This window comes from Dreissena polymorpha, chromosome 1 (genome assembly GCF_020536995.1).
Source record: "Dreissena polymorpha isolate Duluth1 chromosome 1, UMN_Dpol_1.0, whole genome shotgun sequence".
Taxonomy (NCBI): domain Eukaryota; kingdom Metazoa; phylum Mollusca; class Bivalvia; order Myida; family Dreissenidae; genus Dreissena; species Dreissena polymorpha.
This window is the reverse complement of record NC_068355.1, coordinates 210438601-210582779: the sequence shown is the minus strand read 5'-3', so window position 1 is coordinate 210582779 and position 144179 is coordinate 210438601. Positions and strand designations below refer to the sequence as shown.

Sequence of the window (144179 nt, the reverse complement as noted above, 5' to 3'; positions counted from 1 at the left end):
ACTCATTGAAATCGCATTTGAAGCAATGGATACAATTGCCTACATTGCTACAGACTTTAAGATATAAAAACAACGTAGTATTAATGTTCAAAGGCAAACGTATGTGTCGTCCTTAAAATGAAATAATATTAACATAAAAATAAGACGATTCATACAGTCGATTCCAGCGTAGTTATACAAACAAATAAAATATTACTTAAAATATCAAATAAATTCAAATAAATGCACATCGCGTTTAAGCTGTGACAAAATCCCGGAAATACGTAATAATTTACTGCGGTGGTTATTACTCTACACATTCGAGTCGGACTTAATTTGTTGACAATATACACTCATCAGTATATGCCCTGTAGCCGTCAAACCAGTTAATACATAAGAAATATGTAGGTAAAACCACACTAAATGAACTGGTTATTTGTTGATGTTTAAGTCGCACCGTGACGAATATTTGTGGTGGGATAACATTTTCTGAAACAAAAATACTTCCTGTGCTTAACAGAGATATTACTTTTGTGCATATCTGAAATTCGGAAAGACCACTGATTAAATGTTTAAAGTTAAACCTACGACGAATAACTGTTATACTTGTACACAAAATGCTTGTTTCCGTCACAAACCGTGAAATTGCATCTTTGAATTGGAATACCATCAAACGGATGTCAGTGGTTTATTTGTCCTCATTTAAATTGCTATCCATACAAGCTACATTGACATCATATCAATTATAAAGTAAACATTTATTAAATTTGTTGTCTTCATATGGGCAAATGGCAAAAAGGAATATTAAAATAAAACATATTTGTAAATACGCTTTAAATTAATTGCATTTGTTTAGTGATAGTTAATTTTAATCTTGTAAGTGTTGTGTGCTATAAAAATCAAATTCAACATCGGTCTTACAAAATATTGACAAACAAAATCCAAACTCAAAAACATACCACATGCGTCGTGAACATGTCGATATCATAGAGGAAATGGTTATCAAGGACTAACTTTATTTTCTTGTTTGTGTTGAGTATCCGGAAATGTTTATGTTAATCTATTCAGATCTTTGATCTTTAAAACATATTTTGTGTTCATCAGTGTGGCGGTAAAATACATATTATCCAACCTTACAGTTGTTGTCGATTAGGATTGTAAAGGTGACATTTTTCGGCAAAAGAAAGTAAGTGGACCGACCGGCTCTATTTGTGTCGACATGGTGTTTTGTGAATCGTGAAATAAGTTCTAAAATGCAGTCCAACACATTGTTTCTGAAACTGGCGTTTTCGAACAAAACATGAGACACAACAAGTTTAAGCAATAACACGATACACTACTCGCGTGACCTACATGTCAACGATCTGACCCGATTGAAGTATTATATCTTTACAACGTCAAGACACACCTACGCGTTGGACCCATAAGGACCCGGTACACAAAAAATCAAATATGATATATAATATATAGACTGTGGTTGGACCAATGAAATCGCTCGTGTGTTTAACATGTCGGCCAGTTGATATGTATGTAAACAAAGGTTTCAAAAGGCACTGGACAGTTAGCTTTGGTGCGCAATGGAAAGCCAATAGCGGTAAGAATGTTTTTTCATGCGTTTTTTATTTATGGTATCGAGGTGCGTGAACTTTGCATTGGAAACGCCTTATACTCTGCGAAGCTTTCAGCCTTATATCGGTTCTGATCGATGAGGAGTAGGCCACGCGATTTGTTATGTCTTCGCTTCCGGTTGATGTGAACATGTAATTACCAATGTAGAAATTTATATTTTAAACAGCACATAAGGTCAGGATTAAAGGATTGAGGGTGTGGATAGTGATTATAAATGGACTAATGGACTTGCTGCCAAAATGTTTGTAGACATGTATTTGCTGACAGAAATGTGTTAGAAGAAATTATTGAAAACGGCAAAACCCTATGGGTGGGGTATAAATTTAATAGGTACTACACCTTTTTACTGTTATTGAAGATCGATATGCACAGGAAAGTTATCGCAATTTTAATCCGTCACGCATGAGCAATTTTAGAGCTGAAGTGTACATAAACTAATTATCTTAGCCAGTGAGAAATAAAACGTTAAGGAAAAATACCGCTAGTCTGCGGTAAAGTATAGTGATGCATAAGCGGATACATTCCTCCATTGCGAGCAAGGCTACAAATACAGACTCAGAACACAGTTTTTGAAAATAGTAACAGCAAAACAAACGCTAAGAGTAAGAAAAAAACCTCAAAGCCCGATAATAAAAAACAAAAAACTATCGAAACGTATACCGAAAGTGTACCAAGAGAAAACGGTAGTCATTCTGAAAATCATCAAAGAAACTGTTGCGCAGTTAAAAGACAAACTACTTGGGTCAGTTTTCAAAAGGCCTGAAATACTCGAAGGGACTGTCTTTGAGAAAAAGAATGACATTGAATTTTTAAAAACAGAAATACGATCAAAGGACACACAAATCGAAAAGCTAACAAGTGAAATCCATGCAACAGTGAACGAAAAAAAATAAAGAATCGAACATATACGAAGAAATTGCAAACACCGCTATAGCAGGAGAAATAATTTGAAAATGACAGGTGTCCCCGGTGACCAAGACCGACAATCTTCGATAGCTGTGACAACCCAGGTTGTCTCCCTTGTAAACAGGTACCTGAACATTCCGATCAATGAAAGCGACATAGATATTGCACACAGGCTGGGTAAATTCAAACAGGGGGGAAACAGACCTGTAATTATTAACGATGACTTGACCAAATTAAATGCGGAAGTGCTTTCCTCGGCGCGACTTAAGGATCCTCAGAACGTAGTAAGGGCGTGGTCCTTCGAGGGAAGCATATATGTTCTGTTCAAGGGAAACCAGCAAGCAGTGCAAATAAAACATGCTGATTACAAAAGTTGGCTTGAAAAATCATGGCCAAAAAAGCTATTCCCAAAGCGTCGAACAAGTGCACAGTGGGAACCAAAAACATTCGCCGCAAAAGCGTAACTAAGTTGTAAGCATACAATGTGTGCGAACGAAACAGTACCTAATCAATAGGCGATTACGCCGGTTTAAATTGTACTCTTTGACCTTTTTTTTACAAATTGTTCGTGCTTCTATAATTTCAATAAACGTGTTCATTATTTATAAAATAAATTGAGATCAATAGAGGCAAGGTAACTCTGCTAACTACAAGTCAACTCTTTCTATCTCCATTGGCAAACCGTTTTGGTGTGACTTTTTTCCGTTGTATATAAAAGCTTCACCCCTATTTATAAATTTACCATAATTATAATCAAAATAACGAAAACTATGTTTAATGATGTTTTTCTTCATTAAAGGACTCAAATAATACTCCAAATCATGTCATTGTATTTTGTGAATTACGGTATAAATGGAATATAATCGCCGTTTTTTTTGTCATGTGGTATGTAAAAGGCTCTGACTAATCTATTTTCAAAGATGCATTAATACTATATTCATAAAGATGGTACTACATATGTTTTTGATCATAGTCATTGTTAATAAAAGTTTCATAATCAATAACTATACAGTTCTTGATTTCGCTAAAGAACACAAGTTTTTTTTACCCTATTACCGTTTTGCTTGTTGTTGTTTTTCAAATGATGTTTTTTCCCAATAAATTTTATAAAATTATAGATAATGCACAAGTATCAGGTTTTTTTTCTCAAATAGACATTATAAATTAGAGATCATACATAAATACCAATGAAACAATATATCCTAAAAACATTTTTACAACAAAAGCAAAAAAACGTAACAGGTTCATATAAACATGTACATTATACTATAATGCGCATACTGTACTACTGTCGCCAATCACATACTAGATCTGTACTGTTCAGTAATTTTTAAGTAACTGAAACCACGATTCAATTTTATTTACATAGTGACATGTACTTTTTGTAATAAAAAACCTAAATACAATATAATATATTTGTTCTTATGTACATGGAAAAACTAAAACGTTGAATTAACAACTTAATTTTAGCTGTTAATTTGTTGAGTGACTCGCTGTTACATATTGTCTCAAATAAAATCAGTGCCACATAACACAATTAATCAAATTTTAATATAACAATTTGAATGTAAATAATGCCTCATTTTCGCCTTCGACTGAAGCTAAATGTGTTCATGTGCAAGATAGGCATTTCATTAATTAATATTCAAATTGTCAACCTTCTGAAATCCCAATAATCGCACCAGAAATTGTACCATATATATTATTAGTGTTTATTTTTTGTTATTTTTAAAAATACTATTACACGTAAAATAAAGTACCAACCGTTGTTGTATAAGTGTGCACTGCTATTATGCCTTTTCTTTTCTCCTTAGTTGAATTTTCATGCCAATATTAGTTTGTTACTAATAAGTTTTTGTGTATCTGAACTAAAAACTGTTATGATCTAGTTATGATCTAGTGATGTGTATTTTCAATATGTTCAAAACTGCCATTTGTTAAATGTAAATTAATATAATGGAAATTATGCTTAGTAGCAACACTTAGTGAACAAATATCTGTCATAGAAACACTTATTGAAAATAGTTAAATTAATATCGGCATATCTAGGTAGTTTTGGAATGATAAACTGTGTGTACTTGCACTAAAAGCACACAGGATCTAGTGGTATTCAATTATGTTGAAATTATCTTTTGTGAAAATGTTAACTCTTAAAATTTGTTTTTGGTAACAACATTTAGTGAGCAAATATCTTTCCATGCGGTCTTATAAACACTTATTGTAAATTGTTTATATATATACTGCATATTGTATACTGTTAAACAAACACTGTTTGTATCTTACTTGTTTATGTTAATGCAGACGTTCATTCTAACATTTATATATATATATATATATATACAGTTTATACTGTTAAACAAATTGTATTAAGCAGGAAAAAAAACTATTTCTATGCTAACATAAAAAATCATTTATTTAAAAAATCCTGATGTTTACATAACTACACATCTTAAATATTTTTTGTACAAAACAGCTTAAACTACGTTTTTTGTCCGGTAGAAACTTATACTGGTAACACTAGTAATATAGCAGTACATTGTATTCAACAAAATGTGATGTTTAGATAAAATAATCTACATATTTTAAAGACTTGTTTAACTGCCTTAAAAATATATTTTCAGTTTGATCTACTTGAGCTTGTTTTATTACTTACGTCACACTTATAACTTTCTGGAAATTTTTGTAAATCAGTAAGTTGATACCCGTTCTACCATACTATTGCTAAAGTTAAAACATTGGCCTGTGTGCTGCTTACTTGTTTGTTGTTGTTGTTGTTGTTGTTGTTGTTGTTGTTTTTTGTTAGCATTTCTCTTAAGACATTTTACATCATAATAGCGTTATTTTTTGTATCGTGTTGTTCATATACAATATGATTGTAGATATATGTATTATGTCTAGATACCTATCTTTTGGTCTTTGTTTCTTTTGCAATATTGTTGTAACCTTTGTAACTAGAATATCTGTAGGATGCTGTACAAATCACCGTTAAGACTGTAGATCATTAACTTTAAATATTTGCCTTTGTTTACAAACGGTGCTAACAGCCAACTATAGTGGCGCACAAAAAATAACCATTTACTTAACTATCATTTTGTATGAGTATTAACATATGTACTCTAAATGTAAACGGGCTTAATAACAAAGACAAACGCACAAAAATTTTCAAATGGTTAGACGAAAAACAATATAATATATGTCTTTTACAGGAAAGTCACATAACACTTACCTTAGCACAAACCTTGAAAAAACGAATGGGACGGAGATATTTATCTTAGTGGACAACAAACAAATACACAAATACTCGCTTTTTTGGTCAAAACTAATACAGGGATAACAGTGGATAACTTTAACGAAATAATAATTGGCAGACAAGCAAGTATAGATATAAAAATACACGAAACACAACATTAATAAACGTTTACGGCCCTAACATAGATGAATCAAATTTTACAAAACACTGCAATCCTACATAATAAGAAACCAAGATAAAAACATTATAATCGGAGGTGCTTTCAATATTGTTCTTAACCCATTATTAGATAAAAACAATGGAAACCTTTATACTCACTCAAACAATAGAAACATTTTGAATAACATAATTGAAAACTACAATTTAATAGACATCTGGCGAACAGTAAACCCGAATTAGTGAAAATTCATCTGGCACTCAAACACAAAACCAACAATATTTTGCAGATTAGACTATTTTTTTAATATCTGAGTCACTTTGCAATATAATTGACACATGCAACATAAAACCAGGTTTTATGACTGAACACTCGCTAGTTGAACTTAAACTACATAAAATACCACCTGAAAGAGGCCCAGGATACTTTAAACTTAAAAATAGCATCCTATTAGATACACACTATCAAACACAAATAAAACAGGAAATAACCAATACAGTTCAAAATAACATAGATGCAAATCCAAACACCTTATGGGAAATAATTAAAGGTAATATACGTTACACAACTATAAGATATACATCATTAAAAAAAAAGAAAACACACAAACTTGAAATTGAAACCATAAAATACATTGAAAAACTTGAAAAACAGTTGCATGAAACAAACACAAATGATACCACCGCCATTGAAAATGAAATTGCTTCAAAAAACAAATATTAGAAGGAATCTATCATACACACCTCAATGGCGTAATACTTCGAGCGCGAGCACAACATGTTGAACACAATGACAAAAATACAAAATACTTTACAAACATTGAAAAACGTAGAAGCGAACAAAAAACTATACACAAACTAGTAGTCAATGGCAAAGACATAACAAACAGAAATAAAATACTAGAAGAACAACGCCTATTTTTCGAAAACTTATACAAACGAAAGAATGTCGAAAATAACACCCTTTTTAAAAATACACATCATGCTTTAAATGAAGAGAAAACGCAATTATGTAACGGATTACTGACTGAATATGAATGTGGATTAGCTCTTAAAGAAATGCAAAATAACAAAAGCCCGGGATCTGATGGCATCACAATCGAGTTTTATAAAATATTTTGGAACGATATTAAAACACATTTAACTAAATCACTAAATTATTCATTTAACAACGGAAGTTTAACTGCGCTTCAAAAACAAAGTATAATATCACTAATTCCAAAACCCGGAAAAAACTTAGAAACCTTGTCAAACTGGCGCTCGATAAGCTTACTGAACAATGATTATAAAATAGCAACTAAAAGTATAGCAAACAGAATAAAAAAAAATATTACCATCAATCATTTCAAAATCTCAATCTGCTTTCATAAAAAGACGTTACATTGGTAAAAACGTTCGTCTTATCCAAGAATGCATAAACTATTTCAACAATTCACATAATCCTGGTCTAATATCCTTTGCAGCCTTTGAAAAGGCATTCGATTCACTTGATCATTCATTTATGTTCTCTCGCTTAGAAAATATGAACTTTGGTGAAAGCCTCATTCAATGGGTCAAACTATTCTATACCAATATTAACATAATAATCATTAACAATGGCTTCTTTTCAAACAGTTTTAACATCGAACGAGGGGTTCGACAAGGATGTCCACTCTCATCATCTCTATTTATCATATGCATCGAGTTTTTTTCACATCACATCCAATCAAATAAACATATAAATGGCATATCGTTAGAACCTGACGACGAAATTAAACAGTCCCTATTTGCTGACGATGCAACTTATATCTTAAATGACAATAGTGACTCATTCCATAACCTTATAGAGTCGCTAACCCTTTTCGGAAAGACATCGGGTCTTAAACTTAACACAAATAAATGTACTGTGCTACGAGTAGGTAAATTAAAACAAAGTAATGTCAATCATAAAAAAGAAATGAAATTCATTTGGTCATCAGATGAAGCCACCACGTTAGGAATTACATTTACAAATAATGAAAATGAAACAGTTCTAAAAAACATACTGCCTAAATTACAGAAATTTAAAAACTGCTTAAAATCATGGCAACACCGTAAACTTACATTAATCGTAAAAAACACGGTGTTGAAAACGTTTACACTCCCTAAATTAGTTTATGTACTAACAGTTCTCCCAAATCCACCGAATGATATTATTAACGATATAAAGTCAGCAATATTTAATTTCATATGGGACGGTAAGCCTGATAAAATAAAACGAACTAAGTTAATTCAATCTGTATAAAATGGAGGTATCCAATTAACAGATATCGACTCATTCTTGAATGCAATCAAATGCAGCTGGGTTACAAGATACCTAGATAATACCAATACGAGTAAATGGAAATTATTCTACCAAAAAATCCTAAAAAAATATGGTGACTCCTTACTTTTTCTATGTAACATCAGCCATACCATTTTGCATGAAATTGCAAACGAAAACATATTTCTATCTAATGTTTTATCGGCATGGACTAATGTTACTCATAATCTAGAAACCCAAATCAACAGTAAAACTATTTTATGGAACAATAAAGACATAACTTCAAACAATAAGACTTTTTTCTATGAACACTGGTTTGAACAAAACATTAAATATGTCGACCAATTGTACGATTACAGAATAAAGGACTATATATACGGAATACCTTCAAGCAAATTCCTAATGTATCACACATTAATTAAAAGCATACCCATACATATTAAATCTACAATTAATACAAATATCACACCATGTACTCAAACATCATTCACGGAAAACATACTTGCAAAACAAAGCAAAACAAACAAAATATTTTACAAACTACAAATTAAACACCCAGCAGAAAACTCCAAGATTCAAAATAAATGGCAAAGCCTTCTTCGAGAACAAGAATTTAATTGGAAACAAATATTAATCATGCCATATAAAACAACTATAGATAGCTCACTGAGAAATTTTCAATATAAATATGTCCATAGAATCATAGCTACAAATAAATATCTTTTTAAGTGCAACCTATCCAACACAAATTTATGTGATATATGCAGCGAACACATTGAAACAAGAGAACACCTTTTCTGGGAGTGCAAACACATTAAAATTCTATGGAACCAGGTAACAACATTTCTAGAGAAACAACAATTAAAATTAAAACTGTCTCTCTTAAATATCAGTTTCGGTGTAAATACTTTTAAAATACCAGAAATCAATCACACTGTGAACCACATTATCATATTAATGAAATATTTTACATTCAGCATCAAATACAAAAAACAAATACCTTCTTTCAACTGTTTTATAAACTTTTTAAAACTAAAGATCCAAATTGAAAAAGAAATAGCCCTCAACATCGATAAACTTTATATTTTTGAACAAATATGGAAACACATAAACTTTCATAACCCAGTCCAGTTGTCTTCTACCCAACTCTTAGCAACTCATCTATAGTATTGATTATTACATTTAAAATAACAATATACACCACAGGCAACCAAAGCAAAAAAAAACAGTATATACTAGCATATCATGTATAATATGTGTTTGACATTATTACTGCTGTATTATACCACTTTTGTTCTTGCTTATGCACATATTTACATTGTATGTTTTATATTGAATTTAAAAAAATCGTGTAATTTCCTAAAATTTGACCCACCATTCGTAAAACTATTACAAGATATGTACATTTCCAGAAGGGAAATTGATTTCTGCGTTGACTAAGACCAAGTTCGTGAAAATCGCTACAAATTTGATGAAGTAATGGCTGTTCAAAGCGATTCATCCTGTTTTCGGGTCATTTCGGGTTGAAAACCTTGTTATATATATATATATATATATATATATATATATATATATATATATATATATATATATATATATATATATATATATATACTTGATAGTAAATTTCTTTTCAGAAAGTTGATTTTTCGATATTATTTGATTATGTTTCATTCAAAATGATGTTTTCACTATTTAATATCATAGCCACACGCTAACCACCTGTGCGGTCGAGCTGTTGAAATGATTGATGCTTCTACTTTTATTAGTTCAGGTCGATTAACATCGTCATTGATATTAATATTTAATGAAAGTTGGGCACTAAATTAATCAATATTCATGTTGACAATAAATACAATTTTACTTCCTAACGTCAGAAATATTTTGCCTGTAGTTAACAAAATGCCGCTAAAGTTACACATTAATTGGCTCAGGTGTGAGCGCTGATCCCATAATATTACCTTTAAATATACGTACGCATTTGCGGAATAAAATTTTGTAATTAATTTTGCGAATTTTTCTTTCATATGAACACTTATTATTAGTTCCGTTTGATTAATTCGCTTGATAAGGTGAATATTTTCAGAGTAATAAGAGTAATAAACTGTTTTTGTTAAGTGCACAAGAATTATGTTCAACATTCTAAAACAATTTGCAAATTATACATGTAGTGGGTGTGGGAGTGGGTGCACATAGTTAATCAAATCAATGGAGTTGTATATCCATTTTATTAGAGACCTAGACCAATATAGTCCATGACAGGAAAAGACCTAAACAAAACAATGACAATAGATTACAAACAGAACAATACTACGAAATATGAATGAAATTAATATCAAAATAATTAAACTTATTCGCACACGTTTCATAATACAATCATACAAAAAGTTCAATAATTGATAACAGTTAACAACTCACCGGGTTGGAATAAAACCATGAGGATAAACTTACGTCCACTTGACGGTCTTGGCGTGGTCAGTAATTTCATGATAAAATCAACAATAACATTGAAATGACCATTGCAAATCTTGCATCGAATCAATTCCTTATCATGATTTGTCATAACTAATTCATCAGCCTACGGTGAACAGGTGAACGAACACGAGAGAGAGGACAGCCTTTCCACAAAAAACTAAATGTATGTTATATGAAAAGGGAGATAATAAATAGATTTATCACATGCTATACCCTGTTTCCAATGTAATACAACCATTACATATTTTTTATATTACACATGTGTAATACAACATTTTTAAGCGTTTTCATTGGCTTAGTTTTCGTTTATTGACCAATCGCATTTTGTTATTTTGCTTTGTAAAGCCGAGGCATTCCAAATGACAATAAAAAATATTCGAGATTAATCATTATGTTTGCGTAAATATTTATTTAATTTGCTCATTTAAGGGCATGTGATAAAAAAAAGATCTGACACTCGGTGTCATATCATACCATATTTTATTAAACTCGTCCAGGAAATTCGTTAGTAACAAAATTCCTGAACTCGTTTAATTAAATATGGTATGATATGATAACTCGTGCCAGATCCTATATCTATACTACATACAGATGATCCACTGTGACTTTTGGGGTCATGTTCAGCGTTTGCTTTCTTGCATTGCAATAAAATAAATTAGTCACTATAGATTCACTATAGATTCACCTGCCGTCAATAAACGGTAGGTTTTTAATCGAATTGTGATGACGATGTGTCATTATTACTTTTATACAAGTCTGTACTATTATTCGCTTTATGCAATATCTTAGAGTCAGGCTGTGTAAGTTATCTCCCATAGATATCTTAACAACAAAATGTGATATTTATGTATGGCTTGTATTTATTGCGATTGAAAGTCTGTTAACGGGATGTTCGCATGGGTATTAACGTTTTTTTAAGTAACTAATTTAAATGAAATATCGAAATTGTTATGACGAGAGTGTCATTATTCATCTTATAAAAGTTCTTATTATGATTCGCTTCATGCAATATCGACAGCCTTTTACACAAAGCGAAATAATTCCACCATGCAAACTTCAACTTCAGAGTCGGATGTACAAGTCATCTCCCATAGATAACGAAAGTGTATATGTAACACACTAATTTCCGTCAAAAAGACACAACGTTGTCTAGTGAATATTGTTTATATTTACATTCAACTGGTGGGTGAATTTATTAATTCTACAAAAAAGGATATTATTAATGAAATACTATGCGGCAACAAACATCAATTATTAAAATGATTCGTTGCATTCAATAATAATCTTAGCTCAAATATTCCCTTATGAGGTGAGCATGGTTGGACCATCGTGTTCATCTTGTTTCATAAATTATGATAATGAGTATCGTTACGCTCGCACAAATAGTGCGAGTATTAATGTGTGGATTATTTTATAATGTATGCGACGAAAAAGAATGTCTACTCAATGTATTCATCTTGTGTTTTGCTTATGTCTGTCATATTTGAACACAATCTCAATACCATGTATCAGTATGTTAATAATAACACGTAACATAAAATAGTGCGCACGAAACATTAACTGCGTAGTAGGTTCGCATTCAAACAAGAAGTGTGTACAATAATAAAGGACTAACCAAAGGAATAGGTAAGGCTATTGAACTGTTTATTAATCTAATAAACCGATCAAGTCTTTGTTTTCTTTCTTATGGCAATTTAGTTAAACTCAACAAAACTTATTCTGTGCACGATTATTAGCTTTATTTTAGCTTTATGAAACAACATGCGATGCTTCAAATTCTGAATGCAATTTGTTTGTAACAATTTCAACATAACATGTTTTATAGATTGCGTAGCTTACCACGATTTCCACTTCCTTAACAGTTTAAAGTCAAAATTACTATACGTAATGTATACAGGTTTCAAACGTGAGATCCGAGTTTAATCTAAGCGCATTATTACTGGCTCGATAGAAAAAACATGCGAGTTTTGAAATTTGGACTGCAATTCGTTTGTGTCCATTTCAAATTCAAGAACTCACATTCAACACTAAACTACTTTTTGCAATTATACTTTTGTTTAATACTATTTTGATCATTCAGTACGTTAATTTATTAAATGAAACTGTCTTAAAAAGGTCGAACGCATAGGCGAAATGCTGACGTTAATATTACTTTAAAACGCATTCAAAACAGCTCAAAACAGTTAACAGTTACCACAATGGCATTAGCCTTTCACATATGCATACACAGGTATTGCTATTTTGATAGAAGAAAACTCGGCTTGTAGATTTTGAGACATGATTTATAAGTGGTTACCCTTTCAATTAGCAAGAGATCTTTAACCGTTCGACTAACGGCAAAACACACGATGCTCGAACATTATTGTGAATCATCAAACTTAAACGTCGTTGAGAAAAACCCGGCTTAATCCTATTTGAAGTCATAACTTACATCGCACTTTATAATCATTACTAACACTAATAACTAACACATTTGTACATGCAAAGAAGCTTTGCAATTTAAATTGAACTGTATGCGCATTTAGTTTTAAAGTAATTCCAGGTAGCATCTTAAATTTAAAAACAATGTACCACAATTTATAACGCACATTTCACAGCCTTTGTTTAACTGCGTTACTTATCAAAAGTTGAGGTATTTAAGATTGGTATGGGTACTCGCAAGCATTAAATATCATGTGCGAACGGCAGTTCGCGGCTACTTAATGATAGAGGATTGCAGTTTTTACAAGTTCTGTTGTTGTTTTCAGGCATAATACTCAGCATGACTGAACACTACATGACATGGAAAAGTGAATTTGATCACTGGATTGCTTTGTGGACAAGTGCCGCAGATCACTTAAGGGAACTTGAGGACGAGACAGAAACTCATCACGTTTTAAATGTTCTGGTTGACATGGCTGTGAGAGCCCGTACCACACAAAACTGGGTAGAATGCAGGGAATATTTTAAAAACAAAATCCATTGCTTCTGCATGAGATACGATCAGGCCAATGCCGGGTATTTGGAGAAAATCATTAACTGCATTAACGGATATACCCCAATGCCCCAACATCTGTCGGAGTTACTCAAACATAGAGTTGAATCATGGCGCCCGATTTTCCTAAGTACAGCAGAGTCGGATCTAGAAAGTATGTATCGCATAATTAATGATTCTTACACGTTTTTGTATCACGGCATGCACGTATTTACGCGTTCAGTGTTGAGTATCGTTCGCCTTGATTATTCAAGTATGCCTACATAACGCTGTGTGCTGTAAGCTTAATACACTTATACTCGAATGTTTACGTGTTGCAATTTACATTACACGTTGCAGTTAAAGTGTTAAAGCACACGTGGACATCGCTACAAGTGTGTTTATGACATGTTGTCTTTTAAGGGGTCATCCAGACAGGGATTGGACAGATGTTTTCCATGCGTCGATATTTTCGTGGTGAGTTGGAACATATTTGCATATACATTTGGGATATAAACAAATCTTGCTGCGAAACGGAATATGGGCAATAGAAGTGCTCTTGACTGTTAATGCAATTAAAACGATAAAGCGATATACATGTATATTCTATAACGGATATATTTTGCTTGATTGTCGGATCCCTCCATTATTATCTAACTCCCCTATACCCTAAAAAGGATATATATAGATATGTGCTTAAATTTCGTCAGAAGCCAATACGGCATTTAGCAGAAGACACGGTCCGTATCAGCCATAGCAACATTTATGTTTGAGTCCCAAATTCTGTCAAGCCACTTCGCGATAGAGGAATTTACTTAAATAAATCTTGATATTAGCGGATGATATATTTGAGTTTTGGACTAAATACTTTCATTTTACATTGAAAGTACATATTGTGTTGGTATCATATCACATCTCTATCGCATATAGGGTTTACTATCCAGGTTGCGGAAGCCATGCACGTAAACAAAACATGCACGGTTTGTATAGGAAAGGCATACAATAATGCTCTTGATGAATGCGATTATGGGTTGATTTCATTCGATCATATACTTATTATTGTTGTAGTATCATATTTGCTATATAATTGTGTTTACTTCACATACAATGAACATTTATATTGAGGCACGACAATCGGATCCTCAACTAATTATTCTTCAGCATAACTCCACGCGATGTGTAAAAAATCATCTGTTCTCCTTTTCAGGTCAACTTGGCCGTCGCAGTGAAGAAAGATGTTCACCATGCTCTCCCCGGAATAATTACCACACTTATTAGATAACCACTGTTGCACGGAATAATAATGTTCAATGCATACGCATATTCATTCAAGAACTTTCATTGTGCTACACAAGGATTTATGACATGCATATTATATTTTCGTTATGCACGTATATGGATGATTGTTTACACAGTCTTGAGGCTAAAAAAGTTATATACTGCTTAATGTATTGGAACATCCACAGTTTACATTGTTTTCATTTCGGTAATGATTAACGTTGTATTGATGTTATTATCCGTGCAACAGTAGTTTCCTTATACGTGTTGAAATTAAAGTTGTTCAGAACACACTGGAACATAAACAGAGTACACAGACCATGCGATGTGTGTAACACTTTTGATTGTATAGTGTGCTTGTGAAACAATATCTACTTACATGTTTGAAAATGAGTTGTGTCATTGCATATATAAATTAGGAAATACTATTTATAATTATTTGAATATGAATATCGTTATCATAATACATGTACGTAATTAAAATTGTTAATGAACTGTTACCGGTAGATTTATTTATATGTAATGTGTAGATGCATTCAACTCAATATTAATGGCATTTTATATCCAAACAATTAAATATTCAATTGTTTCTTTGTTTAAGCTTATTTTCTTAATCGCTAATTCATTTTAAAATGTAGTATACCATTAAAACTTGCAGCATATCTTTCTGACCATGTATGTGGCGTTTGGAGAAGTTGCAAAACTGATTAAACGGCAAAGCATCTTCATCCTTCATACGAGTATGACTGACCAAAGGCATTCAAACGCTACATGACACGTTTATTTATTGCGTGTTTGAATAAATATGGGTCTAATATAATAACTTCAATCACCTGGATTTATTATCTAGGTAGTTCAGTGTTTTGTGTCTTCAAATCATGTGTTATTTTGCATAATAATTATCTTGATGATTTAAAGTTAAGATTCTGCCTTAATATTTGTTTTAGTGTGGCAATTTATTTGTCAACTATGGTATTTTTTAACTCTAATAGCAGATAACACGTTTTTGCTTTGTTTGTTTGGACACATATGCGTCAGTTGACTAAGTGACAGCTACACATAATATATTTTGGTAAGCGTCTTCAAGCATGTTTTAGGGTTCAGCATATATCATGTATTCAAAGTTTAATGTTTCACAATCTTTACTTTAAAACTTATTTCGAGCGTTTTAATCCTTGAACAATTTTTTTATGTCAACACTTATTACAAACGTTATTGAATCATGAATATAATACAATCCATCGTTTTTCTCCTTCATAAACACAACACTGTCTTCATTTTACTTTAAAAATAAGAAACACCTATTTTAAAATAAGTCATTATTAATGGTTGTTTGAAATGCTGAATATGTGGTATAAAGTGTATGCCCTATTTTCTTTAGTTATTTAGAAACGTATACGATTACAGTTGTAACTAGTTATACAGAAACTTCCCTCGCTGTTCATGAAACAAAAAACCATTGTGAGCAAGTTAAGTTTCATATCCGGTGTGAAGTACATATCTTATTTAAAGGGGCCGTCCAACAGATTGGTAAATTGACAAAATTAAAAAAAAGTTGTTTCAGATTCGCAAATTTTCGTTTTTGTTATGATACTTTTGAGGAAATAGTAATACTGACCATTTACCGTGCTCTAAAATATCCATTATATGCATCTTTTGGAGATTTGAAAACCTGAAAATTATAAGGCGTCGTGCGACGCGAAACGATTGAATAATTGTGAAAGTTCTGTTGTTGTAGTTATATTTTGGGAAACTACGAGGATGCTTATATAGGTAAAAAATACATCTGCTGTAAGCATGAGCACGGATGGTCGAGTGGTCTAGGCAGGAGACTTTTTACTCCAGGACTCCAGCGGTTAGTGGTTCGAGCCCGGTTGAGGGTTACTTTTTTCCTGTTTTTAAATTTATTCTTGTTGTTGTTTTTTACTGGAGATTTTTAAGTCAACGGTTTAAATTTATCGATATAAAGCATTTAATGACATGCTTCAATACATGCCAAAATCTGTTTAGATGGCCCCTTTAACAGGAAAAACGTTCTATATACAAAAGGACTTTGAAACTTGATAACGCAAAGTGTTCACGTGTTTCCGCCGAGCTGATGTTTATTTCCATTTTAATAAAAACAGTTATCGATCATATCCTTTGTGAAACTTAAATTTTAAAGTCGTAGTATATTTGATATTTCCATAACAAATAGTGTTATTCAAAGGATTTAAAGGTAGGTTCTTGATACTTGTTCACTTATAGCCACTTTAGTTAGACCAGACCAAACAATATCAGTGGTTATTAAAGTTTAAAAGTGTACTTTTTAGTTCGTTTCTGACCTATCCATGTAAACACTAAACGGCGGTAATAAACGAAGGCGCACTTTTGTACTCGTTAACCATACACATAATCTTTATTGTGTAATGTAAATAAAGTAAAGTTATATTGGTACTTGAATTTTTTTTGTGTGTGTTACCTCTTAGCTCGGGCACATTTAAACATTATATTTTAATCTATAAATAATAGGCTGCAACTTAAAGCCACACACCTTGTAATGAAATAAATGTTAATCATTACATATAGTTGCAATTTGAAAGTGTGCAAATTTGTCATTAAATCTAAAGCCTAGTTAGCAAGTATTTTTTATTATTTTAAAACCGAAAGTAGTATTTCTAAACGTATACGTCCATTTAAAAAACCGCGATTATTTTAAGTTTTAAAGCGCAAAAAGACGGATTTACACCTTGTAACCACCAGATATATTCTAATTGGCATAGACAAAATTCAAACTATAGCCTAGTAAGCAAGTAAATTATTATTTATTTTTAAATTTTAAAACCGAAAGTCTGATTTCTATACGTAAACGTCCATTTCGACCAACGCGAATATTTTTAAGTTTGAAAGCGCAAAAAGACGTATTTCTACCTTGTTACCACCAGATATATTCTAATTGACATAAATACAATTAAATCTATAGCCTAGTTAGCAAGTAATTTATTGTCAGAAGGTACCGCTTTTAAAACCGAAAGTAGGATTTCCAGACGTATACGTCCATTTCAACAAACGCGATTATTTTTAAGTTTTAATGCGCAAAAAGACGGATTTATACCTTGTTACCACCAGATATATTCTAATTGGCATAGAAAAAATATGTTTCTTATTTATACTTAAATAAACTTTCATTTTAAGGTGTGTGGCTTTAGAACTTTAGACCAAATTTTTATTTTCGGTTCTCTCTTCGCATATTTTTATTGTCATTAAATAATGCATCCTAAATCAAAGTGTAGGGAAAATATACCGATTCATAAAGGATTCTCAGACACTTTAAGTTGTCAACCCTCGATCTTGTTTGCCTTACTTTTTATAACCGTTTACTTACCAAATTTATACAAACTAAGTATTGAAAACACAAGAGGTTTAGGATATAAATTAAGAAATACATTCATTGTGCATGCTTTTATGAGAGCAAATAAGGTGTAGAAAAAATACAGATAATATACTCTGAAAGTCTTGAAATCTTCTCTAATCAGGAGACCAGAAAAGCATACAAATCTGTAATCGTAAATAATTACAAATAATAACGGTATAAGAAAAATACAAAATATAATCTATTATATTTGATGTATAATTGATCGCAAAAAAATACAAATATTTTTGTTTCACCGCACACGTTCCAGCTTCTCCATCAATGGTACCAGCGTTTGCAATAGTTAATTTGCCGTACCCAGGCTGAAATTTAGAAATGTATATTTTACATAAATATATTAAACATTTCGTATGTAAACAAAATTATTATTAACTGCTTACACGTATGAATAACATGCAGAACATCATTTGAAAACGAAAGCAATCGGGTCCGAAATTAGTAATATTTATCGGTACATATTGCTCACCTACGTTTTGATATTCAGAGTACCATAGTTCCATTTAGAATAGTTCAATTGTGCACACGTATGTTTGAATATCAACTAATTAAAAGTTCATACTCCACTAAAATTGTAAGAAACGATTTGTTTAGATAGTACATACATGTACACATATAAGGATCTAATTGCTCCCCAAACACTTGGAATTTAAAACACCTGTTTTATAATGTAAATGAAAGGATGAATTTTGACTTGGCAAATGAATTGACTTGTTCATACGTTTAATGTTATTTAGTGCAATTATTAACAACACTACACTATATGAGAGAAAGTAAATAAATGCGCATAATTCTGAACATTAGTTCAAGTTATTTTATAATCGCCAATTGAAATATTTCGGGCACACCGGCTTATTTGATTTTCTTAAATTAATAGCAGCGTTAAATGACATTTGATAGCTAGTGCCAATTTAACGACAAGAAGTCACATGACAAAAGCACACGACTAATACAATGAAACATATATTAATCATGGCCATCGCTTGTTAAAAACAATACCGACCGTACCATTGCAGGTTTAAACCGGTTTCATTCGCGCGATACCAAATTCAGATATTCACTCCTAGCGTCACATCCCTTGAACGGTATATACTGAACATAGCATTGAAAGATAACAAAAGGTATTAGGATAAGAGTACATGCATTAAGGGGGTAAAACATTTGAGCCTACTGGGACAAGTAATCGCACAATCATATGCAATAAACCTTAAACAAGTAGTGTTCATGATAAAGATATCATATCAGGACGCGAACACGTGTTCATGATTAAGATATCATATCAGGACGCGAACACGTATCAGCTATAAACATGACACAAAGTCGTAAATACACTGATACTTGATTATTAACACGTATTTTGTTAAGGCCATGTTGACCTGCTTTCGCAATCGAGTTAAAGACGTTGCGACTTGTTAAAAAATAATGAGAAACTCAATTGTAATGTTCGTTGTAGGGTTATAAGAACAAATGGGACGACATATGGTTAATGTAAAATTGAGGTATGTTAATGAGTAAATGTATCAAAGTGTTTACCGTTTTCAAACAATTGTTTAATTTGCAATAACAATATTAATATTATTGAATATTAATTGACAACTATTCTTAAGCATGTTTATTTATGCTCAAACTTAATAACTGTTGTCACGTAACTGCGCCAACTTAACTGCATGCAATTGGACAGTCAGAACAATGTACACAAAACGGTCAGATATCCTTAATAGGAAAAATAGCAAATTCCGTTTCTAGTAACATGACTTCTTTGTAATTAAAAAATCATTTTTGTATAATACTACTGGTATATAACAATTTCAACATCGTGTCGATCTCAATGCACACTTGTAGGTCAAAAGCTATTCATAGCTTATGTTATAATGTTTGTATATCATACCGACAATAAATGAATATTGATTTGAATTTGATTTGATTTGACACTTACTGCCAATTCTGCTAATATTAATAATAAATGGTATAATACATGACAAATTTCAATAGCTCTGTTAAATTGCTTTGTGGGTCATTAATGTAGTGTGTTACATACATTTCCATATAATAATCTTCGTATACATTGTGATATTTTGTTTGCGTTTTAGTTTTTTAATTGTTACAAACGCATTACTTTACATGTTTTATATGAAAATTGAAACGTTTTATGACTGTAATCAATATGGTTCATGCCATTGCAATTTTCGTCTTTTAAGAAGTCTAAACAACGCATTGTGTTGTGTGTTTGTATTAAAATGTCCTTATTTTTCGAACAAAGTTCGAGAATATATTTCTACAAAGTCAATAAATTGGGTATTTATTTACATTTCAGAACCAGATTAGAGTATGTAATGTTGTACTGCCCAGTTGCTGGCTGCTGTCGCATTTGATGATAATACGCCATATTCCAATAATATGTACTAAAAGAAGTATCTGAAACATTTACCAGTTTTATGTTAAAAAATAAATGCTTGGGAAAATCAATTCAGAAACATGCATGCATAACATATTGTCGAGTGACTTGTACAACATTACCATGTGTCATATACACCATAAAAGAATTGTCATATAATATACATACTATGTACATAATTACCATTTGTTATCAACTACTGATTACCATCATTTACCTAACAAAACTTTAATTTGCACCATTTTTATGCACCATTTTTATACATCATGGTCATAGGTTATTATTTTATAACATAATGTCATTTGTTATGTACTCCAGTACACCATTAGCATTTATTATCTAATAACCTCAGGCTTATAGAAACAAGCTACATATTTGTCAATGTGGATGGTAACTCAATAGATTTGATAAATAATTTGTTTTTAATTTATGCACATTTTGAATGTAATTATTGTAGTATCAGTACCTATTTTCAGTTTTGAGTTGTTTTTTATTCATTGTGTGCAGTGAAATAATTAGATGACTCACTTATGTCATAATCTTGTAATGTTACAAGAGAATGGAAGTGGGTCAATGCTTTTTTGAGATGGAAGAACAGTAATATCAAACAATCTTAGAAATGGAAAGCGAAAATGTCCAAGATTATTTGAATTGTTTATTAGGTAGTGATTTATTTATTTTTTGTAAAGATGCTAGCTTATAATCATGTTTATTGGATTGAGTTCAAAGTTTGTGATTGCATTGTTTATAAGATGTGCATATCCACAGATTGATTTTAGAAATCTATGGATCAGATATATCTTGTGTCAACAATGAAGTAAAAAAAAAAACAAGCTACCTGCCATGTGTATTGGTTCTTGGTTTTGATTTAGTTTGATTTATTGTGTGTGTCAATGAAAACAATTATGTGGATGATATTGTGCATGAACCAAGCAGTGGTGCAATTTATTATCCAAACAGAGTGAGAAAAAGTTTAAATACAGTATGCATGATGCTAATAGCAGGTCTTTTAAAGGTTTAGTGCAGAGCAGTATTGTTTGATGGTTGACAATAGATATATCCTTATACAATAATTTCTTAACATGAGAACATATTAAGATTTCTTTTAGAAGTTACATTGATAATTTTGAAATAATATAGTATTTTTTAGAGTACCGATAACATATGGGTTATGTAGATAACCCCTTAGGGAAAGGAAATTTATAAATATAAGAATTTATAAATATAAGCAGTTTTTTACCAGTTTAATTTAGAAAATTGGGTGTAAAACTACATTAACATTATTTAAGCAAGAAGTAAACCTGGTTGTGGTATAATACATTTACATGTAAGTTTTATTATTGATATTATTTTTTTAATTCAAACTGTAAATAGAACCTTGTGGAGTACACATTTACATTTTATAGGTATATACATGCAATGTGGCAATGTTAAAATGTATTTTCATTATAAAGTTATGTTGGTATTGAAGAAAAAAAAAGAAGGTATTTTAACAATTTTCATTACTTTAACATGGTTTCACATATTGGCATTTCAATGGAAAAACACACAGTAAGTATGGATTTGTTTTTAACATATACATAATTTGCATGTCATATATTGCATTTACACAGTATATTCATATTATATTTGAAAGAAAAGAAAACATGAGACAACATTCTATTAAATGGTCACACAAATTAATGAAAAAAACAGCACCTTGTAAACTATTTACAGTCAGTAAAAAAGTTTGTACTATGGCTTTAGTATAATGTCTTTTTAATTACCTGTTTTGACACATTCATGTTATTTTATTTGTAATTTTTCATTGTTAAACATAAATTTATTTTAATTATATAAGAAGCCCTTTATGTAAGATATGACAAGAAATATGGGTACAGTTTAAGTTACATACAATAAGAATAACACACAATTTTGACAATTTACATAACTTTTACATTATTTGGATGGCATTTATAACAAACATTAGTAGGAGTAATCGCATTATGTTAGTAAATAGGCAAATATTTGCATTGTTGTAGATAGAAAGTCAGTGAGTATATGGTAGAATGAGTTTACTTAACATGGTTTCACATATTGGCATTTTAATGGTAAAACACACAGTTATTATGGATTTGTTCATAACATATACACAATTTGCATGTCATATATTGCATTTACACAGTATATTCACAGTATATTTTAGTAAAAAGGAAAAAAGAGACACAATTTTAGAAATTGCTTACACAAATTATTGGAATAAAGCACATTCTAAATTATTTATTTTTGTAAATTATTGTGTAATATGGTTATGGTATAATGTATTTTAAATTACTTATTTCTATGCATTAATGTTATTCTATGGATAATTTCAATTGATCAACATAAATTTGTTTTAATTATATGAGAAGCTCTTAGTGTAACATGTGACAACAAGTTTGAATACCGTTTAAGTTATATAGATCTACAGTAAAATAAACAGACACACAATTTTGACATACATTTGCATAGCACGCTTATAATTATTTTTAACCTATGTATGTACACATACACATAAACATGTACATATCTTGTATAAGAGCACACACATTTGCATAGTACACATAAACATGTGGTATTGTTTTACTTATTTATATAGTTATGTATTTATATATGTATGACTAGTTATAAAGAATATGATACCATGATTCATATATGTGTTTAGTTATGTATTTAAATATTTATAAAAAATACAAATTGTACACACTATTATATGCATGAACATATCTTGTACAAAAACACACACATTTACATAGCACAGATATGAATATTGTTTTACTTATTTATTTACACAAACACATAAACATATCTTGTACAAAAGCACACACATTTGCACAGTACACATATGCATGTGTTTTTTTTTACTTATGTATATAGTTATGTCTTCATATGTATGACTAGTTATAAAGAATATGATACCATGATTCATATATGTTTTAAGTTATGTATTTGAATATTTATAACAAATTATTCACACTATTATACACATGAACATATCTTTCACAAAAACACACACAGTTGCATGGCACACATATAAATATGTTATTTTTGTTTACTTATTTATGTACACATACACATACACATATATTGCACAAAAGCACACACATTTGCATAGAACACATATACTTATGTCTTTTTTTTAAACTTATTTATGTAGTTTTGTATTTATATGTATGACTAGTTATAATCAATATGTTACTATGATTCATATATGTGTTATGTATTTAAATATTTATAACAAATTATACACACTATTATACACTTAGACACAACTTGTACAAAAGCACACACAGTTGCATAGTACACATAAAAAATGTTAATTGTTTTACTTATTTATTTGTTCAATTATTTGTTAGAGTATGAATTTTTGATTCTCATATGGGTGGAAAAGACTATTAGGTAAGATCTTCATAAACAAAGTGTTTTATGGTATATAGAACTTGACTTAGGCTATATTTACAGGACAATTCAACACTAGAGATTATCTCATGCATGTAAGGTTATATTTGCTTGTAGCCAAATTTAGACAGCTCCTGGATGGAAGTGATCTTGATTTTCTTGTCCTGATTCTTCAGCTTGATAAAGATGTTACCATCAAATGTCCATGTATCCGAAATGGGAGAGCTGGGGGCGTTTTTCAGTTGCCTGCAATGGAAAGCAATTTCCCTTCTTATGGGTGTAAATTGTTCATTGATGAACACTTTACTTTTGTTGAGTCTTAGCTGTTTTCTTGATTTTATGAACTCTGACTTTGCTTTATAGTTTGTAAATTTAACTATGATATCCCTGTGCTTTCCATCATTCCTTTTTGGTGGTCCATTTCTGTGGGACCTGTCTATGTCTGAGAGAATAATGTTGGATCCACTCTCTTTTGCGATGTTTAGGATGATATCATCGGTGGATTCATCTGAATTTTCTGGCACATTGCTAACAATAACACAGTGACGCCTGCTATATTGATTGGCATTGTCCAGGTCTTGTTCCAGATCAGCTATTTTATTGGTTAAGGTGGTTACAGACTGTTTAAGTACACTGAGTTCATTTACCAGAGGGGTAACATGCTCGGCTACACATGCCTGGACGAGCCCACGGATTTCATCTCGGAGGGAGATTCTTAGGGTGTGCACGATTCTTTGCAGATCAAAGTCGGTTATGTATGACTGAGGCATCATCTGTATGGGGGTTGACTGCATAATGGGTGAAGTGGTCATGTATGGTGGGATCTGCCTCTCAGGGGATATAACATAGTGATGGTCATGTGCACCTGTTAGATGTACTGATGGCTGAGGAGCAGTCTGGATCTGCAGAGACAGTTGGGTGTTCGCACAGTTTTTATCAACAAGCGTTGAGTCAAGGTTATCACCATGAGCACTGCTGTTCGACATTTTGTGAGATTGGACGACTATATGGGATTCAAATGTGTAATTAGGTGAAAACCAGTCCACACTTGATCCTTCAGTACTCTCCGATTCGTACTCAGACTCAGTGTCCGTAGTTAATCTGGACTTTTTATCAAGTTTTAAGTTATCAGGGGAGACAACTTTACGTTTGTTAGCACGAATCCGTTTTGGTTGTGTTTTATTAAGATTGTTTGAATCTTTGGTAAGAGAGACAATGGACGTTAGATCACCTTTACCCATTAGATAGTTCTGCTTTATGATTCGGACGAGGTTAACTTAGTTGTTGACAAAAATTACATTTTTTTCATGAGAGCGATTCAAAATTTGATGTGTTTACACCGGAACCGGAAGAGCATTTTTTTATCAGATTATCAGATTAATAAAATCATGTATTCTTCTTTGGATTATTACATATACAAATAGTTTTTATATGCGATTAAGTCATAACAATGCAAACCCTTAGAACATGCTAAACATTTTTAATTGTAATGGCATGGTTTCAATAAATAAGTGTCCCGCAGCCTGTCCTGTATCTTGTGCCTGTATTTGTATTATTATACCTCATATCGTAATTTTAATGTGCTGAGCGTAATAATAATCTGGTAAACTGGTTAAAGATTACAATGTCGCAATACTCGGTGAGAGGTCATATTGTGAAAAAGCGCTACGTCTAATTATAAAATTGTATTAACAATTTGTTAGCATGGTCACGTGCATGGCCTTTGCGGACATTTCAAGTGTGTAACTTCTATTACGTCTTAAACGAACAAATATGGTTTTATATCATAAAGTCGTTCATATTTAAAACTCATACTTAGTGAATGAAACTAGCACAATAAAGAAAGGTTACATATCCAAAGAATCTTCTGTTTTGATCGACGACACAGACATGTCACATGTATATGTAATTCTGAGGGCCATCGTCATCATCTAATAAATTAAACACTCTTAAGTATATTTGATCGCTTTTGTTCAGTATTTTTTAAATTTAATCTAAATATTCATGTATAGTTTTGACATGATAATTATTGTTCAATTGTAACTTGTTCATGTCAGACAGAATTTTGATTATCAACCTCATGAATTACATCTTAACAAATATTATCTTGAATACGAATAGAGGCAATTATGGTTCATTGATTGTTTCGTGACATATTTTTTCACTTTTTTAAAATTAACTTCCAGTTTTACGATGCTGCTATGGATTTGTAAACAAAGACATATTACCTTAAAATGTCGGAATTTCACTTCCGGGTTATTTATTATGCTAACTTTTAAACAAATAAAGACAAAACAAAAACGTGAAATAGTCTGTAAAATCCACAATCACCTTTTTTATGGTGTATCCTTCCATTTATCAACCGTGTATTGAACGTATTATTAACGTTAAGTCATTTATTTAGCTTAAGGACTTCTCAGTTGTGTACCGCGCCATTTTGAAAAACCGACAAAATGTTTTGAGGGCCTTTGTCGATTTGTGGATATCGCTGTCAAAGTTCATAAATGAAATCAAATTTCTGTTGAAAACTATTGCGTGCACACGTGTTGTCTTATAATTACTTACTTAAAGAAGTAAAAAATTTATTTTCAGTGGAATCGCAGCTTAATAAAGTGTGTTATCGGCCCTAATCTAATTGACATTTTAAAATCACGTTTTTCTCAACAACGTCATTAGCGCAACAATACCCAAAGTCGATGCGAACGTCACATTTATGGAATTTATATTGTGGTATTAATTTTATTTTCTTTTGACATTTATCTGCACAAAAATGTTCGGTATAATATAAGAAATAGAAAACCTCACTTCAGGCCCAATGGCAGAATAGTGACCAGCCAGGCAGCCCCCAATAGTATATGGACCTCAGCCTTCGGCTTCGGTCCATATACTATTTGAGGCTGCCTGACTGGTCACTATTCTGCCAAAGGGCCCTCAGTGAGGTTTTCTATTTCTTAATTATTAAAGAATTTCGATTGAACTTTCCAATCTAAACGAGACACATAGACCGCTGTTTCGGTGCAACCTTACACTTATGCTGACTGTTAAAATCGTATTTTATCTTAAATATTCATTCATATTTCTGTATCAATATGAACAGAATAATATATCCGGAACATGTCTATACATCCAGTGTCCGATAGTATTTACCAAAAGTTATGGTCAGATAAAAAAAATAGAATCAGAAATTAAAATAAAATAAAAAAATTCACAAAAGCTAGCAAAATGCATAGTCATTTTTTACAAATACAAATATGTGATCAGGGCATAATGACTCTGCTAAAACACGAATTAAAACATAACAAATCAGTAAGCATTAGTCTAAAAAATTCAATCCTCAATCCCCGCTCATATATCTTGGAATAGTATTTAAGAACTGTCCTTGGCTGCCACGCCAGAGCGTGTTCTAGAATCGTTTTAGGTAAAGCTCTTAAAGTAATTCTTTATACCTTACACTTTAAATATTTATGTATCTTTTGTATCATTTGATTAAGTACAACATTCTTTAGTAAGAATTGATATAAGTTTGTTTGGGATTGTATTGCATTGGTAATATTATACTAAGTAACTATAATAAAAATAGAATAATATATATATATATATAGTATAATTCAATTTAACAGAATTAATTAGTATGTAAATAATTATGTAGTTTTAACCAAATAACATATTATTTTAAACTGTGCATGCACATTTATATATGTTTGCTTTTAAACTATTATTTAGAGCGCCCTCTGGTGTTGTTTCATAAATAAAATGGACTGCTTTATGCAGTCTTAGGTATTCGAACCTCTAATAGGACAAATACGACATTTATTTTGTAAAAAGCGCCTACCGCATGAAGTGATCCGAAGAACAATCGTTTATCAAATGATCATGGTTAAATATTGTTATAGACGGAAGTAAAGACGGACGCCTCACATAACTACAACATGGTATTAAATAATAATGAAATAAACAACGCTGACTGTAAACTGATAAACATGGCGATTAGTACCCTATGTACTTTGTAGAAATGATAATCGTTAATAAATAGCAAAGGAAATGTCTTAACGAACCATGTATACGTAATGTCTGATATTTAACACACACTATGTATTTTATAGAACCATTCCTAAAACTACCAACGTTTTTTTCCAAAGACGTTTGATTCATTGTATAGTTATTAAGTGTTTTATTGGTTAATATATGTCAAGAAAATATGTGCTTTATATTGGGGTACGTATTGACGAAACTTATAATCATCACTTTATATGTTCATGTAATGTACAAGAAAAAGTTTTTTAATTTCATAGCAACCGTTTATCAATCAGATTTATTAGTCATGATAAAGGAATTATTGGGTTCCTTTATTGCATGTTTTGCTGGTACGATGCCAAGATTTGAATGCTTTTGAAAAATACACGTTTTATTCCAAATTGCATTTACACAAATTCTGCAATAGACACGTTTTAGCATTAGAAAACATCAATTTTTGTAACTATTGCCGGTTGTGCTAAAAACACGTTAAGAATGTTAACGTTTTTTTACATGATATCGGAGTACGCATACAGATCAAACGTACAGTTCACTAAGTGGATTTAATGCAGAAATACACGGCGGGTTTATGATCATGTGTGACAGTTTTTACAATGTTAAGGTTACGATGTTAAGGTGGTTAAGAGTGATGTTAGATAGCATGCTTTTGTTACCAATAACATGCGTGAAGGTTATCTAACCAAAATAAAAAGAACTGAAGAATACAATTAGCATTATATTATAACCAGGATATTTTTTAATGCGGTCAAATCGGTTTTCTCTGTTTCAAGCGCACTACAAACAAATAGAATAATACGTAGTTTTCATCGTTCTAAAATTAAACATCGGGTATGTTGACAGTGAGTTTTTCCTACAAAATTAGTATTACCATTACAATATGTGTAATATTCTAAAACTCGCCCGTTTAAATATAAATTTGCGGTGTTTAAAATGTTTTACTGACTGCAACCTCAAATATGCCAAACAATGCAGTGTAATGCCTTTGGGTTGTCGAATGTGAGTAGGATTCCTTCGATGGAAATTACACACCGGCACGTACAACTACTCTAAATATATAGGGCTTAAACAGGCATGCAGGAAGGATAATCTAAACGTCCAAAAACAGAATATTTTCATGAGAGTAAAACACTATCTACTATATTATATACACGCTTATGAAATGCAGGTGTGGAAATACTTGTTTTTTCTATATACATGTGTCTTTTTTTTTAGGTCATGCAGTATATCGATGTTCCCAATTAAAAATGCCGAACTTAGAAAAACACAAGTTTTCAGGAGACGTATTTTTGTTAAACATTAATTGCACTAAATCAAATAAATATTATTTTTAAAATTGTTTAAAGTGTCTCCTGATGGAGCATGTTCGTATTGAAATAATTTGACGTTAAGTTAATAAATCTGCTGTAAAATGTATCATCGTCATTTAGACTTGCATTTATGTGATGTTTCGGCAAATTGGACAGCTAATTCTAATAGATTTTGTTTCAATAGAATAAATTATTCCACTGTTTTCCATTTGATTTAGCAAAGCAATGCGTGTTTTGCTGTTTTTCACGGTGGCACAGAGGTGACAACCGCATTTCTTTATTTATATTGTGGCCTCAACTTAGTAACTTGTGGGAAAAACTTATAAAGTTGAGGGAACAACTTCATAAGTTTTGGCTTCAACTTAATAACTTGTGGAAACAACTTATAAAATAATTTGTGGACACAACTTATTAAGTTGAGACCTCAGCCTAGTAATTTGTTCATTTTACTTATACAGTTATTCCTGCAACTTTATAACTCGTGGGAACCACTTATTATGTTGAGGCCTCAGCTTAGAAACATGTGGCGACAACTTCATAACTTGTTCCCACAGCTTATTAGTTGTTGCCTCAACTAAATAACTCGTGGGACCAACTAACTAAGTCGAGACTACTACTTTAAGTTTAACCAATCAGATCGGCCGTTTAATCTTTACCGTTTTATCACAATTAGTACCCTTTATACTACTAGGTGCTCGGGTTCGAGCGCCAGTCTGAGCACTTTCCCTGTCAGTTATAGAAATCCGGTTCGAGCCCTGTCTGAGCACTTTCCATGCAAGCCATGGATTCCAGATTTGAGCCCCTATCTGAGCAATCGCCAATTAAGCGACTGGGTTCAGGGTTCAAACCCTGGTGTGAAAACTAGCCACATAAGCGACGAATTCCGATTTCGAATCCAAGCCTGATAGCTCCCTTTTTAAACGATGGATCTTTGGGTTTTAGCCCCAGTTTAAGGATTCTCCCTGTAAGCGACTGGGATCCCAGTCTAAGCATTCGCACCCTACATAACGGGTCCCGGTTTGGAGGCCCTGCCTGAGCACTCACCCTGTATGCAATGGGCCCCGGGCTCATATCCCGGCTTAAGTACTTACCATTTAAGCGAATTGACCCTGATCCAAGTCCTAGTCTTAGCGCCGGACCCGAAAAATGCGGGATTTATAGCTTACAAGGCTAGTGCTCAGAGGGGCGCTCGAACCCGAACACCTATTGCTTGCAAGGCGAGTTCACATTCCGGGACTCGAAACCAGGAAATGTTGCGTACGGAGCTTGTGCTCATTTCGGCAACCGGTCGCTTAGAAGACGAGTGCTCAGTATTGTATGTTAGCGACGGCTGTTTGGTTTGAGTCCCTGTGTGAACCCGTAGCTTTCGGTGCGAACGCTCAGACTGATGTTCGCAACCGGTATCCTCCCCTTAGTGGGAAAGTGGTAAGATACAGGCTTGAACCCGGGATCCATAGCTTTCAGGGCTAGTACTCAGACTGGGGTTCGAACCCTGGACCTGTCACTAATGGTGCAAATTCTCACATCGGAATTCAAGCCGTCGCTTATAGGGCAAGTCGTCAACCGAGGCTCGATCTAGAGACCCAAAGCTTTCAGGGCTAGTGCTCGTATGGTGATTCGAACCCCGGGACCGTCGAAAACTCCTAATTAGCTTTTATGACTAGTGCTCATACCGTAATTCAAACGTAGGGACCGTCGAAAACTTAGGCATCTAGCACTCGCCTCGTAAGCGATGGTTCCTGGGATCGAGCCCCGGTCAGAGCAAACCCCTTCACAAGAAGGGCCCGGGGTTTGAATCCAAAAACTATGGACCGACCTCTTAGTAAGCTAGTGCTTCGGGACTCGAAACCGGGATCCGACACTTGAGTTGCTAGTGCTCAAACCGGGGATGGAACCTTGAACCCAGTCGCTAACAAGGCAAATGCCCCGAACACACAATAGTACGAGTATAAGGGTACTAACTGTGATAAAACGGTAAAGATGAAACGGCCTATCTGATTGGTTGATCTATGTTGTGGTCCAAATTGAGTAAGTTGTTTCCACAACTTATTAAGCTGTGGTCTCAACTTAGTAACTTGCGGCAAGAAGTTATTAAGTTGAAGGAACAACTTACTATGTTGAGACCTCAACTTAATAAGTTGAAGGAACAAGCTATTAGTTATGGCCACAAGTTACAAAGGCCTTAACATTTTATATTATTTTGATCTCTTTTTGCGTTCATCAATGCTATAAAATGTACATCATTTAATTATTCTATAAGCACAAGTTTACGTTTCGTCAATTTACCTTATAAACACATGGCTATATTTATACTTTAATATATTAATAAGCGCGCAAAACGCCGAGGTTACATTTATATTTTAACTTCGTCTTTTGACTTCAATCAATTGCGGTTCTTCATTACATCACCTGAGTTATTTTTAGCTGTTGCGATTGGTTAACTATTTTGTTATTTTGGGAGTACATGTATATGCGCATCGACTTGCCGCTTTGCACAGTATCAAAATCGCGAAATGCCAGAAAATATAGGTTTGGCATTTTGAATTGGGACTATCGATATAATATGTGCATATGTACTTCATACAGAAGTTAAACTGGAAGTGAGTTTCGGGACCACATTTAATCATAAGGTTTTGTTTTTTGGTTTTTTTATTATGTTCACTTGTGTACAGCTATAGTGTCAGTCAAAAAACGGTGGATTATCGATTCAATTTTTAAATCAATAAAGTAAACATCCGTCAGGAAAAAAACTAATTAGATTTTACTGATCTGAGCATAATTTGTCCGATAAAACAATTACTTGGACCACCTGAATATGAAAAAGGGAAATTGTATCAAATCGCAAAAGATCTGTAAGGTAGCATTCAAATACAATGAATGGAAATAGGATCATTCGGCCTAAAACGACAACGAGTGATTTGCATGGTATTATATTTCAACAATATATCTCTTCATATATTCGGGGCAAGTTAAGTGGTTTGGATACATTAATCTGTATATTGTATTTTATCATAAATACAACGTTAAACTAGGTCATAAAGCGACTCGAGTACATTTTGTAATACTTACCTCATTGTCTCGTCTTACCAGTTCGTGTTGAAAGAAACTTTTCAGTCGACAAGACTGGTCATTAGTTAACATGTTACATACAGATGACATAAACATACCGAAACAATACCAATTTACCAAATCAACACGACTAAAAGTTATCCACGCCAGAAAATTAAAAGCGTTTAAGTACTATTAAAGTAGCGTGTCAAACGATTGTTTTTCATTACAAAACATTGAAATGTATATTTGGTGCGTGAAGTTGGCTCGCCGTTCGACGTTCGACATTAGTTCAACATTCAAATTACCAAATGTCGAGCTGGCTCGGCATTCCAGCTCGACATTCAGTTCGGCATTCGCATATAATGTTGTATGCTTATTTTTGAATGTCGAGCTGGCTCGGCATTCCAGCTCGACATTCAGTTCGGCATTCGCATATAGTGTTGTATGCTTATTTTCGAATGTCGAGCTGGCTCGGCAGTCCAGCTCGACATTCAGTTCGGCATTCGCATACAGTGTTGTATGCTTATTTTCGAATGTCGAGCTGGCTCGGCATTCCAGCTCGACATTCAGTTCGACATTCGGATATACTGTTGTACATTTTTTTGAATGTCGAGCTGGCTCGGCATTCCAGCTCGACATTCAGTTCGGCATTCGCAAATAGTGTTGTATGCTTATTTTCGAATGTCGAGCTGGCTCGGCATTTTAGCTCGACATTCAGTTCGGCATTCGCATATAGTGTTGTATGCTTATTTTTGAATGTCGAGCTGGCTCGGCATTCCAGCTCGACATTCAGTTCGACATTCGGTTATAGTGTTGTACAATAATTTTTGAATGACGAGCTGGCTCGGCATTCCAGCTCGATATTCAGTTCGGCATTCGCATATAGTGTTGTATGCTTATTTTCGAATGTCGAGCTGGCTCGGCATTCCAGCTCGACATTCAGTTCGGCATTCGCATATAGTGTTGTATGCTTATTTTCGAATGTCGAGCTGGCTCGGCATTCCAGCTCGACATTCAGTTCGGCATTCGCATATAGTGTTGGAAGCTTATTTTCGAATGTCGAGCTGGCTCGGCATTCCAGCTCGACATTCAGTTCGACATTCGGTTTATAGTGTTGTACAATAATTTTTAAATGACGAGCTAGCTCGGCATTCCAGCTCGACATTCAGTTCGACATTCGGATATAGTGTTATACAATAATTTTTGAATGACGAGCTGGCTCGGCAATCCAGCTCGACATTCAGTTCGACATTCGGTTATAGTGTTGTACAATAATTTTTGAATGACGAGCTGGCTCGGCATTCCAGCTCGACATTCAGTTCGGCATTCGCAAATAGTGTTGTATGCTTATTTTTGAATGACGAGCTGGCTCGGCATTCCAGCTCGACATTCAGTTCGACATTCGGAGAAAGTGTTGTACAATAATTTTTTAATGACGAGCTGGCTCGGCATTCCAGCTCGACATTCAGCTCGACATTCGGATATAAAGTTGTACAATAATTTTTGAATGACGAGCTGGCTCGGCATTCCAGCTCGACATTCGTTGGACATTCGGAGAAAGTGTTGTATAATTTTTTGTGTATGTCGAGCTGGCTCGGCATTCCAGCTCGACATTCAGTTCGGCATTCGCAAATAGTGTTGTATGCTTATTTTTGAATGTCGAGATGGCTCGGCATTCCAGCTCGACATTCAGTTCGGCATTCGTATACAGTGTTGTATGCTTATTTTCGAATGTCGAGCTGGCTCGGCATTCCAGCTCGACATTCAGTTCGACATTCGGATATACTTTTGAACATTTTTTTTGAATGTCGAGCTGGCTCGGCATTCCAGCTCGACAGTCAGTTCGACATTCGGATATAGTGTTGTACAATAATTTTTTAATGTCGAGCTGACCGGTCGACCAACCGAAGACCGATGGACGACCGACGGACGGGGGAGGGAAAACCGATGGACGTCCGACAGAAAGATAAGGGACTACCGATGGACGACCGATTGGCGACCGATGGACGAACGATGGACGGGAGAGGGATAACCGATGGACGACCGACAAAAAGATAAGGGACGACCGATGAATGATCAACGGATGGACATGGGCAGACAATGGACGACCGATGGACGAGCAGTTGGACAATGGACGACCGATGGACGACCGACAGTTGGACGACCGATGGACGACCGATGGACGACCGACAGAAAGATAAGGGATGACCGATGGCCGACCGATTGGCGACCGATGGACGGGAGAGGGATAACCGATGGACGACCGACAGAAAGATAAGGGACGACCGATGGACGACCAACGGACGGACAAGGGCAGACAATGGACGACCGATGGACGGCATACAGTTGGACGAGGGACGACCGATGGACAACCGATGGACGACCGATGGACAACTGATGGACGACCGATGGACGACCGATGGACGACCGATGGACGACTGATGGACGACCGATGGACGACAGATGGACGACCGATGGGTGACCGATGGACGACTGCTTGATGTACGATTGATGGACGGGAGAGGAATAACCGATGGACAACCGACAGAAAGATAAGGGACGAAAGTTGGACGACCGACGGATGGACAAGGGCAGACAATGGACGACCGATGGACGGCAAACAGTTGGACCAGGGACGACCATCGGACGACCATCGGTCGTCCATCGGTCATCAATCGGTCGTCCATCGGTCGTCCATCGGTCGCCCATCGGTCGTCCATCGGTGTCCCTCGTCCAACTGTTGGCCGTCCATCGGTCGTAGTCTGCCCTTGTCCGTCCGTTGGTCGTCCATCGGTCGTCCCTTATCTTTCTGTCGGTCGTCCATCGGTTATCCCTCTCCCGTCCATCGGTCGTCCATCGGTCGCCAATCGGTTGTCCATCTGTCGTCCCTTATCTTTCTGTCAGTCGTCCATCGGTTATCTTTCTCCCGTCCGTCGGTCGTCCATCGGTCTTCGGTTGGTCGTCCATCGGTCAGCTCACCATTTAAAAATTATTGTACAACACTATATCCGAATGTCGAACTGACTGTCGAGCTGGAATGCCGAGCCAGCTCGACATTCAAAAAAAATGTTCAACAGTATATCCGAATGTCGAACTGAATGTCGAACTGAATGTCGAGCTGCAATGCCGAGCCAACTCGACATTCAAATAAAATGTACAACAGTATATCCGAATGTCGAACTGAATGACGAGCTGGAATGCCGAGCCAGCTCGACATTCGAAAATAAGCATACAGCACTGTATGCGAATGCCGAACTGAATGTCGAGCTGGAATGCCGAGCCAGCTCGACATTCGAAAATAAGCATACAACACTATATGCGAATGCCGAACTGAATGTCGAGCTGGAATGCCGAGCCAGCTCGTCATTAAAAAAATATTGTACAACACTTTATCCGAATGTCGAACTGAATGTCGAGCTGGAATGCCGATCCAGCTCGTCATTCAAAAATTATTGTACAACACGATATCCGAATGTCGAACTGAATGTCGAGCTGGAATGCCGAGCCAGCTCGACATTCAAAAAAAATTGTACAACACTATATACGAATGTCGAACTGAATGTCGAGCTGGAATGCCGAGCCAGCTCGACATTCGAAAATAAGCATACAACACTATATGCGAATGCCGAACTGAATGTCGAGCTGGACTGCCGAGCCAGCTCGACATTCGAAAATAAGCATACAACACTATTTGCGATTGCCGAACTGAATGTCGAGCTGGAATGCCGAGCCAGCTCCACATTCAAAAATTATTGTACAACACTATATCCGAATGTCGAACTGAATGTCGAGCTGGAATGCCGAGCCAGCTCGTCATTCAAAAATTATTGTACAACTTTATATCCGAATGTCGAGCTGAATGTCGAGCTGGAATGCCGAGCCAGCTCGTCATTAAAAAAATATTGTACAACACATTCTCCGAATGTCGAACTGAATGTCGAGCTGGAATGCCGAGCCAGCTCGTCATTCAAAAATAAGCATACAACACTATTTGCGAATGCCGAACTGAATGTCGAGCTGGAATGCCGAGCCAGCTCGACATATAAAAAACATTGTACAACACTATCTCCGAATGTCGAACTGAATGTAGAGCTGGAATGCCAAGCCAGCTCGTCATTCAAAAATTATTGTACAACACTATATCCGAATGTCGAACTGAATGTCGAGCTGGAATGCCGAGCCAGCTCGTCATTCAAAAATTATTGTACAACACAATATCCGAATGTCGAACAGAATGTCGAGCTGGAATGCCGAGCCAGCTCGTCATTCAAAAAAAAATTGAACAACATTATCTCCGAATGTCGAACTGAATTTCGAGCTGGAATGCCGAGCCAGCTTGACATTCGAAAATAAGCATACAACACTCTTTGCGAATGCCGAATTGAATGTCGAGCTGGAATGCCGAGCCAGCTCGACATTCAAAAAAAATTGCACAACACTATATCCGAATATCGAACTGAATGTCGAGCTGGAATGCCGAGCCAGCTCGACATTCTAAAATAAGCATACAACACTGTATGCGAATGCCGAACTGAATGTCGAGCTGGAATGCCGAGCCAGCTCGACATTCAAAAATAAGCATACAACATTATATGCGAATGCCGAACTGAATGTCGAGCTGGAATGCCGAGCCTGCTCGACATTCGGTAATTTGAATGTTGAACTCATGTCGAACGTCGAACGGCGAGCCAACTTCACGCACCTATATTTAAACCGTTTTAGACGTCATTCTTCTCTATTCGCGAGAAAATTGAATACACGTTCTAATGCAATGTTAGGATTCGCAATTAAACCGTCTGCTGATTTTCGACTCAAGTTTATGTCTTACTAAATGGGTTTCATATACTTCAATGTTTTTAAACATATGGATGTACATTTGTCAGGGAGTGAGACCGGACAATTATACATATTGTAATATCTCGTTCGTCTCGTTATCGTCAATAACTTTCGAAAGGAAGCCGATGCACCACGGCTGACGTTGGTGGTATTCTGTACCGGTCTTTGAAGAAACAATATTATTGCAAAACGTTCGTATTTACCTTCTGAAACGCAACACTTATTATAACATGTAATATTGGTCACAAACTGAAGACTTATTAAAGTCTGTAATTCAACAGTTATACTTATGTTCATATACAATACTGGTTATATAGTGAAGACTTACTGTAGTATACAATTCAATAATTATTCTTATATATGATACTGGAATAAATTTGAAGACTCACTGAAGTCTGGAAAGGAACATTTATACTATATATATAATATTGGTTAATAATTCAATACTTACTTAAATTCAATACAAATACGTATAACTGATACTGGTAAGATAGGGAATACTTACTGAAATATTAAATTCAGTCTGATATACTTGAGGCTGTGATTAAAAAAATTGGATATATGTTTGCTTATAATAATTGTTTGAATTGACGATGCATTTTAAGCAGACCTGTAATACCAGTTTGATTGACCAAGATTATGTTTGTTGTTGAACAACTGCCACTTGATATCGATATTTGAAGTATGATTTTTCAGCAGAAAGCACGATTAATTTGTATTAATAGTATAACTCTTCATCCGGTACTTAAAATAAATTGAAAGTATCTTAAACATACGTGACTTCATCAGATAAAAACTTCTTTATAAATGTATAAATGACTCCGTATGCATATAAAATCTCTTGCATTAGACGGCATTTATCTTTCCAGTAAAATATAGTGTCGTACTTTATATATTTGTTAAACCGTTTTAAGCGAAAATGTCATCATATGTGAACCATTAACACAAATGTAACAATTTATGGAATCTAATTTCAGGCACCTTTAGACAATGGCTTTGTCGAAGTTATCATCAAACGGGCGAATTAATTGTGTAGCATTGATCTGGGCAGCAAAACGTCTGATTCGAAACATAAATGCATCGTGTTGCTGGGCACGATGTTCGGTTGAAAGGTTTTGCGACACCTGTTATGACGTGTACATACAAATCAACGAGACACCGATACGAAATGATTTGTACACTCATTGCAGAGACATCTATCAACGATTCTTCAACAACCTGTATTCGGTCGAGTTTCAACAGGCGGTACAGTTTATCGAAGACTCACAACACCATCTTGCCAATATCGATAGGTGTGGACTGAATCAGTTCTTCAAATTGTGGTTTGGGCACTTTGATAGTCGAAACCTCTCACGACAGATGTTCAAAGGTGATTAAGTTTTGTTTTAGATGCAAGGTTTTAATAATTCCATTCCTCGAATGTACTGCGTTTTAGCTTAGACATAGCGGTGTGAATCATCTACGGTTTATCATTAATACTTCATTTAAGATCAATACGTGCAAAGAAATGGCTTTGTTTGTAGATCTATCTTGTTTGTATCGTGCACTGCAATCATAGGGATTAAAGTATATGTATGTATTGTTTAGCAGGGCGGTTTGTTGAATTTTATACAAAACAATACTTATTCTGTTATTCAAAAAGACACAATTTGGTTACTGTACTTAGACCTTTTTAAAACTGAAAAAACAGCCATATGTTCATTTATTGAATAAACAAATGATGTGTACGCTCACGGGTAACATGAAGGTTCGTAAACTATGCCAATCTCTTGCACGACGGTCACATTACATTCACCTCTGTGTTGGGCTCAGAACGGACTATTGTTATGAAAGCGTCTCATTCATGTCATGATCATTCCAAGCGTTCATCATTGAGGTTACAGTATACTAAACAATCTCTTGCACGACGGTTACATTGCATTAACTGCATTAAAGAAAACCATCTCATACCATGATATCTTATATCAGTCTTAATTCATTATTATATAAAATTGATATGTTTTTTATGTTAAGAAACCAACAAACATACACACGTCGAAGCAATTCCTAACGTCACTCAATAAAAAAGTATATTCAATTGTTTACATTTGTGAAGTGCATGGAATGATTCCATCTGCGTAAATGGGCGATAAAATAGTTCCAAAGAGTTGCATTAAAACTCGCAAGTTTTTGCACGAATTATCGTACATTAAAAAGTCATATTTCTTAATTTAATGCATGCGATCTTAAATATCCACTCAAATATACATTAAATTTGTTTGTTCGGTTTTACCTATTTGGTAGACAAAATGGCATGCTGAGCTTTACGCAGAGTTGTATGTGATAGCAAGGAACGACAACTCTGCGTGGAGATTGAAACTATGCTTGCAAGAATCAATATAAACGTTAATGTCATATAATAAATTCATGATTCGTTCAAACTGTGTAACATCCCTTAAAATGTATTTGCATTTGTGATGGCGTTATTTGTTTTTATGATTATTAAATTTCAGAAACGTTCAGGTCCAACTTTTTCGACCCAGGCATAATTTCACTTCGAGAGAGACGCGGTATGTTCGTTTATGTTATCCTTAAATTAATCATATGATAAGCAATAAATAACAACGCTCAGCTAAGATGTAATCCGTAATATATATATATATATATATATATATATATATATATATATATATATATATATATATATATATATATATATATATATATATATATATATATATATATATACATGACAAGTTGGATGTGAACTCAAAATTACAAACTAGTATAACAAATAGATCTGTGGCTTCCTTTATTAATTTGAAATTGCTTTTTCGGAATATTATGATTTATTATAGATTTGTATTTTTCTCAGGTGACTTGGTTTTGGTCACTTTTTGCTTTAATCATGAACTTGAATTTAAATTGGTTGCAGATGTACGAAGATATTTGCAAAGACCACGAGGATGCACACCAGTCCCGCCAAGACCTGCGCTTCCTACTTTTGTACTCGATAGGGGCTTTAACCACGGACAGGGACTATCATACCTAGTGTATAAAGATATCAGTAACTCTAAATATGTGTATCACCCAATACATCATGATTGGACTGAAGTATTTCAAATAACAACATATAAAATAAACAAAAAATTAACAAATAGCAGCAAATGCAGTGCACTCCAAGAATGGAAATATATTTGCACTGCTAGATATGTGCATGCTGGTGACCGTATGTATGTTTTCCTTAAAATTCGCGATGAAACTGTTATTTAGGCAAGCCTTTTTGTATTGAATGCAAACGTATTTTTTATATTTTATGGACCGATTGTTTCATTGCCGATTTATTTTGTTAGTAACGCAAATTAAATGTAAATAGTCTCCTATTTACATGATCTGAGGGAACTTAAGGTTTTTCCTAATTTCTGTCATCTTTTAATGACCATCCTTACGTCCCTGTGGTCCTCCCCCAGTTGTTCTTCCCGCATATTGGATCTTGCTCTTTCTTAAAAACATTTGAAGATTCTTTGGCGTAAGTTTGTGTGCTAATTCATATTTGTATAACGTAAAAGGTAGAAAAAAAAATATTATTATGAAACTCTGTGTACCAGTCGTCTGTCAGTACCTTCCCCTGTTTGTCCGTACTTCTGCCGATTAATATATATTTGAACCATATGTAAATTCTAATTGCACCAGCCATCTCAACCTAATATAATATTTTTGATGGGTTGCCCTATAAGACTACATATGTTGTTATAAGTATCCATGCATGATACAAAGTCATATAATACGACCCATAAAGATCATCGTTAGATCATCCGATACTTGCGGCAAACAGATGCTGCTGTTTTGTAAAATTGATTTGTTATACAAATACATCACATAATCACACCAATAAAGCACTTTTAGAATCGGGCTGAATAACAACTATCGTCTGTGGTTACAGCGAGGAACATATAACAACACACACATTCCTTCACGATATAATCGGGAGATAAGAGTTTTATTAAATCAGTTACTTTTTCGAAACTAAAAAATAGTCCACTTGAAGAGTGCCTTATGTTTCGGGTTTTCTTCTTACTAGGGCTTGATTTCCTAATATTTGATCGCCAACAGAAAATTATAATTGAAATGCATTAACAGTTTGAAGCAGCGTGTTTATTTAAAAACAATATTTTAAAAATACATATTCATTGAATAAAACACTCAGAGATGACTAGCACTTTGACCGACAACTAAAACATGTAATTATATGTTCAGTAGCTCTTTAAAATTACTATATATGGGAACTTTGATTTGATTGTTAACTTTTCTGGAAGCGACAAAATACAACTTAATCCCAAATATATTTTTCTTTTACCATGCGTTGTTTGTAAATGTGTGTCAGATTTGAATACCCAAAGGTGAAGTTAATAGAAAACCGTAACAGCTATCATAATTAAATTTATATTTCACAATCACGGTTACGCAAATTAGCAGTCTTAAATCTGGTCTTCTACGTCCACTGACCATGTTGTGTTACTACTCTAAACTGCATTACTACCCCATCATGGTATACAGACGGTCATGAATATCAAGTATCTTCATGACGGTCATGAATATCAAGTATCTTCATGGCGGTCATGAATATCAAGTATCTTCATGGCGGTCATGAATATCAAGTATCTTCATGGCGGTCATGAATATCAAGTATCTTCATGGCGGTCATGAATATCAAGTATCTTCATGGCGGTCATGAATATCAAGTATCTTCATGGCGGTCATGAATATCAAGTATCTTCATGGCGGTCATGAATATCAAGTATCTTCATGGCGGTCATGAATATCAAGTATCTTCATGGCGGTCATGAATATCAAGTATCTTCATGGCGGTCATGAATATCAAGTATCTTCATGGCGGTCATGAATATCAAGTATCTTCATGGCGGTCATGAATATCAAGTATCTTCATGGCGGTCATGAATATCAAGTATCTTTGCAAACTAATGCTGGTTGATTCTCACACGACATTTCGTTCATAGAGATCTGACTGCCTTCATCCAACCTTTAAGCGGATTTGAATGCACACTACTCAATCTACGTCAATAAGGTAGAATCCAAATTAACAATTTTTTAAACAATATTTTTATGCAATGTCATGTTTTAACATAATAACGTTACGATTGCATTAATTAACACATTCGAAACAGTCTGCTTACACATGTATGTTTAATGAGATGCATGAACCTAGTTAGTTATGCTCTTTTTTACTTTCAGTCCCGAAAAGATATACTTGCATGTGTGTTTGAGATGAAAATGCGTGTTTTTTTTTTGGTATCTTTACAATCTATATATTGACAAAAATGTTTCACTTGCGCGAAAAAATATAAATAAACGATCATTGAATCTTCAGATCATTCGTTTTGTTGACTTTATGGCTCCTACATGCTACTATATGAGTTATTTTATGTGAAAGGATGCTACTGTTAATATTTTGTCTCAGTGTTTTAATATGGTGTCAGGCTGACCGTCTAACGGACGCAATAACATATAGACCGATATTCGCCGAGCAAAATGCGTCAGCCATCACGAATGTGGCTATGACTATAATTAAGAATAATTAGGATGCATACTTTTTCTACCATATGCATTTAATAACACATAACATAGCATTACTCACAATAGATTTATAAATGAACGTTTAAGACGTTGCGATGTAATGTAGATGGCATTAGCTCCAAATTATATAATTATGCCAAGATGGTTTTATACATTCACCCATTTTACAAAATTATATTTAAAAAGAATAACAACGCAAGTGGGTTTGTGCGGTAAACGTTAATAAAACATTCAACTCAATGGAGAACAAACTTCACTTTTAAATAAATTGTGACTATGTATTGTGTCCTGCACAACTTAAAAGGAAGTTGTTGTTCGTCTTTTTATTATTTTAGGCTTGTGTATGATACAGTTTCGTTTAAGTACTCGCGTCAATATATTTAAACACGGGAGAATCACGCCCTGAACATAATTATTTTTCAATTGACTCATACAGCTGTTTGCTTTGTATGCAGAGGGTTAAAACTTAAAAACTCATGTGCATAATGTTGAATGTTTGTAAACTACCGGGATTAAATTATAAAATTAAAATAATATTAAATAATAATTATATTAGTATACTTATATAAATATATTAAAACATTACTTTGAAATCTTCCGATATTGTTTACAAGTATGTATGCGCCGAATTTTAAAGTTAAAGTTTAACTCCTTGTCTTTTCCCTAATAAGATGTGAGATGGTGTTGTATTTTTATGTAGATTTGTTCTTGCTGTAGGTGACGCAGACAGCACCGGTGCATGTAAAATTACAATACTCTCTAATATGGATGATGAAAATTCTCTTCAAATATAAATTATTGTATTACTTTTAATACCCCCGGATCAAATGATCGGGGGTATATTGTTTTTGGCCTGTCTGTCTGTCCTTGTATGTGTCTGTCTGTCATTGTATGTTTGTGTGTCTGTCCCAACATTTATCATTGGTCATAATATTTGCAATATTGATGATAGCAACTTGATATTTGGCATGCATGTGTTTCTCATGGAGCTGCACATTTTAAGTGGTGAAAGGTCAAAGTCAATGTCATCCTTCAAGGTCAAAGGTCAAATATATGGCTTCAAAGCGGCGCAGTAGTGGGCATGGTGTTTATACATATATAATGCACGCCGCTCCTTTTAATTCTTACAGTAATTTACATAATTTACATTTGTTTCATATATGTTGATTTGGTACGTATAAGTGGTTGGTTTCGTACGGTTGAAGCAATATGCACTGAACAAAAGTAAATGATATTTGGCATGCATGTGTTCCTCATGGAGCTGCACATTTTGAGTGGTGAAAGGTCAAAGTCAATGTCATCCTTCAAGGTCAAAGGTCAAATATATGGCTTTGATTCTTACAGTAATTTACATAATTTACATTTGTTTCATATATGTTGATTTGGTACGTATAAGTGATTGGTTTCGTACGGTTGAAGATATATGCACTGAACAAAAGTTCATGTTAGTTTGGCATATTAAAGGATATTCGCTAATCTGCTGTCGCAAATAAAGAGTATTTAAACTTCTTCCAAACTCACATCACATCGTATTCACCATTATTATTTGAATGAAACTACCATTCATGGATAAAAAAAGAGACAACGTTGTTTGTACGATTATTATTTGAATGAAACTACCATTCATGGATAAAAAAAGAGACAGCGTTGTCTGTACGAAGTGATATGTGGGTTCCTCGAAAGTCTTTCGCAATACCGGATTTGTCAGTCTCTTCCATAGCTTCCGCTTTGTAAAATAACAGGGAACAAAATCAAAAGAACAATAAACCTAAACATGTTTCACTGTTTTGTTTAACCTTACACAAGTACACAATTTTTAAAGAGTACATTCATGATTATTTTTATATCGACTTTAAACACAAACGTGAATTTATGCATACATTACAACTTGATGAAATACAAATTGGCAATTAAACTGGGCCATTGTAAAAAACACTTGTGTTTTTGACAGTTCAATGTGCGATTGAGATGTCCTAGAGTTGTTTTTATCACGTGATCGGTTATTGCTACAACTGATCCGTTAAATCATGAATTACAGTGCAACGGATATTAATGAACCGAACACATATATTGTCTTCATTTAAAAACATAATATTTGATGAAACAGTATGTAAAGGTATTATTTATTAAATTGTAAAAGAAGTCTTGAAGAAGTTATTGTTTTTTATCAGCACACGCCATTGATCAAATATGGTAATTTGAATATTTTTGTTTAAAACCTACATCATACTGAAACCGAAACTGGAAAGTTAGGTGTGGGTTCCCAATGGCGGCTACAAACACGTGATTTCCATGTGTAAAGTTCGGTGATCATTCATCGCAATATGGCGTTTAATATACAGACAAAATGTGAAACTGCGAGACGTTTTATAAAGGAGTTAAGGTTACTGTTTCATAGTCTCGAAAAATATCAAAATTAAGTGATCAAAACCTGAAGATATCATCCAACTGTAATTGAGAAAATAATGTACATAAATAAATATTTCATTTCAACAACCACGTTTAAAACAACACACCCACATGTCCTAGTTTATTCAAAGATATATCCCACAATCTTTCTGTAAATGAAGAACTAAATACTTTCACGAGCCCTTGCATTTTAACTAACCTCTCTGCCAATAGAACTAGCTCCAATGTCTGATTTGCTTAATCAATACCCAATATATATTGTATTATTGTAACTTTTTCGCACGAGAATATGGAAACCCCAAAGAAAAAATATTAAATAGATGAGGCATTTTGTCACTCAGCAATTATAACGTAATTCCACACAGTGTATACAAACAATGAGGGTCATCAGTCGTCTGCTAGTCAGGAGGTCAGACGACAAAGGTACAAAGTGAGAACCGTTCCAGATGATTTCATGGATAGCGATATCGCGAGATTGGCAATTATTGACTGTATCACAAGAATTGAAACTTGCCGAGAAACACAAAACGAGATGGATGCCATATATAGCAACCTATGTGAAGCAATAACCGACGAAATGAACAGAACATTACCAAAATATGAATCGCGATCGACTAGTAAACGCTATAAAACCAGGAAACCGTACTGGAATGACAATATCAGATCAGTGGAAATTATTACGTCAACGGGAACGTGATTTTTTAAGATGCAGCGATAATCAGCGAGTCAAAATGGCATTGAGACAAGCATACATACGTGCACGGGATAATTTTGACAAATCTTTACATTAAGCAGAACGCGCGTATAGAAAGACAAAAGCGGATGAAATAGAATCTATATCAACAACTAACCCAAATGAGTTTTGGGATAAGATTAACAAGCTTGGCCCCCGAAGTGATAAAACAATCCCCTGTGAAATTATCGATGATAATGGTAACGTTGTGCGTGACGAAGATGCAGTTCTTGGAAAATGGAAGCGAGACTTTGAAAGTTTATACAACGGCACGGACAAAAGTGAATTTTATAGTGAACATTATAACCGAGCAAAAATTCACAAAATACTTATAGTAAAACAACATAAATGACCCCTTGTACACGCCGAAAGTAACCCTTAACGGTAATATCACCTTAAATCAGATAAATGACCTAGTAATGAAAGCTAAATCCCGTTCAGCCTGCGGCTATGATGAAATACCATACTTTGTGCTGAAATGCCCCGCAATTATCGCTACGCTGAAAGAACTGTTTCAACTAATTTTCGACACTGGCATCATTCCCTCTATTTGGAGAAAGTCAATTATTAGTCCTTTCCTTAAGGACCCGTTATCTGATCCGCGGATTCCTTTGCACTACCGAGGAGTAAGTCTGCTATCCTTTGTGAGCAAGCTTTATACCGGATTCATTAATTAACGATTGACACGGTATATGGACGAAAATGAAATCCTTGAAGACGAGCAGAAAGGGTTCCAGCGTAATCGTTCATGCGAAGACCACATTGTTTTACTTAACAGCATCATACGTAATAATACGACGGTATTAACGGCTTTCATTGACTTGCGTAAATGCTTCGACTTCATCGACATTGACATGCTTCTTTACAAACTGCTTCTAAACGGCATTGATGGCAAAATATATACGTCAATTAAAAACATTAACCAACATTCGACGGCTAGTGTCCGCGTCAATAACAAGTTAACGGACTGGTTCACGTGCCAGACCGGAGTGAAGCAGGGTGATACAGCGTCGCCGACGCTGTTTTCAATATTCGCCAATGACCTCATTAAAGAGGTGAATGACCTGGACATTGGCCTTGAACTAGATGGGAAAAAGGTGTCATTATTATTATATGCCGATGATATTGTTTGTATAGCGAAGACAGAAGTTGACCTACGAAGCATCCTAGACACGTTACGTGACTTGTGTAGACGTTGGCGCGGCTCATAAATACAGAAAAATCGAAATGCATTCACTTCCGCAGAGGCCGTGCAGCATGTACCGACGTTTCATTTAGAATAGGTGACAACATTTTACAACTGGTGGATAGCTACAAATATCTAGGCGTGACATTCCATTGCAGAGGTGACTTTTCAATAAATGCGGAAATTCTAGGAAAAAGCGCCGGAAGAGCCCTTGGCAAGATAATAGTAAAACTACGAGACCTTAAAGAACTCGGGTTAAATACATTCCAAAAATTGTTTGAATCCTGCGTTGTGCCAATTATGGATTACTGTTCGGGCGTTTGGGGTTATAGGAAATACCAAGCAATGGACAACGTTCAGCATCTTGCGATCAGATACTATCACTACACAGATTTGCGCCGATACTCGCAATTACCGGTGATATTGGGTGGATCCCGACCAACTATAGAAGATGGTTAAACATGTTAAGAATGTGGAATAGACTCGTGTTACTCGATGACAATAGAATCACCAAACAAGTATTCAATATGGGCAACATCCGTTGTCAAAATAACTGGTGTAGTGAAGTTAAAGATATTATGACAAAAATTGGATTAAATGATCAGTTCACTAGCCGCCAACCAATAAATCTAGAAGAAGCCAAACAATCCATCACTGAACTTCATAAAACTGATTGGCGCTTACAAGTAACTCAGGTTTCCAAATTACGAACGTACATCCAATTTAAGACTGACTTTGAAAAGGAATCGTATTTTAATCTGAATTTAAAGCGAAGTGAGCGGTCTCTTCTCGCACAGCTCAGATGTGGTATTCTGCCACTCCGCATAGAAACCGGGTGGTATGTTGGTGAAGCGCCAGAACAGAGACTCTGTAAACTATGTACAACTTCTTCAGTTTAAGATGAAATGCACTTTGTATTGAAGTGTCCGTTATACCAGGATAACAAACTATGTTATCTTAGTGAAATTCTCACAAATGATGAATTTATGAACATGAGAGACTGTGATAAATGTGTTAACCTTGTAAAATATCACCCCAGAAGATTAGCAAAGTATTTAGTAGCCTCATATTTGAAACGTAGACGCAATTTATTCCATATATGAAGCAATTATAATGTTTATCCGTTAATATAAGCCATTTTTGTTGTGAATGATGACGGTACTTATAAAATCATATCATAATCAATGTCGATGCCATACCATTTTAATTAAAGCATTGATAAGATACGTTGAACGTTACATGCATGTTGCTGTTACACTTCATTCATGTTAAGTATATGTATAACACATAAGTGTGGCGTTTTGTTACTGTTTTATGTTTTGAATTCATCAGTCGCATACTTAAAACCCTTGATATTGTTTATTCTCTTGAAGTGTAAATCTTGATCTTTCGGCTCGATTAAGAATACACTTTTATTCAAATATTACAATAAATATTAGATTGTTTTCATGTTTCATCCTTGTAGTTTGAATTTTCGTACAAGGATGAATAATTTGATCACTACATACACTTTGAAGTATGATTTTTGATTTAAATCAAATTATGTACAAATATAAATTCATTGAAGTCAGAACTTATATGCCGCTATTATTGGCGCTACATGAAATATTATGGAATGTGATTTAGCGGGAAAATACTCATTTACTTAACTTAATGACAATTTAGCACATATATTTTGTCTAATTACAATGAAGAATATATATATTTTGATTGACGTCTGAATGTGTGATATGACCATATTGATAATTCTTGATATACTGACTATGTTACTGACCATTGAATCGCTTACTGTTTTCATGCTTAATGTTTTATCATGTATTATGTGACTTATAGGCCCGTTTGGGCCGGGTGCATGCTTTTTTGTAATTGTCTGTTGTTAATTCTATATATGTTTGCACATGTCACTTTAATAAAATATTTACTTACTTACTTTATATTGTATTATTGTAAATTTTTTCGCACGAGAATATGGAAACCCCAAAGAAAAAAATAATAAATAGATGAGGCATTTTGTCTTTTTCAATATTTGCATATTCGTTACTTAGTGCAGATAGTATATGTGACGTGTAACAGTATTTTTAACCTTAACTGCTATTTATCTTTACTTTCTTTTGATTATATTATATGATGAACAGTGACATGACATTATCAAATCTATATTTCAAATTAGAAAATAGAAATTAAAAAGTATAAAAATTATTAGGTTTTTGTTTGTCAGCCTATTGAGCAAAATTAAATAGTTCATCGCTAAGAATAAAAATGTAGATACATATGTTACTATCAATGTCTGAAAATCAATCTTTATTATTTAAAAGATGCAGTTTGTTATAATGTACAAAACTTAAGCGTTTTGTTGTCAACACATATGTATGTTAATGGCATGCTAGTTGTTACTTCCAGTTCATTAAGATAAGACAAATAGTCTTATATAATTCCGTCTGTTGGTCAATACTTGTTAAACAATAATAAAAATAAATGCAAGTTAAGTCAAGACATGGACACCTTCACCCCATATAGTTACAAACCCAATTGGTACTTATTGTCTGTAAGCGAGTATTGCTTTATTTCATTGAAAAAGACAATCATACTTGTCGCGAGTATCTTGTTTAAATATTTTTTCACAATAGGGATAAGTATACGTATTTTATCAATAGGACAAACACACGATCTTAAAATAATTGATTTTTTGTGGTTTGCGAATACGTTAAGTTAATCATAATTAAGAATGAAAAGGTGTTATCTTCGTTCACTCTAAGAGCAATCTTTTAAGTCGACCTAATTAGTAAAATCACAAAAATAACGTATTTTTTACACGTTGCAATAGAACAGAAATTGGTGTGGTTATAGGCCATGTCCTAACAGGGGTATCCATGCACCCCCCCCCCCCCCCCCCCTGGGATTAATTTTCACATATACCAAGTTGTTCAGTAACTCAAGTAAGGAATTTGTTTCACTTGTCTTCAAAGATAAACTCAATTAAAAGTGCACATATCAACCAGTTTCCATGGCAACCGCCACTCAACATTGGAAACCGGAGCGGGGCGACTATATCACACCATTACTATATCATATCTTATCGTAATACAAACAAATTAGTGTTTAAACAAAGGCTACATATTGTACTTTATTTAAAAGACCAATTTTATATTTATCCCATTTGCATATTCATGAATATTAATGAGAAACTAACAAAATCGGGAAAAATAACTATTAATGATCATAACTTTGTAACTATAAAATCAAGTTTGATGAATTTGGTGTCTATACCTAGGTTTCAAGGGACAAAGAACACATAAAGATCATCAAAACTTGTTTAAATTTACAATAGGACACATAAATCAAAAATGGCGTCCAAAATGGCCGCCAAGATGGCAGCCAAAACCTATAAATGATCATAACTATGTAAATATCCACTCAAATTTGATTTTTTGGTGGCCATACATAGGTTTCAAGGGCCAAAGAACACATAAAGATCATCATACATTGTTTAAGTTTATTATATTACACACAAATCCAACATGACGTCCAAAATAGCCGCCAATATGGCCACCAAAACCTATAAATGATCATAACTATGTAACTATCCACTCAAATTTGATGAATTTGGTGTCTAAACCTAGGTTTCAAGGGGCAAAGAACACTTACAGATCATCAGACATTGTTTAAGTTTACAATAGTACACAAGAATCCTACATGGTGTCTAAAATGGCCGCCAAGATGGCAACCACAACCTATTAATGATCATAACTATGTAAATATCCACTCAAATTTGATTATTATGGTAGCTATACATAGGTTTCATGGGCAAAAAACACATTAAGATCATCACACATTGTTTAAGTTTATTTTATTACACACAAATCAAACATTGCGTCCAAAATGGCTGCCAAGATGGCCACCAAAACATATAAATGATCATAACTATATAACTATCCACTCACATTTGATGATTTTGGTATCTAAACCGAGGTTTCGAGGGGCAAAAAACACATTGAGATTGTCAGACATAGTTTAAGTGTATTCTGTTGCACAGAAATCTCACATGGAGTCCAACGACACAAAACGAAGGATCACAAGTCCATTACTTTTGGCGTGATGCGTGTTATGTGAAATGCCATCGTTTGAACCTGCCAAGATTTCTGGATTTTGACAAGAAGATTGATATTTTTCAGCTTCATGCATCACTGAGTTGGCTGGGAATGATGCGTATCTTGCATTAGAAAAGCCTGAATCCTGGTTTGTTGTTAGTCAAATTCTTGCATATGAATAATATGTACAATGGGGACAAAGCATGCATTCTGTCAACATAAGCCTTAGTTTGCAACCTTGCAACAACCTTCACACCATTGTAACGTTTGACCAACCCTTGTATTGCAAGGCTGCCGAAATCATCATTGATGCACCACAAAGTAGTTGAAAATGTTGTTCAGAATTTAGGATGTTTCATAAACGTATGAACTAGTGTGTGTGTGTGTGGGGGGGGGGGGCAAAGAATCCCTCATGGAAGAAACTGCTCTCAAAACCATACTTGTGTATGGAGAAAAGGCAATTGTGCACATTTTGACACGAAAAGCTGTCCTGGGGGCTTCATGGGACCATCTTCTTGTTGAAAAGTGCATACACAGCAATCTTACAGTCGAAATGACCAAGGAAGACCCAGACATTCAGATACTTCTGGATCATGCCACTTGTACTCTTCCCTTCTTAGGGGCAAAACGATGCTAGCAGATGATGCATGTTATGCGATTTTGATTAAACTCGAGAGGGCTACAGAGAAGAAAAAAAAACATGAACTTGCCATGACCTCAAAGACAAGCATAGTATGGCTGAATTATCAGCTTATGACAAATTCAAGCATATCGTACTGTGTGTTGGCTGAACTATCAGCTTATGATTACAAATTTAAGCATATCGTACTGTGTGTTGGCTGATGCATTAGCAGACAGTGTCCGATATGCTGTCCATCTTTGCTGCAGCTGGGTACATTACCTGCAATCTGCTTATTACTACATGTATATGCAGCAAATTAACAACCTGGAGGAAACGCACCCGTACGTTTATCGAAAGTTCGGTATTGGTTTTCACGTTGTTCGTAGGAGCAATCTGTGCTGAGCTGGGCTAGGACGTGATTTTGTCATTGAGTAAACATTAATGATGTTTCTATAGAGTTCATGTATTCTAATTAGTGGAATGACTGAGGAAATGCAAACCCCTTGGACCCTAACTGCAACATCCGAGCACAACAGTGTGATCGAGATTTCACAGAACTGACCTATACTACAAGTCAACACAAAGACTCAACTGAGGCGTGCATCAAAGGGGATTCTTCTGATCTAGAGAAAATCCAGACACAGATTACAACCTGCTTACCATACACAGCTGACCTTACTCTGAGAAATATGGTCAATGGGATCGTGGCTAGGTCAGATATGAATGTTCCTGCAATTGAGGCGGTTTGGAAAAAGATCATACGAGATATCATAGGAAAATCAGTTTTTGCTTATAAATTTACGAGAAAATACAGAGCCAAAGCTAATGGGAATAGCTTGGCTGTTAAGATCGCTTCTGACCGTGCATTTTATCCTGCTTTTCTGTTCCAGCGTTTCCTGGTGGTCTCATAATCTGGAGATGCTTCCCTTTCAGTCGTATTGTCTTATGAACTGAGCTTCTATCCTGCTGCCTTCTTTGAAGCCAAGAACATACTTTGTACAGCAGATAAGTCTCAGATTGCGATACATCATGTGAGGTTGTGATAAACTGTATTCATGAAACAGATGCATGATGGTGGTACTTTGCTGCATTGTTGACCACGAAGAAGGGCGACTCAAATAACGCACCAGCCGAGTCTTATGTAGATTCAAAAAAGGCATTACGGACAAGCGACAATGGGGTTCGATTGCTACGAAGACGGTCATTATAACGAAAGACAACACGCACCGGAGACGATGAAACAAACGCGAATCATATTGTGAGTTTCAGCAAAGAAACAGAATGCTCATGTAGAAAAGGAAGACTTTTTGTCTCGTGACAGAAACAAGGCCGGCATGATTGCTCTGATCAGCACAACTCTGACTAAAGTGGAATGCTATGTTGTTCTGTCTTCAGGGGATGCAGACGTTGAAATTGTTAAATCAACTGTATAACGATCCTTTCGTAGCACAAAAACTTTGGTGGGCGAGGATACAGATTTGCTCATCTTGATCCTGCTTTACTCCGAAAGGGACAATACGACCATCTACTTCCGCTTTGATGTAAATAAATAGTCAAAGGAATACAAAGTGTATAATATTAACCTTTTGGAAGAACTCATGCTAATTCAGGCTGTAATTAATCTTAAGTGATTTTCAGCAACTGTAAAAAATGAAGTCTACAAAAGTTAGTAAAACCTGATCCTATCATGAAGTCATGTGCTATTTCATTCTCTCTTCCAAATGTCGTAAATTGGATTTTATGATTATTCAACTGCTTAGTGATAACCTCAATTCGAGTAAAGTGTTCATTGTCTCCTAAACTATGGCGTTTTACATAACAACCATAACGTTTGAGTAACAAGTTATGGACTTGTGGTCCATCGTATTGTGTTGATGGCCATTTTGGACGCCGTTTTGGATTTCTGTGTAACATAATTAGCTTACATTTTTCTGATGATATAAATGTGATATTGATGTATTCTTTGCTCCCTGAAACCTGGGTATAGACATCAAATTCATCAAATTTTAGTGGATAGTTACATAGTTATCCCCACGCTTTTTGAAAAGCGTGGGGATATTATGGTTATATCCGCCGTCTGTGTGTCTGTCTGTCTGTCTGTCCGTCCTGGCCACTATCCTCTACACTATAAGCACTAGAACCTTGAATCTTACACACATGGTAGCTATGAACATATGTGCGACCCTGCACTATTTGGAATTTTGATCTGACCCCTGGGTCAAAAGTTATGGGGGTTGGGGTGGGGCCGGGTCAGAGATTTTCACTCATGTTTTAATGTTATTTTACGTTAACTTCTTCATTTTACACCGATTTACTTCAAATTGATACTGAACATCTCTTATGACAATACGGTCAATCTCAACTATGCATGGCCCCATTACCAACCCTGGGGCGACCCCGCCCACATAGACCACGCCCACCCAAAATTGCCTTTTACTATAACTTCTTCATTTCTACACAGATTTTCTTTAAATTGATACTGAACATCTCTTATGACAATACGGTCAATCTCAACTATGCATGGCCCCATTACCAACCCTGGGCATCTCCCCCACACATAGGCCACGCCCACCCAAAATTGCCTTTTACTATAACTTCTTCATTTCTACACCGATTTACATCAAAGTAATACTGAACATCTCTTATGACAATACAGTCAAACTCAACTATGCATGGCCCTATTACCAACCCTGGGGCATGCCCGCCCACATAGACCACGCCCACCAAAAATTGCCTTTTACCATAATTTCTTCATTTCTACACTGATTTACTTCAAATTGATAATGAACATATCTTATGACAATACGGTCAATCTCAACTATGCAGGGCCCAATTACCAACCCTGGGTCGGTCAAACATGCGGCGTAGGGGTACGCGTTTGCCTCTGCCGCGCCATTTCTAGTTATATTTTATGATAATACATATGTTTTGGCGGCTATCTTGGTGGCCTTTTTGGATGCTGTCTTGGATTTGTGTGTAATGAAATAAACTTAAACAATGCATGATGATCTTAATGTGTTCTTTGCCCCCTGAAACCTATGTATAGACATCCAACTCGTCAAATTTGAGTGGAAAGTAACATATTTATAATCATTAATAGATTTTTGCGGCCACCTTGGCGGCCATTTTTGACGCAATGTTGGATTTCTGTGTAACATAATTAACTTACTCTTTCTCTGATGATATAAGCCTGGGTATAGACACAAAATTCATCAAATTTGAGTGGAAAGTTGCATAGTTATGATCATAAATAGGTTTTGGCGGCCATCTTGGCGGCAATTTTTGACGCCATGTTGCATTTGTGTGTACTTTATTAAACTTAAACAATGCCTGATGATATAAATGTGTTCTTTGCCCCCTGAAACCTGGGTATAGACACAAAATTCATCAAATTTGAGTGGAAAGTTACATAGTTATGATCATACATAGGTTTTGGCGGCCATTTTGGCGGTCATTTTTGACGCCATGTTGGATTTTTGTCTACTATATTAAACTTAAACAATGTCTATTGATCATTATGTGTTCTTTGCCCCTTGAAACCTAGGTATAGAAACCAAATTCATCAAATTTGATTGTATAGTTACATAGTTATGATCATAAATAGTTTTTTTCCCCGATGTTGTTGGTTTCTCATTAATATTCATGAATATGCAAATGAGATAAATATATAATTTGGTCTTTAAAATAAAGCACAATATTAAGTCTTTGTTTAAACACTAATTTGTTTGTATTACGATAAGATATAATATAATAATGATGTGATATAGTCGCCCTGGTCCGTTTTCCAATGTTGAGTGGCGGTTGCCATGGAAACTGGTTGATATGAGAACTTTCAATTGAGTTTATCTTTGAAGACAAGTGAAAAAAATTACTTACTTGAGCTACTGAACAACTTGGTATAGGTGAAAATTAATCCAAGGGGGGGTGCATGGAGAGCCCTATTTGGGACACGGTCTATTAACTCTGATTACAATCTTGAAAGCCGGATAATGGAAATGCACAGCAATGTCAAACAGAAAAAGAAGAGGTTGTGTGGTAATACGATTGCGACGCATCTCATACAAATATCTTCAAAGTATCATAGGTTTAATATGGCAGTTCACCGATGAGCGAACACAAACAAAAGGCGGACAACCCATTTGATTCTTGTAGCCACGCCTTTGTTATGTTTATGTAATCAGATAATCGCTTCTAAACAAATATTTTCACTAAGCTGACATCGACTCTTGACTGATTTGCATTATCTGTGTGCAGTTGGCATGTGATATAAACTTGAATATAGTGCCAATAGTGTGTGTGTGTGTGTGTGTGTGTGTGTGTGTGTGTGTGTGTGCGTGCGTGCGTGCGTGCGTGCGTGCGTGCGTGCGTGTGTGTGTGTGTCGGTGTGTGTGTGCGTTCGTGTGTACGTGCGTGTGTGCCTCCGTGCGTGCGTGTGTGTGTTTGGCTTAGTCATTTATACCTGATTTGTTTTAAAACCTATAAACCAATCATTGAAACCATTTCAACAACCCACAACTTATTACACTTAGATTGTGTCTAGTGTGCCAAACTTGAATAGTGTTCGTCATAAAAAAACGTTTAACAATAACCGAAAAATGAAAATAGTTTGTAACACCTCAGCATTCATCTTTGCAAATTAAAACGATCAGCTGTGGTTACAGAGTGCAAACAACTGAATAGTTATATTGTGTTATGCTGATATAAATCGGACACTTGAAATACTGTATCGGATGTAACAACATGCGCTTAGCCAATCAACACAATTTAGACCAAACACAACTTCCTGGTAACAAACATCTCTTTCCTATTAAGATGCGGTGTAAATGCAGTGAAGGGCAAAGACTTATTCATTCATCAGCATTAACATTGAGCAGGCATGCTTTCTTAATTCATTATTGAAACATGAGATGAGATACATTTGTAAACGAATCATACATGTAATTGACAATAGCTCTATTTGCAATCTCTGAACGGGGAAATGTCGGCATAATTTAGCAAAAAGTTATCCTTCACAAAATACATCGTTGATATAAGCAGATAATTGCAATCGGTGTTTCCAGGCCGAGTTTTCCTAAAGTTGTTGCCCATTATAAGAAGGCCAGACTACCGCTCTCGATCTGTATTTGATTTAAAGCTGAATATTTACATCGTTGATTGCCTTTGGGAAAAAAAACTACATGATATTGCTATTTACTATATTGTGCATTTGCACATTGATATAGATGTTTCCGATTGTAACTAGATATCAAAGTTTGAATAGGAATTAAAAGAAGAGTGTAGCATAATTCAATGTAAAACATTTTGCCCAAACAAAAGACGGCCCCTTGTGCGTAGCAAGTTTTAAATCCGGTAGGGTTGATTTGAACAAACTAGAACGGCATGACCCCACTTTAGGCGCCAAATGGCACAGTGCGAGAAAATTGTGCGACCAGTCCGGGACTAGAATCCGGGACACCCCGCTATCAGGGCGAGTGCTCCCCCGACTGATCTAACCGGGCCACCACAAACATCTACCCTGACGAGACCAAGTTCACACCGTGACACGAAGTTGTTTAAGTATTTTTTATAAAAATATTTATAAAATATGTTAACACTTTGGGGTAACCAGTTTTTACCTGAGCGGCATTATTTGAACAAACCAAGTAGATGGTCAGTATACAATATTACACACTAAATATTAAAACATTGATCCCTGCGGGTTCAGAATAGATTTTTATCCCTACGCTTTTAAAAGCTTGGGAATATTGCACATCTCCGCCGTCTGTCCGTCTGTCCTGGACACTATCTCCTACTACACTATTAGCACTAGAACCTTGAAACTAACACACATGGTAGCTATGAGCAAATGTGCGACGGTGAACTATTTGGAATTTTGATATGACCCCAGGGTCAAAAGTTATGGGTAAGTAAATGGTTAAAATGGGTAAAAAAACTCATTTTACTAACAACATGCGACGCTCATAACTTTTGACCCAGGGGTCAGATCAGAATTACAAATTGTGCACCGTTGCACAAATGCTCATAGCTACCATGTGTGTAAGTTTCGAGGTTCTAGTGCTAATAGTGTAGGAGACGATAGTGCCCAATGGGGTAGAGGTGGGGCCCAAAATTGTAATTTAACATAAATTCTTTATTTATTTTTCGTACACATGTTTTTGCGTACCCACATTTTTATTTCGTACCTAGATTGTTTTTCGTACCCAATTTTTTTTCTTACCCAACTTTTTTACGTACCCAAATTTTTTTTCGTACCCAATTTTTTGGCGGGCATAATTTTTTCGTACCTCAAAATTTACGTACCATAACTTTTGTTCGTACCCTAAATTTTCGTATCCACATACACAATTGTAGGGATGTAGATAAACTTAAATTGATGCTTTTATATCCATCCTCTTCAAAAGCATCGTTACACCAGTACTGTAAGTACTTTGATTCTTATTTGTAGTTGATTATCCCCGGGCTCCGAATTAGATCGGGGAATATGTGGTTATCTCCGCCGTCTGTCCGTCCGTCTGCCTTGGCCACAATCTCCTTCTATACTATTCGCACTAGAACCTTGAAAATTAAACACATGGTAGCTATGAGCATATGTGCGACAGTGCACTATTTGGAATTTTGATCTGACCCCTGGATCAAAAGTTATGGGGGTTGGGATGGGGCCAGGTCAGAGATTTTCACTCATTTTTTAGGTTATTTTACATCAACTTCTTCATTTTTTACACTGAATCACTTCTAATTAATACTGAACTTCTCTTAGGACAATATGGTCAATCTCAACTATGCATGGCCCCATTACCAACCCTGGGGCGCCCACGCCCACATAGATCTCGCCCACCCAAAATTTTGTTTTAACATAACTTCTTCATTTATTTACCTATTGAATTCAAGTTAATACTGACCATTCTCTTATGACAACACAGTCTATATCGACCATCCATGTCCACATAACCCACCCCCTGGGTCCCAACAACATATGCCTTGCCCAACCAAAATTGCCTTTTAATATAACATCTATGTGGCTTTGGGATACGCGTCAGCCCCTTCCATGCAATTTCTTGTTTAACGTTATTTCCTCTTTAAATAAAGAAAATGTTATAAACCAAAATTTAAAAACCCTGATCCCTCCGGTTCTGAGAACATTTTTAAAATTGTTAGTCATGTTAAAATGTATAGTAAGCTCTGGTGATTTACATAAGAAGTGGACCAAACATATTTAAACAAATTTGACAGAAGATCCGCCAATGATCATTCCTCTAAAGATTTTTGAAAATCTACAAATCATTTGAGAGATATTGTTTGAATGAACTGATCACGCACGAAGGACAAAACTGTATTCGTACTCTCTTTCTGACACTGTTGATTAGAAAAATAACTAGAGCTTTGTCACAGACGTAACGAATACCCCCACATGCCGCTTTGACACATAATATTTTGCATGTCGTCTTCACAAAAAAAACAGCCGACGCCATTCTCAATTTTTTAAACGCACTTAGTGACCCCTTGACCTAGTTTTTGACCCAGAAAGGCCCATGTTCTAACTTGGTCTTAAGATCATCTCCATAAAACTTCTGACCAAGTTTGGTGACGATTGGATGTAAACTACTTAAATTGGAGAGCGGACAACATGCTGAATGTTAAAGAACGCACTAAGTGTCCCCGTGACCTAGTTTTAGGCCCGGAATGGCCCATGTTCAAACTTGTCCTAGAGATCATTTAGATAAAACTTGTGACCAAGTTTGGTGAGGATTAGATGAAAACTACTTGAATTAAAGAGCGGACAACATGGTGAGGTTTAAAACGTACTAAGATACCCCTTGACCAAGTTTTTGACCCGGCATGACCCATATTCAAACTTGACCTAGACATCATCTAGATACAACTTCTAACCAAGTTAGGTGAAGATTGGATGAAAACTACTTGAATTAGAGAGCGGACAACATTGTGATGTTTAAAATGCACAGTGACCCCTTGTTTTTGACTTGGCATGACCCATATTCAAACTTGCCCTAGACATTATCAACATACAACTTCTGACCAATTTTGGTGAAGATTGGATAAAAACTACTTGAATTAGAGAGCGGACAACATGGTGAGGTTTAAAACACACTAAGTGACCCTGTGACCTAGTTTTTGACCCGGCATGGCCCATGTTCGAACTTGACCTAGAAATCATCTAGATACAACTTCTGAGCAAGTGTGGTGAAGATCGGATTTAAACTACTTGAAATAGAGAGCGGACACCATGCTCAATGTGTAAAACGTACTTAGTGACCCTGTGACCTAGTTTTTGATCTGGCATGGCTCATGTTCGAACTTGGCCTTCAGGTCATCTAGATAAAACTTCTGACCAAGTTTGGTGAAGATCTGATGAAAACTACTTGAATAAGAGAGAGGACACCATGCTGAATGTTAAAAAAGGCACTACGGTAAGTTACCCTGTGACCTAGTTTTTGACCCCGCAAGGCCCATGTTCGAACTTGGCCTTAAGATCATCTAGATACAACTTCTGACCAAGTTTGGTGAAGATCGGATGAAAACTTCTTGAATTAGAGAGCGGACAACATGCTGAATGTTTAAAACGCACTAAGTGACCCCATGACCTAGTTTTTGACCCGGCTAGGCCCATGTTCGAACTTGGCCTAGACATCATGTAGTTACAACTTCTGACCAAGTTTAGTGAAGATCGGATGAAAACTACTTATATTAGAGAGCGGACAACATGCTGAATGTTTAAAACGCACGAAGTGACCCTGTGACCTAGTTTCTGACACGGCAAGGCCCATGTTCGAACTTGGCCTAGACATCATCTAGATACAACTTCTGACCAGGTTTGGTGAAGATCACATGAAAACTACTTGAATTAGAGAGCAGACAACATGCTGAATGTTTAAAACGCACTAAGTGACCCCGTGACCTAGTTTTTGACCTGGCAAGGCCCATGTTCGAACTTGGCCTAGACATCATGTAGATACAACTTCTGACCAAGTTTGGTGAAGATCGGATGAAAACTACTTGAATTAGAGAGCAGATACTTAATACGGACCGACAGACAGACCAACAGACAAGTTCACTCCTATATACCCCCCTAAACTTTGTTTGAGGGGGTATAATAATGTACATGATAGGGCAAATTACCCTTTGTCTTTGTTTAGATTTGGATTTTTGAATACCCTGTTCATTTGGGGTCAGCATTGATTCCAATGACAACCTCTACAATGAAAAAGCAAATTCGTTTAATTGATATTCCCCGCCAATATGCTTCTGGACACAAAAGTGTTATATTAAACACTCAAAAAAATCATTTTTTCAAGAAACAAAGGATCATAACTCAGTTATTAACAGATGGTATACAATGCCATTTGGCGTGCATCATCCTCTTATCAATATATATACTCATACCAAGTTTCAATGAAATCCCCCAAAGCACTTCCAATATATAGGCTCCAGACACACACAAAAAGCATTTTATCAAGATCCAAAGGGCCAAAAAGCATTTCCAAGATATTACTCCAGACGTACAGAAAGACGGATGGACGGAGAGACAGACAGACGGACAAAGCCAAAACAATATCCCTCCGCCTATGGCGGGGGATAATTAGCAAAACAGCCCCAACAGACCTTATTGGGAAAATATTGTTTCTGAAATGCCACATATACAACACAAACGTTTATTTGCAAATGTAAAACAACTTCAATCTTGCCATTTGGAGGGAGCAAAAGTGTTAGGCACAATATTGATATTGATGTTGTTCATTGAATATTACATAATACTTTTTAAATATAATTATGTACACAATTGATATCGGGTGTCAATCTTCGAATGGGAAGAACTGCTCCACAATATGGCGAATCATGTGCTTCTTCTCCTTTATAACAGCGTTCATCTCCTGCTGGGTTTGATACAACAGTTCCACAGGCACCTGTCTGGCAGCCAGTCTGAAAGCTGAACACGAGAATCTTGATAACCAATCAGGTAAAATGACCAGAAGTCCAAATTAAAATCTGCTAATGTGAATATTATAATCTATTCAATCAGAGATTGTATGCTTCTTTTTAAAACACACTGAAGACAGGAGACCTATCACAACATTGAGATACTGCACTGTGTCTATTGATGCTTGATTTGATGCCTTATGGTAAAGATGGCACTAGATCACTGACCTGTGTGGGGCATGGCAAGTCTGGAAACCATGGGTATAACAATATATGTAGAAGACCATTTCACCAACCACACCCCCAGAAAGGGCCTATTTTGACCCCAGGGGAATGATCTTAAAATATCTCATGAGGGGACCACTTATATGATGTTAAATGCAAATCATTATACTCCAATGACATATTCTTTTGTAGATTTTTTAATTTCAACTACATATTTCAGCATTAATGTGAACCTGGGGTGAAGCAAGTTTATTTCCCAGGGCTATAAATTGAACAATGTTACATACCAATAATTATACCTTTGAGTATGGCGGTTTAGAGAAGACAATTTTTAAATTATTTACTATATATGTCTACACCAATAATGTTATCCCTGAGGCTTGGCCAATTTAACCCCCAGGGATCAAAGGTCAAATATATGGCTTCAAAGCGGTGCAGTAGGGGGCATTGTGTTTAACAAACACAGCTCTTGTAAAATCTTAAGGATGACCTTGACATTTCACCACTCAAAATAAGCGTTTTCATGAGATACATATGCATGCCAAATATGAAATTGCTATCTTCAATATTGCAAAAGTTATGACAGACAGACAGACAAACAGGCAGGCAGGCAGGCAGGCAGACAGACAGACAGACAGACAGACAGACAGACAGACAGACAGACAGACAGACAGACAGACAGACAGACAGACAGACAGACAGACAGACAGACAGACAGACAGACAGACAGACAGACAGACAGACAGACAGACAGACAGACAGACCGACCAAAAACAATATACTGCCGATCCTTTGATCCGGGGGCATAAAAATCTGTGTAGAGGACCACTACATGATGTCACACAACTAATATTAAACCCCTGAGATTTGTAGTTTCACAGAGAAAACATTTACTACTCAAATCTACATAATAAATCAGGCTTTCCCAGGTGCGTTGCCAATTTTGACCACAGGGACTTAATTTGAACATTATTATGGGACCTGTATACGATATTACACATAAAATATTTCTTTCTGTAATCTGGCAGTTTCAAAGAAGAAGGTTTCAAAGGTTTCTTGTGTATAAATCATATGCCAACGTAGATGCTGCCAGTTTTTGGTCCCAGCGGCATGCTTTAAAAAATCTTTCCACAGGACTTCTATACAGAGCTCCAGATAAGAGGCGTATCTGCGTATTTATGCATTGAAAAAAAAACGCATTAAAAATTTTCCCAGTACGCAACAATACGCAATACAAAGGAGTAAAATATGCTTTAACAATAATATCAGGGGGTGAAATACCCTTAAGTCTAAATTCTTATCTGCAGCTCTGCCTCTATCGGCTGTTTCATACTTATTATCAAAATGCTGGGACTTGTGGTTTCAGAGAAAAATAACAAGTAATTTACTATTTTAGTCTATATATATCATCTGACACCTGAGTTGTAGCCATAAATAACATCAGGGGAATGATTTGCACAAGCATAAAAGAGGAATACTAAACACCAAATATTAAACCCCTGATCATAGTAGTTTCAGAAATGATTTGAAAGTGCTTCGTCATCATTTGAACAATCTTGGTAGAGAATAACTAGACGATGTAACCCCACACCAAATATTAAACCTCTGAGCCTCGCGGTTACAGAGTTTTTTAAGTTTCCACTTAAAACATCTATTTTAATCTCCCAAATATGATGTGGACCTAAACGAATTAAACAAGTTTGAAAGAGACTAATGCTATCATCACTTCTGTAAAGTTTCTTGAAAATACATCACGTGATTTAGAAGGAGATCAAGTTTGAAGCGTATTATTGACAACACATGAAGCTAAACTTCACAGGGCCACCTACCACAAAAGCTCACCATTAACACTTCTTGCTCAAGACAGCTAATAATAAATATTTAATAAAGTATCCAGAGAAAAATATTTGCAGTTGTCAATGTGTATGCATTTTTAAGGTGACATGAAGATCTCGAGCAAACAGACACTGAAAAAGTCTTTCAAACCAATACCTAACTATCTAAATAAATTGCTATGCATAAAACCATTCACTACATGTTTAATGTTAATTTCAACTCCAAGAAGATGTATAGTGTATAAATAAATGGGTAATGACATATGAACAAATAATATTTACAGACAAAGTAACTTCTTATAAAAACATATAGCACACACACACACAATTAAATGTTAATTATACAAATGAATGTTTAATGGCATAAGAACTACAGTATATCATTTTAGTACATGTGTTTTGAATACACATAGCACATTTGTACAACTTACTATCATCTTGTGCTACCATGTACATGGCCGTCCATACAGATCCCGAGAAGAGCTCTGATGGAAGTGGAAACTCGTGTCTCACATGTAACACACTGCCCAGTATCAGGTAGGCATGCCTGTACAAGTCCTGATGAAATATACATTCGTAGAAGCTAACAAGAGGCATGGATACAGTGGTAGTGGTGGATGTGAATGTTGAAATACTTGATGTTTGAGAAGATTAAAAGAAATGTTCTTACAGAGGGGACCACCCAGTCACTAGGCGGACACCTCATTCACTAGGATGCAAATTGTTCTAGTAAACCTCTATACAATGTTACATGCCAAACATGCCATTGCAAGGCTTAATACTTTACATTTGCACATATTCTTTTTAAGAGTAACTTTTTAATCTATGTTTAGTTCAGGTGACAACAATGTAAAACAGTGAATAATCTGTAATACAGATTAGATAATTTGATAAATGTTACCAAGAAATCATTTCTTAGAATACACATAACAAGACAGCCAAGATGGCCCTAGATCGCTCACTTGTGTAATGGTTTGAGGCTGAAGTATTGAACTGGAGACAATATTTGAACATTCTTCATAAAGGACTACAATCTCATGTAAAATACCAAATATAAAAGCTGAAAACTTTCAAGGTCAGAGAAATATTTTTTAATTAATTATGTTTCATTATTCAATTAAAAACATTTGACCCCCTCACCTAAAGCACGGCCAAACTTGACCCCTGGGGCATAATTCATGTACACATGTTGTCCTTGTTTTGTCAGAGATTTTCAGTTTTTTTATGAAAAAATCTGAAGCAATCCTGTGATTCCTGGGGCATGGTCAGTTTTGACCAATGAGGTTTCAGACTTGATTTTTAATGTTTTAATTGTAATGCAAATGGCTGGCTTGATTTTAACAACTTTAAAACAACAGGGAATCCTATCAACAAAGGGCATTATGAGTGCAATTAAGCCTCCTTCTAGGAAAATAGGGCTTAATGCATGTGGATATTCAGGCTAATCAGGAACGGCACTGCTTTTGTGGTATTTTTGGTTTACAGGAAGTCTATTCTTTGCAAAAATCCTGTTTAAGCTTAAAGTGTTGACCAAGATAAGCTTATGCAGAACAGTCTGGGATGACACTTTAGACAAATGCATTAAGCCCAGTTTTCCCAGAACTATAGACTCGATTAAAAAAAAAATTAAAATACCTGCATCCAATTTCCTATGGTCACGCATCGAACAGTTGGGCAGATAGCCATGCTCTGGTAGTGGGATTCTGGCCGTCTCCCAAACATCATGGCAACCAGGGCTAGAAACTCATTGTCCGTTATGTGAAGGTTACGACCCCAGTTTAACACAATGAAAAACCGCAGTAGGTACACTATGAAGCCGTTCTTTCTTCCATAACGCTCAAACCAGTTCACTGCTTCAGGACCTAAAATATATTCACAATTTAACCCTTTATAACTCATATGATTAATGCATTTAATGTTTGAAGTCCCTTACAGAATCAAAATAAAGTCAGACCTTTCTTACTAGATTCAAATGTTTAAAAGCTTTCGTATTCAACATTAAAATACTGATGAGCAGCAAACAGCATACAACATCAACCGACTGCAAGTTATTTGCAGGCTGTTCTGGTTGTATGTTTGTTGCATATAGCCAGTTCACTTTGTTTCTGAGCAGTAAAGGGTTAATTAACCCTTTGCATGCTGGGTAATTTGTCGTCTGCTAAAATGTCGTCTGCTGATTGTCTAAAATTAGCATTTTCTTCAAAACAAATCCAAAGAATACTATCAGAATAGCAAACAGTTTGGATCCTGATGAGACGCCACGTTTTGTGGCGTCTCATCTGGATCCAAACTGTTTGCAAAGGCCTTCAAAATTCGGTTCCATCGCTTAAAGGGTTAACTGCCAAAAGCCATGTCGGAAAAGCTGGAATTGACAGGAAAACATAAAATGTTTTATTTTGCTAAACTAATAAGCTATTTTAAACATTAAAATGTGATAAAAAATAAACAGTTTAAGAAATATTTGTTCAATGTGAAAAAGGTAAAAATGTCTCTATAAGTTAAACTTCACTTTCTACGCAAAACTGCCCCTTTCACTTAGATTTTACATTCAATGTGAAACTTTCCAACAAAGTAACATTTCACTTAACTTCCCTTTTAAGTTCCATTGCTTTCTTTTGTGAAACATCACCTGATAATTATAGCATTTCACATTCTATGTGAAACATCACTAGTAACATGTAAAATAAATACTGGATTTTAAAAGAACAATTGATACAACATGTATAAATTTAATCCCCCACATTGATTTTGCATAGACCGTTTAAATGCATTTACCCTAGAATTAAATTTGTTTATTGAATTATTTTTTAATTGTGTAATCTATATGTTGTCGGCTGTTTACATTCCCTTTTTAGTTATTATTTGGCTAAATTTGAGGTTAGGCTACCCCCAAACGCTGTTCATAACTTTAAAATGACCATTCCCAGGAGGTGACTGTACCATTATGATGAAGACTAATTTACGCATTAACTTACAGATTATGGCCACCTTTCTCAGTTGGGCTTTGCCGCAGTGATGTCACCTCTATTAACCCATTTATGCCTAGTGGACTCTCCCATTCTTCAAAATTGGATAAATTTATTTCCAAAATTAGGGATGTCTAGTATATTTATTTCTATATTTAAAATATTTCTTACAGAAATTCATTAAAGCAAACAGCGCAGACCCTGATGAGACGCCGCATCATGCAGGTCTACGCTGTTTGCCAAGGCCTTTTTTCTAGACGCTGGGCATAAATGAGTTAAGGGTTTCATCATGAGCAAATGTAACTAAGTAATGGATGAGAAAACTGAAGTGTGCCAAATTGTTTAAAGTGTCTATTAAGCACACCTGTGCTCTTTCAATGTGGAACAGTCCTTTACAGTTACATTACACTTCTATGTGAAACTATTCCTGTAAGTAAGATTGCACTTTCTATGTGAAACCATCCCTTTTAGTTACATTTCACTTTTTATGTGCAACTATCTTTCAGTTACATTACACTTTCTAAGCAAAGCTGTCCTTCTAATTAACATTGCTTTATATTTAATACTTCCCCTTGAAATTTCATTTTACTTCTATCCATTTGTTATGGAGCAACACTAAGTAACATTGTTCTTTCTATGCAAAGCAGCTCCTTTACGTTACAATTCACACAATATGAATCATTGTGTCACATGATGAATATTAATTCACTCAGTTATTTTGTAATTGGAGACTAATCTTACAGATAACTGAATAATAAGCAAATGAAGAGTAGTCCCCCTTGCGAAAACTAAATTGATATGTCACTGAACCTTTGGGGCAAGGCTTCCATAGGATTGACAATTAGATTTAATATACGCTGTAAAATGCTGTTGTAAACAAATAATAAATGTAGTAAAAAGGAAATGAAAGAAAAGAAGTTTAAAGCAAACCCATAGTTCTGCAAATCAAATACTATCGATCAGAATTTATCAACATTCAAGGAAGTAAATAATCCTGTGTAGATAAAGGGATGCAACTCAGAAAAAAAAATCATGACTTAATTTCAGGCTAAAAAGAATCAGCAGGGTATTCTTTTGCTGTTGAAAAACTCATATTATATTTGCAATAAATTGTAAACATTCATCACATTAATGATTATTTGGAGTTGTATTTCAATTTCCTTCCAATAATGTGGCTTCAAACAAGAAACCATTAGGCCAATCTTTTAATAAGCAATATCCATCTCCAAACAGTAAATGAAACTCAAATGCCTATTGGTTGAAATAAAATATTTGGTTACAGTGCTTCCAAGGAATTAACATTTTAAACATAATATAGGTGGTGGAATGTAGCGAACATACTATGGCTATTCAAACTTTTCAAACCAAAGAACTGTTAAATACAAAAAGATTGCAAAGACTACGTATAATATGGAAACAGTCTACGTTATTCCAGAAGCTTCTCTTACAAGCTGATTTTGGCTTAATAAAACTCTCTTCATTTAGCGAAATCAACTTCTTACTAATATGGGACTTAATACATTTGAAAATGTAGCAAAATGCTAATAGTCATTTCTGTGATTAATGTATAATAGGACAGCCAATCTGCTGTACGTTAAATTCCTTTTATTATCACAGTATATATATTTTTTTTCCAAAAATGTAAACCTATTGCAACTAGCATTTATTCACTTTGCAGTGCTGTTAGAAAGATGATGTCAACCTTGACGTCAAAAGCATGTATGTTATTCTCTGTCCTGAAAGCAGTGTTTTTCCAATGATTTGTAAATAAGCCTTTTCATGTCAATTGGTAAAGAATCCTTTAAAAATTCATTAAATGCACAAAATTAATGTACCACTTAATAGAGACTTTTAAGCTAGAAGCAAACAATAAGAGGTACCTGTACGAACATTTAACATACAAACACTTGACTAAAGTCATTTAATACCTCATGCTACCATAGCGAAATGAACAAGCGGATTAAAAATTAACATTTTTATCCAGTAACCTGTTTGTGAAAGGCTATAAAACTGAGAAAACCCTTTAAAGACACAAAAACTATTCTTAATAAATCACTGACACACTAAAAATTAGTCCCTCAGGATAACTGACAGGTTTTTACCCATGAAACATTGAGATTTAAATTTACCATGCTGATAATTTGTCAAAAACTTGGGTTTTGTTGGTTCCTCCTTGAGTCTGTTTCCTAGGTAAAACCATTACTAAGTATATGTTACAAAAGATCATTCTAATATGCCCCACGTTGGATCTAAATAGTTTTAACTACCTGTTTTGAGAAAAAGAAAAGGAGAGTATCAGATGAAATGTCAAGTAAAGACAGTACTGAGACTACTCAGAAAACCGACTCAACTGTAACTCAAGTAAGCTAATGTATGATGTTTGATTTAGGTATGCGCTTTAACATGTTTGTAGTCTCTTACAAAAATCAAATTAAATTAAAATAAGTTCTTACGAGATTCTAGTATTAAAGCCTTCATTTCCTACATTAAAGATACTGACCAGCATCAAACAGCATAAAACCTGAACAGACAGCGAGTTACTCAGAGTCGAGCAGCAAACAGCCTAAACCTGAAACAGACTGCGAATCACTCAGAGGCTGTTCTGGATTTAAGCCGGATGCACATAGCCGTTTCCACCTGTTTCTTAGCAGGAAATGGTTAATGGAACTTACCTCTTTCCTGATAGGACATGATCTGATGAAAGGTGCGAAGGTTATTGAATATCTTGTCAGACTGTATCTTGTGTAGGGGTGGGGCCTTACCATCATCAAAGGCATTGATCTACAAATTTAAATAAGACTCACTCTGGCAAAACAGGGCTTAACCCTTTGCATGCTGGGAAATTTGTCGTCTGCTAAAATATTGTCATATGAATTTCTAAAATTAGCATTTTCTTCAATTTTTTTTCAAAGAATACTATCAGAATAGCAAACAGTTTGGATCCAGATGAGACGCCACGTTCTGTGGCGTCTCATCTGGATCCAAACTGTTTGCAAAGGCCTTCAAAATTTGGTTCCCGCACTGAAAGAGTTAATGCATATTCATGAAGTGTCACCCCAGATAGGCCTGTGCAGTCAACACAGTCTAATAAGGGATGACACTTTCCACTTTATTTGAATTTTTTGTTTAAGGGAAGTTTGTTCTCTGCAAAAATCAAGTTAAGGCCTACATGCCAGACGTCCCGATCTTGGCGGAACAGTCCTGTTTTGGGGGTGTTTGTCCCGGTGTCCCGATGTGACTATAATTGTCCTGATATTCGTACAAAACGACATAATGTTCTATAAGGTCACAATAAAATTCGCTATTCAAACTCTGTCTGGCTTAAATTACCATCGCTAATCCCTTTATTGCCCCATAATTAACAAATCATATCTACTAGTCAAGTGATCAGTGCAGAGTGCTCTAGCAGCAAATTATTGATTTTATCGGGCATTCACGCCATGGTGTTTATATGATAAGGGGTTCTTATTGCTAGCTATAGATGCATTATAGTGAATTAAAAGCCGACTTCATGTGTATTTCCAGGCCCAAATCAAGTCTAAAGATTCTATTACGCGGTAATCTGTGTATTATACCATCTGAGGCTAAAAAACCTGTCAAAACACCAGTTTTGTATATAAAAAAAATTGATCGCTGATCGATACATATTGAAGTTTGATAAAAATTTACTTTCATTTTTGACTGATTTTCAGAATATAATTTGTACCTATTGCATCAATGTAAATTTAGAGTAAATTGATGATTGGTTGAATAAAAACAGTGCTCGATGCGAGCATCGCATTAAACAATTAAGCATGCCTCTGTCCCGAATTGAAGTCAAATAGAGGTATGCCCTACATTTCATGTTATGGATTCATCCAAATAGTGTGCATGTGTTTACTTCCGGAAAATGGGGAACGTCTCTGTTCATGAAATTCGCAAACACATATATCGCAAATATTTGCCAGAAATTATGAGGTTTTGTAAGTAATACACCGATTACTGCATGACTACAGTAAAGGTGGCATGATTGATCGTTTTAGGTGTCCCGCTTTTTGGTCAAATGTCCCGACATTTTTAATGGAATGTCCCGAGTTGGACCTGAACATTTCTGGCATGTATGGTTAAGGTGGAAAGTTTCGCCACTGTTTAGCCTGTGCAGAATGCACTGTCTATTCTGGAATGACACTTTATGCACATGCATGAAGCCCAATTGTCCCAGAATAAGGCTCAAATATTAACCCATTGCATGCTGGGAAATTTGTCGTCTGCTAAAATGTTGTCTGCTGAATTTTTAAAATTAGTATTGCAATGAGCTTATAATAAAAGACAAGCAGATTGTAACAATAATTTCTCTCCTAATAATGTGTCTAGAGTTCCATTATTTCCTATGATAAGCATCTGAAATAATTTGATTTTAATCGGAAAATAATTCCTAGTTTTCCCTTTTTTTTATTCAAGCCAAGCCAATTATGTCAGGAGTGGTTACGAAATTATTCTATTATCATTCATCCATTATATATGATTCAAGTGGGGAAGTTGTCAATTATTGGCATACAGATTAAAACTGAAAAACCACTGAGTTTGACAATGCTCCCCCAATAGTGTCAAGTTGGTTAACGCAATAAAGTGTCAAGTAGTACTGATAAGTTAACATTAAGAATAAATATATTGAAAACAGCCCAAAATCCAAACACCAAAACGAAAGTTTACAAACAATCTGACAAGCAGTATTTCGATTTTTTGCAACTTCAATTACAGGAAAATAACACACATGTAAATTCTTGAGTCCTGTATAAGAACTGATTAAATTGTACAAATTTGACACATGATTACTCCAGCTTTTCTTAATTTCTCAAAAGTAAAATGAGCAATGTTAACATGGCCATCCCCACCGAAATGTGTTTGCTTGTATGAGAGCATTTGTTTTAGAGAGTAGAATAATATTTGTAAAAAATGGCACCTGTGTCATCTATTTATATTTGTTTAAGTATCAATTAGTTATATAGTAATGGAAGTTATGCTGTAGAGAATAAAATATATGGAAATGGAAGAAAGGGAGGTAATAAAAAAGAGGACTATGAGCAGTTACTGTCATTGATCACTGTATTTTTCCTTAAACGCATCTATTCATTTTACAATGAATACTTCAGTGTTCAAATTAAAATATTATTGTAAAATTAGATAAAGAACAATAATAAAAAACTAAGGTAGATAGAGTTATGGTATTTGGTCACTGCACTCTTCCTAGTTGTCATCTGTTTATATTTAAAGTTTCAAGTTAATCCCTTCAGTAGATTTAGAGGAGTTAATCCCTTCAGTAGATTTAGAGTTATGCTCTAAACAAAACGGATACAAATTTGCTATGAAATTAAATAAAGGGAGATAATTCAATAACTTAAGTCGATAAGGTTATGGTTCATGTTCACTGCACTTCACCTAGTTGCCATCTGTTTATATTTCAAGTTTTAAGTAAATCCCTTCAGTAGATTTGATTTAGAGTTATGCTCTGGACAAAAATTTACTTTGAAATTAAATAAAGGGAGATAATTAAAAACCTAAGGTAGATAGAGCTATGGTTCTTAGTCACTGCACGTCTCCTACTTGCCATCTGTTTATATTCTAAGTTCCAACTAAATCCCTTCAGTAGATTTAGAGTTATGCTACAGACAAAAATTTACTTTAAAATTATATAAAGGGAGATATTAAAAAACTAAGGTAGATAGAGTTATGGTTCTTGGTCATTGCACTTCTCCTACTTGCCATCTGTTTATATTCTTAGTTTAAAGTAAATCCACTGAAAAGATTTTGAGTTATTCTCTGGACAAAGTTTCGGACAGAAGGACGGACGGACAGACAGATGGCAGACAGACGGACAGAGTCTATTACTACATCCCCTTTTAAAATTTGTCATCTGTTTATATTTGAGATTTCAAGTTAATTCCTTCAGTAGATTTAGAGTTAATCCCTTCAGTAGATTTAGAGTTATGCTCCGGACAAAATTGATACAAATTGTCTATGAAATTAAATAAAGATAGATTCAACAAGAGCTGTATCCATAGGATGACATATGCCCCAAATAAACGCTTTGATAGAAGTTATTGAAATGCACTAAGTGACCCCCTGACCTAGTTTTTGACGAGGCATGACCCATATATCGAATTTGACCTAGCTATTGTCTAGATACAACTTCTGATCAAGTTTGGTAAAGATCAGATGAAAATTATTTGAATTAGAGAGCGGACACGAAAAGTGATTATTGAAATGCACTAAGTGACCCCGTGACTTAGTTTTTGACCTGGCATGACCCATATTCGAACTTGACCTAGATATTGTCTAGATACAACTTCTGACCAAGTTTGGTAAAGATCGGATGAAAACTATTTGAATTAGAGAGCGGACACGAAAAGTGGTTATTGAAATGCACAAAGTGACCCTGTGACCTAGATTTTGACCTGGCATGACCCATATTTGAACTTGACCTAGATATTGTCTAGATACAACTTCTGATCAAGTTTGGTAAAGATCGGATGAAAACTATTTGAAATAGAGAGCTGACACGAAAAGTGTGACAGAAAGACGGACAGTGCGAAAACTATATACCCCCTTTTCTTCGAAAGGGGGCATAAAAACTACGGCTGATAGAATTATAGTTAATGTTCACTGCACTTCTCCTAGTTGCCATCTGTTTATATTTGTAGTTTCAAGTAAATCCCTTCAGTAAATTTTGAGTTATGCTCCAGACGAAAATTTACTTCGAAATTAAATAAAGGGAGATAATTCAAAAACTAAGGTAGAAAGAGTAATGGTTCTTAGTCACTACACTACTCCTACTTGCAATCTGGTTATATTTCAAGTTTGAAGTAAATCCCTTCAGTAGATTCAGAGTTATGCTCTTGACAAAAATTTAACTTTGAAATTATATAAAGGGAGATAATTCAAAAACTAAGGTAGGTAGAGTTATGGTTCTTAGTGACTGCACTTCTCCTACTTGCAATCTGTTTATATTTCAAGTTTCAAGTAAATCCCTTCAGTAGATTTTTAGTTATGCAACAAAAAATTACTTTGAAATTATATAAAGAAAGATAATTCAATTACAATGGGAGATAGAGTTATAGTTCTTAGTCACTGCACTTCTCCTAGTTGCCATCCGTTTATATTTTAAGCAAAGTAAATCCATTGAATAGATTTGGAGCTATGCTCTGGACAAAGTTTCGGACGGAAGGAAGGACGGACGAAGACTATTACTATATCCCCTTCCGAAAGTTCTGCGGGAATAAAAAACATCTACAACATCTAGAGTTAATGAGTTATGTAGAAGTACCAGTAAAAATACAGTAAATCTTGTTTTAAAAGACCACAAAAGAGAATTGCCAAAAGTTGTCTCTTAATAAAATGGTTTCTATATAATAATAAAAAAACATTCTGGAAAAAAATAAAATCATCATCTGTATCAAATTCATAGACGGATTCTGGGACACAACTATCCTGTTTAACGTTTAAATTATACGAAATAATCAAGATATTAGAGAATTTAAACATATCATTACCTCACACTTTTACAACTATTATTAATCCAACAAAACGCTGTTGCCGTAGTTGACGTTAAATGTGTTTTAAGAATTTCGTAAACACAAACCTTCACCTTTTTTTGAAAATCTACAGGAAGATTGTATATCTGAACTATTCATCCTTTCGCGGAAAGCCAAGACAAATGTATTCATTATTTCAAAGCTTATTCCGAATAATATTACAATTGCAAATAATTTGGACTGAACATGCGTGAATCAGCTGTTCAATATCAACGCATCGCTTAGAGCTTTTAACCGTTAACTCCACCGTCCTTCTCGGTAAACGATTAAAAAGACGGAGCTATGCACTTGCTATTACACGGTTAGTTAAGCATGTTGAGTAAGACATATGAAGCAAATTTTATCGACAAGTGTAGTTTTATGGCTTCTTGACAGTAATCAGCTTTCCTTTGATTACATCAAACTGATGATATATCTGCGATCATGTTTGTCCCTTAACCATCATCAAATTTTTCAAATTTTATCACCAAGTGGTAGCTTAATCGAATATTTGGACATCAAAATACTAGAAAATAAGCGGTCGCTGGTCATGTAAGACAAAAGTCACTTAATTAAATGTCAAAATAGAGTGTAAACAATCGGGGGGAATTCAAAGTGTTCGCATTAGACAAAGGTCGCTTCAATCAAGTGTTCGCATCTACAAGATTGACTGTATACCAATTTACACACAATTACCTCAGCTTTCCTGAAGCTCTCATAAGGTGACCGTCCGTACTCATTGACTATCTGTTCATGCCGTGGTAGCACGATACGGTACACGTACGCCCTGAGCTGAGTCAACGCACATTCCACACTTGGGGCCCCGGGGCTAGTGTCCTCAAGAAGCATTCTATACCAGTAGAAGTTGTTGTGCATACTCATCAGGTTGGTGGGAAACTTGCCTGAGTGAATGTTCTCCTCAATTACCTAGTAAATATGCAGCTCCCGTAATTGCAAACAGGTTATGATGCACAACAATTACAAACTCTGTCTTAAAAAAGTTAAATATAATTATTAAAACATATCAGTTGGTTTTCAAGGGTTAATTTCAAGTCAAAATACCTTAAAGGTGTATATTCGTTTCTCAAGTAAGAACCTTGAAATTCCCCTCTAAAGCACAGGTGGTTAGTGTGTGACTATGATATTAATTAGCAAAAACATAATTTTTAATGAAAAATAATCAAGTTATAATGTAAAATCAACTTCTCTGGAAAAAAAATCACTATCAAATATTTATATTTGGAATTCTACTCAAAATGACCCAAAAGCTGGGTGCATTGCTTTGAACAACCATTACTTCATCAATTGTGCAGCGATTTCCATGAACTCAGTCTCATTTAATGCAGAAATTAGTTTTGTTTCTGGATACATTTGTATGTACATATCTTGCAATATTTTTACAAATACTGGTTCGAATTTTAAGAAATAGCACAATACAGAATTTGCATGACCTACTCGTTATTGATCTGACCCAATCCAAGACTGAAATCTTCACGGAGAAAAGGGCATAGTCCCTGCAAAGTTCACGGACCTTGGTAACATAATTCAATAAAACATTTGAAAAACATTCTTACCGTTCTTGCCGTTACATTAATATAAAGAAGTGAAACTACAGCTGCTGGAGCAGTATTGAATTCTCATTATACACAATTAGTTGGTCCTTTATTTAAGGCAAGGCAAGTGACCAATTGCCAAAACAGCACAAAACAGCACAATACAAAACAACATACATAACACATAAATGAATAAAGCTGGGGTCACTGCCTTGGAACGGTCAATGCAAAGCATTGGGGGTTTAAACCGGTTTTAGAGCGCTCAACCTCACACTTGGCCCAGCAATATTCATGATACATTTAAGTGTAAATAAAATTTAACCTCACAGCATTGTAACTCTAATTAAACAACAATAAAAGGGAATTAAAACGCATTCAATTTAATTACCATTTAATTACTCAATGGTAGGAAAGAGACCAGAGCAACAGAGCTACAACTTTTTGAGGAACGATGAAATGAAACTACGAACAAGTGTAAACTACATTCCTTCTTTATAGAAAAAGATTTAGGAATATAGCATCATAAAGTTAATAATTCAGATCATCATCGCGCAAATACAGGAAGAAGCAGCAATAATGGGTGTTAAAGTTCCGTATTACATTGCTTGGTTGTTTATGTGACTGCCAAAAAATAAATCAAACAAGAAACGCCTGTCAGAGAGAAATTAAAATGAAAATAGAACGCTATAAACCCAATGACCTATGCATGTAGATAACAACTGTGAAAGTTGGTCGTTTGACTTCTTCAGGGGTGTATACAGATATGAGTTAACACTTCTCTAGTGTGATTGCACAATACATGTAGAACCATTGTCTTCTAAAAACCTGCATGCCATGTGCTTTAGACTGGCGCCCGCGGTGTTTATGATATCGATGAAATTGTAAAAATTGAGGTTAACTTTTTGGCATTCAGTCCTGTTTTTATAGTTATGTGTTGTTGTTTTTTTTTTGTCTTTATTTATTTAGGCATATTAAAATTGTGTTATAGACAGACGCCCGTGAAATTCATGATTCGATGTAGGATGTGAGTCTTAATGTAGTTTTCATGCAGATTTGTTCATACAACACAGAGACACAATTATGTTCAACAGTGAAAAATGCCCATAATATCACTTTAAGGTAGCGCACCTCTAATGATTTCCCGCGATTTATTTTACGATCATTGCCGATCTTCAATGATCGGTTATTTCCGAGAGATGCATTTTATTTTTTTCAAACTTGGAATTTTGATATGTGTTTACCTAATTCATTTGGAATACATTATTTTCACTATAAATATTGACTTTGATCCAATTATCATCTGAAAAATACGATTTCGCGATTTCTTCAAAGATGGACAAGCCTTTTTACCTGTTTACTTATGGATATCTAATTTAAGGTTGCACTGATGTGAAGTTGTCGTGGCCGAGTGGTTAAGGCGATGGACTAGAAATCTTTTGGGATCTTCCCGCGCAGGTTCGAATCCTGCCGACATCGCATACTTTTTGTGACGCATTTTATTTCTTTTCTAACGTAATTTGATTTAATATAGCATATAAGCTATGTTTATTGTTAACTATGTTGAAAATTGTATGCACATCCATCAATTTTTAAAATTAAAACAACGTTATGGCTAAATTGGGTAATTTACTGCTGAAAATACGAATGATGCATGTTGCATTTTTATTTCAAAAAGTAAACGGTAAATCTGTCTATTTCTTGGTATTTTTGCTGTATATAGTGTTTCTATAAAAAAAATAGTTTAAAATATAACTTAAATGATACTATTTTTAATTTAATGACACTTTGTTTTTAACCGACCCAATTTTTACTTGGCTGAAATCACTTAAATTTCATGGCGCTATTCCATAGATAAAAATTTGTAAAAAAAAATTGTCTGTAAAAGAATACTTATTTCATCTTGTTTAAATTTTAAACACCTTTACTGCATCTGTACACACCAACTGCATGCCCATATTTGGAAATTTGAATGAATTATGTAACTTTTTTATACCCCAGGGGTGTAAATAAACTGGACAAAAGCCGAGCGTGAGGGTGGTTTTGTAAAAATCGGTATATTTTTTTTTAAGCATGGAAAGCCTACCTTCAAATTTGCATGTAGTTCAGTGAAATGATGCTGATTAGGAAAATAATTAATTAAATTATATTTGGATATGTGCCCATTAGGGATGCACTACCTTAATGATTCCAAATTTTAAGAGAAGAAAGATATAGTGAATCGAAAACTAACAAACACGTGTTTTTAAGTACGTTTGCATCATATCCTTTTGTTAAAAACGAGTTAATTAAATTGAAAAGTTTAATATAAACATTTTCTTTAACATATTTTAATTTGCGAACACGCTTCAAAACATCTCCATAAAATGATGGATGGGAAATTCCATTATTTAATGCCATTTTAAAGAAACATTATATTTTGAAATTAAATCACCATACTTTGAGTGAAATTTAGGGAATTTACTTCTTAGGTCATGATACAAAAAACCTTGTTTTAGCAATTTCTTTGTTAATATAAGATTACGATCATTAAAATCTTTAATACATGAACATGCTCTGGCATAACATACCAACTGCTAAATGTAAATACCATAGGATGGACCTTTAGGGATGTTACCATCTAGGAATGGAAAATTCCATTAAGCATCAAAAAAAAATGTCCAGCACCTTTTAAAACCTTTGTTTACATATATTTCAACTGGTTGACATTTTAAACACATGAGTAATTTCATTCGTAAAAGCAAGCCGTGTCTTTACTCTGAGAAGGTTTCAGTCTTGGATCAGGTCAGATGGATCATTCAGACAAGTCATTTTTGTAAATATTTCCACAAATGTTCATTAAATGAAGTACTAGCATAATCTAATTTAGCATTTGTACATGTAGTAAATAAAAACAAGAGTGCCAAACTGTCACAAGATACGCCTGTTTTAAGGCTTTGGACAACTTGATAACTTTACCATGACCCATATTTGAACTTGACCTACATATCATCTAGACACAACTTCTGACCAAAGTTGGTGAAGATCTGATGAAAATTACTTCAATTAGAGAGCGGACACCATGCTAAATGCTTGAAATGCACTAAGTGACCTCGGGACCTAGTTTTTAACCTGGCATGACCCATATTTGAACTTGACCTACATGTAGATATTGTCTAGACACAACTTCTGACAGAATTTGGTGAAGATCGGATGAAAACTACTTCAATTAGAGAGCGGACACCATGCTAAATGCTTTAAATGGTTTAAGTGACCCTGTGACCTAGTTTTTGACCTGGCATGACCCATATTTGAACTTGACCTAAACGTTGTCTAGATACAACTTCTGACCAAGTTTGGTGAAGATCGGATGAAAACTACTTCAATTAGAGAGCGGACACCATGCAAAATGCTTGAAATGCACTAAGTGACCCTGTGACTTAGTTTTTGACCCGGCATAACCCATATTCGAACTTGACCTAGATATTGTCTAGATACAACCTTCTGACCCAGTTTGGTGAAGATCGGATAAAAACTATTTGAATTAGAGAGCGGAAACTGCTGTGGACGCCGCCCACCCGCCTCCAAGGTGAAACTATAATACGTCCCGTTTTTTTAAAACGGGCGTATAAAAAATAATAGTTCTTTATAATGAAGTGCAATTTATAGAGGATATTTGTTGGATTTGGTTAAATTTCAATTTAAATTCACAAGTGATCAAAGAAAATAATATCTTTACGAGTGGCGCAGCCACAAGTGAAAATATATTTGTTCTATCATCTGGCATCAGAATATATATGAGCCTCACTCTGAGAAAACTGCATGTGCCAAAAGTGTCGTCCCAGAGAAGCTTGTGCCTAAAGAGTCGTCCCAGAGAAGCTTGTGCCTAAAGAGTCGTCCCAGAGAAGCTTGTGCCTAAAGTGTCGTCCCAGAGAAGCTTGTGCCTAAAGTGTTGTCCCAGAGAAGCTTGTGCCTAAAGTGTTGTCCCAGAGAAGCATGTGCCTAAAGTGTTGTCACAGAGAAGCTTGTGCATGTGCATAAAGTGTTGACACAGAGAAGCATGTGCCTAAAGTGTTGTCACAGAGAAGCTTGTGCCTAAAGTGTTGTCCCAGAGAAGCATGTGCCTAAAGTGTTGTCACAGAGAAGCTTGTGCATGTGTCTAAAGTGTTGTCACAGAGAAGCTTGTGCATTCAATGCAGGCTAAATGTGCCTGTGCCTAAAGTGTTGTCCCAGAGAAGCTTGTGCATTCAATGCAGGCTAATGTGCCTAAAGTGTTGTCCCAGAGAAGCTTGTGCATTCAATGCAGGCTAAATGTGCCTGTGCCTAAAGTGTTGTCCCAGAGAAGCTTGTGCATTCAATGCAGGCTGATCTGAGATGAAACTTTCTGCCAAGACTGGATTTTTGTTTAGCAGAGACTTCCTTGAAGCTAAAAATGCAATTGAAGCGGAAAGTGTCGTCCCTGATAAGCCTTCGCAGTCTGCGACAACACTTTTCACACATGCATTAAGCCCCTGTTTTCCCCGAGCTGGGCTCTTATTAAAAAAGACAATGTATGAGAGTACTTGAGAATAGAAGCCTTTTCTTGGTGGGGCATCAGGTGTCCCTCGTTCATTGTAGAAGTTCCTACTGTGGTAGACTGCTTGCCGAAAGTTCGGGTCACGTTGCTGGAGAAAAGAATCAGCCAATAAGATTGCGTACCCAATAAGTGGATGCTTAACACATATAAAGGTTGCTTTGACATATGGGACATAGTGTCTTACTAGCACATCTGATTGTCCATGGTTTAATGCCAGATCTGGAAGCGTTCTAGAAACCTGGACTTTTTACGCCAAATTCTGATTCTACCAAGCAAGTCTCATTAAGCCTATGGACAAAATCAAATTAAAATAAATGAATTTAAACACAAACAGCTTTTAATGAACGCAAAGACAAAAACAGGGCACAACTAACGTATCCAATACTTGTGAGGAAACAACAAGGGAAATATAATATGGGCTGTACTCTGTGAAAAGGAGGTTAAATGGATGTGGGTAAAGTGTTGTCCCAGATTAGCCTGTGCAGTCCGCAAAGGCTTACCAGGGACAACACTTTCCGCCTCAACTTGATTTTTTGCTGAGAAGAGACTTTCTTGAAACAAAAAATATCATAAAAGCGGAAAGTGTCATCCCTGATTAGCCTGTGCAGACAGCACAAGCTATTCTGGTACAACACTTTACATACATGCATTAAACCCCTTTTTCACAGAGCACAGCCATTATACACTTTCACAAGAGTTTGTCGTTGCTATACTTTAAAAAAAAAAGTCTCATAAGTACCTTAGGATTGGAAATGAAGCCTTTAAAACTTGATTCTAGTAATAAAAGTCTTAAGTTTAATGTAATTTTCTGAGGAATTTTTAACAGTATAAAGTGGTTCTCTGAGTGATAAAAGATTAACTCTCACCATATGGTCACACAGAAACGGGTGCTTGTCAACATTCCTGTAATGCCTTATCCAACCTGCGAAGTTCTGCACACACCGCCTCCCCCGCACATCCAGCTGGCTGTGAAGACCGCCCCTCATGAAGGGTCCTGTGAAGTCATTTCCTGTCACAATACCCATCTCAACCAACAGGTAGTGTTGATTAAACTGAATTTAAGAATAAACCATAAATGTTTTCAGTTGAAATTAAGAGAATTATATGAGCAATATTTTGGAAAAATGAGGCTAAATGCATGTTTGTAAAGTGTCTACCCAGATTAGTCTGTGCAGACTGCACATTTGTGTGTAGCGTAATTACAGGTACATGTACATTTTAGATACAACACTAAGAAACAAAACATGCATAGCCACCATGTACTCATTGCTGAAAACATTTAACAGCACCACATGTATTTATTTATTCATTTTTTTTAATGACATGATGTCAGTCTGTGAATTATTAATGAATTGTCATATATATACAAAGTGTTCTATTCCATCAAGTTGACTTAGTTCATATTATGATGCTGCATCTACAAAAACTCTAATTAATTAACCATTGAGTAGATGACAGTTATGGCATGCCTTTAATCAAGACCTCTTAAGCGCTAAACAGAATTATGCGTCCCGAACCGAGTTCCAGCCAAACGAACATGTGAATTTTGTGATTGGGACAGTAGAAACAGTTTGAGTCATTTGATAATTCGACCCTCGCTAATTCCAGCCATCCGAAACAAATTTAAATGAAAATATAGCAATAACAAATGTGTGCTTTGAAAAGCCAAATGGATATTTGGCAACTGTACCAATAAATAAGACTGGCACTGCAGCGATTTCTTCCTTCTTTATTAAGTAACAGAAAACGTCACTTTCCCAATAAGGAAAAACATACACATTTCCCAATTATTGTAAACAATCCCTTTTTTCAAATAACATTTAGTTAGTTTAGCCAAGCAGTTCTATGACTTAAACCTAAGTAAATATAGTATTGACAACTTGGCAACAGTTCCTCATCAATTTTAAAGTATTGGAGAGCAAACAATTAAATACACCCCTTTCCCAATATGAAGATTTCATGACACGAATTTTCCCAAATTCAGGGGTTTCCGCTCATGTTTTTTCCCAATTGGGCTGGTATCGGTACTTTTCCCGATTGGGCAAAAAAAATCACTGCACTGCCTATTTTTATGTTTAAGCATACCTGGTCTCTTAAAACTTAAAAATATTTGACATGCACATACATGTACATACCCACCTTCAACATGGACATAACCTTTTCAGTTGTGATCACCTTTACAAGCAATTGAGATGGCTTTTCTGGTAATTCTTGGGGGCAACCAAGACGCAGATTATTACCCATGTCAAAAAACTTATTTGGAATCAATCTACTGTCCCTGAACACACAAAAATCAGAGTCATTGCTCAAAATTGCAAATGCCTTTGGTCTTTCTTTAAGGGCTCTTATGACCAACATGTCTGCTTCCCCTGCAGCTGATTGATGTATTTCACACTCACACTTTTTTAAAGATGACATAACCTGATCCTCGAGAACAACCGGACGAACGTTGTTGTCACAGGGTAAGTCATCAATGCTGCGTGTGCCCCGCAGCACCTCAAGAATGTCTGACACACGCTGCAGATCTTGTTCGTGACGACTTACCCAAGTGTCCATTTTCTGCATCGTTCCTTCAGTGGAACTTCCTTTACCGCCATCTATATAAAATACAAGTTCGATTCCCAAAGACCTGAGATCTGTAATAAGTTTAGAAATATATGCATCCAATGTTGCATACTCCCCTCCCAAAATTCTCAAATAAGGGTTGTTCCTTAATTGACTAAGACCTTTCCAGAACTTCAACACAATCTCTTGTTGAAAGGAGTAGAAGTCGACAATAAGTTCCAGACCACCCCTCCTTTGACTTTGAGCTTCCAGTACCAGATCATAACTCTCTGTGCTTTGTTCCGCATTTTCTATGCAGGTTGACAGCAATCCTTGCACACCCATCTTTTTTGTTTATATTGTAGGTCTCAAATGCAAATATTTTTTATGAAAGTTGCTGAAAACAGAAATGATAGAAAGTAACCATCTCTCGACTGGTCATTGTCAGTTCAGGTACTACAATTTATTTTATGCTTTCCGGTGGTTTATAGAGAAATATCAGTGAATTAAAACTGATAATTTCACTGTTTCAAACAATGAAAATTATCAGTGAAAATTATCGATAATTTTTACTGTTCATGTTAAATGCTTCATTTTTTTGACGAAATGACGTCATTTTCCCAGCGAAATTCTTTAGTTAAACTCTTGAACAATGTTTATTAACTGTGAAAAAAGCATAAAATAAAAAGAAATTTGTTGGGTTCGGTGGATTATCAATATTAATTAACTCGTGATCATATAAAATATATATTTTCACTTGTGACTGCGCCACTCTTGAAAATATTACTTTCTATGACAAGTGAATTAAAATCGATAATCCACCGAATCCAGCAAATATCATCAATATACTGTACCCTGTGTACTGAAAATACGCTTAAAGGCACATTGCCATCCCCAAGTATACATTTTAGTATATAATTTCCACACCCGAATACTTAAGAGTATCCAGGGTATTATTTAGTTGTACCTCAGACAACAAAGACCAATCACGCATTACTATCATGTATGTAATCAAATAGTTTATTAAAAGTTATCCAAGAAATTCAATAGGAAAATCTACAATAAAGATTACAGTTGAAGTACATTAACTTTAAACTCACATTACAAGATGTGTGCATTTTTTTAAGTTAGAGAACATAGAGGTGGTAGGATTAATTTTATCAAGATTAATTATACTTGCATCCGTGAAGTAAATTATTTCACAAATAACCACAGACACTCTGCATTAGCAGGCCTTTTTCTGTCTATTTTGGGAAAAGGTACCAGAAGCAAAATTGGGATTTTTCAAGTTGCGAAATCTTCCAAATTGGGAAGAGTTTTCATTGACATAAGCATTATTTGGAAAAATTATTATTCTGTTGTTTTTTTCTTATTAAATCTAATGTTTTCATACATAGGTATTGCCCAAAAATGCTAAGAAAGGTATTAAACTGTTGTTTACCATGTACTTACAGTCATTGTCAACTGCTAATGTAAGTATGTGTATGGTAAAAAAAAACAGACTTTGTTATGCTTGAAGTTCAAATAAAATTGATAGCTTGACATGTCATTGAGGATACCTACTGGGAAACGCATTTTTCGGCTTTGATCATTTCGGTCAGAAATTGGTTTTTTTTGTGACAATTGGGAACAAATATCCATATTTGACATTGGGAATGGGGCCCACAATCGAACCCATGAGATAAGCAGAAAAAGGCCTGATTTGTCCCGTTTGATTGGTCATTTTCAGCTCGGGTACTACTTATATGTACCCCGGGTACTCTCAAGAATACTTACATATATCCCAGGTACGGTAAATATACTTAAATGTACCTGTATCCGAGTTATATTCCCGCCCAAAATCTGATGTCGTAAAATGCGCTATTGATTACCGTAAAAAATTATTGTTTAACTTAAGAAAACTTCTCTTTTGAAGTAAACTGCGTCATAATACTTTTTGAGAGTGAGTTTTAATAATATAGAGCATTTAACAGAAAATTGACATAAATGTGAATATAATAAATATTTTTTTGTAACGACCAATTTAGCGTTAAATTTCCGGGTACGTTTAAGTACCCCGGTTATATATACTTAAGAGTACCGGGGGTATATGTAAGTAGTACCAGAGTTGACAATGACCAATCGAGCCTTAGTTCCTAACCCCCGTCCCCCAGCTGCTTCCCCCTCTTAATTATATATATAACTAAAAACAAAATTTCAAAAACTTTTGCTTTTGTTGTTTTCTTATTTTCTATATCAAATGGACAATTTTTAGGGTTTTTGGAGGGAGTAGCAGCTGTGGTTGGGAGGGGGTAGCAGCTGGGGTAGGGGTAGAAACTTATGTCGAGTGCCAGGTGCCAACAACTCGATTGTGATTGACATCAAATGAAAAAAATGCATTGCGCATTTTATGTAACACAATGGTCAAAATGATTGCTGAACAAGTTAAAATGTTGTTAATACATGCCTAGTTGCGCATTGTCTGGAAATTTAAACTAAATGATGGCGATCATATTTATGCAAAATTTGTCACATTTGGTGAGCAACAACAACAACTAAGTATTACAACAACAACCTGACCGGAAGTAAATAATCACACATATGCAGCGTCAACCATATCGATTTAACGTCGACATTTGGCATTTGTCTTCTGGATTTTTAGCAGTAAAAGGGGTTTCCTACATTCTTTTTTTTAAATACCAGTCTGTGTGGTATGTATTGTCTTCTAAATGAATTGTTATTTCTTAGTTCGGAGTGAGCAGTTTTTCGGATAGCGTTTTTTTGGATATTGACTGTATTTAATTTATTTAACTATCTCAAAAACTTTACCTTAGTTTCAGTATTCCAATTTTATTTAAATAACAGCATTTTATATTATATTATAAATGAACATTAATGGCAACAACATGCACAACTCCAAATGAAGATCCATTTGGGCGAAGCAATACGAAGACTATATCCATAAAAACACATTAACCTTGTGAACAATAAATCCCAGTGCTTTCAAACAATTCCAGCAAAAACAATCATGTTTAAAAGTTATGCGCCTGACTGGAATAAACTAATGATGGCATTATGAACTCTTCACCAAAAGACATTTTCAAAGACAGTGTATTCAAACATCAATAGCAGGGGGTTTTCCAGCCATTTTGGGAAAAGGAGTCTGGTCAAATTGGGATTTTTTTAATCAATAAAAGAGGCAAATATGGCGACTTTTTTATCAACAAAAAGGACCAATATGGGAATTTTTATCAAAAAATATTGACACAACAGGTCTTTTCCTGGCCATTTGGGATAAAAATCTTATAAATTATGGTTATATATTGTGTAGGTTGTTTAAAAAATATAATTGAGATATAGAGTCTAACAATCATAAGTCATAAGACACTTTTTTCAAAAAAAAATATATATTTTTTTTTTTTAATTGGGATTTTTTGTTTTAATTTCGGTTTGGGATCGGGTCCGTTTGCTTTGGGATCGGGTCCGTTTTACAGCCTTTTTTACTTAGCAGAAAACCCCCTGAATAGTGTCAAATTGCATACTCTCCACCATCTAGTGAAATCCAGAAGTGTTGTCTTTTACATACTCAATTTATATTTAAAATAGATTCCAATCTAAATTGTATGTTGGACAAGTTAATGCTGATTTCATGTAGCAAAGTGTTAAATGATTTTTCTGTCATACTACAAAATATCAATAGCAAAACTATGATTACCGTAATTACTCTATGTTTTCGGACACTCAAAGTTTTGGGACACCCCCTTTTTTAGCAAAAATAATTATTTTTCGTGACTTTTAAATTTCGGACAAACGAGTTTTCGTCCATAATTAATGCCTCTAAGTTTTCAGAAGTATATTTTACTACGCTTTTTTACCAAATTTCGGTCCTGTTTTCAATATCTAATGACACTTCTATCATGGGGTTTTACAACCAGATTAACATCATAAAACATGGCAGGTGCATGCCTGGGGGCAACAGACCATTACATTTGCGTTTTTGGTAAATAACCTTGTATATTGGTATTAAACAATGGTTTCGCCCGATAGCATAAGCGTTATGACAATTACCAGGGGTAGTACCAATTAACAGTTCTATTATCTACCGCAATGGTACTACCCGTTCTCAGTAAAATAACTGTGACAAATACTAAACGCTTCAAAGTGCAAGTTTTACGAACAATGGAGGTGTTAGACAACAACTATCGGAAATGATCTAATAAAGAACTCATAGTTTGCTTTTTTTATTGCGTTCATTACAGGTTCATTCTAGCAAGTATCGGTACATCACATGCTCATCTTTGAACTCGTTGATCAAAGTACAACATTGTAGTAACTTTCTTTCAAATAAATTAAGCATTTAAAATTATTTAAAATGCAGTGCAAACATATATAACTGTAATTCATACTATTTTGCATGGTATTTTACAAGCGCGTGCTATTACCGGTAGTCGTTGATACAATTGAAGCTATTTTCTGACACTTCAATTTTCAACTCTAAGTTTTTGGACACCTGTATTTTGTGAATTTTTTCGTATCTAAGTTTTCGTAGACAAAAAAATTTATTATTTTTAAGTGTCCGAAAACATCGAGTAATTACGGTATAGTTCCTCAAATGTCATCCTATATTCCTAAAGCCGATTTATGAATTGATGATAAAGATCTACTTGCTAATGATTTCAAACCAGTTATCTCTTAGTTCCCTCACTTCTTTGCCATCTTTCACCTTTAAATTGCTTTAATGTCCCACTGTGATTGCATACTGTTAGCAATAATGATCAGATATAAAGGGGCACCAAGTGTTGCTGTGTCTGTGAAAGGTGATCAACTTGGTGCACACATGTCCCCTCACCCTCTCTTCTTGCATTTCTTCACAGCATTGATATCAGATATGCAACGGGAAATTCAGTAAATCTGTCCATGAAAAAATTTGTTACATCAAAATAAATCAGATGGGGTGTTATTTTATATGTAATGATGCGATGGAAATAATTAATAATTGGACCCTTTTGTTAGCAATTGAATGACTTAAGTGTATTTTTTGTAATTGCATCATTTATCAAACTGTGAAAATATAAAGAATGGCTTTATTGGGAAACCTGGTCAATGTCTTTCATGGCGTATGTATAGAAGGGCATGTGTGTAAGATGTGGCATATGTATGGATGGCATACCGGGGGGCGGTATGCATCAGTGATTATTTTCATTCAAAATCTGGCCTGGTAATTGACCCCATTCCCAGTGGAAAAAGTATATATTTTTCCCTAATAGGAGCTAAAAATTCCCAATAAAAGGTTTCCAAAAATGTTGAAAAAATACATTTTGTCAGCATTTGATAAACATGTCTGGATTGAATGTGTCTGGCTCTCTGTATAACTGTATATATACAATCATTTCTTTCATGACATGTCTGAAATGCTTTCTTCCATGGTACACTTTACAGAATGATAAATACTTCCTTTTCTGTGCAACACATATTGTTTCTTAATTAAAATATTAAGCTTTTATTTATTTCATCAATGGCTTGAAGCCTATATAATAAAAATTGTATCATTGTTTTTCCATTTTCAGACGTACAGTTCCAAAGGATATTGTACATGTTCATTAGACAAGCAGTTAGCCAATAGCAGATACATTGGGGGAGAATGACGTGTCAGATAAAGAAAAGTGAATTCAGTAATATAGAATATGTGGTACTGAACAAATACGAGCATGACTCAGAAACCCCTCCAGCCCCTAGACACAAAGGTTTGAAGGGTGACATTGGCAACATAATACTCCTTACAATCCTTTACATGCTTCAAGGCGTCCCACTCGGTCTTAGTGGGAGCATTCCATTGATCTTGCAGAGCAGAAAAGTCAGTTACGAAGAACAGGCCAAATTCAGTTTCATTGACTGGCCATTCAGTCTAAAATTGATATGGGCACCCATAGTGGATTCTTTATACTTTCCGCGATTCGGACGAAGGAAAACGTGGATGGTTCCAACCCAGTATCTTATCGGGATTTTCTTGATCTATCTATCAACAAGAATTGACAACATCCTTGGAAATGACAATGGGAAAGTGGGCTCAGGAACCATGGATCTGAATACGCTGTTTGTGGTGTTCTTTGTACTAAATTTTCTTGCAGCTACTCAAGACATATCAGTAGATGGCTGGGCCATTAGCATGCTTCAAAGGTAAGCCATCATCATCAAAACGCAGCAAATTTTTCCAATTCAAAAGCAACCCGGCCCCATTCCCAAAATGATTCAAAAAACCACTGCAGTGCAGGCTTGGGTACAATTTTATTAACACTTTCCTGTTCAGAAATGCATTTTGATGTGTATTCCTTAGAAAATCATATTTAATTATTAAATTCAACACCTTTATAAATAGATTCACGGTTTAAAGGATTAGTTAGTTTAAACTTATTCATTTAAGCACGATTGCGTGAAAAGCTTAAGGCTTTTTGAAATGCTCTCCAGTCCATTTTCTGTTAAGAACTGGTACTTGGTGTCTTTATGGGAGATTTGAAGAACGCTCCCACAATGGGGATCAAACCCGTGACCTCCCAGTCAATAGACGTAACCATATTCATTATGTCACTTGCACATTTAAAGGTTTCATGTCCAACCCTGAGATACTGATGAGCAGCAAATAGCGGAAAGGCTGAACAGTTCTATTCTTGTTGCATATATAGCCACTTTCACTTTTCTCCTGATTGGGTAAGGGTTAATAACACTTTCATTTGTAGACACAATGTAGGCTGGGCCAGCACCTGTAATGCTGTTGGGCAGACTGCCGGCTACTTCCTTGGTAATGTAGTTCTTCTGGTGCTCGAGTCTGCAGACTTTTGTAACAAGTACATCCGAAGTCAACCTTCCAATGTCGGGATAATCACATTTTCAGGTAAGCAACATTAATCAAAATTATTGTCGCTTCCCCCGAATTTAAAAGTTGTATTTTAATTGTCTGTTGTTATGCCCCCAGTAGGGTGGCATATGGCAGTTGAACTGTCCGTCCATCCGTCCGTCCGTCCATCCGTCCGAAAACTTTAACACTGGCCATAACTTTTGCAATATTGAAGATAGCAACTTGATATTTGGCATGCATGTGTATCTCATGGAGCTGCACATTTTGAATGGTGAAAGTTCAAGGTCATACTTCAAGGTCAAAGTTAAAAAAAGTCCAAGGGAAGTAACAAGCTTTAAAGGGAGATGATTTATATTTATCATTTTTCAGGTTCAGATAATTTTCACAAGGGAAGTAATATTTTTTTAAAGGATATAATCAGCAACAAAAATTCAAAGCGGCACAGTAGGGTGCATTGTGTTTCTGACAAACACATCTCTTGTTTTTCTTTTAATGTGTGGGGGTATTATAAACAGCTCTTTTGAAACATATTGTCAGGAGTATAAATTATTGTTGTCCAAAATGATATATGCTGAATGTTGTTTCTGTTGTTTTACAACACCCCTCTCTAAATTACCCACTTTATATTGTGATTACACAAATTGCATTGTCAAAAAATGATAGAGCCTAAATGCTGTTTCTTTCATTTTACATCATTCCTGTCTATTTTACCACTTTTAGCAGAGATCCTGGAGCATAAGACTTATTTTTCGCATGATGGGGCAGTTAATTTTTCTTTCGAGTTCGGGGCCGGTGTTTTGCCCCATTTCTAATCAAAAAAAGTATGTGTTTTTCCCAGATGGGACCTAAACATTCCCAATTAAGTCACATCGAGCTCTTTTAGTTGAAATTTTAGTATGTCGTGATTTTTCCCAATCCAAAGGGCCCCGGCCCCATTCCCAAATGGTGAAAAAATATCCGAGTTATCAAGAAAGAGAAGACACTTTCCGCTTGAACCGGACTTTTGTTTTAAAGAGACTTCATTTAAGCAAAAAACTCCATAAAAGCCAAAAATGTTGTCCCTGATAAGTTTGTGCAGACTGCACAGGCTTATCAGGGAGGACACTTTACACACAGACTGCACAGGCTTATCAGGGAGGACACTTTACAGACTGTACAGGCTTATCAGGGAGGACACTTTACACACACAGACTGTACAGGCTTATCAGGGAGGACACTTTACAGACTGCACAGGCTTATCAGGGAGGACACTTTACACACAGACTGCACAGGCTTATCAGGGAGGACACTTTACACACAGACTGCACAGGCTTATCAGGGAGGACACTTTACAGACTGTACAGGCTTATCAGGGAGGACACTTTACAGACTGTACAGGCTTATCAGGGAGGACACTTTACACACAGACTGTACAGGCTTATCAGGGAGGACAATTTACACACACAGACTGTACAGGCTTATCAGGGAGGACACTTTACACACACAGACTGTACAGGCTTATCAGGGAGGACACTTTACAGACTGTACAGGCTTATCAGGGAGGACACTTTACAGACTGTACAGGCTTATCAGGGAGGCCACTTTACAGACTGTACAGGCTTATCAGGGAGGACAATTTACAGACTGCACAGGCTTATCAGGGAGGACAATTTACAGACTGCACAGGCTTATCAGGGAGGACACTTTACAGACTGCACAGGCTTATCAGGGAGGACACTTTACAGACTGCACAGGCTTATCAGGGAGGACACTTTACAGACTGCACAGGCTTATCAGGGAGGACACTTTACAGACTGTACAGGCTTATCAGGGAGGACACTTTACACACACAGACTGCACAGGCTTATCAGGGAGGACACTTTACAGACTGCACAGGCTTATCAGGGAGGACACTTTACACACACAGACTGTACAGGCTTATCAGGGAGGACACTTTACACACAGACTGCACAGGCTTATCAGGGAGGACAATTTACAGACTGCACAGGCTTATCAGGGAGGACACTTTACAGACTGCACAGGCTTATCAGGGAGGACACTTTACAGACTGTACAGGCTTATCAGGGAGGACACTTTACAGACTGTACAGGCTTATCAGGGAGGACACTTTACACACAGACTGTACAGGTTTATCAGGGAGGACAATTTACAGACTGTACAGGCTTATCAGGGAGGACACTTTACACACAGACTGTACAGGCTTATCAGGGAGGACACTTTACAGACTGTACAGGCTTATCAGGGAGGACACTTTACACACAGACTGTACAGGTTTATCAGGGAGGACACTTTACACACAGACTGTACAGGCTTATCAGGGAGGACACTTTACACACAGACTGTACAGGCTTATCAGGGAGGACACTTTACACACAGACTGCACAGGCTTATCAGGGAGGACACTTTACACACAGACTGTACAGGCTTATCAGGGAGGACACTTTACACACAGACTGCACAGGCTTATCAGGGAGGACACTTTACACACAGACTGCACAGGCTTATCAGGGAGGACACTTTACAGACTGTACAGGCTTATCAGGGAGGACACTTTACACACACAGACTGCACAGGCTTATCAGGGAGGACACTTTACAGACTGTACAGGCTTATCAGGGAGGACACTTTACACACAGACTGCACAGGCTTATCAGGGAGGACACTTTACAGACTGTACAGGCTTATCAGGGAGGACAATTTACACACAGACTGTACAGGTTTATCAGGGAGGACACTTTACACACAGACTGTACAGGTTTATCAGGGAGGACACTTTACAGACTGTACAGGCTTATCAGGGAGGACACTTTACACACAGACTGTACAGGTTTATCAGGGAGGACACTTTACAGACTGTACAGGCTTATCAGGGAGGACACTTTACAGACTGCACAGGCTTATCAGGGAGGACACTTTACACACACAGACTGCACAGGCTTATCAGGGAGGACACTTTACAGACTGTACAGGCTTATCAGGGAGGACACTTTACACACAGACTGCACAGGCTTATCAGGGAGGACACTTTACACACAGACTGCACAGGCTTATCAGGGAGGACACTTTACACACAGACTGCACAGGCTTATCAGGGAGGACACTTAACACACAGACTGTACAGGCTTATCAGGGAGGACACTTTACAGACTGTACAGGCTTATCAGGGAGGACACTTTACACACAGACTGCACAGGTTTATCAGGGAGGACACTTTACACACACAGACTGTACAGGCTTATCAGGGAGGACACTTTACAGACTGTACAGGCTTATCAGGGAGGACACTTTACACACAGACTGCACAGGCTTATCAGGGAGGACACTTTACACACAGACTGCACAGGCTTATCAGGGAGGACACTTTACACACAGACTGCACAGGCTTATCAGGGAGGACACTTTACACACAGACTGCACAGGCTTATCAGGGAGGACACTTTACAGACTGCACAGGCTTATCAGGGAGGACACTTTACACACACAGACTGCACAGGCTTATCAGGGAGGACACTTTACACACAGACTGTACAGGCTTATCAGGGAGGACACTTTACAGACTGCACAGGCTTATCAGGGAGGACACTTTACAGACTGCACAGGCTTATCAGGGAGGACACTTTACAGACTGTACAGGCTTATCAGGGAGGACACTTTACACACAGACTGTACAGGCTTATCAGGGAGAACACTTTACACACACAGACTGCACAGGCTTATCAGGGAGGACACTTTACACACAGACTGTACAGGCTTATCAGGGAGGACACTTTACACACAGACTGTACAGGCTTATCAGGGAGGACACTTTACACACAGACTGTACAGGCTTATCAGGGAGGACACTTTACAGACTGTACAGGCTTATCAGGGAGGACACTTTACAGACTGTACAGGCTTATCAGGGAGGACACTTTACAGACTGTACAGGCTTATCAGGGAGGACAATTTACAGACTGCACAGGCTTATCAGGGAGGACACTTTACACACACAGACTGCACAGGCTTATCAGGGAGGACACTTTACAGACTGTACAGGCTTATCAGGGAGGACACTTTACACACAGACTGCACAGGCTTATCAGGGAGGACACTTTACAGACTGTACAGGCTTATCAGGGAGGACACTTTACAGACTGTACAGGCTTATCAGGGAGGACACTTTACACACACAGACTGCACAGGCTTATCAGGGAGGACACTTTACACACAGACTGCACAGGCTTATCAGGGAGGACACTTTACACACAGACTGTACAGGCTTATCAGGGAGGACACTTTACAGACTGCACAGGCTTATCAGGGAGGACACTTTACAGACTGCACAGGCTTATCAGGGAGGACACTTTACAGACTGTACAGGCTTATCAGGGAGGACAATTTACAGACTGCACAGGCTTATCAGGGAGGACACTTTACACACAGACTGTACAGGTTTATCAGGGAGGACACTTTACAGACTGTACAGGCTTATCAGGGAGGACACTTTACACACAGACTGCACAGGCTTATCAGGGAGGACACTTTACACACAGACTGTACAGGTTTATCAGGGAGGACACTTTACAGACTGTACAGGCTTATCAGGGAGGACACTTTACAGACTGTACAGGCTTATCAGGGAGGACACTTTACACACACAGACTGTACAGGCTTATCAGGGAGGACACTTTACACACAGACTGTACAGGTTTATCAGGGAGAACACTTTACACACAGACTGTACAGGCTTATCAGGGAGGACAATTTACACACACAGACTGCACAGGCTTATCAGGGAGGACAATTTACACACACAGACTGCACAGGCTTATCAGGGAGGACAATTTACACACACAGACTGCACAGGCTTATCAGGGAGGACACTTAACACACATGCATTAAGCCTGCTTTTTTCAGAGCATAGCTTTTATGAATATTTCCAGGTTTTCTTTACTTCTGGGGCCTGGTGTTTTTCGTCACTACGTCCCTAGTGTGGATATTCAAATCAGAGAGGACTGACCCTGAGGTTGACCCTGACCAGAGCATTGTGACAACCTACAAGCAGCTGTATAGGGTCATCAAACTGAAACCTGTTATCTCATACTGTGTAATACTCATGACATGTAAGGTAAAGTCTCTGTGTGATTATAAGAAATTAAAAATTTAGGGTTTGTCATCTTTGTTCATACAGAAAACCCATAATTGTTATATTCTTTTCAGTGAAGCACACAGGGCTCCCTGTGGCTCAAAATTTTCTTTAGCCAAATTAACCTTTTTATGTCTTAATTCTTATTATTTTGAATATTTTATGGGTGATAATGTAGAAAGCCTTGTAGCAAAATGAAATTTTGTGTAGCCAAATTTTCTTATTTGTAGCCATTGGCTAATTTGGTGAATGTCAGAGTAAGCCCTCATGTAGACTTATTGTTGATATACAATTCAAAATCAGTTCAAATGTAAGATTATATATTTTTCACTGCCATGGAAAAGTAACAACAATGGTATCAGCATCTATCTTTCAGTGTCAGTTACCACTCTTGACAAATGTGAATAGGTGTAGAAATTACACAAACAAAATCCATGCAAATAATTGATGAAACTACAATATAGCTATGATGATTCACAAATTATGGATCTAAGTCTCACAGACTTTATTTAGAGGATGTGCAAAGCTTAAGAGTTGTAAATATTGCTTCCATATTTTGAGAGTTTTTGCCCTTTGCTTTAACATTTTAATTAGGTCTGAGGCATATCTTGCAAATAATAGAAGGTATCTACTTAACATTTCATAGGTAGAAAGATATTACTGAGGTGATATCAGTGCAGAAAGACCATAACTCTTGCTTTCTTTATTGCAGATTTATTGCTTTTTTCTGAATAGTAATGCTGAAATATTATCAAGGGCATACGTGTGCCATAATGTACCAGTAAGGTGTCAAGATGAAATTTGACAGGTATTGGTATGGGTATTCTTTTAGGCAAGACAGACAACATTCTATTTTTTTTGTCTTTCAATGGACACATTGATTCTTGTAACTTCTTTATCACAGATTTGTATCAAAGCTTTGTAACTTCTGTATCACAGATTTGCTTCAAAGCTTTTTAACTTGTGTAATTGATATTGCTTTAAAGATTTATTACTTCTGTATCTCAGATCTGCTTCAAAGCTGCTGACACTGTGGCCAGATTCAAACTCATTGATGCTGGCATTTCCAAGGAAACCATTGCCCTGTATGCGGTGCCACTGGTTCCCATCCAGCTCATTTTACCCTTTGTCATAGCAAGAAAGACATCCGGTCCCCGGCCTCTAGACATCTTTTTGAAGGGATTTCTACCCAAGTATGTGAAAAAAATTTAAAATGTTGAAGGTTTGGGTGTAGAGTCTGTTTTGATGATAAGATCATCTTCAACCGACTTTCAAATTTACCCTCTGATCACTGGGATATAGGTTGTCTGTTTACACTGGGCGCGGTATGCAGCGACTGTTTACACTGGGCGCAGTATGCAGCCATGGAACATTGGTTTACATAAGTTGTCTGTTTACACTGGGCGCATTATGCAGCCATGGCACATTGGCTTACCGGTATATAATTTGTCTGTTTACACTGGGTGCTGTATGCAGCCATGGCACATTGGCTTATATAAGTTGTCTGTTTACACTGGGCGCACTATGCAGCCATGGCACATTGGCTTACATAAGTTGTCTGTTTACACCGGGCGCAGTATGCAGCCATGGCACATTGGCTTTATAAGTTTCCTGTTTACACTGGGCGCAGTATGCAGCTATTGCACATTGGCTTTTATAATTTGTCTATTTACACTGAGCGCAGTATGCAACCATGGAACATTGGCTTATATAATTTGTCTGTTTACACTGGGTGCATTATGCAGCCATGGCACATTGGCTTATATAATTTGTCTGTTTACACTGGGTGCATTATGCAGCCATGGAACATTGGCTTATATAATTTGTCTGTTTACACTGGGCAAAGTATGCTGCCACAAAAGAAAGCAAATTATGTCAATTTTGTTCCAAAAGTGCATTATCTGTGAGTAAACAAATAAAAGGAACACTGAAACTAAACATTTCAATCCAAACTACATGTAAATGAATATTGGAATTGGTTACCGGTATGTGCAATTCATACCAAGCAATTAAAGAAGACCCACCATTTCCAAACTAAAAACTTCACTACACAAATTTTCCCAATATTAGGATTGTGCATGCTCAATTTTCCCAATTGGTATGGTACTGTTTTTTTCCCAATTTGGCAAAAAAATCACTGTCCATGCTTCTTTGTAAAATATAAAGGTCACTATTCAAGATCAAAGTGTGTGAGTTACTGTTTCTGTGTTGTTACAGTAATGTGTTGTTTTTTGATCCGAGACTGTTTGTAATTCTCAGTTATTTATCACAATTACAAAATGATGTTGCAATTTTAATACTTCTTGATCCTCAGCAAAAGCTCAAAATTCATTAACTTTCAATTTATTTATTTTTGTGACTGTTATTGCTAAGGAGGAAAATAGTATCATATTTATGTTTAACACCTTTTATTGGTACCTTAAAAAAGGAATATTTGCAAATGTGTTGCTCAAAATGTGACTTTTAAAGACTCGCAGCATGTAAACAGTTTGTTTTTAGTCTCATGTATTACAGGGGTGGCGAAATCTAAAAAAACTATACTTGTCCATGGACAACCATTTCGGAAATTTAACTTGTCTGTTGCTGAACTACACTTGTCCGTTAATTTTTATTTAAATATAAACTCATTTATTTGTATACCTACCATTCTAATCAACCTTAAGGTGTACACCTTCACGATAAAATCGTGGCGAGTTACTTAGAAAACTGTTGATGGCAACCAGGTGTAATAATCGTGGAAATTGTGCATTTCATGCGTAGTATTGTCAAAACATTTTTTCATCGCTTCAAGCGTTTTAACAAAGACTTGTTGAATTAATTACACACAACTGTAAACGTTTTGTTTTATTCTCAAATGAGCATAAGTAAATGTGTAATCCGACAAACACTTCCGAATTTTAAAGACATTCATTGCCATATGCAGCCTAACTATCCGGCTATGCTCGAATTTGTATGAAGTAAACCATGAGAAAAAACTGATGCTAGAATTTAGCGAACATTTGGTATAAATGCATTTTAAAATTTAAGACGAATGTTCAATATTTAGATACAGAATTGACGAACAAACGAGTCTGTTCACTGTCTAACAGTCGGGCCGAATGTTGAAAATGGGGATGCTCCCGGTCTCAAATAGAATAAGGGAGATCACCGCGCAGGAGAGTGCCCGAATTCTAGCTTGATTTGCTTCGCAAATAGCACTGACAATGTAACCGCATGTCAACATTCGGTTTTGTAAAACTTAATTACAATGTATTTTTTTGTATTCCTCGACCCGACTGGTTGTCCACGGACAACTTAATTGAAAAAAATCAGTTGCCCAGACAAGCAAATGTAAGAATCGGGCAACTCGGACATTTGATTTCGCCACCCCTGTGTATGTGTTTGTATTCTCTGAAAGGTTATCGATGACAGTGTTCATGGCCTATCTAGTCCATCTTGCTTTCAATGTGATAGATGCGAAGGGAAATGTGCCCATGTATTTCTACATACTCCTGCTAGCATGGAATTGTATCAACGAAGTAAGTATTGATACATGTACATTGTATACTAGCCTTGCTCTTGTAAACAGGGGTTTTAATGCATGTGCATAAACTGTCCTCTCAGATTAGCCTGTGTAGACCGCACTTGCTAATCAGGGACGACACTTTCCGCCTCAACAGATTTTAGCTGAGTGTAGACTTTTTAACAAAAAATACAATAAAAGTGGAAAGGGTCGTCCCTAATTATCTGGGAATACACTTTACGCATATTCATTAAACCCCATATTCCCAGAACAAGACTCAAACATTTTTGGTAACGGTAGTTAAATTTAAAATGTGCGCGCACAGTTAAATTTCTTTTCCTGAATTGTTGTTTGCAATGTGTGCACACTAAATTGAAACAAAAGAAATGGTTGAAATTAAATTAGAGTTTATGCAAAGATAAGGAAAAAAAGAAAAAATGCATTTGTTGAAAATTCCTTTGTAATGAATTTAAAAACTTTTCTTTGTAGAATGTGATTATAAATTATGATTGTTGGTTTGCAAGTATTTTGCATGACCATTTGTATAGCCATGATGGAATTCTGTACAAATTAAATTTACCTAACCATGTTTTTGCAGGTATTTTACAAAGTAAGGTATTTGCAAAAAACTCCTTTTGATAAACATTCAATGTCTAGTGCATTTTTGTTAAAACATGCTTATCTATATGTTTTGTTCACAGGTGTTTTGCACAAGTTTTTTCGTGGCCAAAATGGCATTCCACGCCAAAGTGAGTGACCCTGTAATAGGAGGCACCTACATGACTCTGTTAAACACCATCAGCAACCTGGGTAAGTCTGCGAGTGTAGAAGTAGATTTTGATTAGAAATTGTCGGCTCAGGTACTACTTAAAAGTCCACTACAAAGTACCCAGGATACAGACAATATATTTAAAAGTACCTCAAGTTATTTTGCAAACCCGGGGTACATGGAATTATACTTAAGTGTACTTGGGGTATTCCTACCTGAGCAAACATATGACCAATTGAGCATGAGCAGTAGATTTTGAAACAGATTTTGATCACCAGAAGATGATAGCTTTTTACAAAATTGTATCATCTCCAGGTCTCCTCTTTATGAATTGAAAAAAAAAGATATACAGGATTCACAATAGCCTAGGGGTGGTAATTCCTCAATTCTTTTACAAGCCCTAACCTGTTTTAGGGCTATTATAACAAATTGTAAAATTAAAATTTTTAACTTTATGGCGTCTGATTTTGTTAGTTTTGCTCATACCAATTGGAATGTTTCACTGAACCTTTGTCATTTAAAAATGAATTTATTAAATGTAAGTTGATGAATGATGTTTTCAAGCAACAGCTGTTTCAGTATCTTACAGGCTTTATAGCAAGTGGTGTTCTTGTGGTGTTTGTTCTAAAAGTAACATTAACTTAACTAAGCAGTATCCTATTTGAATTATGACAAAGTCAAAACTTAGTTGACCTGTAGGTCCAAGTCAGAGGCAAAGTGAGGTCAGGTGATATTGGTGGATAGGAAATGGTTAAAAAAAGTGTGAAGTTATAAAAAAAAGTGTAACAACTGGTGGTGGTGGTGAACAAAGACGTAAAATCAACTGGAACTTTCAGAGATGAAAGGACCTACATGACCCTCACTTTATGCCTCCTGCATCAAGTCAGAGGCTTAACCCTTTCAGTGCAGGAACCGAATTTTAAAGGCCTTTGCAAACAGTTTTGATCCAGATGAGAACGTGGCGTCTCATCAGGATCCAAACTGTTTGCTATTCTGATAGTATTCTTTGAAAAAAATCGAAGAAAATGCTAATTTTAGAAATTCAGCAGACGACATTTTAGCAAACGACAAATTTCCCAGCATGCAAAGGGTTAAAAGCAATTCTTCAGATATTATATATTGTGTTAATTTAAATCAGGTCCTTACTTTTCCCCTAGATTGTTGTAATATTTGTATTGAGCAGTATTTTTGTTTTTATCAAATAATTACTTTGTTTTCAGCTTTGTTTTCTGTTGCTGTTTGTATAAACAGTGTTTAAACTTCAAAGGCATCTTTCACTGCTTGTCTTGCAGGTGATAGTTGGCCTGCCACTGTTGCATTGTGGGCAGTTGGAGGACTCACGTGGAAGTCATGTGACCAGGCAGGGATTAGGTCTTGTGACTCAGCATCTGGAGCTCAGGTATTGATTGTTTGGATATTCAAAGCACAAAGGCTTATTGAAATGCTGTTGTGTTTATTTCCTGTGTAGCACCAGTAGTTGGTGTGTTTTGGTTGAGATGGAAAGAATGGTCCCACATTGGGGATCGAACCCATGACTTCCTGGTTGCTAGACAAACACCATATCAACTATGCCATTGCACCCCTAAATTTCTGTTGTAATAAATAATTTGTGATAAAATATGCATTAATAACCATCAAAATTGTATGACATTATAAGTAATTAATGTAGAAGAAAGAATTGTTTGGTTTCAAAAGGTAGAAATTACTGTGATTGCGTTATAAATACACACTGCTCTTGTCAAAGTGTCATTTGAAGCCAGGCAAATCTTAAGGACTGTCTGCTTTTTTATGTCTGAAAAATCTGTTTTACCTTTCCTGATCAAAAGTAAACAGAAAATGGCTATATTCAATGCAACCAGCATAATACCAGAACATTCTACTAGTAACTCAGAGTCTGTTTAGGTTTTATGCTGTTTGATGCTAATTATCAGTATCATATGGTTATAAATGAAGCCTTTATAACTATAACAAAGTAAGAAAGGTCTTAAATAATTTTGATTTTCAAAGGTACTACAAGCGTGTTAAAGTTCGCATCTTAGTGGTAATGGGTTAACACTGGCATATTAACACAAAAATGCTCAAATAATTCGTTGTTATGTTTCAGGAATGTTCAGCTGCTGTTGGACATTGTGTAATAGCTGTTGATGGATTCTACATTGAATGTTTTGTGTGTGTGGTTATAGGTGTCCTATGGTATTTATGGAAAAAACACAAAGTCCGTTTGTTAGATGCCTTGGATGTTAAAGAATGGAAAATTTCATTAAGTTGAAGCGTTTGCTTAATTTTTTATAGGGCCTAGACTGGATTTGTAAAGAGATTTTCTTTTAACAAAAAAATCTGTAAAAGTGCGAAATGCACAGGCTAATCTGGAAGGACACTTTGTGCACATGCATTAATCCCAGTTTTCATATAATGTATCTTTTATTTTCTTATTATTGAGTTATCAAGGCCATGATATTCTTTTTGTTCTAATGATATCTCATCCACTTCCTAAAATAGTCATGAAAACATCACTAACGCTACTCATTGCAGTAAAGTTCCACCAAGTCTCAGGTGAATTATTACATTTGGCAATCTTTTTAAGGAATATACATGATGTTTAGCTCAGTGTTTTCGGAGAAAACCCGAGGTATTGTCATAGCCAGCTCGTCGTCCGACGTCCCCCGTAGGCGTCGTGCTAAAACCTTAACATTGGCTCTAAAATCAAAGTGCTTTCACCTACAACTTTGAAACTTCATATGTAGATGCACCTTGATGAGTTCTACACGCCACACCCATTTTTGGGTCACTAGGTCAAAGGTCAAGGTCACTGTGACCGCTAATATAAAACTTTAACATAAACCTTAACATTCGCTCTAAAATCAAAGTGCGTCCACCTACAACTTTGAAACTTCATACGTAGATGCACCTTGATGAGTTTTTCACGCCACACCCATTTTTGGGTCACTAGGTTAAAGGTCAAGGTCACTGTGACCTCTAATATTAAACTTTAACATAGGCTCTAAAATCAAAGTGCTTCCACCTAAAACTTTGAAACTTCATATGTAGATGCACCTTGATGAGTTCTACACACCACACTCATTTTTGGGTCACTAGGTCAAAGGTCAAGGTCACTGTGACCTCTAACATAAAACTTTAACATAAACCTTAACATTCGCTCTAAAATCAAAGTGCTTCCACCTACAATTTTGAGACTTCATACGTAGATGCACCTTGATGAGTTTTTCATGCCACACCCATTTTTGGGTCACTAGGTCAAAGGTCAATTTCACTGTGACCTCTAAAAAAATAAAAAAAATTGGACAAGCTTTCATTTATTCAAAACTGCACCGTAGCCGAGCGTGGCACCCGTTATGTGGTGCTCTTGTTTTGACACAATTGAACAAATGTATTACTCATCTTAATTGTTTGAGTGATATTGAAATACAAATGTTTATATATACACACATTTGTATTAGATGATTTTGGTTGCATGGCCAGTATCATTTATGTTCAGAATAATTTGATGGTGCTAATAAAAACTTTTGAAAGTAGAAGTGGCAATTCTTTGTGATTCTACCTTAAAACAATATATATTAGAAACATCCTAAATATTATATATTGGAAATTCAAACATATCTGTTCCATATTTTCAGTGTTTTGTGTTGCTCTGATTGTGTTTGTTTCAAGTTTCCCCTTTTCACAATTGTATGCATATTAGCAATTTTATGAAATTGAACACATGTAATTGTTATTGACCTTGTCTGCAAATTCAATAATTATCTACCTTTGTCTCGTAGATGCACCCATGTAGTAACATATTTGTATAATCAATGATTTTTCATGAAAAGCTCATTTACATCAGTTCTTTTTATATATGCAACTTATGCATTCGTCCTAAGTCATTAGATACTAAATATTGGCTTGATATTTTAGAATGTAATTATGATTGTTGAGAGATTTAGAACAACATTTCAATGTTATTAAACAATAGTTTGTATTGTTATTATGTCTGTAAAGTGCCTTTTTATAATAATTACTCAACAAACATGTTGTTCATAAAGTGCTAGTTATTTACTTATTTTCGTTCACATGTACATTTGCATTTTTGTTTTGATTGGTTTTAAATTTGGCGTGCATGCTTTTCTCTCAAAATTTGCCTAAATTATACAAAAATACATACACATGTGGGAAAGACAATTACATTTTTAATTTTGTTTTTTTTATCTTGATTTTACTTGCATCACACAAATACAAGTATTAGGTAATGGCTACTTTTTCAAGTTTATTTATATGTACATGTATAATCCGGTCTTGTTTTATTTATTTATTTATTGTTGTTTCATATATTTGTTTTGGATGGTACATTTATTAAAAGATGATATGTGTAAATGACCATTGTTTTATCATTGTATCATATGTTGCTGCAACGAATGATAAACACATTCAGACACTAACGTATATAAGAGCACTTTTATTTATGGAAACGTAACAATTTACATCATACATGAACGTAACAATTTACATTATACATGTACACGCATTTAATCACAGAATTGTGAGGATTGCAAAATCAAATGGAAATATTATCACGTGAACATGTTCACTGACATAAAATATTGCATAAAAGTCAACAAGTTGCGAATATGAAACAATAAGCCTGAGCATACGTAGAAGAATATATATTTACATAATATTACTGACCGAAGTATAATGCTGAGATAATATTCTGACAAGATGTCAGCAATGATGCACATATCTGCGATTTAAAACCATCTATGATCGGTTCCTAAATCCAAACTCTTTACACACAAATGAGTAATTATTTTGTTTCACACTTGGTATTGAACATTCAAAATAAAGCTTTCTCAGTGAAGAAGAATGTAATGCTTGTGCACATAGTGCCGTCCCAGAACAACCTGTGCAGTTCGCACAGTGAAGTCGGGGACGACATTTTCTGCTTGTATTGTATCAGTCGTTTGAATGAAGGCTCTTCCTAGCGAAAATCCAGTGTTTGCGGAAAGTGTAGTCCCTGATTAGACTGTGTGGACAGTAAAGGCTTATCTTGGACGATACTAAGCACATGCATTAAACCCCGTTTCCCAGAGTCAGGCTCTCCAATAACAATACGACAGTACTACATAAGATGCGTCCATGTGACAATGTACCACGCTGCACTTCACTTGTATAGTTCTCATTGTTCCCTTCATTGCACACATAAAATCGACGTTTATTTAGTGTTAAAGACACAGGCACATTGACACGGACTATATCCCACAGAACGCGTAGTAATACATACATGAGATCGAGTACTGTTTCCCCACGTATATGCGCACGCATTTCTTGAAGCACCTATTTACTAGTGTCATTATAATTTTCATTTAAAGATTTTGTATTGCACACAAATTCTCCACCGTCATAAAATGCCCCTTTTATCGTATTATACAACTCTTAGCCTACAAAGTACCGTTGCATCATTGTGATGTATACACACATACATATGCATTCAATAGATTATAGCAATGCATACATGGGTTCGGTTCCAGATATCTCTTCGTCTAATAAGACATGCAACAGAACTAGTTCTAAACCTGTGTCCTTTTAGTCCCGCTATAACAAACATGCGACACAGTCGTAACCCGCTTATGATAATTAAACCTATTTCGACATATAGGTCAAACACTACGTTTCCTTCTAATTTTCCAACTGCAGTTTAGTTGCCTTGTTAAATGTATGGAAAACAGTTCTAGTTAAAACAAAACTCCAGTTTTGATTGTACGTATAATAAAATCCATGCACAAACTCCAAAAAACGTGAAGGTAGATACCAATCTAAAAATAGTTCCAACACCAAGTTGCCTTCTAACTTGAAGTACTGATGCGCATATCGATTGCCTTGTTAAGGCGGTGACACCAAAAGTTCAGATTTGTCATCCATTGTTTCTTGTATGAAGCAATGAGTTCCTTGAAAAACTTCTTGGCTACTTCGTGATCCGGCTTGTCAAGGCCCAGCACATCCCTGCAATACTCGATATCAGCCTGACAGTTCAGTTCCGGTAGGTTAGAGTGCATCATGAGGTTGAGTAGTGTCAGGAACAGGGTACCATGCCGCCTGATGGACATGAAGAGTTGGAAGCACGTGTACATAAACCTGAAAAAGACAAATTATGTGAGCCGTGCTCCTGAAAATGGGACTAAATATGCTTAAAAGTTTATCTCAGATAAGCCTGTGCAGTACACACAGGCTAATCAAGAACGACACTTTCCGCTGTTATGGAGTTTTGTGTTTGAAAACAGTCTCAGTGAAAATCTAGTTTATGCGGAAACTGTCGTTCATTATGAGCCTGTGCTGACTGCACAGGCTTATCATGGTCGACTCTTAAGACCCTCGCATGAAGCCTTTATTCTCAAAATGAATTAATAGAGGAGCGCAAGGATTAGAGTTTGACACAAATTAAACAAAAACTTACTCGTTTTCCGCTTCGACGTCATCTTTGCCACCTCTGACCACGTTCATGAAGTCTTTCGTGATCACAAACGGTGTTCTCTCGCGCCTGATGCCCACCTTGGACTTCCTATGACCCATGAAGTGGCCGAAATCTATGTGGAACATCTGTAAAAAGCAATCTCACCATACATATTTAAATTATTGTCTAATTAGTACCGAAACTTGCGACAAAAAAAGTCGTCCCACTTGTTGATTACCGAATAACTTTTAAGTATAGCTTAATGCTTCATTAAGTGATATAATTATTTACTTTACACTGATGGACCAGTTGGATGGTTAATATTATGTGTACTATTATACGGTTTATTTAACCTTGCTCTTGTGACGTAATATCTTAACATGCTGAACACTTGAGAAAATCTATTTACCAATGATGTTCTTGATTTAGGCCGTGGTCAATTATTATATCAGGAGAGTCAGTGCACATCAGACAGATTGAGACCTTGATATTTATTTTCTTGTTACTCGGGTCCCGTTAGTTTCCCGTATGTGTATTGTTGATAACGATATTTTATTGACTTGGAAAGCGTTGTGTTGAAGAGCAAATCACATTTCGATGAACAGTTCGTTGAGATATGTGCGTTAATATTCCATCGCATTTTGCTACACCCTCAATTATAAGCGCTCAGAATTAGACATTGTACGTAAAAAAAAACGAGCTTATCCATAAAAACATTTTCTTCCGTCAAGGCGATGTATATGAACAGCTTACTACAGTGCATAGCAATGCCAGTTATCACTAACTGTTGTGGTGCAATGGATGTGGGGCTCGCAAACCGAGTGCAGGGTTTTATCTGAGCTTTCTATTCTGTTGTTAATGGGTTTTTTTTATAACAAAATGCTTTTTTACTGTAATCAATACTTCATGAATAATGTAAACTTTATAACTCTCAAATACATCTTACGTATTTTTTTGCATGTTCCACCTTAGTGAATAATACTTGCATTAAAAATAACCAGCTTACTTGTTTTCATTTACATTCAATCACAAGTTGTATTGCTATATGAACTGTTTACTTTATGCACAATATGTCTATGTGGAGTGTCAAACATAATTATACACAAACACGTGCACATTCTTTCCAAATGAATTTGGATAAACAATAAAATATAATGACACAAACATCAAAATTTGCGTCTTGAAAGAACAATTCCCTTCATCGAATTACGCAAAGCTATAATTCATTTTGTTGTTATATATATGCACGCATTTAGATAGGTACAGGTTTAAACCCCGACTGAACACCTCACAGGACCCCCATATTCTGCTATCGGTCAAGGGCGATGTGCGGCCGTTCTATACATGAATATATAAATGTGTATAAAAATCCACAAACATGCACGATATTTATTGTATAATTTTAACGGAATATTCATGAGAGCAAATATTACTATTTCGTATAATACTTGTCTTCTTTGTTAATACAAAATCATTAGAAACAAACACGTAGGTACATTTGTGTCCAGATAAACAGATTCTTTTTTATCTGAATGGGTGTCTTACTTCGCCAGTGTTCTTAACGAGAATGTTGCTCGGGTGCCTGTCGCCGATTCCCAGCAGATAAATTCCCACAACACAAGCAGCTGCGGAATATTTGAATCGGCGCAATGGATTCTGAAAACTGGAGGGAAAACTGGTAAGTATATCGTGCATTGTCGGACCGTATTTGGTACAAAAACGAATATGGTACATTTGTACCATATTCGGCCGAATATGGTACAAATGTACCATACTCGGACCGAAGATGGTACAATTTTCGACCGAATATGGTACAAACATTGTACCATATTCGGTTGGAATAAGTTTTTCTATGCTCGCCAAAACGTATTTGGTACATACCAAAAAAACTCATAAAAATGAAAATGGCCTACGTATATGGTACATAAATTATGTATTTCTTAATAAATGAAATAGTCTGCCGATGTGTAAACTTTTTTTCAAACTCAAATACATTGTATTAACCTAATATTGGAAGTGACAAAAGTATCATCATCATCATCATCATCATCATCATCATCGTCGTCGTCGTCGTCGTCGTCGTCGTCGTCGTCGTAACTAGCAGTAACAGAAACAGCTAACCTAACCACACTTTACATGGATTTTGCTGGTTGTGTAACTGTTTCGCCGGCTAGCTCAGTCGGTTGCGCGTCAGATTGGTTCGATTCCCGGGCGGGCCAGATACTTTCGTGGAGATCATTAATAGCAATTTACAAATTTTTAAAACTTTTTTTTTCGAAAGTGTATTTTCACCAAAATCCGATTTAAGAGATTTTGAGCTCTTTTAAATGAATATATCTCTCCAAAAATAAGGATGTTTGACTGGCTGCTTTAGACAGGTGTGACTGTATTCCTAAACATTACTTTGTAAAGTTGATTTGTCGTTCCGACGTCATATTGCTGAGAAGCCGACAAAGCTTTGAAGTTTCCGATTTTTTCTTTGATAACGTGCCGCTTTAAAAAGGCGGGAATTTTGCACACGAGTCTTACTCAGAAGTCAGTAACCATATTTGACTTGGCGGTCGGCAAGAAAAGTTGTGATTTTCGACTAGAAAGAATTGAAATCCAAACTTTCTTCAAACTTCAAAAGAATTCTTGACACTAAGTACTGTACATAATTTTAATTTTCAGTTGTCTTAATATGCATTGATGTTTTAACATGCATTGATTTTTATGTTTTATGCCCCCCCCCCTCAGAGTGCATTTGCAGTTGTCCGTCCGTCTATCCAATTGTCCGTGGCATTCCTTCCGGGTGCGTAACTCCTAAACTGCTAAAATATTTAAGCTACAGTCATTTTTTCGAAAGTGTATTTTCCACCAAAATCAGATCGAGCTCCTGTAATCTGTAGATTTGAACATTTTAAATTTTATGGAGTTTATAGGTCTTTGACCTTCGAACCCTGCCTAGTCGTGACTTCTGGTGAGCGACCTAGACCCCCAGGGCCCCTTCTTTATATCCCTTCCATCCACGTAGCATTGGTTTCTACAGACCGTTTGTCCGTTGACCGCCATAAGTTTGCCCGCTATTTTTCCCCTGAATTTGAATTCGGTTGGATTTCAATGAAACTTTACATGAAGTACTTGCTACTTTCATTGCGCATATTGCCCGGAAGTTCGGATTGTAAATTTTAGCGGAGCTATCAGACGAGTGATTTTAGCTCAGCTCATGTCGTGAGACATTCGTTTTCGACACGCGGTGTTCAATACAAGCTCTATTAACTAATGAAGTATAAATGTATAATAACTTATTATATTATTTCAGATGAAGGAAGCAATTAGGAGAAAAAGGAAGCAATTAGGGTGCTTGCCCAGGTCGAAGTACGACATTATTGTCAGATGTTTAAACGGATCGTTCGATGTCCCTGTGAAGAAACGGACACCTGAAGAGAATAATTGTTTGGCCATGATTAGAAAACGTAAGGACTTCGAGCTTGGTGACCGGGGTTCTTTATTGTGTGGCGGAAAGCAAGTCCTTGTGAAAGAAGATCTTCCTAGATTTGTTGAGAAGATGTTCATGGAAAACAAAGGATGTGGAGCAAGGGTTATTTACAACAAACTGAAAGTAAATTACACGGGGTTCTCGGAACAAGCTATCCTTGAAATACTGTACAATAGCAAGTATTACCATGAGAAGTATCCGAGATTTACAAACAAGCCAAAGCCAAAGACAATTACAGAAGAGGAACCAGGCAAAAGATGGCAGATTGACATAAGTAACATGAAAAATCAAAGTGTTAGCTACAAGGGGTCCACATACAGTTATATTCTACAAGTCGTGGACGTTTATTCTAGGTACGTTATGCCAAAACCCCTGAAAACGAAGAGTTCGCGTGAAGTTGCAAAGGCATTAGAGGACGTGTTGATGGTTAACCTTGCCCCTGACATCATCCAATGTGACAACGGACTGGAATTTAAAGGCCCTAGTATGAAACTTTTGTTGAACAAGTACAACATCAAAATGATCAATAGTAGGCCGTATCATCCTCAATCACAGGGCAAGTGTGAAAGGTCAAACAGTGTTATAAAGGCCAAGATTCTATTTGCAACAAAAAGTAAACGTGGATTTAACTGGGTCGAAGGGCTTCAAGATTTAGCCTATGCCATAAACACAAGTTTCAAACGAGTTCTTGGGGGTCTCACGCCCTTTGAAGCCTACTACGGAAGAAGTCATGTTTTTACCAAAGAACGTCATAGTTCTCGTGAAATAAAGAAAACCATACGGCGAGCAAATAAAAAGGCTTACAGGTCGCTGTTGAAAAACGCAACTTCCCCAAGCAAGTACAAAGTAGGAGAGACAGTATTAATTCGCTATCCCTTTCGAAAATCCAGGGTGCCAACCAAAAGATATGTTATCGAAGGCAAGGTAGAAAAAGTAAAACGAAATGGTGTTTATATCGTGTCATTTCAAGTACCGAACAAACCCGAACTTGGATTCGTAAGCAAATCGGTTGGGGTCGAAAACATGACTAGCCTAACTGTTGCGTTAGAGAAACAACGAAAAATTAAAAAACATTCATTAAAACAGAACCGCTCAGAGAAACAAAATCACAGAACTAAGTACTATCATGTTTTAACACACCATGAAAATCTGCAGTTGTTGGATGGGGTGAATATTGCCATGGACCCAAATCCGGATGGAAATTGTCAATTTGCTGCTATATCGCATCAACTTGGTAAAATTGGTATATACAAAGACGTAGATGCTTTACGTAAGGAAGCAGTCCATCACATTGTAGAAAACAGATATTTCTATGAAACTTTTGTCTATGATGAAACATTTGATGAATACGTTAAGAATATGTCTAAGAATGGGACATACGGCGACAACCTCACGCTCATTGCACTTATGAGAGAATATAATTTGCAGTGCCTGGTAGTTTCTACCCGAGGACTAGAACACTCATCAATTGTGTCAGCAGATGGAAAGTTCGATGGTGATGTTGGAACAATTGCATTGGGGTATTTCCCAGAAGGATTTGGCATGCATTACGTTAGTATCCGTATCAATCAACGCGTGTACAAGGACATAATATCACGCTTAGAACAGTCGTATGACAACGGTGACTCTGGCGACAGCGCTGCGTCTGGCGACAACGCTGCGTCAGGCGACAACGCTGCGTCTGGCGACAACGGTGACTCTGGCGACAACGGTGACTCCGGCGACACCGCTGCGTCTGGCGACAACACTGCATCTGGCGACAACGCTGCGTCTGGCGACAACGGTGACTCTTGCGACAACGGTGACTCCGGCGACAACGGTGACTCCAGCGACAACGGTGACTCTGGCGACAACGGTGACTCCGGCGACACCGCTGCGTCTGGCGACAACACTGCATCTGGCGACAACGCTGCGTCTGGCGACAACGGTGACTCTTGCGACAACGGTGACTCCGGCGACAACGGTGACTCCAGCGACAACGGTGACTCCGGCGACAACGGTGACTCCGGCGACAACGCTGCGTCTGGCGACAACGGTGACTCCGGCGACAACGCTGCGTCTGGCGACAACACTGCATCTGGCGACAACGCTGCGTCTGGCGACAACGGTGACTCTTGCGACAACGGTGACTCCGGCGACAACGGTGACTCCAGCGACAACGGTGACTCCGGCGACAACGGTGACTCCGGCGACAACGCTGCGTCTGGCGACAACGGTGACTCCGGCGACAACGGTGACTCTGGCGACAACGGTGACGTCTCTGTGTGTTCAGCCCTGAAAGAGCTTCAAGATATGATAAACAATAGGAGGGCACAGAAGCGAACGACTTTTCCATTTCTGATGTTACCACTTCACATTCAAGTTGAAATTTTTAAGTTCTGCATACAATCAAACCCGTCAATCCAGTTTGTGTTGGCGAAGGTCGGCAAACCCTTTAGAGATTTAATAAGGTCAATGAGTTTGCAAACACCTAGAATTTACATTCGGCCGGATATTGGACTAGATACTAGTAACAGAAATCCTGTTAGCGTTCGTTTCCTATTAACAAGAGCGGGCAGAAACAGCGGTCTTATTTCGGCAATAAAAGAAATCATCAAGGGGCCAAAATGGGCAAACGCATGGCTGCGTTTGCGTGTTAGTGGAATCGGTTGGTATGATATCATAGATGTCATGTACAGACATTACAGGTGAAATATACATGTATATCGGTGTTTGGAAACCTGTTATGTTATTTTTGTGATTGATGATTATGTTCTTCTACCGGAAATTTGTTGTCATTTGCTCATTTACTGGTAACTTTTTACGAAGCACATTTGGGATATTTTGGCTGCTACTAAAATGAATGTATATATGTATATTATGTCTTGTCAAAATGCTACAGTTGGATTAAAATTTAAATGCTGTTCTATGTTCTTCAATATTACTTTGAAAAATCCTGTCAGTATACCAATAAATGAAAAAAGTACAAGTTTGTTGAATCTCTTGAATGAAACAAATTATAAAATACAAAATGTAAAATGAATATGTGATGATGATGATGACAAAACATTTGTGATGATGATGATGGTAAAAAAATTGTGATGATGATGGTGGTGGTGATGATGATGACAGTGGTTATGATGATTGGGGTTTGATGATTGTGGTGATGATGATGATGATGATGATAATGATGATGATGATGATGATAACAAACGTTTTGGGATGATGATGACAGCGATGTTTATCGGACGATGATGATGGTTATAATGATGATGATAAGTTTTTAGATGATGATGGCGGCGATGTTTATCGGCCGACGATGATGATAATGATGATGATGATAACAAAATATTTGTGATGATGATGATGGCGATGTTTATTGGCCGATGATGATGATGATATTCTCATCGTCGTCATCATCATCACAACATCCTCATTATCGACCGAAAACATCGCTGTCATTATCATCACAAAAAAACTTTTGTGATCACCATTACGATCATGATAATGGATATGATGATGTTGGTTTTGATGGTGATGATGATGGTGGTGTTGGTAAAGATAACAACGATGATGATCATTGGGGTGTTGATAATTGATGTGATGATGATGATGATGATGATGATGATGATGATGAGATAACGATGATGATGATGATGATGATGATGATGAGATAACGATGATGATGATGATGATGATTACGATGATGAGTGTGTATCATATTCGGAACGAATGTGGTACATTTTTCATCCGAATATGGTACAAGTTTGTACCATATTCGGTCAGGCATTTTACCCCAAAACTGCAGATACGTATATGGTACAATTAGACAGTTGTACCATATTCGGCCGAATATGGTACAAACTTGTACATATTCGTTTTTGTACCAAATACGGTCCGACAGTGCATTGTATTCAAGCCAGTAAATAGGTAGCTTACAAGTCGCTGTTACTGCAGTTAAGGTTACAGTCAATTTTATTGGCCCCCACCGGTGAACCCGGAGGGGACTTATGGTTTGCGCTCTGTGTTTCAGTCTGTATGTCAGTCTGTCACACTTTTCTGGACACTGAGATAACTTTAAAAGTTCTTCAATTTTTTTCATGAGACTTGAAACATGAATAGATGGCGATATGGACATTATGCTTGTCATTTCATTGTGTTCCTACGTCAACAATTCTTGTTGTTATGGCAACAAATATAAAAAATATAAAACATCTGAAAATGGTTGGGTTTCACCGGTAGGGGACTTATATTGCTTGGCAATAGTCTTGTTTCACATAAATTGTGTGGTGATTGGTCATGAAACTATTTCTACGGCCATTTCCCTATACACATTTTGCATATAGACCATTTATAATCATGTGCACACAGTGCTGGTAAAGCAAGCTGTCCTGGAGGTTAATGGACCGACGCATTCAAATCATCAAAACAGTCAAATTTGAATTTCACTATTTCACAATGTGTTGTTTTTTGTTCTGTTTAAAAAAGTGAATATGATACATTTTCCACTAAGCCTAATTCAATAACACATTTACTTATATCGGTTTTCAACTTTTAAGTATTGTATGACATGCCTGTTTACTACACCATTGCCAAGATTGTTTATGTTTGCTTGAGATAATAGAGCTTTGTTCTCACAAAAGTGGGGTTGCTGAATGTCCATGAACTGTGTTTCATATTAGCCCGGGCAATCCGCACACGCTATACGTGAACAACCCTTTCCGCTTTTATATGAGTCGTGTTCTGAGGAAACTGGGCATTATGCATGTGCGTAAAGTGCCGTCCCAGATTAGCCTGTGCAGTCCGCCTAAATTGGATTTTTGCTAAGAAGAGACCTCATTTAAACGAAAAATGTCATCAAACCGGAAAGTGTCGTCCCAGATAAGCCTGTGCGGACTGCACAGGCTAATCTGGGACGGCACTTTACGCACATGCATTAAGCCTGTTTGTCCGAGGGAGGCTCAATATACGCTGTGTAACCTGTGGCAACCTACTTGTCACCATCTGGTGTGGTCCTGTAGAGCCAGGCATGTATGGACTCGGTACGAAACAGTTTACCCCTGTCCGTCATGTGGATGTCATTAACCGTTTTTGCATTCAGCACAGCTTCTATGAGACCGAAGTTTTCACCGAGTGCCATGCAGTTGTACACGACCAAACTAAAATAAAGCGAAATCGTATTAAACATAATACACTTTTTCCATTGCAAAATGTGGGAACTATTTCATAAAGGAAAAAAATACAACGCTTAAAGCTTTCGTTATAAAAAAAATCATTAAAATAGACGTGGTCTGAGAAAACTGGGCATAATGCATGTGCGTAAAGTGTCGTCCCAGATGAACATGTGCAGTCCGCACAGGCTTATCAGGGACGACACTTTCCGCTTTTATGACATTTTTCGTTTAAATGTAGTCTCTTCTTAGAAAAAATCCAATTTAAGCTGAAAGTGTCGTCCCTGATTAGCCTGTGCGGAGTGCACAGGCTAATCTGGGATGACACTTTACGCACATGCATTATGCCCAGTTTTCTCAGAACAAGACTCAAAATATTTCAGGTATCATTCACCAAGGCTATATGTAGTTCTGCAGGCTGTTTAAGCCACGATACTATGTATTAATCACTAACTAGTATTTTCTATGTATCCCACCCTCTTGTGTGTATGGTAAAAAATAATCCCCACGGCTAAACAGCAGTTTTGTGTTTTCGTTTTTGTTTATTATTTATGAATGAATATGACGTTTCCCTGCCTCGCTTGATAAATTTAACTGTACGCGTAATCCATACTTATTAAACATGAGCCTAATTATCTGTAAACGGAGCTAAATGCATGTGCGTCAAGAGTCGTCCCAAATAAGTTCACACAGGCTAATCAGGGACGACACTTTCCGCCTGCATTGGATTTTTGTTTGAGAGAGACTTCATGTAAACTAATAATTCCATAAAAGCGGGTAGTGTCGTCCCTGATTTGCCTGTGCGGACTGATTCAAATCTTACTGATAGTCGTCAAAGCTGTACTTCCAAATTGTGTCCATTACTTTCAACAGTTGCAATGCAAGCATGTCTTGACGCATGTCTGAAAAAAAGTATTTCATTATGCCTAGTGGACTATTCCATTCTTTTTAATTGGATCATTTTCTTTCCAAAATTAGAAATGTCTAGTATATTTATTTCTATATTTAGAATATTTCTTAACAGAAATTCCTTTAAGCTAACAGCGCAGACCGGCGTCTCATCAGGGTCTACGCTGTTTTCCAAGGCCTTTTTTTGTCTAGATGCTAAGCATAAATGAGTTAATAAAGTAATAATACAGTATCATATCGTGGTTTACCTTAAGTTAATTTTCTAGTATTAAGCTATATATTACATTCTCGTCAACGCGTTCACTCAACTCACCGTCTCCGATTTTCACTATGTAGTCGATCGTTTTCGGCTCAGCCTCGTACGGAGGCACGTTCATGTTCTTGTTTTCCCATGACAACCACACTGGTCTCATCTTGGACATCAGTGGCTTACACCTGTCATACCTGCCGTCATATAAAACACGTGTATGGCTTACACCTTTCATACCTGCCGTCATATAAAACACGTGTAATTGAACAAACTGACAAAGGAATACACAGTCATCGGGTTATTACTTCGTGGATAAATTGAGCCTGTACAGAATAATGATTCAGTTATTGTTTTTACGACTATTGTTTTTAACCAGGTTTTCCGAACGAAAAATATAGTTATTAGATTGGCGAATGTCGGCGGGCGGGCGGGCGGGCGGGTTGGCGGGCTAGCGGGCTGGCGGAACAAGCTTGTCCGGGTCATAACTTTGTCGATCATTGTTAAATTTTAAAATCATCTGGAACATGTGTTCAACATCATTAGACGGTGTGTCGCGCGAAAGAATTACGTCGATATCTCCAAGGTCAAGGTCACACTTTGAGTTCAAAGGTCAAAAATGGCCATAAATGAGCTTGTCCGGGCCATAACTATGTCATTAATTGTGAGATTTTAAAATCATTTGGCAAATTTGTTCACCATCATTAGACGGTGTGTCGCGCGAAAGAATTACGTCGATATCTCCAAGGTCAAGGTCACACTTTGAGTTCAAAGGTCAAACATGGCCATAAATGAGCTTGTCCGGGCCATAACTATGTCATGCATTGTGAGATTTTAAAATCATTTGGCACATTTGTTCACCATCATTGGACGGTGTGTCACACGGAAGCATTACGTCAATATCTCAAAGGTCAAGGTCGCCACGACTAAAAATACATTTATTTTCAAACAAAGTGGGTAACTATGAACAATCAGTTCAGTTTGAGTTGTCTCCCTTTATTTGAATTTTTTTCAAATTGAAAACCTGGTTTTGTGACAAATTTGTCCCTTGTTCTTGGTTAGAAAGGCGTAAGAAAACAATGATATATTTGACATTAGCGAATGTTCACCATCCTACAGATTAAAGCACAAGCTTATCAGGGACGAAACGTTCCGCTTTTATTGAGTTTTTCGTTTAAAGGCGGTTTATTCTAAACAAAAATCCAGTCTAGACGGAAAGTATCGTCAATGATTAGCCTGTGGGGATTAGATGCATTACGCACATTTATCAAACACCGGTTTTAAATGCGGATAAATTGTTTTCTTACTTGAGTTCTCCAAGTCTGACTGTTCTGTCCATGACTGACACACGACTTGCTGATATTCCGGTGCATCGTAAATTCGTTTGCACATTTACCATCTGCCAATATGTAAAGTATTGTTTTGTTCATTTGAATTATTATAATAATTATACTAGTTATTATTATAGTTATTATTATTATTATTATTATTATTATTATTATTATTATTATTATTATTATTATTATTATTATTATCGTTCCGGGAGAAATGGTCTTAAAGCAATTGCGTAAAGTGTCGACCCAGCTCATTCTTTGCATTCCACATAAGCAAATCAGGGAAGACAGGTTCGGCTTTCATGGGATTTTTCGTTTTAAGGAAGTCTCATCCACGAAAATTCAGTCGAATCGGAAATTGTCATCCCGATTCAGCCTTCGCGGACTGCACGGGATAATCTTTGACGACACTTTACGCACACGCATTAAACCCCATTCTCAGAGCGACACTTAATTATAAAAATCAATCTTACAGCATCAGCAGAGGTCGATTCTTTCTTCAAGTCCTTCAATCTCATGGCAAGCTTGTGTAAGGCCTTGGCAGTCTCTACCTCCTGGCGGCGTTCTTCAAACACGGCGGCTCCACAGTACAGACAGTAACTTTCAAGAAGCGGTGCGAACCGCAGTTGAGACACGGGATTGTGCATCTCTGATCTGTGTGGTACAACGGCAAGTATATACAAAATGGAACTTCAGTTGCACAGGCAATAGATAATGCTAAGTATTACAACATCATTTTTTTGGAAAACGGAGATTATTGCATGCGCGCACAGTGAAATCCCGGATAAATATGTGCTGTCCAGGCTAATCAGGGTCGACACTTTCCGCCGAAAATGGATTTTCTTTAAGAAGAGACTTCCTTCAAACGAAAAATTCCAACAAAGCGGAAAACGCAGCCTGTACAGGCTAATAAGGGAAGACAAGTTCTGCTTTTATTGTATTTTTGGTTTAAAAAAGACTCTTCGTAGAGAAAATCCAATTAAGGCCGAGAGTATCGTCCCTGATTAGCTTGTGCGGACTTCAAGAGCTAATGTGGGACGACACTGTATGCATATACATTAAGCCCTGTTTTCACAGAGCTTGGCTCTTTTTGTAGATGCAAACAGTAGGAGACTACTCTTGAAATCACTTACCTTAGTAACCAGAAGAACTTGTGCCCGATATCCCTGTATAACAAGGCCCTTTTGAGGAGAAACTTGGCAAGATCGTTGTCATGGTAGCTCTCAAACAACAGAGCCTGAAAGTGAGTCAACACGCGTTATTTACGAGTCTCGCTCTGATAGAACGGAGCTTTACCCATTTATACCTTGTGGACTCTCCCATCCTTCTAAATTGGATCAATTTATTTCCAAAATTAGGGATGTCTAGTATATTTATTTCTATATTTAAAATATTTCTTACAAAAATTCCTTTAAGCAAACCGTGCGGACCCTGATGAGACGCCGCACCATGCGGCGTCTCTTCTGGGTCTACGCTGTTTGCCAAGGACTTTTTTCTAGACGTTAGGCATAAATGGGTTAATTCATGTGCAAGTGTTGCTAATCAGGAAAGACACATTCCGCGTATATGTTATTTTTTTGTTTGAATGAGGTCTTCTAGTGTTTGTTTAACAAAAGTAAAATTTATGCAGATTCGCCTGTGAGTCCGTGCAGGCTATTCAGGGACGACACTTTAGGCACACTAATTAAGATCCTATTTCCCAGAGCAAGGTTTATTTCTTAGATTCGTGTCGATATTTTCAATTAAATTTAGTTGAAGAAAATGACTATTTGGAAAACATGAATTTTAATTTGACTGTTACATTTATTATGAATATATTAGTTATGGGAATCCGTGTGATGTAATCAGACGCAATTATTGATGTTGATCCATGAACACGTCGTCAAACACCAAATGAAATCAAATGTTGTTTCTTTTTGGGTCATACATATAGGTAATCTTGCATACTTATAGCCTATGTCTACATACAGCTCCTTAGATAACAAAAGGTTCATGAAGCTGGGGGTTAGAATATAGCAGCATTTGTCTATCAGTATGTGTATTCTGCTCACCTGAACAAACTGCAGGAGGTAGAGATTCAATCCTTGTGGTGGCATATTGGATGCAAGATATTCGACCGCCAGGCGGCGCACTCTTCTATCCGGGTACTCGGGCCCGAGCAGCTGCAGCGCCACCTCGAGGTTTTGGACCCTGTGTCTCCGGATGAGCTGGTACAACTGTGAGTAAGATCCATGAGTAGATGTTGTGCGATTTAATGGTAAATAGTTGTATATGAAAAAAACATATTCGCTTCGCTATGAGAAAACGGTTCTTAATGCATTTCGTGAAATGTCGTCCCAGATAAGAATGTACAGTCCGCACAGACTAATCCGCGTCAACACTTTACGCTAATATGGCATTTTTTCGTATAAAGGAAGTTCCTTCTTTGCGAAAATCCAGTTTATTCGGAAAGTGTTTTTCCTGGTTAGCCTGTGTGGACATCACGGGCTCATCTGGAACGACACTTTACGCAAAATAATTTAGCCAATAGCGGGGCGCAATTGTATATGGAAATGTGATCTTATTTAGATGTGAAGATGGTTTTATTCCACTGTAAGAAAAATATATCTTGGATTTGAATTGTGTATTTGTCTTTTTCGAGTTCCCCGTTTGTTATAGTAAACGGAAAGACTCGTCAACGACGCCGGATTAAATACACAAAATGCTCTATATAAATGGTATAATATTGTTTATTGTGATTGCATATAACTGAAAACTGGACCAGTATTTACCAACCAATTCTTAAACTTAAATCTAACAATAAGAATAGACTTGCAATAAAGATTAGTCCTACAACTGTAATGGTCTAAATTGTGTTCATTGCCGAATCATACTTGACATTTAACATCTCAAATTACATAATTATTCACATACAATACTGTACTTATGACATAAGCAACATCGAGTGACTGCATCTATTCAAGCAATGTCACACGTTGTCTTAGTTCTAAGTTAGCCTGCATTGGGAAAACGGGGCTTACTACATTAGCTTAACCCTTTGCATGCTGGGAAATATGTCGTCTGCTAAAATGTCGTCTGCTAAATTTCTAAAATTAGCATTTTCTTCGATTTTTTTTTCAAAGAATACTATCAGAATAGCAAACAGTTTGGATCCAGATGAGACGCCACGTTCTGTGGCGTCTCATCTGGATCCAAACTGTTTGCAAAGGCCTTCACAACTCGGTTCCCGCACTGTAAGGGTTAAGGTATCGTCCAAGAGTAGCATGTGGAGTCCGCAAAGACTTTCAACGACGACACTTTCCGCTGTAATGGCAATTTTCGAAGATCGTCCCTGTGGACTGCACAGGCTTATCTGGGACGGCACTTGAACCACATGTACTCAGCTCCGCCTCCCAGAGCGGTGCTCAAGTCTATTCTTTATTCTGAAGGTCACCGTGGCGAAGATGGTATGCTGTCCGCCTAGCGACCGGGAGGTCACGGGTTCTTTCCCCACTATGGGGCGTTCTTTAGATCTCCCATAGACACAAAGTACTGGTTATGGGCACAGGAAACGGACTCGTGAGCATTTCAACTAAGCCTTAGGCTTTCTATGCTATCGAGCTAAAATAAATAGGTTTAAACTAAATTCGGATGTCTAACAAAGGCTTGGTGATAATGGACCCTGACTGTTGATAATAAAAAATTCTATCTACCTGGAAAACGTCGTGCCTTTTTGTCCAGTCGACACATTGAATGATTCTCGGTAGAAGTTTTGGTTGGTATTCCAGCGCTTGAGCTCTGCAAAAAAGAATGTAGCTGAATAAGCATAATTAAATATCAGGTGAAAAGAGGGTTTAATGCATGTGCGTCAAGTTTCGACCCAGATTAGCCTGTGCAGTCCGCATAGGCTTATCAGGGACGACAATTCCTGCCTAAACTTGATTTTCGCTAAGAAGAGACTTTCTGGAAGCAAAAAAATATCATACAAGCTAATCTGGGACGACACTATACACACAAAAAAAACCTTTTCACAGAGCACGGCTCATTTATTTAATAACAATGGTTTTGATTCTAACGAACTGATTGTCCAAAACAAGTCAGACATAATACAAGCTTTAGGGACTATTTTACGAAAACTGATCGTATGCTTCAAGATTATGCAAGAAATGTAATACAAAAGTCTGCATGCACAATTTACAAGAATAGTTGCTGTATATTTTCGTTATAATAAGATTACGATAAATCCAACACTGCAAACAGATAGACTGTTTCTGGTTGTGGCACATTCAGAAATAAACATTTAGATCAGTATATATTTCACAGGCTATATTACTTTACTCAATTCTAACTAGCATACCATAGGTAATACGTAAGATTGAGACTTTATGAATATCTTTATTAGTGTTTACCTTGTTTCCCACAAAGTCGATTTCTCCGTGGACGTGAGTTCGTTGAAAACCTCTTTTGCACAAATTCTATCAAATATGTCAAACGGCATGTGACGAGACTGAAAATATGTTTACAAGACAATTGAAGCAAAGATTAGCGCTGAGTTGGACGTCGACAACCAATTATAAAGGAATATGTTAATTCATTTTACCAGTTAGAATGCGGTGACTACAACAAATTTTAATCAAGGTACGTTCAAATATAGTTTTTCTTACCGTTTTATCAATGAAACCACCAAATGGCTTACATTGTCAGCTAAATTTAAGTGCATAAATGACTATGCCTTGTTTTAGATCATTAATACGATTTGATATATTGTGTTCAAATGTATTTTGCAATCAACTGCACCAAGTTATTGAATAAACATTTTACATGCTATTGCGTTTAAAAATAAACATAACTTGTTTTGTGTCAGAACAGTTGTGCTCAAAAGCCCGCTTGCGTAAGTCGCCGAAAGCGTGAATAATTCTTAAGGTAAGTTTGACATTGATACGTACTGTGTTATCCGTAAATCGCTCTTCCCGTTCGATGTGTCTGTCTATCTCTTCTGAACTCGGGAATCGAACCGACTCCGGACAGGGCTTCTGGATCTCGAACCACAACTGGTCTGAACTGGACACGTTCTTTGTTAAACCTGTACGATGCATGTGCGTTAAATGTCTTAATAGATTAGCCTGTGTCCTGGGTCCGCACAGGCTAATCAGAGACGACACTTTCCGCTTTTAAGGAATTTATCGAATACATGTAAATGAAGTCTTTTCTTAGCGAGGAGCCAGTATAATCGGAAAGCGTCGCCACAGATAAGCATTTGCGTACTGCACAGGTTTATCTTGGATTAAAATAACGCTCATACATTGATCCGTTTGTCCACGAACGAGGCTAACATGTATTATAGCTCGCCAATATTTTGCTGACACCTTCTTGTATTTAAACTATTAATTATAGTACATTATGGGTAAAATTAGTATATGAGTCGCGTTCTGAGAAAACTGAGCATAATGCATGTTCGTAAAGTGTCGTCCCAGATTAGCATGTGAAGTCCGCATAGGTTAATCAGGGACGAAACTTTCCGCTTTTAAGACATTTTTCGTTTAAATGAAGTCTTTTCTTAGCAAAAATCCAATCTAGGCGGAAAGTGTCGTCCCTGAGAAGCCTGGGCGGACTGCACAGGCTAATCTGGGACGACACTTTACGCACATGCATTATGCCCAGTTTTTTCAAAACGCGACTCTTATTGATACCACCGGTAATGGATGTTCCCAAGCACGCACTATCGAACATAAAGGTAACTGAGCAAACATAGCATTGCAATGTATAAACTTATATAAAGAACATATGTATTGAATGTCAAACATATATTTTGTCCTATTTTGTCCTTTTTTATTCCAACATAGTTATTTAGTATTGTGTAATAAATTGCAAGTGTGTTTCTGTGCTTATCTTTGTTGCAAAGTTAAGTAATTTCTTACACGATACTCGCCTTTAAGGGACAAGTCATGAAATCGTTTTCATGTTTGTTTATCTACTCAACCATGAGTGCAGCATATTGAATAATAGTTCTTAATTTCGTATGTCAAAGGTTATGTCACGATCGAAATATGTGCATAAGCTCTGTTTTCTCGACCAGTTTGGCTCGGATAATGTCTTAGGCCACATGCGAGGGATTTATTCCTACTTATTCTAACTCCAAATCGTTTTTCACTTGTCTGTAAATAAAGATCGGTCGACAATATTTGTCTAAAACACTCGCATAAGTTACAGGTCTTCACGTATTTCCTTAATTTTTCTCTGTACAAATCTTTAGAAATATTGACTTATGCATCTAATGGTTTGGATAACTGAAATTACCTGACAGACCAAGGGGGTTATTGACCCTGTTGACCTTTCCCGAGAATGCGAACATCTGACATCGGACCTCACCCGTTATGAGGGCGCCTTTGTGATCAAAGATCTGCATATTTACCCACTTTGTTCCTCTCAGATTCTGTAATAGCGAAAGATACGCAATAGTGAATTGTTTAAAAAGTGTAAGGAATCTTGTATTACTATTAAATCGAAATCAACACGAACATCGTGTTTGATGTAACAATATTTACTCATGTTAAAAAGCGTGAAAATTTGAACTGAGATGGGAAGTTGCGTGACATTATAACAAATGGCATCACGTTCAGCCTCGTACTGGAACTCTGCAAGACACATGACTCTTATCAATTGCGATCTTATCAATTTCAGCTTATTATTAAATGGGTAAATTACCTTAATGACTTTGTCCTTCTTGATCACAGTGAAGCACAGGCGTGCGTTCCTCGGAAGGCTTTCAATGGAGACGCTGAACTGCACAGGTCGGTTGTACTCCTCTACTCGAACTGCATGACACAGCGCTTGCTTGCCGTGGAAGATCTGAGCCTCGAGGTAGTACTGTGATATAATAATAATAACTTTATTTCACGAAGATAACACATTAAGAAATAGCATATCTTTTTTACAATGTGGTCTTCAAAAAACACAGTATATGTAAATATAACTCAACAATGTCTAGCATACTGCAATCAGCCTTAAAAAAAATAATTACAAAAGCATCATATAATGAAAATAATAATACTAATACAAATAATATTAATAATATAAAATAATATTTATAAAATTACATTAATAATAATAATAATAACAATAATAATAATTTAAAAAAATATATAATAATAATAATAATAATTATAATAATAATAATAATAACAATAATGGTTATTTCATTCTTTCATAACAACAGACAATCACAAAGCAAAAAGAAGAATAATAAAATACCCAAAGGCAGTATTTTAATCCATACAACCCACAATATCAAAAAAGGTTTTGCGTTTGTAGCAAATGTTTTTAAGGTGCCGTTTAAAGGAAATAATTGTAGGTGCTTGTCTTATATTATTTGGAATAAGGTTCCATGTATTTCTCGCACAAAAGGAAAAAGTACGCTTTCCGTAATTCGTTTTAAATGCAACATATGATAAATTGTTGTGGGTGGTGGACCTAAGAAAGTATGTATTGTTATTTGATACAAAAATAACGTCATCAAAATAAGGAGGCATTGAGCTATCTAAAACTTTGTACACTATAGTCCCAACAAGAAATTTACACCTATTTTCAAATGACAACCAGCCCAGTTTATTGAAAATCGGAATTGAAGGAGAGGAAAACGGCTTATTCATTATTATTTTTGCAGCACGTTTCTGTATCGAAATTACCTTCTTTAAATTTGATCTTGTGGCTGAGCACCATATTGTACAACAATAGTCCATATGTGGTAAGATGTATGAATTATAAAACAACTTCATTGTTTCATAATTTAGATAGGGTTTAATGCGTTTTAATAAGGCTAGCTTTGAGTTGAGCTTTCGACAGACGTTATTTATATATCAACAATGGAAAAGGCATAACGTTGTGTACCGGTACTCTTCATAGAAAACTCTTTATTAATTAACATAAAATATCGTATTAGAATATGTAAATCAATAGCGATTAATTAAGGCACCATTATTTAGGATAAACATATGTTTAACTAGTCAAGATTGTTAATTGTTCTTGCCCCCCATCCCACCCGTCGCCTCTCCCGACCCCCGAATGAACAAAAACACCAACACCAACAGCAGCGTACATAAATTCACGACAAACGCAAAACAACAACAACATAAATACAATTTAAGCCATGCATTTTCACAAGAAACTACTCAGTATTTTGCAGAGGCTGAGTCTTTGAGCCGGAATTGTGGACAATAAGTACTCATTAGACCATGGCGTAACCTTCGTCATTTCATACTTTTGTACAATGTTGAGATTTACAGAGTTTGAAAAAATTTAAAGGAAGTCTCTACTATGTAAAATTCCAATATAGACGGAAAGTGTCGTCCCTGATTGGCCTGTGCGTACTGCACAAGCTTATCTGTGACGAAACTTTACGCACAGGCATGAAGTCCAGTTCTAACAGAAAGCGACTCGTTATGCTACAGTCAGTCCCCCTACCTCATTCCAGTCTGATCGCGGCACTGGGACATCACGGAACACAACCGAGTAATACTTATCCGTGGGCACGTTCCAAGACAACTTGGCATCGACGTCCCTCGTGCTTGGCTTACGGAGACGGTCAGCTTTAAAGACCAAAAGAATAACGGGCCATAATGTGCAGTTCACACAGGCTATTCAAGGACGATACTTTGCGCCTTAAGTCGATTTCCGATGAGAAGAGGCTTCTTAAAAACGAAAAGTTCTATAAAAACAGAAAATGTTGTCCCTAATATGTGACCAAACTTTACGCTTATGCATTTAGCCGAGTTTTTATTTTCCAAAACAAGGCTCCTTATGTTGTTAACTAGTAGTGAGCATAGCACCATAACTATCAGCCATTACCAATACCACAAACCAGCGAGATCTGAAAGCTGAATGGTTTTTCATTTTTACTAAATATTTTTTTCCCAATAACTTAAAATGATTAAAAAAAAACAACAGCATCGGGTTGCAGCAGTTTAACAACAATATTGTAATTGAAGATATCCAAACTCCAATGAGGTCGCGGTAAAGCAATGGATATGGTATCTGCCTAGCGACCGGGTGGTCACTGGTTTGATCCCCACTGATGGTGCGTTCTTTCGATTAACCCCAAAGACACTAAGTACTGGTTCTAGGCCCAGGAAACGGACTCGTGAGCGTTTCACTAATCCTGAGGCTTTGGGTGCAATCGAGCTTAAATAAATAGGTTTAACCCATTTAAGCCAAGTGGACTCTCCCATCCTTCTAAATTGGATCAATTTATTTCCAAAATTAGGGAGGTCTAGTTTATTTATTTCTATATTTAGAATATTACTTACTGAAATTCCTTAAAGCAAACAGCGAAGACCCAGATGAGACGCCGCATTATGCGGCGTCTCATCTGGGTCTACGCTGTTTGCAAAGTCCTTTTTTCAGGACGCTAGGCATAAATGGGTTAAAGTAAACTAACTGGATAACACTGAGTAACTCTACAGCATTATACCCTAAACACACCCCATCGCATGGTGCTCAGGGTCAATTATCATCACTACTCATATGTTCATATAATGTTTTAACATAATGTATGTACTTAAACAATTGAATCGCGTTTGATTGTAACATGATATGCTTATATTACACACCATAGTCAAGTGTCAGACATCTGAAGTCCGGAAGTTGCTTGATGACGTCATTCTTTGACACGATTTCCAGTAATAGCTTTTCGTCCTTGGTGAAACAGTCGCGAACATACTGAAATTACAATGAAATATAATAATGTAGAACAAAAGCATTCGGTGCGTTCGTTACTCTCAATATCATTATGTGTTTATACGTTCATAAATATTTAATATAAAAATCGTAGTATGTATTCTTTCAAATGAGTAATATTTACACTCATGTACGTGAAAAACAAACCTCGTATGCCAGCATCCCACACTCTTCCAGGAAATATTCTTCTTTTTCCAGTCTTTTCAGCAGATACATGGTGGATACGGACTGTCTGCGGTTAAGGCTCGAACTGAGGGTATTAGGGATCAGATTGTGCGCTAGCATGGCCAACCGAGTGACCTCTCGAGGCTGTTCGTTCGCAAATATATGCTGCAAAATGAATCGGTGGTCGTTATTTTGCTAATTGCATTCGAAGCCGCGTGTGTAGCGTAAAAAACGAAATCACTTCTAAATATGAATGTAACAGCGGTATTGTGCAGGGTGGCGTAACCAGCACGTCATTTTTAGTGTATACATAAGGGAGTTATCATTCTTCCATCATTACGGTTCATCAAAATATATTTCAGAAAACATTCCTAATATAGATTGTATTTTATTTTGTCTTCGGTGTTTATAATTGCCCTGAAACCACTTTCGAATTTACATCATTTATACATAGCATTTTCGAAGATAATCAAACCATCGGCATGACTAAAAATGGTAATGTTTTTTTTTTTTTTTTTGACTTTTTTTTTTTTTATTCAATATTATACATACAATGTATACATGTATATGATCATACAACATAGTATAGTGATTGTACAAAGCAATAAATTCAGACATGTTATACAAGATATGCTAATATGTATATATTTCTTTCAAAGAGAAAAGGAAAGAACAACAGAAGAATAGTTATGAAAAATGATGAGTTGTATAGAGTCGGAAGAAAGCATACTGGACTTGTGTGTTTTGTTGTACATTCACAATGATCTTATAAGATTGAAATATCTATATATATATATATATATTTCAGAAAGATAAACTAACATAAGAGTGAAATGTATATAAGTGGACAAACATTATGAGAATTTAATCCGATTCTATTTTTGTTCAAAGATTTGTAATCTGTCATTACTGAGGGCTATTTCTTTCTCAATCTGGATTTTTAGTTTAAGACTATGGACAAAACAATTAAAATTTGGTACTTGTTTTTTGTACTTCATAATAAAGATAAAATATTTCATCATTATAAGAATAAAATTAACAATATTATTACAGTCTATTGATTTCAATGAGTTAATTCCGAAACTTACATTTAAGAAAGATAGTTTAACGTTTAGTTGCTGTTGTTCAAGAAAAATTGCTAATTGATTCCAAATAGGCTGGATGTGTTTGCACTCCCAAAAAAGATGTTCTATAGTTTCGATGTTTTCACTGCAGAAGTCACACAGATTTGAATTAGATAATTTGCATTTAAAGAGATATTTATTTGTAGCTATAATTCTATGGATGTATTTATATTGAAAATTTCTCAGTGTGCTTTCAACAGTTGCTTTATATGGCATGGTAAATATGTGTTTCCAATTAAGTTCATGTTCTCCGAAAAGGACTTGCCATTTATTTTGGGTTTTGGAGTTTTCTGTAGGGTTTTTAATTTGTAGTGTGTAAAATATTTTATTTTTGTTTTTTCTTCCAAGTATGTTTTCTACGAATTTTGTTTGGGTACATGGTGTATTATTTGTATTGATTTCAGATTTAATATGTATGGGTATGCTTTTGATTAGTGTGTAATACTTCAGGAAATTATTTGAAGGTATTCCGTATATGTAGCATATATCATCAAATGAGTAAAAATCCTTAATTCTGAAGTCATATAATTGGTCGACATATTTAATGCTTCGTTCAAACCAATATTTATAGAAAAACGTCTTATTGTTTGAAGTTATGTCTTTATTGTTCCATAAAATAGTTTTACTGCTGGTTTTGGTTTCTAGGTTATGAGTGACATCACTCCATGCTGATAGAACATCAGACAGAAATATGTTTTCGTTTGCAATTTCATGTAAGATAGTATTGCTGATGTTACATTCAAAGAGTAAGGAGTCACCATATTTTTTTAGGATTTTCTGGTAGAATAATTTCCATTTACTCGTATTGGTATTATCTAGGTATCTTTTGACCCAGCTGCATTTGATTGCCTTCAAGAATGAGTCAATGTTCGTTAATTGGATACCTCCATTTTCTACGGATTGAATTAACTGAGTTCGTTTTATTTTGTCAGGCTTACCGTCCCATATGAAATTAAATATTGCTGATTTTATATCGTTAATAACCTCATTTGGTGGATTTGGGAGAACTGTTAATACATAAATTAATTTAGGAAGTGCAAACGTTTTTAATACTGTGTTTTTTCCGATTAGTGTAAGTTTACGGTGATGCCATGATTTTAAGCAGTTTTTAAAATTCTGTAATTTAGGAAGTATGTTTTTAAGAACTGTATCCTTTTCATTATTTGTGAAAGTAATTCCTAACGTTGTGGCTTCATCGGATGTCCAATTAAATTTCATTTCTTTTTTATATTGGACATTACTTTGTTTTAATTTACCTACTCGTAGCACAGTACATTTACTTTTGTTTAGTTTAAGACCTGATGTCATTCCGTAAAGGGTTAGCGACTCTATTAGGTTATGGAAAGAATCGTTATTGTCGTTTAAAAAATAAGTTGCATCGTCAGCAAATAGGGACTGTTTGATTTCTTCGTCAGGTTCTAGTGATATGCCTTTTATGTTTTTATTTGATTGAATGTGATGTGATAGATACTCGATGCAAATAATAAATAGCGATGATGAGAGTGGACATCCTTGTCGAACCCCTCGTTCGATGTTAAAACTGTTTGAAAAGAAGCCATTGTTAATGATTATACTGTTAATATCGGTATAGAATAGTTTGACCCATTGAATGAGACTTTCACCAAAGTTCATATTTTCTAAGCAAGAGAACATAAATGAGTGATCAAGCGAATCGAATGCCTTTTCAAAGTCTGCAAAGAATATTAGACCAGGATTATTTGAATTGTTGAAATAGTTTATGCATTCTTGGATAAGACGAACGTTTTCACCAATGTAACGTCCTTTTATGAAACCAGATTGAGATTTTGAAATGATTGATGGTAATATTTTTTTAACTCTGTTTGCTATACTTTTAGTTGCAATTTTATAATCATTGTTTAGTAAACTAATTGGGCGCCAGTTCGATAAGGATTCTAAGTTTTTTCCAGGTTTTGGAATGAGTGATATTATACCTTGTTTTTGAAGCGTAGTTAAGTTTTCATTATTATATGAATAGTTTAGTGAATTAATTAAATGTGTTTTGATATCATTCCAAAATATTTTATAAAACTCAATGGTGATACCATCAGAACCTGGACTTTTGTTATTTTGCATTTCTTTTAGTGCTAATCCACATTCATATAAAATGGTAATGTTGATATCTTATTTTTTATTGATTTTTTTAAGCATGAAGAAATGATTCAGTCATTTGATCGACTCGCCCATATGTTAAACGTTTCGGATGATGAAATGCTTGCTTAAACCATTTTCTTATTGAGCCCGCTTTTTCTGAAAATATCATTTTTCTACAGAAAAGCTTTTGCAAAGATTTTCCATCTTAACTTCTTTGTCGAAAGAGGGACGACGACTCAGTATCGCACATTATCGTAGATACTGTGTTCAAAGTTTATATGTTGAAAGAATGGTAGCGATTGAGAACAAATTTAATGTTTTTCTTAATTTTTGTAAACTCAAGAACAACGAAGTATGTGTTTTATTCTCTATCTATTACGTAAATTGACGGATGTGTTTTCATTTGGTTAAAGCGAAAACTGAGCTAATAGTGTATTCAATTTGCAGTTTTATATTACAAAACTATGCAATATTGCTAAACGAAATACCACATCTTTTCCATGAACTAAATTGTAATGTGTATCCCATCTCTGCAATATTTTATTTGTGACTAAGCTGTGTTATGACGTAAGGTCCGGGAGCCTTTTATTACGAAAAAAATGGCATTGTCTTCGTTGATGTTGGAGAAATGTGAAAACTATACAAACTAAACACAACTAACCTTGATGGTTTTGAAGGTGGTCTCCCCATTTACCCTGCAGTATACGACTGCCTGTAGTAGTGACCTTTCACCACCTACCAAAATGTCACCGATCATATAAATACGCGTCTTGAAATAAACTTGGGTTGAATATTTCAATTTTAGAATAGATTTTCGCTTTCATTACATAAACGCCAAATATATAGTAAAACAGACAATTATCGTTACGTACATGAAGATTGAAAGAGCGTTCCATTTATTAAGACACACATTCCAATAGGTTTGTGTACACAATAAGGATTTTATAAAAACTAAAGAATCTGTGAAAATTGCCAAAGAGAAAACGATATAAGATAATGAATACTTTTTTTTCGAATACTCAACGTTTTTTTTTGTACACTAGGCAACATTTTTTGTGTATCATGGAGTATTTTCAAATTCGTAAAAGAGAATGAAAATGAATTAGTGATATTATAATCTTTATAAATAATATTGGCTTTCTATTACATTGTTGACTTATTCGAACCACACACAATAGGAACGTGTTCACTTCTATAATCAGATGGTTATTAGATGTTTCCGTATTCCCCTGTTCTGTATATATACATTTATGGTAGTTGATCTGGACAACTCTGCATGTATTGTGTCCATGTCTATTATATACATACTGACTATAAGCTAGCTTTCGTCATTGTTAATCGAACAATTAGTGAATGTGTATATGTTAATATATATATATATATAACTGTTCGGTTTGATTTAAACCTGTTCAATTGTTTATCTCTTCTTGCATTAAATACAGATATATAATAGAACTTTGTTTCCTGTCGAGGTCAACCATTTTACTCGGCGAACTCAATACTCAGTAACAAAAGTAATTCATTCCATACACCAAAAGTAGCCAATGCAGTCCGACGATTAAGATTAAAGCTATGTTATTCAAAAACATCACTATTGTATTATTAACTCATTAATACCTTTATTTATGATCTTCACTGTACTTAATGGAATTTCAGTATTCAGGTCCAGTCTTGGTCTGTACTGAAACAACAGCCTCTCTTCCATTGACCACTTGGTCATCTCTCTTGCCACGCTCTGTCCCACGTGCTTCATGACGATTCTGACGTCACGGTGCTCCTCGTTATGGCTTGAGATCTGGTCAAGCGATGGAATGCTCACATCCATAAGGTTTCCTAAAAACAAACACAGGAATAATCATATCTATCAAGTTATCTGAATGACTTCTGCTTCATAATTGTCAATTCAATTTTTTTTTGTAGAGATTCGACCCGAGTTGAAATATAAAGAAGTGAAACTCCAGCTGCTGGAGCAGTATTGTAGTATCATTATATACAATTTGTTGGTCTTTTATTTAAGAAAATACTCGCTTAACTAAGGAGTTTTAATTTCAGGTTGTGTTCATGTCAGCAATCTGTTCTTAATCGTAATCACAGCTATCTGGTATAAGCAGTTTAAAAGAGTTTTTTATCTGTTCGTGTGTTGTCTGTTGGTATGCACGTGGTCATCATTCCTAATAGGTCACAGACAGAGCTCCTGAGGTTAAAGCATAAATCAGACGTCTTAAAATGAGACACTGCATCTTTTTAGCAAATTTTGAAACATTCCGTCGTGAAACCATCTGACCTCGTCTTTTTAATATTTCATTGTATAAATTGTCTATTGTCAACAAGCGCTCTTATTGTTTAGTTGATCATCACTCAAGTTTATTGTCTGTTTTCTGTCTAGAACATCAACAAATATAGTATTAACGTTTATTTAAAACGGTAGGATTTGCGATAAGGTCTTGGCTAAGTTTGAGATTTGGGATCCCTTTCATCGGTTTAAACCCCCAATTCTGTGCTTTGACCATTAAGGCGGTGACCCCGGCTATTTCAGGATATATGTTAAAGAGGTCGTTTGTTATGTATTGTCTTGTATTGTAAAGGCTACTCGTCATTTGTCTAAAATATCAGACTAGCGGACGAGAATTCCTCTCTTTTTAATGTTAAATGTTTCTGGATTTTCATAACTTCTTAATAATATCAACACTAATTTCATTTACTGCGTGTGTAAAGCAAAGTATAGCTTTAGTATTTAGCAACATTTACTTAAAGATTTCTGCTCATATATATATTGGCTATAATCTATGACTAACATTTTGTATTGTTTTGCTTGATGTCCGATGTTTTTTTCAAAATTGCAAAAGAATTGGGTTGATTTTTCACCTTCATGTTTCTACCCTGCTCGTGACATTATTAATGACCCTTTAGTTTGAATATCCATACTATCTGACTTTTATTGATGTTATAGATTCAGCTTTTCTTTATTTGTTTAATACATATTTATCTCTAGTTGTATCTACTAAAAAATCAAGATAATATTATATATTCCCCATATTTGTGTACCGTAAGATTAGACCGAGATTGTTTGTCCTTTAAAAGGGTCAATGTGAAACTTGTTTGTTTTTATCAGGGACCTATGTATAGGTGCGTGAAGTTGGCACTGACATCGGCAATCGATATTCGACATTCGAATATCCCGAATATCGAGCTAGGACGAATGTCGAGCCAGCTCTGACATCGGCATCCGGCATAACTCGCGAATATCGAGCTGGGACGAATGTCTAGCCAGGTCTGACATCGACATTCGGCAAAACTCCCGAATATCGAGCTGGGGCGAATGTCGAACCAGCTCTGACATCGGCATTAGGCAAAAAAAAAGAATATCGAGCTGGGGCAAATGTCGAGCCAGGTCTGACATCGACATTCGGCAAAAACCTGAATATCGAGCTAGGGAAAAATGTCGAGCCAGGTCTGACATCGGCATTCGGCAAAACTCCGGAATATCGAGCTGGGACGAATGTCAAGCCTGTCCTGATATCGACATTCGGCAAAAAAACGAATATCGAGCTGAGGCGAATGTCGAGCCAGGTCTGACATCGTCATTCGGCAAAAGTCCCTAATATCGAGCTAGGGCGAATGTCGAGCCAGCTCTGACATCGATATTCGGCAAAAGTCCCAAATATCGAGCTGGGGCTAATGTCGAGCCAGCTCTGACATCGACATTCGGCAAAACTTTCTAATATCGAGCTGCGACGAATGTCGAGACAGCTCTGACATCGGCATTCGGCAAAAAACCGAATATCGAGCTGGGGCGAATGTCGAGCCAGCTCTGACATCGACATTCGGCAAAAGTCCCGAATATCGAGCTGGGGCGAATGTCGAGCCAGCTCTGACATCGACATTCGGCAAAAGTCCCGAATATCGGGCTGGGGCGAATGTCGAGCCAGCTCTGACATCGACATTCGGCAAAAGTCGCGAATATCGACTCTGTCGATGTCAGAGCTGGCTCGACATTCGTCCCAGCTCGATATTCGAATGTCGAATGTCGATTGCCGATGTCAGTGCCAACTTCACACACCTCTTATGCATAAGTCCCATGCTAATAAAGAACGGCATACGTCGCTTTTTTGGTATTTTTCGTTTAAATGAAGTCTCTGTCTTAGCTGACATGCACTTAAGGCTTTTTTGTGTCGTCATTTATTAACACGTGCAGCTCTTTACGCACATGCATTAAACCACGTTTTCCAGAGCGCGGCTCACATGTACATGTATTCATATCACAAATTTATCTCCAGAACTAATAGATATATTCATATATCCTATTTTTTTTTAATCTCATATCCCATTACTGCCTTAAAATCGATATTAAAGAAGCGATACCTGTAACATTGAATAACATATATGAGCCGTATCCTGTGGAAAGGGAGCTTTATGCCTGTGCGTTGAGTGTCGTCCTCGATTAGCCTGTGCAGTCCGCAAAGGCAAATCAGGGACAACACTTTCCGCATAAACTGGATTTTTGCTAAGAAGATACGCACATGCATTAAACCCACTTTTTTTTTTACAGAACACAGTCCATATGTAATAAAAATCCACGATAGTGCTTAACACAGTATACGTGACGAATGGAAGTCCATTAATGTGCATGCAATTTATTATTCTTATCACGTACAGGGGGGTTTGATAATACGGAGAATTATTTGTTTACAAGACAGGTATGTAAATCAAACGACCGGTAATAAAAATGCATTATGCACCTTATTATTATTCTTATCACGTACAGGGGAGTTTGATAATACGGAGAATTATTTGTTTACAAGACAGGTATGTAAATCAAACGACCGGTAATAAAAAATGCATTATGCACCTTATTATTATTCTGATCACGTACAGGGGAGTTTGCTAATACGGAGAATTATTTGTTTACAAGACAGGTATGTAAATCAAACGACCGGTAATGAAAAATGCATCATGCACCTTATTATTATTCTTATCACGTACAGGGGAGTTTGCTAATACGGAGAATTATTTGTTTACAAGACAGGTATGTAAATCAAACGACCGGTAATAAAAAATGCATTATGCACCTTATTATTATTCTTATCACGTACAGGGGAGTTTGCTAATACGGAGAATTATTTGTTTACAAGACAGGTATGTAAATCAAACGACCGGTAATAAAAAATGCATTATGCACCTTATTATTATTCTTATCACGTACAGGGGAGTTTGCTAATACGGAGAATTATTTGTTTACAAGACAGGTATGTAAATCAAACGACCGGTTATAAAAAATGCATTAGGCCCAAACTAAGTTGTTTGTTTCCTCTTATCACATGGACTCTATTGTATTGTGTCGACCCTTTATTGTATGGCATGCCCGATACATCGGACAGTTTTGCGTCATTAGTAATATTTGCAAACTTAACATGTGTTTGTAGAAAACAAGAACATTGTATATACCCAAAAGACAATTGCTGACTTACAAATGAATTCACCGATGCAATTAGAACACGGACTCGAAATATAATTGGTACAACCTCTACTCTTTGATGATTCTAGAAGATATTTATTTAATCATAGAATACCCTTTCATTGTTGGTTCATTAATTGTGTCGCGTTCTGAGAAAACTGGGCCTAATGCATGTGCGTAAAGTTTCGTCCCAGATAAGCTTGTGCAGTCCGCACAGGCTAATCAGGGACGACTCTTTCCGCATAAATTGGATTTTTGCTAAGAAGAGACTTCACTTAAACGAAAAATGTCATAAAAGCGGAAAGTGTCGTCCCTGATTAGCCTCTGCGGACTGCACAGGCTAATCAGGGACGACACATTACGCACATGCATTATGCCCAGTTTTCTCAGAACGCGACACAATTAAACAGAGCAACGCGTTATCGTTGTTGATAAGCAACTTAAACTGTACAACGGCATTCTAATAAATGTACGTTTAATTCAGACCCGGATGTTCTCTAAAACATTCTCCGTTGACAGATAAAAACATTTTGAGTAGATAAAGCGAAAACAAATTTGTTTTTTGGAGTGAAAACTTTTCTGTCACTGACATACAGATACAGATATTTCTTATACGTACTCGAGTATTCATTCGGTAGAGGATTAATGCTATCAGATTAAGTTACCCATAAGGTGTATGAAAACGCATTAATAATAAAGTTTATGAAGACTGTTTTATTTCATTTTCATTTTATTTAAGCATATTTTTTATTTCTTAAATATATTCTTAATGACAAATCCTAATTTTACCAACATGTATGTCATCTTCACGCGTTACTTTGAGTTTCATAAACTCTCCTTTAGTATGAAAATATTCCGTCAAAGTTATAAAAATTACGCCATGGAGCGAGTGATCGCCTTTTATGTTTTACCATGTCGTCAAATTATTTTCTGTTTGTAACATTGATCTTAACATAAAAAGGGTTGTTGAAATTTTTTTGTATGTCTTGGAAATGAACATCCCGCACTCTTGGACAGCAGGGCGTATTACATTCCTAAAGTGTCTTCCCAGTTTGATCTTTGCTGAAATGGGAACGACACTTCGAGCGTAGAATGTATTTTAGTTCAGAATGGACTTCCTTTATTTAACAAAAAAAATCAATAAATGCGACAATTAACGGCCCTGATTTGCTATGTACAGTCTATTACGCAACGACACTTCTATTCACGCGCATGCATGGAGTCAGGTTTTCTCATAAACCATGAATTATGTTCTATTTCGATTCTTTATCTATGTTTTACTGCACTTTGTTTACTGACACTTAGTGAGTATTGCGTTACTTCCCTCTTCCTATAGATCCTAGACGGCACCTGGCCTACCATGTGGATGCCCAGACGGCACCTGGCCTACCATGTGGATGCCCAGACGGCACCTGGCCTACCTTGTGGATGCCCAGACGGCACCTGGCCTACCATGTGGATGCCCAGACGGCACCTGGCCTACCATGTGGATGCCCAGACGGCACCTGGCCTACCATGTGGATGCCCAGACGGCACCTGGCCTACCATGTGGATGCCCAGACGGCATCTGGCCTACCATGTGGATGCCCAGACGGCACCTGGCCTACCATGTGAATGCCCAGACGGCACCTGGCCTACCATGTGGATGCCCAGACGGCACCTGGCCTACCATGTGGATGCCCAAGTATTTATTTTTTTATCAGATATAATGAAATGCGACATGGGGTATCGAGTGTACGTTGATACTTAAAATGTAATAAACATTCATGGGGTTTGGGTTTCTCTTATGCAAAATTGAATATAATACACATTCTTCGTCCTAACGTTACCGTTATTTTACGTTTATTATACCGCTGCATTGCTGTCTGCCTGGTATAACGCTGCATGACATATATTTTTTTATATCAGTTCAACAGAAAGTTATTATATTAGTAGTTGATAGGAGGTAGGTCATATTTCTCGGAATCAACTATAAAGTAATATTTTTAGTAAAATCGAATCAGATTAAACAAAACAAACAATTTGATACCAAGATGTATATTGTAAACACAAAATGCAACACAAACAGCAAAAAGTTTGTTTTACACATATTAACCCATATATGCCTAGCGTCCTGAAAAAGGACATTGCAAACAGCGTAGACCCAGATGAAACGCCGCATAATGCGACGTCTCATCTGGGTCTGCGCTGTTTGCTTAAAGGAATTTCTGTAAGAAATATTCTAAATATAGAAACAAATATACTAGACATCCCTAATTTCAGAAATAAATTGATCCAATTAAGAAGGATGGGAGAGTCCACTAGGCGTAAATGGGTTAAGAGCGAGTGCTTGTGACGCAATTATTAACACGTTATACGACAAAATCACATTCTTTCCCGCTAAAAATGCAGGTTTTTTGAGATTTTTTCAGTGTTTCTTTCAAATCGCGGACGTAGTGGTATGATAAACAGAAAAACAGGTTCCTGTCAGATCTTTTTGTAATATATCAGGCTCAGCACGAATAAAATAACGGATTGGCAAGCCTCGCCATTACTAGTGTCGTTTACTTATACAATACTTTGAAGTTTACGTTATTGACAACATTGGACATTTTTCATCCATTCAAAAATGAGAACGAAGAAGCTATTTGAATATTTACAGCTTCGACGCAACATCGTTGAACCGAGTTAACTTTTAACCGTTATGTTGGAATTAACAAAGAGATATTCGCATACATCCCGTGACGTGAAATGATCAGCTTAGTATTGAAGAGGTTTTGTTGAGTGAAATGGTACGTTTCCGAAGCATCAATGAAAGATTTCTAGTGCTATTTTTTCAACTCAGTATTATATTTTTTTTCGTTTTAAAACTTTATCGTAAGGTGTTTAGTGCGACGATTTATTAAACGTCCGCGTTGAGAGTTAATTGGGTTTCATCAAGGCCACATTCTGTAATTTAAACCAACCAGATATCTTATTTGTGCTTATTGGTCTATGGCCTATACCATATTTTTTTAATGGCGGGCATTGATTTACACCAGGTTCATAAATCTACTTGATAATATCGCTCAACGCATGTTTTTAAGTACATGTAGTTCAAACAAGTGTTATCTTTCAATGGAATTTTACTGATGTCGCTTCTGATACCATCTTACAATCAAAATGAAAACTTTCAACTTAACGCGCTAAACGCATCATTAATAACATATCAAGATGAAGAAAACTAATCTCAAGTTGTCAGGAATACTCATCATCAATACACTACTATTGAGGCGCTCTTCGGGAAAATCGGGCTTAATGCATGTGCGTTAATTGTCATTCCAGATAAGCCTGTGCATTCCGCATAGGCTAATTAGGGAAGTAACTTCCCACTTGATTTATATATCTTGATTAAAGGATGTCTTAGCTAAAATCCTTTTTAGCCGGAAAGTGTCGTCCATTATAAGCCTGTGCGGACTACACAGGTACATGTATATATGGGACGCCACTTTACGCACATGCATTAAGAGCGGTTTTTATAAAACGAGGCTCCAAATTGTATTTAAAAAAACTCAATGTAATTGTAAAATTAAAGCAAAAAATATCTTTTTATACTTCGAAGACGATTCAAAGCGCAATAGCGCGTGGAGTAAAATTCGAGAAAAAACATGCCCATTAATCATTGCAAGGTCTGTTTAATAACAAGCGTATGAAGTATTACGATGGTTATTATGATAACATTATTTAAGTAAAACTACTGTGTGTTCAGTGGGTGATGACGAGATATTCAGACGACTAATGCGCATTAAAGGCTAATTTGCCACCGTGATTTTACAGGAGAACGTTAAACAGCAACGCCAGCAGTTCAAATCTAAGTATGCTAACTTAATTAAGTAGAGCAGCATCCGTGCATATGCAGTGTTATCTTGCACGGTTTCTGCGTCTGATTAAATATTAACCCATACATTTTATGCCCAGTGGACTCTCCCATCCTTCTAAGTTGGATCAATTTATTTCCAAAATTAGGGATGTCTAGTATATTTATTTCTATATTTAGAACATTTCTTACAGAAATTTCTTTAAGCAAACAGCGCAGACCCAGATGAGACGCCGCATTACGCGGCGTCTCATCTGGGTCTACGCTGTTTGCAATGTCCTTTTTTCAGGACGCTAGGCATGAATGGGTTAACCTCGCTGTGGGCAAACGGGGCTTAATGCATGCTCGTCAAGTGTCGTATCAGAGTAGCCTGTGCAGTCCGCACAATATAACCAGGGACAACATTTTTCAGATTAACCCATTTAAGCCAAGTGGACTCTCCCATCCTTCTAAATTGGATCAATTTATTTCTAAAATTAGGGATGTCTAGTATATTTATTTCTATATTTAGAATATTACTTACTGAAATTCCTTAATGCAAAAAGGGAAGACCCAGATGAGACGCCGAATCATGCGGCGTCTCATCTGGGTCTACGCTGTTTGCAAAGTGCTTTTTTCAAGACGCTAGGCCTAAATGGGTAAATTAAATGAATTTTCGCCAAGAAGAGACTTAATCTGAACACAAAATAACGTAAAAGCGGAAATGGTCTCCCATGATAAGCATGTTATACTGCACAGGCTAAGTTGGAACGACACTTCAATACACATTCATTAAGCCATGGTTTCCCAGGTCGCGACCCATATAATTATTGTTTTATTTTAATGTGGTGTCATCTTTGTGCTAAATGTCAATCTGAGTACATACATTAATACACTTGCCGATATCCAATACGAAATACATCTTTAGATATTGTTATTGATTTATGAGGTATCAGTTGTTCAGTTGTTGTTTGATGTCCTACAAGTCCAGTTGTTCAGTTGTTGTTTGATGTCCTACAAGTCCAGTTGTTCAGTTGTTGTTTGATGTCCTACAAGTCCAGTTGTTCAGTTGTTGTTTGATGTCCTCCAAGTCCAGTTGTTCAGTTGTTGTTTGATGTCCTACAAGTCCAGTTGTTCAGTTGTTGTTTGATGTCCTACAAGTCCAGTTGTTCAGATTTTGTTTGATGTCCTACAAGTCCAGTTGTTCAGTTGTTGTTTGATGTACAAGTCCTTTAATCTACAATCATTCACGTACTCATCTTTTTACTAAACCGATGAATATGTTTCATCCATAATCCATATGTCTGACATTAACTAATTCATTTCATTCTAAAACAAGGCAAATTATTTGAAAATATTACCATAAGGAGAGAAACTCTTTAAAAATTGTTTCTTTCGTTTCAATTATTGTAGAATACGCATTATATTGTGTAATTTCATGAATCAGTCGCTTGCCAAGTACACTATAAAAAGTTTCGTCCCAGATTAACACGTGCAGTCCGCACAGGCTAATCAGGGACTCACTTTCCGCTTGTATGATATTTTCCGTTTAAAGAAAGTACTTTCTTAGTTTAGACAGAAAGTGTCGTTCCTGATGAGCCTTTACACACATGTATTAAACCCCTTTTTTCACAAGGCGCGGCCCAAATAAATAATGTTTAAACTAAATACCTGTTTCCGTAAAGTGTCGTTCCCAGTCACGTGTTTCCAGTGGTTCCGAGATTTCAAGAATAGGTTTAATAAGAGGTAGATCTGTAATAGGAACGCGTGGATCCATTTCCTTCTCTTCGGCATCTCTCGTGACCCCGACGAACACGTAGTGGCTGGAGCTCCGCAGTCTGTTCGCCGCCGGAAGTTCGATGACCTTTGCCCACAACGATTCAGTGATGTCCCTTAGCGACATACGTCTGTGTATACAAATTGACATACTGTAAAATTATTGCATTCGTCGGCATTTTCCGGTGTGTTTGTGGTAAATTCGTAGATTGGTCAATCCGCGATAGCAACCAAACTTAGTGCCATTCGAATAATGATGATATAACATTATTTTTCGGAGTATTTGGTCATCAACTTTTGAAAAGGCAAATCAAAATAGAATAAAGAGTATCTAGTCAATCGATATAATTGAATTTTAGACCGATTTTACATCAATCGTAGCCAATACCTGAGAGGTAATTTAAGATATACGGCGGCTACAACTGACTCATGAGACTGTTCAATTCGATAAATGAGCCGCGCTCTGCGAAAACGGGGCTTAATGCGTATGTGGACTGCAAACGCTAATAAGGGACGACACTTTCCGATCTTAGTGCATTTTCGTATAGAAGAGATTTCCTTTAAACAAAAAATTTCATAAAAGCAGGAAGTGTCTTTCATGATTAGCCTGTGCGAACTACAAATACTAATCTGGGAAACAATTCATTCATATGCATTAAGGCCGGTTTTCCCAGGGCGCGGCTCTTATTAATAAATGGCTCAATTACTGACGTTTTGATGTTTGTTTTCACAAAAAGGTCTGTGACAAATGAAAGGTGCTCAGAAAGATATTTAAACAATTAATAACACTGATTAGATACAATTGTTTTGCATTTTTACTACAGACGCATTTTAACTACCTGTCACATTTCATGTTGACCATCATTCCGTGGGGTAACAGGAACTCTATATCTTCCTCGAACCCGGAGTCCCTTTGCGCTGCCATTCTATACTAAGTGTCTCTGATGTTGTCACTTAAACTGTTTTTCTTAGGTATGTTTTAGGACCGATATCGGCCTATTTTTATGTTCTATTTTTAGTGGATATAGTATAAATCTTCGTATCCAGAATCTCTTATCATTTTGCGCCCCATTGTTGTCCTGTGTTCCGTCTTTGAAAAGATCACTCTATACGTTTCTGCTGTGCACGTATATAAAAATTGTTTTCAGATCTTCAGCTATCGCGTTTTGGAGCTTTATTGGTTTGTTTAATGTTTAGAATATTGGGGCTGAATAGATAGGCCGTTTAAGTTCTGCGTTATCAAAACAATTCCTATGACTGACACTTTTATGTTGTTGTGTTACTATCACTCGCAGATAAGATACTCTGTGAAAAAAGTCACCACAGTTAGCACACTTACGTATTGTATGTAAGAATTTTTGTTTTGTAATCTAGGATTTTATCATCTGAAAGTAAACAAAAACCACAGGATGACAAATTAATTGCATATGGACAAAATTGGTGTAGTTGTACAAGCTATTTGTTTGTAGATGAACACGTCATTTGAGTGCGACTGAGATGAAGTAAGTTCAATCCATTTGCAGCAATATGATATAGTCCATCAGTAAACAAATCCTTGATTAATAGTTCATATATTACAAAGACAATAATATAAATACACTTAATCAGTGCTAAATCTAAGATGGGTAATACTTTAAGGTATCATTGCACAAACATGGCCTGCGCATAACATTTTTATGATTTTAATTGTATTCTTAAAATATTTATTATGAAATCGGTATGTGGTTAAAAACATTAACAATAATACCAGAGAAAAACAAACAAAAACAATAAAACTATTATTTAAGTTCGAAGTGATCATAAGTTATTATCATATTATCATTACATTACTTTGCTAACAACAAAATCACAACTTATGGTTTGTTGCGTAATAGCGCAGCCTTCCTTTTCACATACTCCAGTTTTCCAACTTTGCAGTTTTGCAAACAACTAATGGTCTAAATTGTTTGTATCCATGAACCATTACGCAATTTACTCTCGAACCACTGTTGAGAATACTTTTCCCTAACGATTTTTTTTACATGAAATACATGACTTTTCATTATTTTCGTGTACTTAAAGTTTTGAAAACTACAATTTAATAATATGTAATATTTGTTTCCAGTTTTCTGATAATAAAAATAATGAGGAAATACAATCCATAAATTTGCGATAAGTTTTGCTTTTGAATCGCCGTGACCGTATTTTATGATAAACGGTATGATGTGTATAATTGAACACGTACTGTTGTATAAATATCTCTTTAAATCCGAGACGTATATTATATATACTGTTGCATCCATGTCTTATGTGTTACAATATGCAGTTAAGAATACCGGACTTTGTTACCTGTAATATATCACTGTTTAATCATCCAGCAGATTGTGTCAACATATTTCATAACGCGATAGCACTTAATGTGTTCATTGGTGATAAGATACGTGGCCTGTTGTATTTTATACAATGAGTAAATGTTACATAAAGTCATCAACATTGAGCATGTCAGCATGTATGACTGCTGTTCGTGAATCGAAAAAAATCTTACCAAGATACTGCAAATCGCCTGGAACAATTTTAGAGTTCTGGTCTGTGATAACTTTATGTTAACTTTTGGCTTCTCTTACTTAGGATAACACGTAATTTATTTATGCAAAATATGCCAGCACAAAACAATTACAGTGATTAAAAAAATATTTCGCCAAAGCTTGTATTCAATATGTACGACAACGCGTTTATCGCTCGATTTTATATAACCACGTCCAGCTAACTATCGTGTACCTATAACATCCCATCACTTAAAAGTATATCACCATCACCATTTTGAGATCTGCTGCGTTGTTTACTTACAAGAAATCGAATACGTCGGGGTTTATATACCTATTTAATACAGGAAGAGAATATTTGATATAGGGTTTTTTTTACCATCGACTTTGTTATCTCAAATTGCTGGTCTACATATCGGATAACGGAGTCATCTTTCTAGGGGGGGATTTAAACGGGTTTTATCGGTAACTATTTATAGTCTATTATGACGGTCTATTCGAATGACAACAATACGGACGATTTCATCAGTTTACGACAATAAACACTTTTTTCGATGAAATGAATGATAATTGTTAACATCA

The 144179-nt window shown here is 36.0% G+C and overlaps 4 protein-coding genes, 1 long non-coding RNA gene and 1 other non-coding gene across 8 annotated transcripts; 4 read left to right on the top strand and 2 right to left on the bottom strand.

Annotated features, from left to right (window-relative positions):
• The first annotated feature begins 12248 nt into the window (after positions 1-12248).
• Positions 12249-15496, top strand: LOC127864855 (uncharacterized). The gene is made up of 4 exons (XM_052404754.1): positions 12249-12302; positions 13424-13804; positions 14053-14106; positions 14837-15496. Exons 2-4 carry the CDS (start codon positions 13438-13440, stop codon positions 14905-14907), a joined length of 492 nt encoding a protein of 163 aa, XP_052260714.1. The 5' UTR covers positions 12249-12302; positions 13424-13437; the 3' UTR covers positions 14908-15496.
• Positions 15497-38339: 22843 nt separating this feature from the next.
• LOC127864856 (uncharacterized) lies at positions 38340-40703 on the top strand. The gene is made up of 3 exons (XR_008042312.1): positions 38340-38726; positions 39850-39906; positions 40272-40703. It is a non-coding gene; the product is annotated as an uncharacterized LOC127864856 (long non-coding RNA).
• A 20920-nt stretch (positions 40704-61623) lies between these two features.
• On the bottom strand, positions 61624-85676 carry LOC127864852 (uncharacterized). The gene is made up of 9 exons (XM_052404752.1): positions 85574-85676; positions 82723-83524; positions 81450-81635; positions 80570-80671; positions 75175-75405; positions 69601-69709; positions 65598-65824; positions 64394-64520; positions 61624-61912 (listed from the first exon to the last, which is right to left on the bottom strand). The coding sequence occupies exons 2-9, from the start codon at positions 83470-83472 to the stop codon at positions 61779-61781; spliced, it is 1866 nt and encodes a 621-aa protein (XP_052260712.1). The 5' UTR covers positions 83473-83524; positions 85574-85676; the 3' UTR covers positions 61624-61778.
• Positions 77426-77507, top strand: Trnas-aga (transfer RNA serine (anticodon AGA)). The gene has a single exon. It is a non-coding gene; the product is annotated as a tRNA-Ser (tRNA).
• Positions 85677-85680: 4 nt separating the features above from the next.
• LOC127864851 (acetyl-coenzyme A transporter 1-like) lies at positions 85681-103640 on the top strand. Of its 3 annotated transcripts, XR_008042311.1 has the most exons (10): positions 85681-85770; positions 88674-89283; positions 89841-89995; positions 94882-95066; positions 96093-96277; positions 98482-98602; positions 99288-99396; positions 100648-100754; positions 101460-102305; positions 102610-103640. XR_008042311.1 is itself a non-coding variant. In XM_052404750.1 (9 exons), exons 2-9 carry the CDS (start codon positions 88748-88750, stop codon positions 101622-101624), a joined length of 1563 nt encoding a protein of 520 aa, XP_052260710.1. In that variant the 5' UTR covers positions 85681-85770; positions 88674-88747; the 3' UTR covers positions 101625-102488. The 3 variants fall into 3 exon arrangements, 2 of the variants coding, with proteins under 2 accessions (XP_052260710.1, XP_052260711.1); XM_052404750.1 differs by lacking the exon at positions 102610-103640 and having other exon boundaries at positions 101460-102488; XM_052404751.1 differs by lacking the exon at positions 102610-103640 and having other exon boundaries at positions 85681-85817; positions 101460-102488.
• A 166-nt stretch (positions 103641-103806) lies between these two features.
• Positions 103807-143372, bottom strand: LOC127866217 (phosphatidylinositol 4,5-bisphosphate 3-kinase catalytic subunit alpha isoform-like). Its single transcript, XM_052406650.1, has 23 exons — positions 143300-143372; positions 141915-142460; positions 140971-141206; positions 131648-131863; positions 130692-130765; positions 126777-126959; positions 126503-126611; positions 125358-125482; positions 123603-123764; positions 123195-123330; positions 121844-121980; positions 121307-121404; positions 120611-120695; positions 118970-119212; positions 118052-118155; positions 117392-117572; positions 116892-116983; positions 115651-115781; positions 115252-115330; positions 114252-114416; positions 107346-107463; positions 105804-105946; positions 103807-105484 (listed from the first exon to the last, which is right to left on the bottom strand). Exons 2-23 carry the CDS (start codon positions 141998-142000, stop codon positions 105196-105198), a joined length of 3192 nt encoding a protein of 1063 aa, XP_052262610.1. The 5' UTR covers positions 142001-142460; positions 143300-143372; the 3' UTR covers positions 103807-105195.
• Positions 143373-144179: the final 807 nt, after the last annotated feature.

Excerpts from the sequence above, each read along its gene's own strand:
- LOC127864852 (XM_052404752.1), bottom strand. The coding sequence starts at position 83,472 with ATGGGTGTGCAAGGATTGCTGTCAACCTGCATAGAAAATGCGGAACAA. Across the intron at positions 75,406-80,569 it reads GAAAAGGCTTCTATTCTCAA|GTAATTGAGGAGAACATTCA; the intron begins GTACTCTCATAC and ends CATATTTACTAG. Across the intron at positions 65,825-69,600 it reads CATGTCCTATCAGGAAAGAG|GTCCTGAAGCAGTGAACTGG; the intron begins GTAAGTTCCATT and ends AATATATTTTAG.
- LOC127866217 (XM_052406650.1), bottom strand. The coding sequence starts at position 142,000 with ATGGCAGCGCAAAGGGACTCCGGGTTCGAGGAAGATATAGAGTTCCTG. Across the intron at positions 115,782-116,891 it reads GTCAGACTTGGAGAACTCAA|GTATGACAGGTGTAAGCCAC; the intron begins GTAAGAAAACAA and ends ATATGACGGCAG. Across the intron at positions 105,947-107,345 it reads TCGTTAAGAACACTGGCGAA|ATGTTCCACATAGATTTCGG; the intron begins GTAAGACACCCA and ends TGCTTTTTACAG.
- LOC127864851 (XM_052404750.1), top strand. The coding sequence starts at position 88,748 with ATGACGTGTCAGATAAAGAAAAGTGAATTCAGTAATATAGAATATGTG. Across the intron at positions 89,284-89,840 it reads GCCATTAGCATGCTTCAAAG|ACACAATGTAGGCTGGGCCA; the intron begins GTAAGCCATCAT and ends TTTCATTTGTAG. Across the intron at positions 99,397-100,647 it reads AAACACCATCAGCAACCTGG|GTGATAGTTGGCCTGCCACT; the intron begins GTAAGTCTGCGA and ends CTTGTCTTGCAG.
- LOC127864855 (XM_052404754.1), top strand. The coding sequence starts at position 13,438 with ATGACTGAACACTACATGACATGGAAAAGTGAATTTGATCACTGGATT. Across the intron at positions 13,805-14,052 it reads AGCAGAGTCGGATCTAGAAA|GGGTCATCCAGACAGGGATT; the intron begins GTATGTATCGCA and ends TTGTCTTTTAAG. Across the intron at positions 14,107-14,836 it reads CATGCGTCGATATTTTCGTG|GTCAACTTGGCCGTCGCAGT; the intron begins GTGAGTTGGAAC and ends TCTCCTTTTCAG.